Source organism: Phaethon aethereus, assembly GCF_964289735.1.
Source record: "Phaethon aethereus genome assembly, chromosome: 7".
Taxonomy (NCBI): Eukaryota; Metazoa; Chordata; class Aves; order Phaethontiformes; family Phaethontidae; genus Phaethon; species Phaethon aethereus.
In genome coordinates this window covers 22,150,620-22,285,995 of record NC_138583.1, presented here as the reverse complement: position 1 = coordinate 22,285,995, position 135,376 = coordinate 22,150,620, and the positions used below count along the sequence as shown (strand labels likewise).

General features: G+C 43.8%; 6 protein-coding genes across 6 annotated transcripts; 1 reads left to right on the top strand and 5 right to left on the bottom strand.

Annotated features, from left to right (window-relative positions):
- Nucleotides 1–1,804: 1,804 nt before the first annotated feature.
- On the bottom strand, nt 1,805–13,067 carry STAMBPL1 (STAM binding protein like 1; the record flags this gene model as incomplete). Its single annotated transcript, XM_082002023.1, has 10 exons — nt 13,023–13,067; nt 11,909–12,126; nt 10,437–10,512; nt 8,914–9,009; nt 7,247–7,601; nt 6,525–6,649; nt 5,494–5,631; nt 4,733–4,845; nt 3,074–3,173; nt 1,805–1,861 (listed from the first exon to the last, which is right to left on the bottom strand). The coding sequence occupies exons 1-10, from the start codon at nt 13,050–13,052 to the stop codon at nt 1,805–1,807; spliced, it is 1,308 nt and encodes a 435-aa protein (XP_081858149.1). The 5' UTR covers nt 13,053–13,067.
- Nucleotides 13,068–27,967: 14,900 nt separating this feature from the next.
- Nucleotides 27,968–38,854, bottom strand: LOC309406690 (lipase member M-like; the record flags this gene model as incomplete). The annotated part of the gene is made up of 9 exons (XM_082001969.1): nt 27,968–28,201; nt 29,737–29,805; nt 31,215–31,286; nt 33,030–33,170; nt 34,119–34,255; nt 35,727–35,836; nt 36,650–36,848; nt 37,096–37,210; nt 38,723–38,854. 9 exons carry the CDS (start codon nt 38,852–38,854, stop codon nt 27,968–27,970), a joined length of 1,209 nt encoding a protein of 402 aa, XP_081858095.1.
- A 14,264-nt stretch (nt 38,855–53,118) lies between these two features.
- Nucleotides 53,119–57,562, top strand: ANKRD22 (ankyrin repeat domain 22; the record flags this gene model as incomplete). Its single annotated transcript, XM_082002465.1, has 5 exons — nt 53,119–53,370; nt 55,152–55,259; nt 55,592–55,669; nt 56,548–56,646; nt 57,485–57,562. 5 exons carry the CDS (start codon nt 53,119–53,121, stop codon nt 57,560–57,562), a joined length of 615 nt encoding a protein of 204 aa, XP_081858591.1.
- A 2,391-nt stretch (nt 57,563–59,953) lies between these two features.
- On the bottom strand, nt 59,954–70,200 carry LOC309407091 (lysosomal acid lipase/cholesteryl ester hydrolase-like; the record flags this gene model as incomplete). Its single annotated transcript, XM_082002530.1, has 9 exons — nt 59,954–60,187; nt 61,183–61,251; nt 62,889–62,960; nt 64,413–64,553; nt 65,138–65,274; nt 66,617–66,726; nt 67,342–67,540; nt 68,617–68,731; nt 70,069–70,200. 9 exons carry the CDS (start codon nt 70,198–70,200, stop codon nt 59,954–59,956), a joined length of 1,209 nt encoding a protein of 402 aa, XP_081858656.1.
- A 6,935-nt stretch (nt 70,201–77,135) lies between these two features.
- Nucleotides 77,136–87,560, bottom strand: LOC309406689 (lipase member M-like; the record flags this gene model as incomplete). The annotated part of the gene is made up of 10 exons (XM_082001968.1): nt 77,136–77,369; nt 78,584–78,655; nt 80,207–80,278; nt 81,353–81,499; nt 82,063–82,199; nt 82,908–83,017; nt 83,748–83,946; nt 84,656–84,773; nt 85,906–86,017; nt 87,445–87,560. The coding sequence occupies 10 exons, from the start codon at nt 87,558–87,560 to the stop codon at nt 77,136–77,138; spliced, it is 1,317 nt and encodes a 438-aa protein (XP_081858094.1).
- Nucleotides 87,561–105,887: 18,327 nt separating this feature from the next.
- TMEM72 (transmembrane protein 72) lies at nt 105,888–111,974 on the bottom strand (the record flags this gene model as incomplete). Its single annotated transcript, XM_082002219.1, has 5 exons — nt 105,888–106,348; nt 106,545–106,684; nt 107,434–107,505; nt 107,933–107,999; nt 111,905–111,974. The coding sequence occupies 5 exons, from the start codon at nt 111,972–111,974 to the stop codon at nt 105,888–105,890; spliced, it is 810 nt and encodes a 269-aa protein (XP_081858345.1).
- Nucleotides 111,975–135,376: the final 23,402 nt, after the last annotated feature.

The following is a 135,376-nucleotide window of genomic DNA, read 5'->3' as shown; positions in this document are numbered from 1 at the left end:
TTGTGACATGAATTTGTTACTACACTATACTGGGCTTAATAGAAAAAGTGGTACCTTTTGCTCAATGATACCAATATGCTAGAAAATGCTCAGGTATCAGGCTGCACGTTGTCAAGGTTTAGCCCCAGTAAACCTTTTAGTCTGCAAACAGAACCAATCTTGCTTCTTCCAAAGTTCTGGACAGTACCAAAGGAGCATAGCATCTGTTCAATACCAGGATGAGCATGGGCACTCTGCTTTGCATCTGCTCTATCTAGAAATATTATCTGACCGCATCACTTACTGTAAAAAAAAATTAGCTTTTCCAGCATGACAGCTGTAAATTAAGTAGTGTGTGGCCCAGAAGCATATGATGTACTACAACAATTCTGTGTGTTTTCCTTAAAGAAACAAAACCTGTTCCTTTGGGAGCATATCTAAACACTAATATTAATTAGATTGAACACATGACTTGCTTTCCTATCATATGCCCTCAGGATGAAGTGCAGCCTATTATTTTTATGTTGTGATTTCTGGCAAGGTCTAAAGGGTAATTAAGCTGGCTTAATACACTTTCTCTTCAGAACAAAGGGTGTTGGTTTTTTTTGGGGGGGGGGCTTGGGTGTTAATGTAATCAAAGTAGACAAAATAATTTAGACAACTGATATGCAACTAGAATTATATGCACAGAAGCTGAAGCCAGTAATACTGCCTTAAAAGTGTGTGTGTATATATATATGAATAAAGAATTCATGGAGACAGACCTGGAAGAGGTCAGTTCTAAGGAGCTTGCTGCAATCTGTGTTCATTAGAGTTCAGGATAAAGGATGCTATTTATTTTTGTTACTTAGACAGGAAACTAAGCTCAACAGCTTACCCTGCGGGCCTGTTACTTGTTATCTTTCAAAGTGTAAGCTCTTTGCAACAGCAGCTGTTTTTTACCATGTCTGCATAACCCCTGGGTTCCAGATCTTGTCCAGCTTCTGACTGTTAGCACATGTTCCAAACATTGTTGTACTAACCTTATTATTTAAAGTATAGGTCATCTAGGTTCTTGGAATAGATACTAAATAAACTCTTGTTAGAGCAAATAACTTCGTATGGTTCTTCCTTCTAACTCTATCTAGATCTGTTTAATCTAACTCTAGATAGAACCAGGGAATCTCTTTCAGAATAAGAACTTGATTTCAAATACAAATTTCTACTAGAGGGGTGCTTGAGAAGACACATTTCTCCAAGGGACTCTAATGCATCTCTGCTATGCCAAGATGTGATGAGGGTCATCTCTCAGGTAAAGGACTTGTGTTTTCCACTTAATAACTTAGCCAAAGCTTGAGCTGTACAGGGATTGAATGGGGAAAAGGATGAAACAATAACAACAACAAAATCACCCAAACTGATCTATTTGACTCTACTACATATAATGTAAATTCATGGAAGAGATGCAGTGAAGACATACATAGCTGGAAGTCACAAAAAGTCAACTTACTTTCTGAGAATTAGATATTTTTAACAGTAAAGTAATTGATGCCAACAAGTGAAAAAACAAACATTACTTTTTTTCAACACAATTACTGTTGTTTGACGTTCATTTTATTGTTGTGTTTTATAGGTAAGATTTGTTTACAGATTCAGGGGCAATGCCATTGAACTCCATCTTGACAGAGCAACAAAATAATTCCAAAACAGCCTAGAGCAATAAATATCAAACCATTCAATCTAAAATGTATAAATATAAAAGTCATTTCTGAAAATATAGGAAAAACAGGAATCCACTTTTCTGTTTTGGCCATTTGCGTAGTAACATCACTATCTTCCATCTGTATCACCTCAGATCCAGCACAATTATCTTTATGTCTTTCCCAACCACATGGGTACATGGCTGCAGAAGAAGTCAATCCATTACTGACAGAAATCTGTTTCAGTAAAATAGCCCATAAGGGCTATTGCTTCCTTTTAATTTTCTGAGCCTGCTTAATGCTACGCCTATCTATCCAACTTTGGTTGTACCTGTCACTATGCCTGTTCACAGGCAAACTTGATTGATCATCACAGGTATAGACTGCTGAATAAAGCAAGGACTAAAACATGTGATCAGAAATAAATTTCTAAAGAGGATATTGTTTAGTGCTTAGCCTGTGAAACAGATTATAGTTCTGTGCTATCCTTCATGTTTATAAATGAGCTCAAGTGGCCAGTAACTTCATTGATGAACTAAGTCTGTAAAGGACACTGAAAAGCACCCACCTGGAGGAAAAATCTTAATTTTTCAGAGTTGGACTACCTTCTCGTTATCCCTACAGTCAACAGCAAAAGAACAGAACAAAGAAAGAACCCCAACCTTTCCTTTTGAGGAATCATTCTGACATTCTGGGAGTCCTATAATGTAATTTCCAATGTCTTTCAGCATTACTTCTCTGCATTCAATCATTTTATTTTGAGCTATATGAGATGCTCTGCATTTGAAGTGAACCCCATTTAAAAAAAAAAAATCTTAATTATTCAAAAGGTAAAGATTGTTGTCTTCCAGACAATAGTGACATTTCTGACAACTCTGACTATACTGTTCAGCCATACATATAACATACTATGCTATTAAAACATCAAAAGATAGGGTAGTTATTGAGAAACAATTATGAGAAGCTGGGGGAAAATTTTGGACAATGAAGGAAATAAGGCGTAATCTACTCATAGCTGCACTTTTTAGCAGCTGGTTTGTTCTGTTGACACACCACAGTTGGGGAAATGAACTTAATCTCCCTACGCTGAATCTGTTTAAAAACTTAAGAGGTAGGGAATAACACCCATTTAAAACTGTGGCTTTTCTTCTTCTGAAAGTAGGTAAAAAGCGATGACTGATGGTAACGGCCTCTGGTTACCCACTATTTGAATGGCTGTGTGTAACACACATCTCATGGCTGCTACTGACTGCTTAAGTAGATTCCTGATGTCTGCCTTGGTCAGTGAAGTAAGGGTAATGAATTATTAAAATGGGGGAAAAAGTATTAAGAAACTTAATCTGAAGTACATATAATTTCTGCTTGCAACAGAACCAAATTTGAATACTCAAAACCATGTTGGATTACGTACTTACATTAAATAACCTAGGGTCCTTTGTATGTGGATGGAATCCCTTCTTTTTACAAGCAGAAACTTCTACCATGCCAGCATTAGTAAGTCTGAAGATGCCAGTGCTGGAAAGCAAAAGATGAAACTACGGTTACATACTGCCCCCATAATACAACTCCAAGGTTTCACATACAAATTGCTTAGCTTAATAGAAGGACAACAGAATGGTACTTAGTGACTTTTGATACACAGGAGCTAAGGCTGGGTTGGAGTCTTAAAGATATTTAAAATCAAGGGGAGCTGTATTCCTGTAAAGAAAGAGATGATGGGGGAAGGGGAGAAAAAAAACCCCCATAGTACTGATGCTATTCCCATTAGGCAGGTTAGCCTACTAAGGGCCAAGGCTTGTTCATGCAGGAACAGATACAAACCAGAAACTTAGAGGAGTTCTGAATTGCATTTCACTAAAGTCTAGAGGGGCAACTTAAGAGAACAGCCTTTAAGCTAGCTGTGTAAATGACTAGTGAGAGTACACATCCTTCCCTCTCTTTTAGGTAATCAAGTAATACAAAGCACTAGAAAATGCACTGCTGCATATGTATGTCCTAATACTAGTATTGAATAAAAAGTTAGAAAACCCACCCTTCTGTAAAAAACAAATACCTAATAACTACAGGACAGCACCTGATTAATAAGTGTTACAGATATAAGTAACAGGTTAGAGAAATAGGAGTAACAGGTTAGAGCTGGTTATAGCACAAACTATGAAAGAAATTTGCAAGAGCAGAGATTTGAAAAAGTATGCAGACATTGTGCTCTGGCAAGAGTGCTTGTGCACTTGCCCCTCAATCTTCATTTACAGCTCTGCTACCCAAGTGGCCCACGTGGGAAGTTAGGCAACCAGAATGGGATTCACAGAAGTCATCTACAGGGACATAAGATCAGGAAGAAAGGCACAGTCTAAACAATGGAGTTAGCCCTGGGCCCTTGAAACTCCGAACACACCAAAGCAGAGGCAAAAGTTGAAGTTGGAAGGAACCTCTGAAGATTGTCGAGTCCAACCCCCCTACTACAGCAGAATCACCTTGAGCAGGTTGCCCAGTCCAGTCAGGTTTTGAATATCTCCAAGGTTGTAGACTTCACACCTCTCTGGGCAACCTGTTCCATTATAAACCTTCACATTAATTGTTATGCAGTTCCAGCTTTTTCTAGATACTTATTGTTTGTATTTTATGAAATACAAAACTAGGACCTTATTATAAAAAAAAAAAAAGGTGCTCTTTATCCCTCTGCTCCCCAAACTGCAATTTTCATATCACCCTAGGGATATTCGCTTAACCCCTCCACTTCCTTCATCAGACAGAATGACGAGAGGTCTCTGGTAGGGCACTGGCAATGAGGTCTCCAGAAGAACAACTCCTGTCATTACTACTTGGTTGAGCAGAGTATAAAAATAAATAACATTTAAAACCTGGGGCTGTGAGGGAGGAAGAAAGAGAAGCCAGAAACAGTACTATGCATATAGACTGACTGGAATGCAAGTCTAAACAACTTTGAGAAAACAAAGTCACAATACAATATTCCTGCCCTTCATTCCAGTTGACATGTTCTGTTTGCATTTATCAAACTAAGATAAGGAGCAGGGGAAAATATCTTAATATTACTTAGAAAAATCAGAACTCACTCATTATGCTTTGGTGAACAAACAATTGCAATGGCCTCTGGCAACATTAGCTGATAAGAACAATGAGTATGAAGATCAACACTGGATAAGAATGCAGTTTGTGTTGGATGTGTCTACAAAAAGAAAGGGAAAACTCAACATCATGAAATATTTCTTACAAATCAAGGTCGACATACATTCAAGAAGGAACAATAATTTATAACAAGTGAAAGAGTCAGTACTTCCTCAGTTAGGATTCTTAAGTTCCTATTAACCCAGATTCTATATTGTCAGGGTGGCTTTTCAGTATGAGGTTTATGGAGGCACATTCATAACCAGACGTACAAGCAATTTTCTGATCATGGGGGGAAAAGCATGGTATGAAGAAGCACAAGACAAAGGGAAATTACTTGATTGTTCAAAATGGGTAAGAGTGAAATTAATATAAAAAGCTTAAGAAACACAAAGCCCTCTCCCCCAATTTTTGAATACAGGAGAAAAATAAATGGCATTAGAAAGTAATAAAATACCCCTAATCCAACATAAACAGAAGTTGCACTGGCAAAAGCAGGCCCATTGTGTCAACAGGATCCCTCAACTTCATTAAGAAATATTAATCTGTGGAGAACATTAGAGCTTATTTACAGCACTACAGTTAGAATTAGGTGAGCAAAAGAATTTGGATTATTCCAGTTATTTCTTCAGTTTGTTTTTTCTAGGGTTTCTTTCACACTGTATGCAGAGCTGATATATATTCTGGCTTTTCTATGAGTCATACGCACATGGATCCAACCCAAAGTGAGGAGATCGTACTGATCCTGAATACCAAATAATTCTTCCACATTCTCCATGTCGCAATAGTCTGGTCCTGCAGATTGCTTTGGCACTATTACATGGGTAATAGTAAATTCATTATGTGTCTGTAAAACAAACATTGACTTAGACTGGACTAAATGAACTAATGAATAAATACTAAATCAGAGTCTGAAAGATGTTGGCCTATCAGCTAAACCAAAGCAGTATACCTCCACTGATTCCAGTGCAGCTATACTGGCTTACTGCACTTGAAAACACACCTTAGCTTTTTAATCATGAAAACATATAGGGAAGTATTAGTAACAACATGAGACTGTTGGATTTAAGTGCTTGCAGAGACCAGTGTGAAAAGGATGTCCTTTAAAAAAATTTAAATAATGAAAAAAGAGGTTTAAGACTACTATAATTATTTTCTGTGAAAATTGAAACATCACTACTCTTGCTATTCTTTCTCTTTATACAATTCAAATACAAAGAATTTTAAAGATGATGTCCAAGTGTATGCCAGCATCAGCCATGACATCTTTCCCTGCTGTGAAAGGACATTAAGTGTTATCTAGGTCAAAGGAAAAAACCAGCCTGAAAATCAGATGTTCTACAGCTTGGGGTGGGGGGATTTTCTTCTTCTTTTTTGTTGTGCCATTATGCATTTGATGACTCCACTAGATTCTAACAGTCTTTATGTTTCATTGTCCTGTAACTAAACCTCACTTACCTTAGATGAATGCCAGAGAAAGTGCTCGAAAAAGCCTGTATTGTATAGCATGCTGAAAAACTTGCTACGTTTTATCATGACAGCAGTGTAACTTTGATCAAACGTTTCCCCAATAAGGCAAGCCCACACAACTGAAATGACCGCTCAGATTATAGTATTAAGTTAATTACATTAAAGGCTAATGATTTAGATCTGCTTTTGCTCTGAAATTGATATATTATAGGAAAATACAGCTCTATCAAATATGTATTTCCCCATACAAATGCGAGGGTTAAACTGTACCAGTTTTCCACAGAGAATTCCGCATGTCTCTATTCCTCTTACTGTATTTGCCTCAGCTAGCAGCAGAAATTTGTGACAGAGATCCCTGGGCAAAATGACGCCTCTGAGTGCTTCAGCCAATTGAGCTAACAAAAAAACAAACAAACAAACAAAGGAGAGATAAAAAGGCATTTGCAGCTTATACAGTGAAGTTCCCTAAAATAAGGAAATACACATAGTTACAGGAAATTATTAAAAGTGAAAGAATTATACTTACCACATCACAGATTTCTAATGAGAATAAATATGCAGCACAAGCACTTCAACCCTAAATTGAGGTCACCAGCCCATAAGATACACTCCCTAGCTTGTGCCTGAGGTGACAGTGAGCTGATGCAATTTCCCAGGCCAGGTCTTTCCAGGGTGAACCACTGCAGGTTCTGCTTCTGTTCCCTTGAAGTCCACAGCAAGATTCAGACTGCATTCCACGTGAACACTAAGGCTCAATCTCTAGATCCATCTATTGGTACTCAACTGGAAAATGTGAGACTGTGCAACTAACCTCCTCTCTTAAAATGAGGAAGCTATATGGAACTGTTGTGTGTACATCAACCTGTTCATGCTTATTTCACTATGGACATCTTCATGGCAAATAAATAGATATGCATATGCAATATGTGGACTGGTATAAGAGCAAAGAGGCAGATAAAATAAAAAAGGAAAAAAAAAGTCTCTGCACTTACTCTGAACAGCACTTAAAGTAGCTGCTGGCTTTAAGATCCGGTTTACTGGAGGTGAATGTCCAGTGCAGCCAGATGTGCTGCTCCTCTCTTTTTTCTCAAGCAGTGCAGTAGATAAGGAACTGTTCTCTGGTACAGAAATACAAGATAGCATACTTCCATCTATCTGTTCAGACATAACCATGCTCTCTTTGATTTTCTGATCTCGAGCTAGTTCTTGCTTCTTAAGTTGATCCTCAAAGAATTGAAATTGTTCTGATTCAAGCTGCTGTTGCCGCATATGTGCGATTCGTTTCTTCTCTGCCTCTATTAGCTTTTGATGCTCTAGTTTCTTCAGAAATTCAGTTTTACATTTGTTCTGAAACATACGCAAAATAGTGACAGTCTCAGAACACTAAAAAACACTACAAAAAAATGAAGGGAAAGAAGCAATCTAGTTGTTTAACAAAACCATAAAATTCTGTTATTAAAAAGTAAGTATTTTGGAACCTGTTTGATGAACCAGCAAATACAGCTGTAACCCCAAAAGCAGTACAATATGGAAAGAAATACAGTAAGTATGGAACTCCTAACACAAAACTTCCAATCTGCATACCTCTGGTGCTCTGTTTTACTTCAGTAGTGATAGCACTTGCCTCATTTGCTCATTATAATAAAGTAATTTAAAAAAAAGTTTTCAGAATAGTGATGATAAAGAGATGAGACACAAGTCTAAGTCCTTACAACTTCCAATGCAACAAGAGATCCACGAGCGCATGGGTTTTCTGGACAGATTTCATAATTCATATTGTTATCTTGTTTTGTTGCTTGTTGCTGCTGTTTGGATAGATTGGTCAACTTTCTCCTGCTATTTTCTTTCCTCAACTTTCCCTGGATTGCTTAACCTGACTTTGGTGCATAGCCTCCCCAGCCTCAGACACATTAGGTGCCTTCTCTGCTCTGGTCTATGCCCTCTTGCCCCCAAGCCATGAACTGCAAGTGAATCTTCAGGTTTCAACAGCCTTTCCTATTCCATGGTAATGGAGAGCATCAAGCATCTCCAGAAGCAAATGAGAAAACCAGCACAAAGTCATTTCTTAAATGTCATGAACAAAACAGAGCAGGAAAGAAAGCCTCAAACCAATCAGTGACAGGAATATGGGGTGTAGGGTAGTTTGGGTTTTGGTGTTGAGTCAATTTTAAGGGAAGAAAGGAAAAAGATGTTTTTTCTCGGGTGCTCTTTCCAAGACAAGTTTTTAAAACTACAGATCCTGTTTTCAGTGACTTCAATACACAAGACACAAGTATTAACAGTTACTTGAAGACTCAAACAGGATCAATTCAAACTTGAGCACACTCAGAGCCAAGGGACCTTTTCCACATACTCATGTAATTGTGTCAACAGTATCCTCTTTATAAACAGAATGAGAGTCTACTAAAGACCTATTTGGATATTTGTAGACTGTTCCTAAGTAAATATCACAGGACATTTATTTCCAAGCGCACACTTGCATTACTTGTTTTCAAATGACCAACTGGTTAGATTCTGAGAAGTGAAGAGTCATCCTAAGCAGCCCGTGAAATGCCTAGGTTCTTGCACAACTGGTATTTAACTGCTTAACTTTTAAGACGTTTTATATGACAGGAAAATATTCATACCAACAGTGATTTAATACCTATATAATACTTACTTTGTTTTGCATGTATTCTTGATATTCTAAGTTATATTTTTTTAAAAGATCTCTCTTCAATTCATCTGTCCGTGGAAATGCAACCTCCTTCAATTTCTTTGGTGTGGGATGGGGGAGAAAGATAGATAAGTTTACTTTTCACTTTTTAAAAGAACCACCTGGAAAACAAAGTCAGCTGTAATATAGATTTAAAAAAAAAAACAAAACCATAAAAAAAATACTGTTCTTCTCCCAGGAAAGAAAGGAAGAAATACACACTAAATCATCTGCTTATGAAACTTCTATAATACAGTGAATTCAATATAGCGATATTAATTTATGTCGATAGGTGCAATATGACTACTTTGTATCTCAATGAAAGATTAGTTCTTTTTCTAGCAATCTCCTATCTCTGTTTTTTTTAATAGGTGTGTGATGACTAAGCTTTTTTAAAAATTACATCTACAACAAATGTGTAAGTCCAACTTTCAATGTTTCAGGTAGGATTATCACATTTTTCTCTGAGACTTCCTGGACAGAAATGTTACTGAATATACCCATTTCCAGGTGGGGAATAAAAAAAATGTTTATTTGTAGAGATAGCTACATATGTAGCTTAATATGACAGCCCCTGCAGACAAAATAATTTTGTTTCCTGAAACAAAACCAATGTCCACTGTTTTCTACCGATGCAGGGGCTACAACAAAATAATTTAGAGGCAAGGGAAGGAAAGAGACCGTGTGCTTAATCCTACTGTGTGTCACAGGATGGAACATGTTAGATGCCCTTTCTCAACAGGGATGTTTTCCTAGATTGTAGGACACAGTCAAAAATTTGACATTAAGCATTTTGACTTTGAATATAACGTTATTCAACTTTAACAGTAGAGAAAGCATGCGAATATGGCAGCATGAAGCAAGTGACATGCTTATTCTAATAATTCTCATTGGGCAATTCCAGATATTTTAAGCTCAGTATAAGGCTGTATTTGAAATTTCTCTTTTAGCAAAAAAGGTTTACTTTTTTTCTTCTTCTATCTTCTATACAAATGGAGGAAAAAAAATTTGGTGAAAACTAAGTAAATACATATTTGGTAATAAAGGAAGCAAAAATATACTTTGATTATTTAACAAGGTAAGCAAATACTGCACAGACACTAGTAATGCCATACGTCTCTCTCCCCCTCTGTTTGCAATAGTCAGTTTGGATCATTAGCCACTCACATAATTGGGACCACAATCAAACTACAAGTACTGTTAAATCGTTCCATTTTTAGTATGTAAACTTTCAGAAATAGATGTACCTAGGTTTCTAACAATCTACCAACTTATTCAGAGACTGTTCTCATTCACCTTGTAGAACAATAATTTAATTTCCAGTAATGATCAAATGGTTAAACCAAAATAAAACATGAATGACCAGTGGAAATTCAAGCTGTGGTGATTGCTGTGGGCTATGTGTGTACTGGGGGAAAAGTTGCTAGGAAAGAATGGAAAGATTCTGGGCGAAACATTTCTTAAGGGCCAGAAACCCATAACCCTACCTTAATGATAACTTGTTTTTCTGGTACTGCACATTGGTGATAGTCTCGGTGACTGGGCAGCTTTTCTACAAACAACCTAGAAAATTAAACATTCATGTGTTCACCTCAGCAGCCAGAGGAATATTTACAATAGCTTTTGTGTTGGCAGAAAAATCATATTCACATAACCCTTAAACACTGAATTCCAGATGACTTGGAGGAGGTTTCTACACGTTTGTTTAAAATAACATTTGAATTCTTGTATAGACTTGTATGGGACACTTAAGGTAATGACAGGAGGTTATTTTCTACATCTGAATGTATTTTGGCTTTCATTAGTAGTGGGTTGGGTTAAAAAAAAAGGACTAAATAGCAGCCAGCACCTAAAAATAGCCCTCAAAAGCACCCTCCACTGTAGCTAGTGTTAATAAATGTTATTTCTGCTGTCTTTATCTGTCCTCAGCTGAAATGCTGAAACTTAAATGGGAAGTTGAGAATACAGCACTGACTACCGTTAATGCAGTTATTTTTACCAGACCAAGCTGCACAGCTAACTGCAGTATTATTAACCTACCCAGACATCTAAATTATGGCAACACTCAGCTGCAAGGAGCTTGGAATACACAGCTGCTATCATTCTTTCAGCAATTTGTGCAATGTTCACCTGCAGACCCTCTTTTTACATACAATTTAAATTAAGTGAAATAAGAAAGTTTTGGTCTAGTTTTCAGAGTATGAGGAAAATAAAGAGGGAAGGATGTTTCCTATTATTAAAATTTTAAAATATGCATATATATAAAAAAAAAACCTTTCAGAAGTAGCAAAACAAACCAATGAACCCTACAGCAAAAGTAGTTAAAAACTTTAAATCTGCCACTAATATATATTTCAGCTAGCTATTTTGAGAGTTGTAATGAAAGCTGTCAGGTTAGTTTTTTTGGTGGGAAGAATAATCATGCAATGAACGTATATATTGTGGATTTTGCATTTACTCCTGTAAAAAGCTTAATCCTTTTGGGGAAGAAAAGTAAAGAGGCAAAAAGCCATTTGTTCATGTTTCTTAAGTGCTGTGCAGTACTACCATCTTTAAGATCTGCAGAAACTCATAGGGATTAACTATTAAAGGCTCAGAAATCTTGCCTAAATGTTTGTTTTTAAGACATGCACTCTGTTTAACCAACATGCTGATAGCTACAAAATAATCTGTGGGAAACAGTGCTCGTAGTATAGCTTGGTAGAGTAAACTTAAACCTCTGTACATTAAGTTAGTTCACACCTGGCAGTTAGCAGATAGATAGGACTACCATACTAACAGTTGAGGTGAAATTCTAACAAAGCCTGTGGTTAGAGTAAAGATCTCAAAATAACAAAGCTATTCTGCAAGAAAACACTAAAGATTTTTCTTCTAATCTAAAGTGCCCTGCTTTCACCGCAGTTCTTCATTTCAGTTTACTCAGAATTATAAGCTGTAATGACTACAAGTGGTTTCTTACGTTATAAACTTATTATAAAAAACAAAAGCATTCTCCAGGTTTCCCTCCTCCATATATACTGATGCCATCCGCTCCATCTCTACTCCAGATCTAAAGTAACGACGCGGAGTGATATCTTCATTGATTGTGATATTGCTGCCAAGTTTGCTCAAGGCACGTACTCTCTCTTCTGGGGTCACAGAGATGTCTGTATGGTCAGGAATAGCTACTAGCTTTTTCTGAAAAAGAACAGAAATTAGCAAGGAGAACTAGATATTATGTTTCACTTTCAGTGATCTCATTCAACAAACTCAAGGGAAATCAGCTTTTTTCTCAAAATAGGCATTGGTTTCTGCACTGCTAACCACAGTTGAAACATGCCAACATGTTTCTCAATTGCAAATAAATTGTGATTACAATTACAAGTAAAAAGTGATCTTACCCCTCTCTCCAAATCTTCACACCACAAAAAAATACCAGAAAAAATTAAAACCAAAAAAGTTAAGTAAACCCTGTAGCAATTATCAAAGGCAACACAAAGTGTGTCCTCTTTAGAATCCCCCCTACATGAAATTCTATAAGGTTCTGCCTTAAGTTATTTCAATAATTTGGTGGAGGGCCTGAATAATCAAACTCCTATTACATTGTTTGTGAGGTATGACTGCCAGGTATAGTTCAGCTAACAGAGAAGTACATTTCCCTGGCCCGTCAACAGTTCACTTCAAATGTTCATTTCCAGTTTCAAAAGAGGCAGTTAAAGTCTAAGAAGTTAGTTCTAACTCTACTGAAGAAGCATAGCTGCTTATTATAATCATTACCTTCCTGTTAAGTGGCTAAATAATTGGCTACTGGAAGTTTTTTCCTCTTACTTTAATGAAAATTTTTACTCTTTCTATTCAAAATGTTCACTTCTTAAAAAGCTGATCACTGAAACAAGCTAAAACCCCATAAACCATATATCTAGAAATAAAATAAATTCCAACAAAACAATCAGGCAGAATGTGGGAGGAATTGGCAGCATGCAGGAAAAGACCCTTGCAGCTGGCAGCCAACACTGCTGAGCAGCTCTCTTGAATTATTTCCTATTTGAAAGAGAGAGTGCTCAGCCATTAAAGTATTTCTTTGTAATACATACCAACGAGCTGACAGTGAATGGTTGTTCCATGTTGTTCTCTGTCTGCAAACCAAGGAGATCGCTCTCTTCCTCCAAAGTCTCCATCTGACTGCAAAGGGCAGTATCAATCCAGTGCTGAATATTTGCAGCCAGCTGTCTCAGGGTTTATCAGCCCAAGGGAAACTTGAACATAGACACGTTGATTGTGGTCGTGTGCTGGAAAAAATAAGACAAATCATTCAGATTAGAAATGCATTCACATATCATGTAAGTTTGCATGCCTGCACCCATTCATTACTTTGGTATCACAGTACTTGCATATTTAATAATAATAATCTAAAATTTACCAGGCATCTAGAATTTAAAATGGGAATGCATGGGGGCTTACAGGACAGTTGTGGACTAGTTGACCTGTTATAATGTTATTACAGTGGATTGGAATACAGTATAACACATTATTTTTACCATTTTTTTTTTCTTCAGAATCTGCAAAAAAACCCAACTTCCAAGCATTAAGTGAAAAACTCAAAAGTTCAAAAACTAATCACAGAATCTGTGCTTCCTTGAGCATATATTTTGACAAACATGTTTATAAGCAGTGTGAATCTGGCATCTTTTTTCCCTGCTATGTCTATAATTAAAACATAGCACACAAACTCATATCAATAATATAAAGCAGAGAAAATACTTCAAGCAGCATGTGTTTCACCTGCACAGATCACCGACTTCAACAACACTCAAAATACAATGAACTCTGATGAGTCAACTGGCAGTAATTGCTCCTTGCACGGCTCTGAACAAGTAAAGACAAATATTTATACATGTGGTCATCAGAAAAAAAATCAAACCAAAACACACACACAAAAAACTACCAAAAAATCCAACTCTGAAAGGGAAATAAATTATTTAAATTACACTGGAAGTATGAAAATTAAGCTCCTAATGTATTTTTTCACCTCTGTGCACTCAGTCTAAACAGATTTGATCCTGAATGTCGAAGGCACTTATGTGTTGCAATAAATATGCTTTATGCTTTTGTAAAAGCATGAAGAGTGGGTTCAGCAAAGATATTTTCTCAGCACACCTCTTTCTAGAGGCCAGAGGACTCTAACCCAGAGTAAAACAACCCTAATGTGTTTTTAGCTGTCTCTACTTCTCAAGTATTGATTTCTGTATTTGGGTCTTCCTCTTTTTTTTTTTTCCAAAAACTAAGAGTATCTATTAGATCAGTCTTTAATTTTAACTATGAGTTCAAGTACTACAGGAGACATTAAATTCATTTAAGTAATACACTTTCTTTAAAATAATCATAATCATCCTGTTTTACTTGTAAAAAATCCTTACTGGTATACTCATTCCACTTCATTAAATCAATCTTACTCCGCTTTTACGTACGACCATTCCAACTCAATGAACATACTCTTGCTTGACTTTATACCCATGTTTTCCATTTTCAAGATTTTTATTCTCATCATCAGGTATGTCACAGGTCTGTGAATTCAATTTCAAGACCTGTTTTTTTGAAATTAAGATATTCAAAATGCTTGCACAATTTGTGACAAAAAAAAAAGGAGCGTGGCTTATACACTCAAGACATCAACATTAGTTGTGGTTGCAGTGCTAATGGAAAGAGTTCTCTAAATAATTTAATGTTATATACATGGAGCTCTGGTATAAATGATCAGTTTGGCAGGAGAGCCTACTCACAGACTGTAGAAAGGCCCCATGGGATCACAATAATGAAATATTTTCGCTTTAGCCTACATACTGCCTTATGTCTAATTCCACCCAAAACCCTTTTTCCGCTGGACCACTGTAGCTGTTGGAGACTGTGAAAGGAGATGGCAAAAAGCTTGTCCAGTGCAGAGCTCAGGTTAATCTTCTGCGCCTGCAGCTCAGATTCTAAGCAGAAGTAAAATCTTCAATGACAGACTCTGCATTCATGTGCTCTGTGTGGCTCAGGAATAACAATTAAAAAAAGATATGAGAGCTAAAAAGCATATGTTTTAAAACCATCTATTCACTCACTTATCCATTACTTGTGGGTTTGGGTTTTTTTCTTTATTTCCCCTAGAAGCAACTGGGAGAACTACAATAGCTGAATGGAAGGCTGGTTTTGGTCTAAAGTATGCATCCAAGCATGACAAACTGCAAAATAGTCTAGTAATTCAATTTATATTAAAAAAAAAAGTTCAAAAGTAAAAGGTACAGAAACATATTTCTATTCAATTCCTGATTTGAATTAACAGCTTTTGAGCAAGAAAACTGCTTTTCAAGCACTTTCTCCCTTACAAACTTTCTCCAAAATGTAGTGAGGAAATAGATACTTTAGGGAATGCTCTTGAGATGCTTCCCTACAGAGGGCTTTCTCCATATATCCTCCATATAAGAAGGATATATGGAGCATATGCTTCTTTCAACTATTACTACACCTTGAAGACCTTTCAGCCTAGCTGGTAGGCAAGTTGAAAAATGTTAGTGCAGCAAGTGTGAAATTGGTGTTTTGTTTTGTTTGGTTTTGGGAGCCAGTATGCCCAAAAAGCTCTTTGTTAAAGAAGCCTATGGTATTCCCCAGGCAAAATCTCTTTGGAACTGGCACAGGGAAATATCATGAAATCCTTTACTTGCAAACATTTCTCATCTTAGTTGCCTCTAAGAATGTTAAAGTTGTAAGTTATTTCAGTAATTTTTGTTAACCTAAAGAAGCATTCAAAATTAAAAAACAAAAAAGTGTAGTACCAGGTATTTTAAAGAGGAGACATCTGGTAACAGCAGAAACTCACACTTCCTCAAAATTGTATCAGAGCTTTGAAAGGATGAAGAAGCTCTGCAGAGAGCACAAGTCAAGGCACAGTGCAAGAGCTTAGCAGAAGAATAGCTGCAAATAAAAGAGGAAACAGACTTTTAAAATTTGGCTTCAGGAGCACATTAAAAAACAGACACTGCAAATAGAGAAGAACTACTAGGACAAATTTGTATCACTTTTACAAAAATGTCAAATGAGGATCAAATATATTAGCTATTACAGGTGGCGGCATAATTAAAACAAAATCCTAAAAGAAACATGGGCTGTCTTATGACTACACTCCAATATATTATCCTTAATAGATGGACCCACTGGCCAGAATTATAAACGATTAAAATGCAGAAAGTTAAGTTTTACTAAAAACACCACAGGCATGTCTGCCAGTTCCCTGGAATGCCTCTGTGCATAATGTTCCTCATGGCGCAGCTTCACAATCCTCCTCAGCCAGTTGAAGGCCATGATACTGCCAAGGGGCTCCCCACAACCCCACGATACTTCTTTGTACTTCCACTTTGTTGACACCAGCCACTTCAAGGCAAGTTGTAGCTGATATAAATTAAAATCAAATGGAGTTTTAAAATTAATTACTTCCTTCTCAAACTCAGAAAGCAAGGGAGGTGGCAGAAACATGAAGCCAGCAGAACAGACAGACTTGCCCCTTTGTGAGGCAGTGCTGTCCTAGACTGATATGAGCTAGCTTTGAAAATGCACCCTAAGAGCTTGTACAGTGCCTACAAGAATTGCTCAGTCCTGATGCGTGACTCTGCCTTCTGGAAATACACTTATATTTCACTCTACATGAACAAAGAGAAATTCAAATATCAAACTTCTCTGTGTAACTGAAACTAATTATATTCAAATATATAGTACAGTTATGCTAATACAGTGAACTACACTCCAACCCCAACGACAGGGCATAAGTAGCAATGCTAGCTTGGAGCTGTCTTAGTCTATTAGAGTGTAAAGTGCTCTAAATCCTAAGAGTAAAGATGCATTTTTCTGCTTTACAGTTTCAGGCACTCCAACGAACTTAGATGGACTTAGGTAATGATTGATTAAGAAGAAAGGTCTAGTCAACTAGGAAGCAAATCAAACTTTTTCTAATGATGAATTTTCATAGAGTTATTATCAGAATATAAGATTGTAACATCCATTCAATGATTAAGAAACTTTTATTGATTTAATTGGTAATGGCACTCCTCACCAAATCCCATTTCCTCCTCAAAAAGCACTTGTTTTCCTATATGATCCAACTTAGTACACTATGCATTAATCTTTTGCAAAATCCAGGTTTATTAAATCAAAGGCCTTCAGCCATAGGAAATAGAGCAAAGTCAGAAAATCAGCAATTTAAATGGCACTGAAAGTCATTCTTTTTATTCAGGCTAACAAGCATGGTACTTAAAAGGGAAGTGAAAAGCAGAGCATGCAATTGTAGCTTAAAAGTATAAGGAAATAGGAGTACATGAAGATAGAATAAGTATATCAGGACATATCAAGTACCTCAAGATTGGGTTAAAAAGACAAAAGTGGTATGAAAATGCATACACACGGTCTCATGGTTTTCTGAGAGGTATAATATCATACTTCACCACAAATTCTCCAATGCCCTCACATTTTGTTGTACACTGGCATATTTCAAACAATTGTCAGGATGGATGGATGTGGACAAGAGAGGCATGACCCAGCTAAGCTCGCAAGCTGTGTAATTGTGCTCTGTGATAGTGAAAGGCGGTACACAGAGCTGCACAGCAAGGCTTATTAGCTCAAGTGCCATACGAACTATTTAAGTTACACAGTTTGTGTTTGCAATGTCTTGTGTGGAGCCAGCTCACAGTCTGGGCACAAAGAAAGAGCTTGTACCAGTCTTCATGCATTCCTATGACAGGCTCTGCAATGTCTATTCAGTATGTTACGTCCTTCAGTGATATAACCTGGCTATGTAAGACGACAGTATCAGCAAAGACAACAAAGCCAAACAGCACCATGCTCTGCCAAAGGATGCACACAGTGACTGGCAGTACCCCAGCAGGAGTTGCGCTGCTCAAACTTTCTGGAGAAGGCACAGCCACAAAGAGGAGCTCAGAGTACCAGTACCTCCCAGAAACTAGCTGACTGCAGAGCATGAGGACTGAATTTCAACTCCTTATCATCATCTTGAGGCTGCTTTTCCTTCTTCAGTTCTTCAGAAGAGGTTTTTAAGTGTCGAATGGGCCTTTTAAATATGTCAACAGCGGCCTAACATCAGTATTAGTTTAATCTTTAGTTTCTACTTTGTAACATTAGTTACTTTGAAACATTGTTTTTAGTTACTTTGAAACATTAGTTTCCCCTTTGTAACATATTTTTAAATTCCAACCAAATTAGTCATAACACACTTGACTTCACTGCTGTCAGCAACATTTGTCAATATTTTGACTACTGGACTTACTAAAAAGCTGCATTAGGGAGATCACTGGTAAAATTTTCCAAAGCACTTTTTCATTCAAAGCTTAGGTTCTGTTAAGAATAACAGGGACCTGAGGCATTAGCAATGTTTTATTCTTTACCTGTTTTTAATAGCAGATTATTTCAGAAATACCCATCCTTTTGTTTGATATTTTGGTGGAATGTAAAACCCAGATGTTGCTCTCATCATTCACTTCAGTTCATTGGGATTAGGATCCTTACAGTATATCTAGAAATATTTGCTAATACAGGAGCTAAAACTTGACATAGTTCTGCTTTTTACAAACTGCTCGAGACCACTGTTCTGCATTCATTCCATGGTAAGAAAAAAGCTTACCATATCATCATGAGAAGTTAAAACAGGAATACTCCGTTTTACTATAGTAGGAACTGTGATGATTATAGAATCCTAGAATAAAGATGCGTCTCAAACCATAAAAGGGTCAGTTCTCATTTAAATAGCCAAATTAGCAAGTGCAAAAGCCACCTTTATTATCATCCATAATGGAACTAAATTTTTTTGGCGAACTTGAAATAGGGCACATCCAGTGATTGCCAGATGAAGATAAAGGGCTCTTTCATGCCAATAAGTCACCCACAATTCAGAAAACTTGTACTTCTGTACTGTGAAGTGGATGTTCAAGTGAATGTGGTGAAAAATAGGTTAGAAATACAGGCGCCTAACTCATTCAGCTCTTTTTGAAATGCCAGGCCATGTATTGGTACAGCACATAATCATTTATACACACACTTGGGTTTGATATAAAATATGTTAAAAACCAGCCTAAATAGCAAGCTGCCTGCTGTTGGTTCTCTCCAAAAAGAAACATGTTCATCTGTCAACATGTTTTTTTGAAACCACCATTCACTGTTATGGCAAGTGATTCAGCTAGTATAGTAAGGAGTCTCTTCTGGAAAAAAACAACCAAACCAAAACAAAAACCAAACAACAAAGCACTGAATGTCATGGCAAGATCATTCTCTTGTGCAGAGGAAAAACAACAAAAAACAAACCAACCAACCAAAACCAACAGAATGGCTTTTCAATGAAAAGAAGCACCGCAAGGAGCAGCTTGCTGAGAACCCTGTGTCTTTCAATGGAGAAGTTGCTCTTCGTAGTAGGAGCTACTGAGCTTGGCTCTAGAGAAGCCTGTCTCAGTAATAGTTCATAATTTAACACTGCCCCTTAGCTCAATGGCTTCATTCAAACAGCATTGCCAAGACCTCCTCCCATGCTTCACTGGCTCCCAGAGGCAGCTGCTGAGCTATACAATCATCTCTCCTAGAAGTGGATCAAGGTTATATCCTCTTTTTCACCTACTGTGAAGGACCAGTCCCACCCACATCTCAGCACACTGCCTAGAGGTCTCTCTGCAAACTGTGTCAGCGTACAAACAGTAACATCTTTACCCACTTGGGTGCTGGGGTAGAGAAATCACATGCAGAGGAGATCCTCCATGCACAGATCTGCCAAACCCAAGTTTTGCTTCTGTGGTTACACCACTCAGTGCTGTCTTATATCATAAAAATGAGCTTTATTTTCATCTAAAGAAAACATGGGTGGCAAGGGTCTGTTTTCCCACAGTTAAAAAAGTCAGAACAATTATCTGAAGACTTTCAAAGTTGTTCTGCAAATATTTGCATGACTGCAGTTAGTTAATGTAGCTACTTGAATATCATTGACTGGCTGTTTTCTAGGGACAGTTTGCCTTTTGGAACAGACACAAACGTTACTGCATTAAAACGCTACATGAGTAAAATTAGATTACTACTGGGTCTGCTAAGACTCTGATAAACCACTACAATATGCAGATAATATCCAACATGACACATGCAAAAACCTGACTCTTAGTCCCTACAGAGAATACAAGTGTAGAACCTACAGGTTTTTCCGTTGCTTCAGAGCACAGAGAAGAACCCTGGCCATCATGTATTTTCTCATTCATTTTTATGCAGGCTATTTTGAAGTCAAGATCTAGTATGTCCATGCTACTGCAACATAACCTTATGCATTTGAGCTGTATACATAGGTGATGGCTCACTACCAGATTTATTAATGTGCTCTGTCTACAAAGATATTAGTCACTTTTAAGAGAATGTGCTGAAAAACAGACTGAAAATATGGCAAATTGAAACATGCATCTGAACTGCTGACAGTTTCTTGTGGTTTCTTGTGTCAAAAGAGAACAGAATACCTCCCTCTCTCTTTTTTGGTAATACTATTCAGTTTCAGCAGAAAATAATTTTTGACGTAATGGGTAAAGTATCACCAATGTTAGAATGTCTTGGATTACAAGCAATGCCTTCTTAGGCAGTCACTGAAATATACATATGCAACACAGAACAGCATCTTTCAAGTGACCCACTAAAAAGATGTTCTAGACATGGTGTAGAAAAATAGTGCCATTTCCTTCCTTTAGGAAATCCATAACAATCCCCCATCAAATTTAGCGTACCAGGGCACATTAAGCCAGAAGAGGGCAGAAATAAAAGAAATAGCTATTGTTATATAATTTGTTCTTTGATGATTCAGATGAAATACTGAAAGAGATATACCTGCAATATATAACATCACTGATAAAACTACTTTCCACCACGAAGACAAGAAGCTGTGTTGCTAAGGGAAACAAATGAGGGGCTAAAATCAGCACAGAGGTCTGCAACACTTCATAGACTTCCAAGAAACAAAGAAAGCATGATTCCTTGCAAATTCGCAGGTTTCACAGATTTTTCTGCCTGTAGCTCTATTTCCTTCAGAGGCAAAGTCCCACTAGGATAGAAGGGTTCAGAATCTTCCTGTTCTTCCTATAACAAGTAATGATTTTTTCTGGCAATATTTGCTACTTGGTTTTATATCAGTTTCAGACCCCATAACCTCTAATATGGACATTTATTAGTTAGGTAACTGGTTGCAACAATCAATTTCTGTTTCTATCAGATGACAAATTCCTATTCTTTCTTATTTCTTACGGTCCATGATGTAGGTGACCAAAGAAAGGAGAATTATATTTAATTGACATTTCTGAAATACAAATTCCCAGTTCATCTGAAGTCTATGAAATCACCTGTAAAGAATGAGCTTGTGTTGTAGCCTCAAATCTCAAAAAAATCATTTGGAGCATTAGTTCAATGGATTCTGATTATTTTGTACACTAATGGTTAAGTAAGCAAAGTGCAGGTAAAAACCTAATAGTTATATTACCTACAGGATGGCGTGTGGTCAACCAGTACAAATAAGTACCAGTTAATCTGGCATGTTTCTGCAGTATGATGCTTATATTAAGATAACACAGTTAGTTGGTTTCATAATGAAGTCTTTGACCTCCTGCCCTATCCTAGATGATTCAGGATGTCTCATGCTATGAGCAGATGGGAGAAAAAAAAACCCAGGAATGTCTGGCTCTATAAGAGTTCTGCATGATTTAGACCATGTTTTCTACTTAGTTACAGTATTTCATTTCTCTTTTGTAAATTTGCTAAGATTGACAATGGCAAGCACGTTTTATAGCAGCACTGATTATAACACAGTCAGCTCACAGCGCTGCTTGAAAGTCAGCTGAATTATCCAGCATATCAAAGCTGAGCACAATGATTTGTGGCTAACATTTTATACACTTGCAGTCCAACATGCTATTCATCCCAGTGCAGCTAGGCACAGACTACCTTTGAGCCTATTTCCAAATTATTTGTTTTTCCCTTCAGGATGAGTCCAATGATCTTTGCAGCATATCCAAGCTCTTTTCCATATTAATGGAGAGAGCTAGACATCTCTGAAGGCCTTTTGACAGTGGTTCAGAGATGCTAAAAAAGAAAGATACTTTCTATGTTGATTATGTAGTGAGCCCACAGTTTCCCTAATGCAATTCCATATGTTGAATGTTCCAGTGCTGAACTGTGAGTCATCTAGAGATGCCAGTAGGAAGTGGTAGGCAACGGGTTGTGTCTGAGCAGGTGCCTGACTCACAGCATTACCATGGGGTACATCATCCGTGTAGGATTGAAAATGCTGGGTTTTTATAAAAGGAATGCCTATGCAACAACAGGCCTAAGCCACTACGCACAGATCATTCAGGAAGTGTACAAACACGATCATTTATTTTCAAGGACTCATACTTCTGTTTATAATGGAAACTATGACCAGAAAATATGTTTCCTGGCATAGCAATCTAAGTGTTAAATATTTATTAAAATTATATAGACAAAGACTTTCATTACAGAGCAGCAAACTAAGTTTCAGAACACAAACTGAAAATGTAACCTTTGATACAGAAATAAAATTTCAGGAGTCAGATAAGAACAGGAAAAAAACCCACTATGCATACAAGTCCAGCAAACAGAGACCAAATATTTATTTTTATACAGAATTTGCTCAGTGTCTTCATGCATAAGTCACCTTGCCAATCCCTCAGCAATTGAAGATTTCTTGACATCCCTCACCTTGAGCTATACTCTTCCTCAGCTTGGTGATTAGCTTCCAGGAAATATCTTAAAGCCTGACCTTGAGCAGACTTCATGCACATAAAGAAAACCACATAAAAAATGCCTTCACAGTATCCCCATAGCAATATCAGAAATACACAGGATTGATCAAGACACTGAACCTTATTTTTCAACATAATACTACAAAATAACCTCCCTGCACTTACAGTCATTTAAAATACTATTAAAAAAACGTAACTATGAAATTTACACCTACAGAATTACACATGATTTGGAAAGAATGCTTCCTACACTCTCCCATGATCTGTGAAACTCTGGACTTGTCAACACTGGCCTTTGGTTTAATTATTCATACCTTTAGCACCCAGACATACAATAAACCAGGCAGAAATGCATTTAGCACTTCGGAAAACCCAGGTGTTACAGAGTAACACGATATATTGCCTCAGCACCAAACCTGAACCCCATTCTCCTAGGAATATTCCATGCAGTTCTGAATCTGTATCCTATTTTCTAGGACCTGATGGTGTAAGGCAATTTATCAAATATATGCTAACTACAGCTTCAGACAGTCAACCTCTTAGCCTGCAATGAGGAGAAAACCCACTTCTGTGAAGACAGAACTTCCTCAAAGCCAGTCTTTGCCCAAGGAATGAACTCCCTTGGAAACTACAGTCCATTCAAGACCTTATAATCTCACCACATTCCATTCTCAGTAAAAGGTGGGTTTTGTCCTGCCCATGACTTCTCAGAAAGGATTCAGAACCATGTGCACATTAAAGAAAAAGAATTCCAAACCAAGAGGAACTCCCCCAGAAGACTTTTTGCCACGCTTCTGAAATAGGATAGTGCACCCATGGGCAAGAGAAGTGAATTACCTCCTCGGTGCACTTCAGAGGGACACCTTAGACCCTACAGAGGTCAGCACGAGGTAGGTACAAAATGAGGTACATAAGCAGAAACTGCTTATGAGAGAGATACCAGTGAACAAAATTTCTTTTTTATACATTCTTTCGCTTTCTGTTCCGATGATAACCTTTCACAAGTATATGGAAATTATTTTAAAATAGAGTACTGTTCTAAGTTTGATTTCTCTCCGAAACGCAGTAACGTTCTGAACTCTGCTCCCCACCACCCTATTATCACCTATTTTTGTAGGCGCAGCGAGATCAGCAGCTTTTCCCAGCCCAGGCTCGCTGCTCCCCCCACCTCCTCGCGCGCCCAGAAGTTGCCAGTGACGCCACGATGCCCACGCTGCATCCACGCACCAAGAGCTGCTCACTCTCTCCTCCTTGCCCTAACGCGTACCCCGCCCGAGGCGCTTCAGACATGGAGTTCCTCCCTGCCTGGAGGAGGGCGATCCCCGACAGGCCTCCCAGGATCGCGGCACCTGACACCCGGGGCGGGGACGGGCCGAACCGATCGCGCACCGGGGACATGCGCCAGGGCAGCGGAGCTGATGGAGCTCGTACCGGCCACGGCTGCCACCGCTCCCCAGCCCCGGAAGGGGCAGCGCACGGCGCGGCGCCAACTCTTTCCCCCCCCGCCCGCAGAAACCGTTGGCGCAAAGCAGCGGGATGGAGGCGGGGAGGCAGCGCTCCCCAGACCGGGGAAGACGATGGCTTCTTACCGTGTCTCGCGCCCGTGCGAGCGGCCTCGGAGGCCCGTGCTGGGGACAAAGCGAGAGGAGCCCGCCCCGCCGCTGGGGGGGGGGGGGGGGGCAGGAGCGGCGGGGCGGCCTGGGCCTCCGCCGGCCGGCCTCGCCCCGCCGGGGACTCCGGTGTCCTGGGCGCCCTGCGCAGGAGCGGCGGGGAGGGGCGACAGGTGCCGACGGCGCCGCGGAGAGGAGACAGCCGACCCGAGCGCCTTGCGCCGCCGCAGCCGGCCCAGGTTGCGGTGCGGGGCGAAGGGAGGAGCCTGCGCGGCGCCGGGGCGAGCGGCGGCGGCCGCGGCCCTCTGCGCCGCAGGGTCCGCCGCTGCAGCCCAACGGCCGCGGGCGCCGCCGCGCGCACGGGGCCGCCGTTGCAGCCCAACGGCTGCCCGCGAGGGCGGGGGCGGTGCCTCGCCTGAGAGAAGGCAGGCGAGGGCAGCGGCGCCAAGGGGCATTTGCAGCGTGGCCCGAGCTCACCTGGCGTGTATCCCCTCCAGGTGTCCCTCGTTGCCGGTGTCAGTCCAGCTATCGCTTAAGCAAGTGCACACCTGCTCGGGTGCTGGCGAGCATGCATGCCTCACCGCGGCTGATCTACACCTGGGATGCGGCTAACTGAGGGGAAACATTGTTAGCACTGTTGCTGAGGAAGGAGCCTAGCGGCAAGGAGGGAGAGGAGGAAGGTTTAAATGAAGGTGCAGTGATCATCATGGGGCTGTGGTACCTGGGAAGAAGGATCGCTGGAGAGGAGGGGACCTTCTCCCCTAGGGCAGAGGAGGCAGGGGGCTGCAGTAGGCAGAGAAGCTGTCAGCCTGGGTTTCTGAGGGGGCTGTGCCGTGCAGTGGGCTGGCCCAGGCCTCTGCTAGGAATGTCTAGCCAATGCAGCAGTCACTCCGTGACAAATTTGGATGACCTTCTTGGTGGCCTGCTGAACTCACACAGCAGATATTGGTGTATATTGATGTCTTTCCTGGGGCCCAAATCTGGATACCAAAGCCTAGATATGGTCTAAGATACTTGTATTTAGCTCATACTGCCCTTCCCCAGGCATGGTATGTGCATTTCCTTTCCTTCCTTTCATTCTGCGCATGGCTGTTCTGCCTGCTTGGCATCCCAGCCTTGAAGTACCATTCTTGGTGCTGATGGCTGGGGTATGAGGCAACAGGTCTTGGTCCTGGCTTTAAGAACAAGAGGGGCTGATTTGGGCAAGGAATTAAAGTCCTGTTTGTACTAGCACTCCCCTTGTTTGCTTACATTCTTCATGCAACGCTGGTTGTTCACTGAGTTTGGGTGAAAGTATTATAAAATACAGGCTCTGATCCGTGCCATGGAGGGGTTTCTTTGTGCTCGGTGGGGCTGTTGAGTTGTTCCCAACCTCAAGCAGAGGTGCAAGGGGACCCTTACAGTGCTACAAGGATGTTGTCTGGGTAGCTAACAGTCTTCTGAGAGGAAGTGTAAGTGGTGGGCATTCCTCTTGTCCAGATGCTGGTCTGCGTTCCTGATGGTTGCCAATGAGAAGATAACCTTTCGTTGCAGGAATCTCCGGCAAGTGAAGAGCCTATCTGATGAGCATTTAGAAATTGTTGTCTTCCATTAGAAAATTTGGCAATCCTTTGTAAAACTCAGGTCAGAGTTGATGACATTAGGTTGATGACATGGTGTTGACATCAACATTAGGCTGATTTAGGTGTTCAGTATGAAAGACACTGCACATTGTGTTCTTTCCCCAAGTAGTGTTGGTCACTGACCTGAATGCTTCCCTGTAACCTCTTGCAGGGTGTGTCTGTAGCTGGTTCTTCTTGTACAACACAGGAAGGCCCTCAAGAGAAGTTTGACCTTGATGTCCTGGAGTTCCCCTTCATGGCTGCTTCCAAGCTGAGTGAGCTTAATCTCAGACCTGTGTCCACCCAACCAGGTTTTGAGGAACTGCTAGAGGAACTTCATTTATCTCCCAGAAAAGGCGTTCCCCTGCCATTTCCTTTCTTCAGTTGGGCAGAGCTTTGTGCTCTGGTTCGTGGAGAATCTGAGTTGGTTCATGGTTAGCCCTGATGCTGTGGCATGGAAAAGGCACCACTGATGGGCAGAAGGAGTTTGGTGTTGTGATTCTTTGTTTTCCTTCCCTTCCGTTGTGTGTTTTGTGCAGCATCATGCTGTCAGGATCATTGTGTGCATCTTGTCTGAATGTTAGGTGGTACTGCAGAAGTGTGAGTGGGAGCACAGGTGAAGGGCTTTGCTGCCAGACAGATCAAAGAAGTGCTTGCTTCCTCTTTACCTGAGCTGGAATTATTGGTCCTGCTCCCCCTTCCTTCAGTCCTAGAGGTTTTGTTTGTGTTGTGTGTAATGTCTGATATGCCTATGCAGCGTCTGTCCTGCTACTTTGAGAAAGTGGGCTAGGTCTGTTCTGTCTGGGTTGGTCAGGACAGTAGGGTTTATAAATAATGTGGTATGAGAGTAGCTACTTTGCAATCTCTGTGTCTTGGACTACAAACCTCTCCAGAAGTTGTAAGCTCAGTTCCCAGTGGTACCTGGGATGTGTCATCTCCTTAGCATATGTTTTCTATATTGCATGAGCCAAACATGTTGTGCTTGTAGATTGATGTCTATCTCTCAGATTATCAACAGATGGGTTTCAATTGACACAAGTCTTGACTGAGGAATCTGGGCTTAAGCCCCCACCCAGAAACACCCACAGTTCCTGAGCTACCCTGTCTTGGCCTCTAATGATGAACACTTTGATGTGATCTTTCAACTCCTGGATTAATCTTCTAGGTGAGCAAGCAGGATACACTAACACAGTGAACTGAGAAGCTAGAAGAACTTGAAACAACTTCTTTACTGACATTGCCAGGAATATTTCTTGACATGGATGCTGTAGTCTTTTGTCTGCATGCTGCTGCTGTGTCTGCTTCTCCTCAATCCTCAGTTGCCAGGTTATGAACACGAAGACATTTTGTGCTCTTTGTAGTCAGGGGGTGAACAGACCGTTAGTTAATGTGAGGGTAAGTGAGCATCTGTCTCTGTCCAACAAACAAGTGATGTCCCTCTGACATAGGTTTTCTGAGTTTGGATTCCTTAGCATTTGGGCCATTAAAAGCCAACTACTGTCTGCTTAAATGCCAGGATAGTCTTGCAGCTGAACATCTTTTGGATCTGACTTGCTGATGTTTATAATGTGAGGAGAGGAAAACTGGACAAGCACTCTATCAGAGGTATAGATGATTTAATTTAAACAAAGATCAGTAACACTTCAACAGAGAAAAGAGTAGATCCATTTTTGGGTTTTCATGGGATAACACCTCTGTCTCAGGTGGAATATGGGCTGTTCATCTACCAGGAAAGAGAATATCAGAATCAGTCCTATAAAAGGATCTTCCAAACTAAGTGATCCCTGGCATTTTCCTTCTAATATGTATGTATTTTCAGCCATCATCCCCATGTAGCTCAAACTTCTCAGTGATACTCCAGTCACCAAAATGATGTAACAGCATGCAAAACAATGTAAGAAAATTACAAAACAATCTACAGTGGTTTGTAAACTCCTATACCAATCCCTATACCCATATTCTACTGTTAATAGTAATCTTTGTGTTTTTTACTGTATGAGTGGGTTCCCTGTATGAAGCTTTAAGAGTGTTTTGTTATTATTTCAATGATTTTCTGATACATTTTCTCAGTTGCATCAAGGGCCCAGATGAAATCGAGATGTCCCCAAGCAGGAAAATGCTCATGGTAAATGAGATTGGTAATCCGAGGAAGTAGCTTTGCAATGTCTTTTGGATCTGCAAATTTGTCACGTCCACCAGTCCAAACAGCAATTGGTGTGCTTATCTCCTCTATCTTGTACGCAGGAGGAGTAGACTGTAAGAAAGGGAGGAGACCTGAGTCAATGCTGTTATATCAGAAGTTGTGTTTAGAAAAAGGATTCTGTGCAAGCACCTCTCCCTTCTGCACTCCCTACATCAAAACAGCAAGCATGAAGGCCACCCTCTTAGTGTCTCTTTCCCCAACCCATTCCCTGCCTACTGTGAAAGGGCACAATCCATCCTATTCCTGTGTCTTTCCTTAATGCACAGCTATGAGTTGTCCTGCAGTTTGACACCTGCTTGTGCCCTTCAGAGCTGGGGATATGAAAAGAACAGTGTCTGTGTATATCAGGCAAGGACTACAGAGCTGGTGTTCATGTGTTCCCTATTTCTGGCTTGTGCAGGGTCCTTTTCATACTTTTATGGGGCATGGTGTGAAAGACTTTTAGTTGCATTGTTCCAGACTTCACTTGACACATCTCTCTAGGTCACAGTGTTGCTACTGATGGGAGTACTAGCCAGTGAGGCTACTTGTCTTGCCCATCACCAGAGCGGAAATGAAAGAAATGTGGAAGAGGAGAATGGGGATCTTCTGAGCCCTGAGCCAAGTGAGTTAATGCAGGATGGTTATTTGTCTATAGTGTGATAAGGGTCCATGCAGAAGATGCTTTTAAATTGACCCCTGTTATCTAAGGGTGGTTCTATTATTTTTCTTGGTGACTGCTTTTTTGGTCAGTTTCCTAACCATTCAAAGTATTAGGAGTAAAATGTTACCCATTCCAAAATTCAAACTTAAGTATTTAAAGACTGCACGTGCAGATGGAAGGTGTCTGAGGAATGCCTCTCCACCTGTAAAATAACATGCCACCCATAAAATTACTTGCCCTGATGCAGAAAAGCTCACTACAAGTCAACTTGTAGTGAATTTGATTTGATCAGATTTGATCTGATCAGATTTGATCTGATCAAATTTCCAAAAATTGTCAGGCAAGTTATCCATGTTACAGGAAGACCACAACATGTCTGAGTGTTGACTAGGCAGTAACCAAAGCAGATAGTAACCAAACTTTGTTTGTTTCCTTTTTTCTGTACAGAATACATTAATTCACCGCAGCAGTAGTCTCCATTGTGCTGTATTGAAGCACCCCTTCTGTTTTATTTTCATGCTAGGTATCTTCCCACAATCAAGGTAAGAGATGCATTTCTACTTCTCCCCCCCTGCCCCCAATCTGGTGTTTAACTGAAAGGCAGGCTTTGACGATTTTTTGGGGAAGTGAAGAGCTCGATACTCATCCAGTCCTAGGGCCTGAGTGTAGCTCTTAGCCTTTTGGGAATGGCAGGTAAATTGACATGTCATTGGACTCATCCTTGCATCAGTAGGGGAGGCGAAACGAGCTTCTGTTAGCTGTCTGCAAAGAACTATCTCTGTCTTGTCTGTGAATAGGCTTTTACACTTACGAGTATTATGTTGAAGTGCAACATTTATTCAGACCATTCTCTTGCTCTTTGATAGTACTCAAGGTGCTACAATCTGTTCTTAGTTTTACCAGGACCCAAGGATGAGTTTTCAGGAAAACCATGTTGCCTTACCTGGTTGTATTTCTTCATGTTTTCCTTAGAGCCATAGTCGTAAGCTTGAAATTGGTCTGCACGTGTTAGCTATTAATATTGGAACAAGGACAGATAAAATGAAATTGTTAAGATACAGAGCAGGGTGTGGGAGGTGTTTTCCTGCCTGTGACTGAAGCCAAGGCTCGGGCAGTGGACTGTGAGTTACTGCTACCCCTTCCTCTGGTTGCAGGCTTCCGGGGGTTCTGAGGACGGATTGTAGGGAGAGTGGCTTCATCACCTTTCTCCTTGCTAACATTCTCTCCTGATCCTTAGCTGCCACACTTGGTGTGTTTTGTTGTTAAAATTTTGCTTGACTACCTTAGTTAACTAAAGTTGGGGTCCTTGTTCGTGGTGCAGAGCTGGGTTCAGTTGTCACATGGAAAGAGGACCTGAATGTCTAGAACGTGTCAGGTCTATTACTAGTTTAGTGTAGGATAAGATGTCTCCTCACATGTCTTTCCTGTATCAGTTTTGTCTGGTCTGCTCACAGTAGTGGCAACATTTCCAGAGGCTCTGTATTTCTTACAAGAGTCTGGCTGTTGGGAGCAGGATGTGGTTAGCACTACACTGTTAACACTACATTGTTTTCTTGAATGTATTTTGTCTAAAAGAAAAAAAAAATGCATCTGTCCTACTGAAAATATGTGCATTTGTTATTTTTTTTTTAATCAAAATCTTTAAGTAACTGAGGATATGCAAGAAATCTGCTAGCTTGCCTCTGATTTCTGGCTCTGTGTGCTGGTGATCTGGACCCGGGGAATCTTAGTCGGGGTGGGTGCAGGAGCATGTCTGTTGTTAAGACGGTATTAAATATTGGGAGAAGTGGCCACAATTCTGTGCTCATGCAGTGGTGTATTTCTGAGCTGACTTTCTCTTGCTGTGGTCCGATTTAGAGCATAGGCAGAACAACCTCAGGCCTGAGAGTGGCATAAGATGCCAGCAGAAGAGGCAGTTCCCCACTTTGCCATTGTTCCAGCAGAAGCATTTGTGTGTTTGACTGGCTTTGGGAGGTGATCCAGGCTGCAACTAACCCTCTGGGAGAAAAGCTTTAGCCTGGGTCACTTCTTTGTCTGGCTCATCCCCTGGCTGCTCAAGTTGCCACTATCCTCCTGCTGCCTGCCAAGTGCCGAGGCTGTGCTCCCGTTCCCTTCTGCAGCTTTCAAGGCAAATGTCTTCATACCTACAGATGCAGGCTGGAAGCCATTAGAGCCCAACATGCAGAGAGGCCTGATGTGCCCTGGGGAAACCTCAGTGCCTGATACCAAAGGGGAAATTCAGGGAATGGTCTGGTGAGCCATGGGAAACAGTCCTCCCTGTGTGGCAGGTGCTCATGGCAGCATGTGAGCAGATGTGACGGGCAGTTTCCCAGATCCACCGCCTCTGGACTTCCCTGTAGACTGTCAGTTGCATAAAAAGCTGTAGTAAGAGTTTATTTATACGTCAGTACGCAGTTGTACCTGATGCCAATGGATAACGTTCTGTACTGATGTCCCAGCAGGGGAATGTCCTACGTATACATCCATTCGACTCTGGAGAGAAAGCAGAGCGTTAAAGGCAAGGATCCAGTGCTGTGACAGAATAAAGCTGTGAAGGACCTGAGCAACATACTGCTGCTGTGTTAAAACCCCATTTTAATAGTATATTCTTCAAATATCAAACAGAAAAATGAGGAAAGACTCACAAACATGTGATTTTTCAGTAGGAATGAGTATGTAGAATTCTATCCCTTTGCAAGAGTCTGTCCTACTTTAGTGCTTAGTCATATGGAAAACATCATTTGGGGAGTGTGCATGGCCTTTGTTTTTCCCATTTTCTAGAGTTTGTATGCTGCTTTTAAGCAGTGCTGTGCTTAATCAGTGTAGGAGGATTGTTAATAGACTGTCTGCTTGAACATAGGGAGGCTACATGTGTGGGAGATTCTTATGGGAACACTTGTTAAATAGTCTGAGTATGAGGGTGAAACAAGAATCTAAAACAATTGTAAGGTTTTAGCATATGTAACTAATCAACTGTAAGTTTTGCAAATTTCTTAATATATGTACTTCCAGGAAGTTTATTGATTACATGATTAGTTTAACTTTAGTATAGAATTCTTTAGCCTAATAAGCGTGTGATTATGTGTAACAGTCTACTCTCATAGCCTTTAGGCTATATTGACCTCAATGTTAACATTGTAGCTATGTGTAAACAGTTAATCACAAGGAAAGCAGGCCTTGTGAAAATTAAAACAAAGAAGAGTTAAGAGCAAGGACTGAGAGATTAAAGAGAACAGAGAAGATATGTTAAGCTTGAGCATAGAGACAGACTGGCGGGAGTGTTCAAACAAGGACGGTAAGAAGGAACCACTTGGCTGGACAACAGAAGGGGCAAACATCCAAGGAGAAGAAATTATCCTCAAGAGACCCGTGACCATAAAAGGAAAAAGGAGTAGGGGGTGAACTCCCCAAATGACCACTGACGACCAGCCAAGACCCCCGCGCATGTGTAGTGTAGTTTTGCAACGCCAGCATTATGTAAATGTAGTAGATAAGCAAGGAGGCGGTGATTTCTTGAAAATGTATGAATATTCATGTCTTTATGGTATATAAAGGATGAACTTTTGTTTCAGCACACGCATGTTAGAAGGAGATATCCCCATGCGTCCAGCACTGCAATAAAGATGTCTGCTTAATAACACTTTGATGTTATTAAGTCTGAATTTCTTAAGTTTGAATTTCTTTGAATCAAGGCATCAAAGGTCACTGGAGAATAGACATGTGGAAGGTCTGCAAGAAAAAAAGAGAGCGGACAGAGTAAAGGAATGAGATCTTGCTGTTCAGAGAAATGTGAAGAAACAGCTTTGAGTTTTGTCCGGAAATGTTTTGATGTGTAGTGACCAAAAAGAAACAATCTCTTATGTTCAGATGACCTGGATATCTTCCTATTTAGGAAGAAAAATATGAATTGTGGAAAAGAAAAAAAGATCTTTCTCCGTCCATTTTAAAAAGCTTTGGTATCTGTCCAACTTTTCTTTAGCTTAGCCCCAGAAGAGGGGACACTGAAGGACATCATAGCAAGATGGCACCATTCTGATTCAGCCTTTCTTCCATGTGTGATTTGAATGTCAGGTGGCACATCTCATCATTAATTGCGGCCCTAGTTGGCATTACTTGAAAATCCCAACACATTTCTCTATGCTCCTGCAACTGTGTGTAGATATAAGGCAGAAAAATTGTTTTCCTTCGAAATTACTTTAGCTTTACTTGTATTAAGGTGTTCTTGGACATGCTTACCGTGTTCAGACTTTGTACTCTGTCCCCAGCTATGTAGCTGAAGATACTGCCACAAACTTTTCCTAGAGATCTGCAGATCCGTGTTAGAGGCCCTCTCAGCAGTTCATTCTGGTGAAGAATTCCTTTGCAGCCAAGTAATAACTGAGGGGAGGAAAAGTGCAAACATTTTTTTTCCTTGTTGCAGGAATACTTCACGCAGAAAATTGTCCCTCATTCTTCTCTGATAGTCTTGCCTCTTAACTAAGATTGCTGAAACTGCATGCCATCCCAGTATCCTTTAAAGCATGTTCTTCCCAAGAGCACACCACATGTTCTTCCTGCTGCTTATTATTAGGCATCAGTCCTGGAAGTCGCTATCCATCTGGTTTTAGTGCACTGACCTCAGTGAGAAAGGGCAGTTGGCTGCACTCATGACTGCAGAGTATAGGGAGTCCCTTTTTGCCCTAATATTTCTTCCAGGCAGGTGCACAAACTGTACTGTGAGTATTGCTACTGAGTAAAGAGGGAGCAGACAAATGAGCTCTACACGAGCTAGATGGTCTATAGTCACATAATGGGTACAGCTTGGACAGAAAGAGCACGTACTCCTGCAGTTTGACATCAAGTATAGCCTGCAGGACTTCCACCATTCACAGCAAATTCTATTAAATTGGCAAATTCTGCTGTGAAATAGTTATTTCCCTTTAAGTTTCCATTGTCATTTTACAAGTAAATATTTCACAAGCATAAATGAACTGCATGTCTAATAAATCAAAATGTGAAATATTTGTGGTTTTCTGCTAGTACTTAAGGCTAGATTTAGTAGACTATGTTAGACTCTTCTTGTTCTAGTATTTGTGAGCTTCCTTCAAAAATATTTGATTTAAACAAATAATGGTGAAAGTATACCTGTTATGTTAAAGAAGTTCCAAGAGAGATATCGTGTTGAGCCTTGCCTCTGTGGAAAGTCTGAAGTCTACCAGCACTGTCAGCAGCCTGATACACTGAATTTACTCTTAACTCATCACCTCCTTAAAATCAGTTCAGGTTGAGAGAATCCAGTAGAGACAAAACAGACTATTATGTCTTTTAGAAAGAGGAATGACTTACCCTGATCAACGGTTGGGGAAGACGTGTAAATGTTACCAGAGGACTGGTAGCATATGTAACTGTGACTACTGGTCCCAAAGCAAAGAACACTTTAACCCTTTGAGCCAAGTCAGGATAAGTAGAAAATGCTACGAAGCCTGCAAACACAGAAGATGCAAGTCTAGTTAGTGACTATATCTCTATAGACCAAATAAATACAAAAGCAGTAGGCAGCAAAGAAGTAGTGAGACTAGATCAGCAGCCCATTGTTTGTTGTCCATTTCTGTGCTGCAGACCTAAGGAAAGTGTTTTTTTTCTTGAAACTTTTATTTTGGAGACAGAGTTCATTCTAAAGACACAGGTTCATTAGAGCATGTCCAGATATTGATTTTCTAAGAACTGATAATTTTACATTAAGGCCATTTTTATGGGAGAAGATGCATTAAGCAAATTGTCTTAATATAGATTCCCTCTGAAGTTCCCCAAACTGTTATAGAAGAATGAGTTTTTCAGCGTGCAGTCTCTTGAAGACTGTATACATTTATGCTGGCATGCAGTGATTCTGTAATTATCTGAAGGTTGGTAGGTTAAGAGCAGGATTTTTTACCGGTAACTAAGCGCAAACTTGGGTGAGAGTGAGGAGGAAGGAAGGAAAACCAAAAAGGTTCTCTGAACATGTCCAAATTTCTCCAGTGACAGATTTGGTGACAACTTTAACTGGTTGCCTAAAGCATAGTTATATAAAGACAAGGTGATGTCTTGGCCTGGATGATTTGTTCTGCTAAAAGATGCTTAGAATGCACTTATGAGAAGAAGGGAAAATAATTGTCTAAGAATGTGGCCACATGCCACTTGCCCCCATTTTCTGCACTATTTCCAAGTTTATTTTTGTAGAAGGGCAATGGCACACCATGCCATAAAACCCTGTATCTACTGATGGATCATATATGTAAATCATAGAGACTCATAACATTCAAAGACCATAAGTGAGTTGATGTTGATATGCAGGTGCTAATAGCAAAGATGTTTTTAGCATTGATCTTTCTATTCTAATTTCCAGTGTCTGGTAATTTGTTTTTAAACAGTAATGTGGTGAGTTATAGTCAACGATGCTTTAAGTAGTAAGTCTGGCATTAAGTTATGAGACTTAGTAGCTTTATTTTTTTGTCTGTTGTTTGAACTGTCTTATGGACTGTTGTGTTAGTATTTACATCTAATCCATGAGGATTCAACACATCTATCTTAAAAACTGAGGTTAATAAAAGTTCATTGTTACTGAAGATTTAAGAAACACATCAAGTCACTGTGAGACTATGAAAAATCAGCAATAAATGCTTAGAGTGTAACAAGAAAGGATACTTAGCAAACAATAATACAGGGTACCTGGTAAATAACAGCTTTTATATATTGGCAATCCTTACTTACAGAAGTTAAAAGTGGTTCTGGATTGTCTATTATTTGCTTGTTTCAGATAGAACAGTTCTTAGAGAAGTTTCCTGCACTTTACAAGTGTCAGTTTAGACCGTACTTCTTCTTTAATAACTTTTTATGAGGAAGAGAGTTAAGAGAGACATATGCAAATCGGGTAGTGATGGTAACTGTTTTATACACAGGCAGTGTTAACGTTACCTGCAGTTGAAGCCTCTGAGTGCCCAACATAATATACATCCTTCTGTCCAGTTTTATTCATGATGAAGTACAGCTCTGCTGGAATATCGTATTTACCTATCTCATCGAAGCTAAAAGGGAGAAACACAAAAAGCTAGCAGGCAATTCGGCTGTCGCAGTGAGAGTTACTGGATGTCAGTTTTGTTCATTGCACCATGCAGAACCCTTGAATTGAAAGGTGAGGTTGAAAGATGTGGTTGAAAGATGAGGTTGCACACTTTGTCTGCATTCTTGCTTGAGTTGGGGAAGGGGGTAGAGGGAGACAGCTGTACTGCCAGGCTGCCTGATGCCTTGGGCTCTCTGCGGAGGAGGTGCCAGTTTCACCTGTCACCTGCAGCCCTTGGGGAACTGAACTTAATCAGTGCTCTCACCAGCATGGGTTACAAAAAATATTTCTCTCTTAGTTAACATCAGTTACGATAGCTCAGATTTGTAGACTGAGCTGAGCAGTTTCCTCTCCTGTCTGCACTTGGGATGTGGTATCTGGTGGGAGACTTCAAGGTTACAGATGCCTTCTAGTCTTGGACATCTTTTCCCCAAAGAAACCAGCACAGTGTATGGATAAAAGTGACCTGTGTATTTCCAGCTTCACTTCTGTATGTGCTGATTCCAGAAGGGTTTGTCCAGATCATGTAGACAAGCTCCCCCTGACATGCCCAGAAGTGGCTGCATCCGGGGAAAAGGGTTGGTCTGGTCTCCTTAGATGTTGCGTGCCCCAGCTGAAGTCAGATGATATGAAAACCAGTAGAGTTTTCATATAATCCAAAAGGGGATTATTCCATGTAACCAGAAGGAGAAAGGTTCTGCATCCCAATGTTAACTACCCAAGCTTTTCTCGTCCCCTGAAAGTTGCTTTCTTCAGCAATTATTTCTGCATGGAGTACCTGAAGTGCCAGAACTCTTTTTGGCAGGGCTTAAGGGTCTTGTGTTTTAACGACCAGGTATCTCCTCGGCTATTTCCCATCCAGACATCATAGCCAGCATCTGCGAGGAGGAAGCCTAGGCTGTTGTTGGGCAGGTTAGAAATCCAGTGAATAGAATCTCCTAAAGTACCATGGTGTAGCAAGACTGCAGGCTTTTTCTCTGTAAAAGAAGAGGGTTTTCTTATGCTGTGGTAGTAAGTAATGTTTAGTTAAATCTGGGGTGCAGAGTCTGGTTTTGCAGGAGTTTTAAAAGCTTTATACATAATTCAGGCCACATTCCTGACTAGGTGCTCTTGCTGAGATGGAAATGGGTGGAACATGCCACTTCATGTGCAAAGGGGAAAGATGGGAGACCCACGTAAGAGTTGGCACTCAGACCTTCCTTATGTCGTATAACTCTGTTGCACCTGTATTTTGGCTGTTCCTCCCAGCAGGAATTCTGAAAACACCAAGAATGTATCCATCCTCCGTGGTAACTTGGTATTCCTCACTGGGGTATCCATGATATCTGATAATTTCACTCTGTGGGAAGCCAAAGGAGAGCTTGTTAACATGCATTTGCGGTGAAGAGATGGGTGGAGAAGGTGTCTGGAGGCTACTTCTGTCCAGGAATGTGAAGCTAGGCAATAATGTGCCAGGAAGATTAATGTGATAACATATTGCTGACTTTTTCTCTACTGCTCTGTGTTGTACTTGTGGGAAGGGACGCAAAAGAGATTCCTGCAGGACAGCACAACCCATGCCTCTCTCCTTTGGGGATGATCAGATGTATGCTATAACATAGCCATGGAGGCTGGAGGATGCAAACGGCAGTGAGGGCAGTTGAGCTGAGTTTGTGTGGTGTGGTTTGTGGATGCTCTTTAATGCTGTATCTCTCAAATTGAAATACCAAGAGCTGCATTTGCTTAGGTAGAACCACCTAGTTATGCTTGGGAGCCTTCCTGGCATAGCCCATATTGCTTAGGTTTGGCTAAGTAGTAATTGCTGTAGCAGCAGTGCCCAAGCACTACACAGGTTTATATGAGTGGCAGGATGACAGAGCTCACCTATGCAGTAAATGAGACTGTTCCTGGGCCCTGCAGCTTGGTTGTGTGTGCTGTCGTGTGTTAGGACTGTCTTGGGGGTAGCATTTCCCTGAGCACTCCAGCGTTCTCCACCACTTTTCCTGGATGCATCTTTGTTCTTTTAGACTTCAGGGATGATGCTGTTAAACAGCTCAGACAAAGCTGTCCTGCTTTGGAAAGTAACCAAGCTGAGCACTGTGTCGGTGACGGTAGTGCAAGGCCCCTGGCTACAGGGACCATGGCTAAGAATAAATATTACAGGTCTTGCAGAAAGATGCATCAAAGTCTTCTTCAGACCTGCTCAGGTGGTAGTTGTCTGGTAGTTGACCCCATACCATGGGACAAAGCAGAATGACTAACCTTTTGGGAGATAGTTTGTCGTGCTGTACAAGGCTGGTGCAGATCATACCTTTCTAGAGAGTAAACATACAACAGTATCTGTATAAGACAATGCCAAAAGCTGTGGGGTTTGGTCCATAATGAATCTTGTCTTGCCAAAGTGTGATTAGGCAAGCAAGGCAGGGTGGATCTCTTATTACAGACTCACTCACAGCACCACCTATTACAGTCTTTCCACTATTGTGAGGAAATCTTTGGTGACTCAGAGCAAGTGGTCTTGAATTACCCTGTGTTGTGTGAATCTGCTGTTTGAAGAAGGGATTCAACCTCCCTTGCCACTGTACTGAGAAAACAGGTTGTTACAGAAGGGGAGGGCTTTGCTTCCCTTGAGACTAGAAACCAGCCTTTGCCTCCACTGCAAAGGAATTCTTCTGGCAGCTCAGTCTTTTTGGATAGGAGTATTAAGGTTTCCTCCAGGTGGGCGCTCCTTACCACAATGCTGGAAGGGCCCCCTTGAAGGGGGTCTGTCCTACTGTTAGCCTCCTGACAGGGACTGTTAGTGACGGGGCAGTGGCAGCGGTACTGGGGGAGACAATTTAGAAAGAAAGGGAGAGAAAGTGACCCAACTTACAACGTTCATAAAGCATTCAGGGTTGCGAGCCTTTGTGTACTGGCTTTTGTCTGAACTCAGGGTGGAGGGTACCGTGAATCCTGCTGAAAAGGCAATTCCTTGGGAGCAGAGCAGCACGAGGAGGCACCACATCTTGGGACTGTGTGAAAGAGCACATGCAGCGGTGTTTGCATTAGGAAGAGAGTGCTGTGGAATTCCACAGGAAGACCCAAGTGAGGAGTCTCCTGAAGGTTGCCCAAGGTCTGTTCCTCATGGGGCTGCCAGAATAAGCACCTGTGTGAGGAGGGACTGTCCGTAGCTTATGCCATGTAGCGGAGGCCAGGAGTGAGTCAAAGGCTCCGGGAAGATGTGGAACACACCTGGGGGAAAGTGCCTGTACGATATCAGTGCTAGTTTGTGCCATGAGTTTGTCCTTTCTCTCTCATGTATGGTTCTCCCTATTGTAAATATGTGTCTTGGTCACCTGGAGGAAAGATTGTGTTTTCACAGGGCTTGGGGGTTGACTGATGGTCCCAGGGAAGCTTTTCTGAACGAAAATTGTAGAGAGCATTCTATCTAGTAAGTGCCCTGCTTTTCGGATGTAGCCACCTTTGTAATCCACATAGAGGAAAGTCTCAGGTCATAAAAATAGAGTATGTTTTCTGACATAGCATGGGGAAGATTTTTATGATTTAGAGAGCCTGGAAAGGATAGCCAAGAGATTTGTTCTCTCTGAACTCCGTCAAGAGAAAGGGAGTTATCAATTCTTTTCATTTTTGATTAAATCTGTCATAGCCCTTGAGTCATTAGAATATTTGGATTGAACCAAAACTGGGCTATACCCTTGGTTTTAATATTGTCATCCAAACTCACTCTAGTCCATCCACCTTGTAGGAGAACACTTCCAATACTTCTGTCAAGAGAACAGAAATCCTCCCACCTGTGTGCTCTGGAAGCAGAGTTTTATAGTAGGTACTCCACTACTTTCTGCTCTTTTATTCCGTTCAGACAGAAGTCAAATATGTTCCTCTATTTCTGCATGTGGAACATTGTTTGGGAACAAAACTGAAAAGTTCAACTTAAGTCCAGTTTGTTTTTATATTAACAGGTGAGGCAGTTTCAGGGTATACTTTTTTGTAGATACTATATTGTCCCCTGGCTTAGCTGGCACGTTTTAAGGCACTTCCAAGTGAATGCTTTGCAAAGCAGAGAGAGTGTGCCAATTAACTCCAAGGCCTGGCACGCACTGTCCCATTAATTTCCATGGCAAAGTCTTGGCTGTAGGAGCCTTGAACAGCCATCTACTCATTTTATCTAATGAAACAACATCAAAGAGCAGCATTTACCATGGCAGGCTGGAATTAACAGAAATATTTAATTTAAAAAAAAGTAGAGGAAGAGACCACTTGAAAGATACATTCAAAAGGCCATTTCTGGAGACTTCTGATATTTAATGAAAAGAAGCTTTAAACCTTCTAGAAATTCATCAATGTACCCTTGAGAGAATCATCATCTTTTTTTCAGAAACACTGCAAATGGGACGGAAAGGCACCAGGGGCAGTTCATGTGGCTAGCAGGTACCAGATCTCCTGGTTAACTTACAAAGAAAGCTTAAATGCATTTGAAACTATGGAAGCAAAATGTACAATTTCTGCATGTGCTTTCATTACCAAGATTTTCATCCATCCACAGCGACATCCTTAGAAAAAAACCCAACATAAGTAGAACAAAATGAAACCATCAGTTACTTCTTTTTCCCATTTGCGCAGGTCAAAGACTTCTTCCTTTCCTCAACTTTAGCAAACATGCACTTTGAACCATAGCAACAGCCTTGCAGATGAGAAAGGATGCAGGCTGTCTAGCCTGACAAGCAACTGCACAAAAGCAAGACTGCACATCTTCATGGAGACAGGCAACAGAGAAAGAGACCATGAACACATACGTACAAGCAACTTACCTCTGCTTTGAGGTGCCTTCTGCCGCAGTTCCTGGTCTGTCTCCACTAGCAGACTGATTCACTTTGCAGAAACCTTTGTCAATAAAATGAAATAAAAATTCACTTATGGGCAGCAGTAGAGTGCTGTGTGATGTCTGCAGGTATAGGAGACCACGTTCAAGTGCTGATTTGGAAGTATTTAAGGTGTGGAGTTATTTTATGATAAACAGCACCATTACGTAACATTCTGAAAGACCAAATTGCACCATGGAGCCGGAAAGGTAAAGAGGTGTCTAACCTGTGGTTAGGATATTTATCAGAGACCTGGGGGATTCTTGTCCCCTGAGGCTGTGACAGTTCTTGCTCTGTACTGCTGCCTGTCTCTGGAAGTGCTGTGACCACATTATTTTGGGATGAAGAGGAGGAAAAGTCCATCTTTTCTCAACATGTTTTACCTACAAACGTGGTCTCTGCTGCTGTGGTTTGTACAGAAGCTGGGGTGGTGACTGGTTCCACACCAGTCACTTTTTTTTCTCAACTACTCCTTGCTCGGGGACAATTCTTCTTTGTTAGGTAGTCTTAGAATAAAAATACAAGTGGTTTGAAAGGTGTGTATATGGAATTACGAACACATTCCGAAATCTGTTGTTCAGTGAACACCACAACATGCAAAGACCAGTTTGCTCTGAATTAGCCTGCTCCTGTAGAGATTCTCAAGTACTGAATAAGTTTGAAAACATTTTTGTAAACTTTGTCTCAGAGAGGATGCTAACAAGGTTTTTTACTTCTTCCAAACATTTCTATGAACTCTGTAACAACACAGTATCCTTGGAGACCTCTACCTAACTGCTGAATTAGCTGTAGTCAGCACAGGGGCTCAGTCCTCACTGAAACTGGCCTGGTGCCCAGGTGCAGCAAATTCTCGGCAATGTGGGTGCTAATAATCTGCTGTCTTGTGTGGGCAAATGGAATGAAGTAAGTCTTTGTTAGTAAACAGAACCAGAGAGTAACCAGATGAACATTTCTGCTTTATAAAGTTTGTAGAAAGGCCAAAAAAGTGATTTCTCAATGAAAAACATTACAGCTTGGCAAGTCTGATATCCCTGCTCAGTGAGGGATACAGAAGGCCTTTCTCTGCTGTATTCCCAGCTAACACCATACTATATTTTTTTATTTTATAGGATCATCAGCCTTGAATAATCTGCAACTTTTACCTAGTTTCACCTCATGCCAGCATATGGAATGTATGATATTGTTTCTGATATTATTAGTTAGTAGGAATCAAGTAAAGAACGAAAGATAAACAAGTAAACCTGGTGAAGGTATGGGAGGAATGAAGCTGAGGGTATTGTTTAGTCTCTGTGAGTAGTTAACAAGGCACAACCTTGAGGGAAGGAACAAGATAACCACAAAGGGAACACAACTACTGAACTTTGAGTGAACTATCCTAATTAATGTTTAATTAACATATAATTGGCATAATAGAAAGTTTCCCTACCACCCTCAGGTAGGGAAAGCCCCCTACCCACAGAAGCCCCTTCCTCACTGAGCGTGCACAGTAAAATAGGATGATATGACTTTAAGTGTGGACAAGGTTTGCGAGAACCAAAAGGAACAAGGGTGACTGAGCCAACCTGCAAAAATACTGATAACAGTTGCTCAAAATGTATAAATATTTTCTGTATGTTAACCGAGGTGTGCTAGCTTTGTGGACCTATCACCTAGCACTCAAATCTGTGCAGATTTGGAATAAAAGCAAATACCTCAATGCTGCGTGTTTTTGGCGCTCCGCACACCGGCTGAAAGAACACGTATTTGGGACAACACACCCATGTATTGGCCCTTATCTTTGGAAGTTTGGAAAAGAGAGGACTGAACAGGGAAAAAGACTATGAAAGTAATGCATATAAACAGAGCATAGGAAAGACAAAACCTAAAAGGTGTAAAGAAACTCCCCAGGATGTTTTGCTATGCTGCCCTTACTTAGAAAACCATGTCAGCTGAAATAGTAAGTGTTCTGTTTTGAAAATACTGGAGCAAAAGTTTGATGTCTGGGCAGTCTGGCCTACAGCTGGGCATAGCATGAGGTGCCCAAGTATGTCTTAACCCCAACTGTCAGCCAATTCTCTCTTAGCTACCCCTGAGGTACCCCCTAAACGTATCCCTGATGATCTGCAGGCTTGGAGGGGGAGGACAAAGGAGTACTGGTGAGTTCCTTTCTCTTTTTAAACCCTGTAAAATACAAAAATAGTGTTCATTTAAGGTAGTGGTCTCTATATGCTCTTTCTTTTGTCTTTGAATCCTATTCCTCTTCCCAAGTACTTTTGAGGTTCTCAATTTTTTCCCCTGCTTTTGCCAGTTGATTACCTGTTGTTTGTGCAGGCATGTCCAGGAAAGGAGCCAGGTGTTTATCAAATGCTTCAGTCCACTGAAGCATCACACAATCACAATGCTACTTGACCGATTCTAAATTAAGAGTTACCATATGGGATAATACTGGTCGTGAAAATGCATAGACATATCAGCAGGTTTGTGCAGATGAACAGCCCCACTGGCTTTTACAGGACTGTTGTGTTCCACACTGTGCAGTACTGCCTGTGAACTGGTCATAGGGAACAGGATCTTGGGCAGGCCTGTATGAATGATGAGCTGCTGGAGCTCAGCCACGGGATGGGCTATAACAGAAGTATCCCAGTAGCGACCATATGAGCATCAGGAGGCAAGGGGAGGGCTGTGTGTTTTTTGTGTGACACCAGTGGTTCACTGAATTCAGGTTGAAGTGTTGTAAAACACAGGCTCCGCTCTGCACCCTGGAGGGACTTCTTTGTGCTTGGTGGGGCTGTGGAGTTAATCCTGTCCTGAAGCAGAGGTGTAAGGGGACCTTTGCGGTGCTACAAGGATATTGTCTGAGTAGCTAACAGTCTTGCGCAGGGAAGTGTAAGGGATGAGTGTTCCTCTTGTCCAGACACCAGCCATTCCAAGACTGCATTTCTTGGGAATACGTGTTTCTGAGGACTGTTCTGCATGCACAACTCCAGCAGGCCACAGATTTCTTTCCTGAGAGTAGTGTAACTCATGCCATTTGGAGGAATGTCATCTATAGTGTTTGGAAATTAGAGAGACAAATGGTCTTCCGTTTCTTTTATTGAATGTGCTGTTCTGAAGTTTAATTGATTTTTAGTCTAAAAAATGAGTTGCCCTTTTTCTTTCTCTGGTGAAGGTGCTTCTGACAAACTTTGTTCATTTCTGGCTTACATGAAACTTTTAAAGTATTGTTAGATTCTTTCAGGAAGTAAGAATCATTTTTCCTACACAGACTGAGTAGGTGACACTTTGCCCATACATTGAGTCTTGGCACTTTTGGGAGAAAAAAAGACTTATTCAACAAAAAAAGATTAAAATTTTCAGGATTCAAGTCCTCATGTATAAGCATGCTAAAGAACACTAAAGCAGTATGTGAAGCAGAAGTGAACCTGTGACTACATAAGTTTGCATGAGTCTCATACCTCACCATGGTTGGGCTGCTTATCTATTCTGCAGCTGAAACTCTGGCAAAAGTAGTCACTTAAGTGACAAGAGGGTGTGAGATGTGATACTGGATTAAATGGTAATTTATACTGTCTTGGGAAAGGTGTTGCCTGAAGCTATCGCTGTGCTTTGTGGAGGAAGGTGTGTTGGGTTTTTGTTTTTTTTTTTTGTTTGTTTGTTTGTTTTGGGGGGGGTTGTTGTTTTTTAAAATACTTTTCCATATTACCAGGCATTTATATACTGGTGTTAGGAGACAATTAAGCAAGCTACTAAGTTGTTATATATAACAGTTGAGCAATTTGAGGTTTCCTTCAACACAATGTAGTTTATAAATTCCAACAACCTGGCCAGTTGATGTAGGAGGGTGTCCATTCCTTTGGGTCTGGATATGAAGAAATACTGGCAAGGAATACCTTTTTGCCTTTGAGGTGTTATGCATTCTTCTGTGTCTTTAAGCAAACAGAATATTCACCCCATGCTGAAAGACCAATCTGTTAGGAGGATCCTAGTGAGGTTTGTCATGGGTAGGTAGCTGATCTAATTTTCTGGTAAACAGCCATTGAAAGTGTTAGAACTAACACTACAGTCAGTGGTGCTATACTACTTAACCCAGAGAAGAATAGAGACAGTATAAGTAATTTTATATGGTCCTCCACCTCACTGGAGAATAATATGAAAATTGTATGGCAAAAAATGTTCTAAAACATAAGGTAGAGGGCTTGGATTTAAGATGGACAGTTATATGCATCTATTGTAAAACTTGTTTAAAAACGTGGTTGGAAAACATGAAAGGTGAATTTAAACTAGAAAAGAAAAGATATTTTTGGGGTGCCTGCAGGTGCTTGAAATACACATGCCGTACTTGGAAAGGCTGTCTGAGTGTGATACAGAAATACTATCAGCATCTTAACCTCAGAGACATGAACAAGCAAAGGGGGTGGAGACATCAAGAATAATTCTCTTCCTAAGGAAGCTCTAATGCAATTAACATATGAAAGTAGCAGGTTAAACATGAATCATGTTCACTGTTTGAGCTGGGCTAGGAAGAGAAGACTGAGCAAAAGGTAATGGAAGGGGCTGGGCTATTTAATAAGAGAGTAAAGCTAATTATACTGGAACTCTCATTAAAGGTGTGAGATCTAGTTGCTTCCCTTTTCCTGGTAGGCGTCTTGGGGTGTTCTTGCAGAGGATTTGGAATATGTTTTAGTCAGAAGTAGTTTGGGTGGCAAACTAGCTACCATTCATGGTTGTTCTAAGTTTTAGGTTTCGTGCTTTTTTTTCTTTTTTCCCCTCCCTTTCTTCACTTGTGAAATTTTCTTCTTCTCTCCCTCCTTCCTCCCTTCCTCAGCCTGTTTTGCTACTTTCCTTTTTAGGCAACTGGAGGCTGTTATTGCAAAAATGACAAAGGAAAATGCTTCTCTGTTGTAACTTGTTCTGTCAGTCTCCCATACGCTGCTGTTCTCGTGTTTACCTCCCTGGGTTGGGTTTCTGCAGACAATTGTTTCCATGCTGCCCAGTAGCACTTAAAGGAAATGTAGCTTAAGAAAGAGCGATACTTTTAAGTTAAATAATAACCAGATTGAAACAAGCTCAAGAGCATTTCAGGTGAGGTTAACTTGTTGGGCTGGTGAACAAGAACGAACTCAAGCCGTGAAGAATAGACATGGGGATACTCTATTCAGAGGTACGTGATCTCTTTCTGCACAGTAAATGAAGCCATTGAAGATATGGATATTCACTGGGTTTGGTTTGTTCCCTTCACAGCCTCCCACACACAGGCTTATACAGATCTGGAAGTTCTTTTCCTTTAGAAATGCTGTGCTTTGGCTGTTACCAAGTGTCAGAAGTACTCTTTGTAGGAGCAAAGAAAATGCAATAACCAGTGTAATTACTGTGACTTCACAGAGACAGTACACGTTCAACATTCTTTGTTGCTCTGTGTTGAAAGCAGAATGATTCTGAACACGGTGCAAACAATAAGCAACTTTGCAAACTGCAAACAACTCCTTGGCTTATGTTGAGTATAGAGAGTAAAGCTAATTCCATACGGAGATATTCCTTTCCCCCCACCCCGCCCTCCTTGTTTTAGGAATGTGATTTTTTTTTTTTCTTTTCTTCTTCCCCCCCCCCCCCTTATCTTTATGGGTTTGTCCCCAGATCATGGTCCATTTAGCATACCCCTGGATTCTACCATAAATGCTACCTAAACATATTTGTTATTTTATAAGCTTTCCGTTTGTACACTTGGGAACTAATTAAGATTTTGGTCCTTTTTGACTGTGAATATGTTGGACTGCATTGCTGTTTCTTTTTCTGGAGGTAGCATTGCATAACTGTTCCTTTAAAAGATTATGTTTCTATGCTGAAAGCCCCCCTTTTATTTTTGAAAGGTTATTCAATGAAATCAAGTATCTCCTCCTTGAGTATTATAGGGACCTTGAATCTGCACATTCATAAGGCGATGGGCTGGGTAGACTGCACCTTATTGTGAAAGGGTTTGTTACCTCTCTCCAGATCTGCTACTCTGAGACAGTATTGTACAAGAAACCAGTGTCATCTAGCTTAATTAAAGCAGTGTTTAGAGAATGTTCAAATGCTGTCCCTATCTTCCATGCTTGTTATTTAATATTTTCATACACATTAGTTCTCTTCCTTTACAAATTTTGAGTGCGATACAGTTTTCTGGGTAAAGTGTGGTTCATTTATACAGGATAGAAATCTAGGGGAGGGCAAATAAGAACGTATAAGTTGCCTTTTGTGAGGAGTATGGATTGGATACTAGCATCCTCAGCATCACAATCATGATTTAGACTTTCCTGTTTAGTTCATAAGCATGCCTTTGGATGAATTTTAGTGCACAGGAAGAGACTATGGATTGGTTCAGAATATCTGAGTGTTATGAAGTGACTCCTTTTTGTCTGAACAACTGCAAAGCCTTGACGTAACTTGGGCAATCCCCTGCAGTTCTGAAAGGAGGAAGCAATTATAATCTGAAATTGCTCTCCCAGTTGCAAGACTGGCTCTACCTTAGCCTGCTCTCTCTTGACTGAATGCTTTGACCATAGTGCCATGCCTTTAGCCTTTATTTCATGTGTGGTAGAACTTGCTGAATAGCTCATGGCTTATCACTACCTCAGCAATGCTAAGCAGAGGGAGATGCAAGAAACTCTGAAAACAAGTAGAAAAAATTCAGATGTGGCAGTTCATCTGGATCTGAGTAAACTAGCAAGTCCTGGTTTCCACCATATGGCCCACAACTGATTAAAAAAAAGGAATATTAAAAAATCAGTTGTGTAGAGTTATTGTCCTTCTTCCTGACTGTGCAATTTTTTTTACTTTTCTTGCACCCTTTATCTGGTGATCTTGTACTGAATGGTCTGAGTCATGAAAACCCTTGCCTGTCCTACAACTACTTGTCACCTTTCCTGAAGCCTCAGATACTGAACAATGAAATCCTCTTCTGCTCTTCTGAAGGGCTTGTAGAAGAAGCAGTATTGCAGAAAGATACTCTAATCTAAGTACAGAGGTTTTGCTTTAAAACTGCATATTCAGTTTTCCTTTGAACACCTGACTTGAATAAGCATCACTCAGTCATTGGCCTATCTAATCTTCTGCTCTCATAGTCCTGCTCCTCTCCACAGCTGAGCCCGAGTCTTAAAGGCAAAAGCCCAGCTAGAGCTCAGTCTGGCCACAGTCGTAAAGGATAATAAAAAATGTTTTTACAAATATATTAACAACAAAAAGAGAGGCAAGGAGAATCTCCAACCCCTACTGGATATGGCGGGGAACATTGTCTCCAAGGACGAGGACAAGGCTGAGGTACTTAATGCCTTCTTCGCCTCAGTCTTTAATAGCCACTCCAGGTATCCACAGGATATTCAGCCCCCTGAGCTGGAAGACAGGGATGGAGAGCACAATGTACTCCTCATAATCCAGGAGGAAGCAGTCAAGGACATGCTAAGCCACCTGGACACCCACAAGTCTATGGGGCCTGATGGGATCCACCCAAGAGTACTGAGAGAGCTGGCGGAGGAGCTTGCCAAGCCACTCTCCATCGTTTATCAGCAGTCCTGGTTAACAGGGGAGGTCCCAGAAGACTGGAGGCTTGCCAATGTGACGCCCGTCTATAAGAAAGGCCGGAAGGAGGATCCTGGGAACTACAGGCCTGTCAGCCTGACCTCTGTTCCAGGGAAGATTATGGAGCGGTTGGTTTTGAGAGTGCTCACAGGGCATCTGCAGAACAGCCAAAGGATCAGGCCCAGCCAGCATGGGTTCATGAAAGGCAGGTCCTGCTTGACCAGCCTGATCTCCTTCTATGACCAGGTGACCCGCCTAGTGGATGAGGGAAAGGCAGTGGACGTTGTCTACCTGGACTTTAGTAAAGCCTTTGACAGCGTCTCCCACAGCATTCTCCTGGAGAAACTGGCGGCTCGTGGCTTAGACGGGTTTACTCTTCGCTGGGTGAGGAACTGGCTGGATGGCCGAGCCCAGAGAGTTGTGGTGAATGGCGTTAAATCCGGCTGGCAGCCGGTCACGAGTGGTGTTCCCCAGGGCTCGGTTCTGGGACCAGTCTTGTTCAATATCTTTATAGATGATCTGGATGAGGGAATTGAGTGCTCCCTCAGTAAGTTTGCAGATGACACCAAGCTGAGTGGGAGTGTTGATCTGCTGGAGGGTAGGAGGGCTCTGCAGAGGGATCTGGACAGGCTGGATCGATGGGCAGAGGCCAACTGTATGAGGTTTAATAAGGCCAAGTGCAGGGTCCTGCACTTTGGCCACAACAACCCCATGCAATGCTACAGGCTTGGGGAGGAGCGGCTGGAGAGCTGCCCGGCGGAAAGTGACCTGGGGGTGCTGGTTGACAGCCGGTTGAACATGAGCCGGCAGTGTGCCCAGGTGGCCAAGAAGGCCAACAGCGTCCTGGCCTGTATCAGGAATAGTGTGGCCAGCAGGAGTAGGGAAGTGATTGTGCCCCTGTACTCGGCACTGGTGAGGCCGCACCTTGAATACTGTGTTCAGTTTTGGGCCCCTCACTACAAGAAGGATGTTGAGGTGCTGGAGCGTGTCCAGAGAAGGGCAACGAAGCTGGTGAGGGGTCTGGAGCACAAGTCTTATGAGGAGCGGCTGAGGGAACTGCGGTTGTTTAGTCTGGAGAAGAGGAGGCTGAGGGGAGACCTTATCGCTCTCTACAACTACCTGAAAGGGGGTTGTGGCGATGAGGGTGTTGGTCTCTTCTCCCAAGTAACTAGTGATAGGACAAGAGGAAATGGCCTCAAGTTGCGCCAGGGGAGGTTTAGATTGGATATTAGGAAAAATTTCTTCACCAAAAGGGTGGTCAGGCATTGGAACAGGCTGCCCAGGGAGGTGGTGGAGTCGCCATCCCTGGAAGTGTTCAAAAAACGTGTGGATGTGGCGCTTCAGGACATGGTTTAGGGGACATGGTGGTTCTGGATTAATGGTTGGACTTGATGATCTTAAAGGTCCTTTCCAACCTAGTGATTCTGTGATTCTGTGATTCTGTGAAATGTGAACTTTGGATTCTCCCAATACTGCTTCCGTCTTGCATGGAAAGCCCAGTTATTCTGAGGACGTTTCTCATAAGTATATTTCCCTCTTGTGTATGATGGGTGGATAACAATAATGTAATAACCATAACATGAATCAGAAGCTGGTTGTTAAGCTACATCATTGCTGAGGTGGTCTTCTAACATTGTAGAAAACTGAGTGAGGGTTTCCAGACCTATAGCCTCAACGCTAACATAAACAAAATGTGTTTTTGTGGGTTTTGGGTGGAATCTACTGCTTGTACATAGCGTTGTCCTAACTCTATAGTTGGCCTCACTGCTGATATTCCAGACAGATGCTGTCTAACTGTGTGTATGTAAGAAATGTTATTAATTGTCTTAGGAGCAAAGTTTGGAGAATTCTTTAAATCCGTCTTAAGCACAGTTAGTCCTAAGTTAGACAGAGCTGCCACAGTGGCAACCCAAAAAAGTGGAAGGTGGAAGAGGCATTTGTGGCAGAGGTTTCACAACCACAGAAATCCTTGCACACTTCTCAAGCTCCAGCCTGGAGCCAGTCAGGTTTTGTGTCCATTCTGATGCTACTGGAAGCCTGTTTTGGAGCTTCACTCTGCACATGGCTAGAAATTTCTTTCTAGTTGTCATGCTGAACTTCTTGGCCGGATATACCACCTTTTTTACCTTGTTCCCTGAAATTAATTGGCTCTTCTTCTCTAATACTTACCCTTCAATTTATTTTGGAACACTGAGCGCCCTGTCTCCATTATTCCTAGACAAGCTAAGCAAATCAGTCTTTCTTCAGGCTCTTCATGTTCCCCAGATGTTTAGAGATTTTATGCTCCTGCCATAGTCTGATGTCATTTTTGGACCCCGATGACAAGAACTGTATCCACTATCCCAGTTAAGTGCCTTCTATCACAGCCGTCTTTGCTTTCTGTGAGAAAGACTGCCTACTCTAAAGTTTGCCACTGATTGCTCTTTCTGATGCCTTTCTTACACAGGGGACTGCCACCTATTTGTAATTTTTCCTATCTTTATTCCTTCCCAACACATTTTCTTCTGAAGTCCTATTGTTATTGATATCAAAATGATGAGCTTATAGTTACTTGGATTGCTTTGTTCCCTTACTTAAATATTCTGGTACTATGTTTGCTCCTCCCGTCACAGAGTCATGTTTGTCACTTTGGGAGGTATATTGGAAGTCTGATCTATGGGACTTTGCACCTTTCTTTGACTAAAATAGGCATTTTCTAGAATGCAAACAAATAGAGTGGGCCTGAAGAAAATCTCATAAAACCAGGGGAAAAGTTTGGGGGGGTGTTGTTGTTGTGTGTTTTTTCTGTTTGTTTTTTTTTTAAATATGAATGGAACATATTAATGTGTGAAAGAATTCGACAAAGAACCCCCACTGCAGTGGAATAACAATAATGATAATAATAACAATAATGACAATAATAACAATAATGACAACAACAACAATAACAATAGTAATACTTTAAGTATGTCAATTACCCATGCATTATCTGTTGGGATGGATAAGAATTGCTTCCTTACACTCTCTGTGCCCTGGATGTTTTCTGAGAACAGGCAATTTCAGAAGGTTTCAGAAATTTCAATTTCAGAAATTTCAGAGCAAGCATGAGTCTTGTGTGCTGGTCTCTGTGCATGACTTCAGTCCCAAATATTGTAGTCTCAGGGAGTGGTAAGTGCTCCATCATTATTCATGGCTTTAGAACTGTGTTCAACGGTAGTGTAAGGTTTAGGAAAAGATCCCACTGGTCAGTGAGAGTATCAGTCAGAAATGCCTTGGGCTTAATGGCCTAGCAAGTAAAACTCTTTGAGACGGTACAGAAAGAAAAGCACAAAAGCATATAATTTGGTGACAGAAGCTGCTGAACTAGCAAGAATCAGACTAGAAAGGAGTAAAACTGTATGGTAAATGGCTGGGATTTGAGTAGGTGTGTTCAACCAAACAGCATTTGTAAATAAGCAAAGCAATACTTAAAAGAAGAATAGTAGGGAAATCAGAGGTGCAGACAGAATCCACTTGATCTTCCCTTTCCTGGACATGCAGATACAGTACTAGACACCAACATGGTAGAGCGTGAGGTTCTAGAGCAAACTGATCATTTAGATGGCACCAGCGTGCAGGTCACTTACTCCAAGCAGGATTTAAAAGAGGGGTTTCTCTTCAAAATCATTAAAACGGTTCTGGTTCTGGAGGAGTGTATAATAGCAAATGGTATACGTAGGCTTTTGTAAGAATACAGACAGCTGTGCAGATTTACAGTATTGCATGTATTCTTTGTAGATTTTTGTCTGATATAATAGAAACAAAACAAGAAGTGGTGCAAGGTCTGGTAAGCATGTAAATACTTTCCTTAGAAAGGAAAATCACTTCTCTCATGCAGCTGTCCAGAAGACTAAGCAGCAATGATGGCGGAGGTAAACTTGTGTTGTAGATGAAAGTTTTTGTGAAGCAAAAGTGTGAATAAGAGGAATTCTTTTAATGTGGAGGGGAAAAAAAAACCTGCAGGGGGAGTGAGGAAAGGGCTCAGAGTTCAGGGCTAGATCTTGTTCATGTAGTCTAGGGTGTGATGAAAGGAGGACGGGAAGGAAAAACTGCAGATGATGTTTAAAGAAAATACCTATCTTGGGGAATGGTGAATAAAACCCCCAGTATCAAAGACAGAAGGAAAGAAAGAAACTTATTCTCTTTTTGACTGAAGAACTTCAAATGCTACCAGTCTACCACACTTCCCACTGTTATTTTCTGCCTGTAGTAGGCCATTAGAAACTGGTGGTACTCCTGTCATTCTCAGCCTCTCCTTAATTTGAGTTCTTGCTGCTGGAGAGGGAAGGAATTGCACGTTAGGTCAAGGGTGCGTAAAAATACCAAGACTCGAGCAGCAAGCAGTTCTCAAAAGCCAAGCTGGATCTGAGCTGTGGGCATACATGTATTATTTAGGCATGAAACTTCACTTCAAGCCCTGGAAAAGAAACATTGCGGGGAATTCTTTTTTCACCTTTCACGTGAAGTGTGGTTCTGTTCTGGGAACTGATGGGTCAGAAGTGGTACCTCTTGTTCCGCAGTGCTTACCCAAAGGGAAAGCCTGTTGTAAACTTAGGGTGGCGTGGGCTCGTCAGTGCTTGTTGCTTCATACAGTGACCAACTCCTACGAGATTGGAAACATTTTTTTCAACGGCTGCAAATGAACTGGATTTATTTCTTGGATTATTGACACATCGTCCAAAATGAACAGAAAGTTCATTCCATTGAGGCTGTGACCTCTCAGGCTGAGGGCTGAGAGCTTGCAGTGTGGCAGACGCAAGGAGTATCTCTTACCACCATCTTCTGGAAGTCACCTAGAACTACAACCTCTGCCAGAAGTGCTTGGCATTGTCTTAGGACGTGCAGGTAGTAAGTCATAATGGGAAGCGTGGATGTCTTAGTGAAACGCGTGCTGATGAGTGTTATCCTCTCTCTTCAGCCTATTTGTCAGGCAGCTTATAATAACGATTTCAATGAAGTTCAGCTCCTTTTGGAGAGCAACAGCAACTATCTGAACATCCAGGACAGCTTCGGTGGAGACACCCCCTTAATTTGTGCATGCAAACAGGGAAACAACAGGATAGCTAGCTATCTTCTGAAAAGAAATGCAGATGTCAACCTCAGAAACAAGGTAAGTGGACACCGACTCCTCCTTTGCAATGACTGTTCTTTCAGATACTTGGAGTGTGCGTGTGGGAACACTGGCAGTACTGACAAAGCCGAGGTTTGCTTCCAACTGAGGCATAAGTATAGCCCTCAAATTATAATTAAATACGCCTTTATGTTTCTATTGGTCCCCTCACTTAGTTATTTTCCTGACTTGCCATTGCACACGAGATAATAAACATTGCCAACCTGCATTTCCCTCTGTGTTCACGTTCCCAGTTAAGGTAACACTGCACATGTCATCCCCAGTCCCCAGTGAGTTCTGCCTGCTTACCCACGCAGCACTCTGTATTCATCTTGCCCTCTAGCTTGTGTCTGTCCCTTCTGCAGCTTTTCTTTTCCCTCTGTCTTTTTCTTCACCCGGGTTAAAAGGAAGGTCTGAAGGTGAGCCTGTGCATCTCTCTCAAACGTCTGCCTGCTCCACAAAAACCTTCTTTATTCCCTCTGCAGGCCTGCTTTTGTCACATTATTTGGCACCTCATAGCATGCTGGGGGGTGAGGAGGAGGGAAGCCTTCATTTGTTCTTCACCTGTCCCCTATTTTAAAAACCCCACCTGCCTTGTACAATAGCTGTGACTGGCTATTTTCCCTAAGGTGAGGAGGAAGCGTGTTTTTGTGGTAGATTTCCTTGTAGGTTAGGAATAAAAAGTAGCCAAAAGATGCGTGTTCTGGCTTCATGACTAATTTATTCTGATGATGTTAAGGGTGATAAATAGACAGGGAAAAAACCCACCAAAAAATCCATTGCCAATTTTATTGTATCATCTCATACTCCAAGGCAGTGCTTAGCAAGTTCCTGCATGTTTGTAGGCTATCTTGTATCTCTGGTTTCCAGTGCATTTGTCTCTTTCGTAGCTGGGCAGCAAACGTTTGTGAGGTCAGGGCATGTTCTATCCAATCTATTCTTGATGCAGAAGGCTCTCCATCTTACCTCAAAGTCCCTTTGAAAGGGTTTGCAGTAAGATCATTCCAATTACATGGTCAGCCATTTGCTAGCTGTGCCTGGCTTTCTTAAATGCTTCTCTGCTTCACCTTCCCAGATGGAATCAGGCCCTTGGGTGCAGAGCTTGACTGTGGTGCCCAGAACTGAGAATGGGGAGCAGAGGATGACGCAGAAGAGCTGCTCTGCTTATTTTGGGCCCCAGTGTAACACTGTAGCCCAGTCTGTCAAGCCCCATCAGTGGTTTTTAACATGCAAGTTAAAAGCTCTACCCTTTACTTGCTGTGGTACACTCATTATTCAAAGATTTTTTTAAGCTCTCTTTTCACTAGGGATCTGCTGGGGGTGTTGCTACTTGCCTGTGTTTCTCACATGTGCCAAAGTAGATGCCATGAACTCTTACGTGTTTGCTGTAGTAACCAGCACCTCTCTAAGAACAACTGTGGGGATTCTTCCTGCTGATTTAACTTGCTGGGCAGTGGTAGTAGCCACATAAGATGTCCACTCTGCCCTCTTCCCCTCTGCAGCCGTGTATAATTTTGCAGACGTACACATGGAATCCTCTGGAACCCACGTCCTTCTTGCACGTGTAGCCCAATTGTCATAAACCCAGATGTCTTAAATGTGCTTCTGCTGGAAGGAAGCAAAATGCATGTGTCTGTTCCTGCTTCAAAATCAGAGAAATATTTCTAGTAAAGAACCTAAAAGAAATCTTGTGAAATATAAAATGGTCTACTATTGTCAATATTAAATGCATATGATCAGATTGCTGATTCCGTTACTAATCACACTTATTTTGTGTTTAGAAAGACCGCACATGTCTGCACTATGCTGTGAGAAAACGGTTTACCTTCCTTGACTATGTGCTCATCGTAATCCTCATGCCAGTTATGCTTATTGGGTATCTTCTCATGGTGAGTCTGGGTGAAAGCAGGGAAGGCCCCATACCTTTCCCTTTCCCCTGTACTCACCTTTTCTCATGACAGTATTTCAGGCCAGAAACCTGTATAGGATAAAGACTGCTGTTTTTAAGGCAAGGACTGATGGAGAGCAACAGAAGAAGCGGGGATTTTGCTGTGAATATGGCTAGTGAAGGAACAGAATTGTATCACTGCATCAGTCTGGTATTTGCAGAAGCCAGGCATGCCTCTTTTTGGAAAAAACCACAGTATTTAGCCAAAATCGACTTAGTACTAAATGCAGATGAACTGTCTTACTGTGTTACTCCTCCTCTTGCATCAAACAGGTCTCAAAGACTAAACAGAATGAAAACCTGGTCAAGATGTTGCTTAGAGCTGGAGTGGATGTTAATGCTACAGACTTTGTAAGTGGGTTTCTACAAATGCAAATGTGGTTTGTATGCATGCAACGTGACTAAAAACAGACTTCAGAATCTTCTAGAAACATAGTCCTGCTTTGAGAGTAGGATCAGGGACTGAAGCGACTGTGATGTAGCAGAAGGATTCAGTGTTTCCCCTTGACACTTCGGCAATAGTTCTGTAATGTACCCAGAAATAATTCCCCACCAATCAACTAATTCTTCCTTTCTGAGCAATGCCCTCTTAAGAGAATCCAGGCAAGTTGGGTTGAGATACTCAGATATTTATGTATTAAATACCTGATCCTATAAAAATTCTAGTGATATGAGTGTCTGAGTTCATCACCACTTATGAGTTCTTGGCCTGGAGCAGATTTGTGAGCAAAAGTTGTACCACAGTGCTAGACCCTGTGTGTTCTCTGGATCTTCAGAGTGTGCTGATCTGCCATGTGTAGAGTTTTGTACCCACTAGCCTACCTGGGTGTGGTAAAGTGCTTCTCTCCTCTAAGGTAGGAAAGGAGAACCTCCAATTTTAGCAGCAACATATTCTAAAACACTGAAGTCTAAACAAACAGTAGTGCTTAAGACACAGTTGTTGAGATCAAGACCGTGGAATCCTCTGAAATCACTAAAGAGCTATTGGCTTCCTGCTGATGGTGCCAGACCTGTTTTAGCAGATGCATCCTGGGGGGAAGGAAGGATTTTTTGTTCCTGTTGCTCTTATGGGAATGTATTTGTTTTACTGTGTAGTGACAGGAAATGATATGTGTCTTTTGCATCCAGCTGTTATGGGGAAACTGATAAGTCTACAGGTAGTCGTACTTGCCTAAGGCCTACTAAAGAAGGAATCGAACTAAAATTAATCTGCTTCTGTTTCCCTCCAGTCTGGTAGCACAGCCCTTCACTATGCTTGTGAAATGAAAAACCAGGCAGTCATTCCTCTACTGCTTGAAGCTCACGCAGACATTTCTGTAAAGAATCAGGTAAGAAGGTGAAGTTGATAACTGTATTTCCTTATGACAGTGAACCAGTATGTTTTAAGCCTTAGCTGGTGTGCAGTGGTTTAAAGAAAGGGTGCACAGCTTCCTGGCAGCAGACTTCTTTGCTGTGTGATATAAAGCAACGTTTGCTCCATTGCCTTTGTTGGCGAGAGCAACTTTAAGGTCCAAATCCTTCACTGCTGGATTTCTACCAGTACTTCTACCAGTGTCTACCATGCAGTTTCTGGCTGCATGTGCACTGGATTGGCAGATCTCTTAGCTGTCTTTGCAGCACCTCTTCTTTACTCAGAGCTGCTCTACAGTTGTTGCTAAGATGCAGGTTGCAGGGGAGTGGCTTCCTAGGAGCTTTCCTAGTGGCTTCCAAGAGCTTTCCTAGGTGCTTTTTGTCCCACTGCTCACCATTCTTCCGAGAGGTGCTAAGTCAAGCTGCTTCTGTCATCACAAAAGCTCAAATGTTGTCCGAATAAATATTGACCTGGGGGTATCTGCATTGCTGAGTTGAGGTGAGCAATGTATTGCCCACGTTGCTCTTGAAATCAGCTCTTAGCTTAGCTCTGCACTGACTTTGGACATTAGCCCCAGGAAACAATGGGACATTCGGTTGACGCTACTGGAGGGAAGGACTCTGCCCCTGGCTTCAGTGAGAGCAGTACTAGACCCAGCATATTCTGAAACCTTTGTTTTGGAGCAAGGACGTGACAGTGAGACTTATGCAGGAGATCATGGTGGCAGGAGAGCATCCTGGTGGCAAGTGCGGGAAAGCTCTTTGTACTTGACCCATATCTATCATATTGCAATGTATTTCATCTGTTTCTTTCAGGATGGGGAGACTCCCTTAGATATAGCAAGAAGATTGCAGTTCCACAACATTGCAAACATGCTAAGGAAAACTTCCTAGTGATCAAAGACTCTTGAGCATGAAGAACATTACCTCATCTAGCAACCCATCTTGCACAACAGTAGGAGTCCTGCAGAGGGTTGAGGGCTGTTGCTTGATAAAGACTTGGTCCAAATTCACCCATTCCTTGCTGCAGACTTTTGACTCTTTTGTGTGCGACTTGTCAGTACCCCCAAGGCCACATAGGCTGAAAGGAGTTCATTTTATTTTACTAAGCTGTGAATGATTACAATAGCATTCAAAATATTGCCCCTCCCATCTGCTTCCCAGTTTTATTAGTTGGCTTTTGCAGGCTGTGGATTTTGAAAGCTAGCTATAGCATTTCTGGAAGTTTAAACATTGCACATGGTGGTTCGCAGCCAATGCAAAGATAAAATATCCTTTAGAGTGCGTGCTACTTATTCCATAGGGGATAAACTTGACAACTGAATAATATGCCGCAGCAGCCTATACAAAGTCTGGCACCCTTCCTCTTTGTATTTCTCTTCCTACAATGTGAGTGACTGGGAAAAGAGATCTCTCAGCTTAGCACTTCCTCCTTCCATCCCTGCTACAAGTTTCACACACCTTTATTCTCACTACGTTGCTACAAGGGAAGGATTATCCTCCCTCTTTTTTCATATAAGAAACAACAAAAAGAGATTCAATGAGTTGTTGGAGACCACAAAGACAGACAACTCCCAGGTCACCTTAATGCATTAAGAAATCATAATGAAAATGTTTGGCGCAGAAGAGAAATGAGTCTCTTGACTACTTTTCCAATATTAACAGTATGCTAAAGAAAAAAAAATCAATAAATGAAATGTCAATGCGAACCAGATGTATCATTCCCACAGGACTGGACAGGATAGCACACTTTTCAGAGTAGTGCATGCAGCAGGGGATGCGTATACCAAAAAAAAAAAAAATAAAAAAAAAAAAAATAGAACCTTCTCTTACATAGATAAAGGCGGAAGAAAACCTGCAGTGGTAAGCAATGTATTAATGTGTCCTGGCTCTTTGTGATTTAATACTGTAGCAATAAAGGGGAATCTCCTTTCAAATACTGCTGTATCTTGCTTTTTTGGTCTAATGGATCCTTACTTTTGTCTATAGTTTTGGCCGTTTCCTGTACGCTGTCATAAGTTCAGAAGATAGATGTGATGATTGGCACTGCTAATGGCTGCTAGACTGCGTCCATGGACCAGATAGTGTGCTTTTCCTATGTTGCAGAACAGAGATATATTTTTCAGTGTAACTATTCGATTGGATGCTGACTCTGACTGGAAAGGGCCTTGGCTGGGCAAAAAGAGCTTGAGGCCCTACCCAGACACACCATGGGAAACAGAGCAATCCTGTCTGAGCCTGTAACCATGAACACCTTGGGTGTAACCTGGGGACAGACACTCTTACCTACCAGATCAACTTGTAGGTGACTAGATGTGAGGCACTTGCATGGATAGTGAAGATGCTACCTCCTTGGGCTAATGGCTGGAAACGGAAAACAGCTGACTGCTTTCCTATGCTGCAGAAATTGCCTGAACAAAGAATGGTCAAGACACAGAGTTATGTAGAAGTCAAAACTGATAGCTCAGAGTGCTTGCAACAACTTCATTGTCAGTGTCAAGAATAATTCATGGGGTGGAAGCTGTATTGCTTGGAGTACAGCTTGCCTGACGGGTCCACCTGTCCTCATTCCTCAGCTGCCATCCGTGGTCTTTGAAGTTGGAGGGTTTAGAGTGCGTGAACAAACCTTTGGGTGATGTGTAGGCATGGAGGGCAGGAGAATACTTTTATGATTTTTTCTGAGGTGGGATTCCTTGATATTGGGAAGTCATCTATTGCCTGCCCAGTTTCTTATGTCTGAAGATCTCTTGGTTGTGTCGACACCGTAGGTGAATGTGAGGAGGGAAAAAGAAAAAAAAGCCAAGTTCTCTGCCAAGTATATGAATGATTTAATTCAAAATATCAGTTGGTTGTACTTCAACAAATGAACAAATGAACAAATACCACTTTTGGGTCTACATGGGAAGACCCAAATTGCGCACAGGAATGCCTCTGTGGGGTATGTAAGATATACAGGAGAACAAGAGTTTAGGCTTAGGAAAATCAGTCTTGTAGAGATAAAAGCTGTCCAAATTAAGTGATTCCTGCAGTGTGTGCTCAAATATATTAATGTTTTCAACTTTCATTCCTATATACCTCAGACTTCTCAGGAAGACAGCAGTCACAGTAACAGCATGGAAAACCTCAAACTATGAGGAAAGCAAGAAACAAACAAATGCAGATAAATACCTACACTGGTATCCATTGTGTGTGTCTGTGTGTTTACCTCTTCCCCAGGTATCAGCCTTATCACCAAATAGAAATTTTGGAGGTTTTTACTGAGTGAATCACACTCTACATATGGTTTCAAAGGTATTTTGTTATGAGTTCAATGATTTTCCAATAAATTTTCTCAGTTGCATCAAGGGCCCAGATGAAATCGAGATGTCCCCAAGCAGGAAAATGCTCATGGTAAATGAGATTGGTAATCCGAGGAAGTAGCTTTGCAATGTCTTTTGGATCTGCAAATTTGTCACGTCCACCAGTCCAAACAGCAATTGGTGTGCTTATCTCCTCTATCTTGTATGCAGGAGGAGTAGACTGTAAGAAAGGGAGGAGACCTGAGTCAATGCTGTTATATCAGAAGTTGTGTTTAGAAAAAGGATTCTGTGCAAGCACCTCTCCCTTCTGCACTCCCTACATCAAAACAGCAAGCATGAAGGCCACCCTCTTAGTGTCTCTTTCCCCAACCCATTCCCTGCCTACTGTGAAAGGGCACAATCCATCCTATTCCTGTGTCTTTCCTTAATGCACAGCTATGAGTTGTCCTGCAGTTTGACACCTGCTTGTGCCCTTCAGAGCTGGGGATACGAAAAGAACAGTGTCTGTGTATATCAGGCAAGGACTCTGGAGTTTATTCATGTGTATATTAGGGTGAGAAGGTCTTTACGTTTTCTTGGGGCATGGAGTGCATCTGTTGATCTTAGTTGTTATGCTTCAGTGTTAAATAGCAAAGCAATATTTTGGCCATTTACAATTTCACCCTAAAAAATTTCAGAGACAGTGTCTATGTGTAGAAGTGATTGATTATACCTCTGGAGCCTTTCTGTCTCTGAAAAGCAGCCTACCCTGGTACAGCACAGGACACTGCAAATCAAATGTGCTTGTTATAAGGGAAATGATTGTCAGCCAGTTGGAGAGCTCACTGTAGCTGTGAGATTCATTTCCTCCCTTAACTGAAAGGCAAACCTTGAGGAATTTTGGGGAAGTGAAGAGCTCGATACTCATCCAGTCCTAGGGCCTGAGTGTAGCTCTTAGCCTTTTGGGAATGGCAGGTAAATTGACATGTCATTGGACTCATCCCTGCATCAGTAGGGGAGGCAAAACGAGCTTCTGTTAGCTGTCTGCAAAGAACTATCTCTGCCTTGTCTGTGAATAGGCTTTTACACTTATGAGTATTATGTTGAGCTGAAACATACATTCTGACCATTCTCTTGCTCTTTTGGTAGCACTCGGGGTGCTACAATCTGAATTTTTCTGTTCTTGGTTTTACCAGGACCCAAGGATGAGTTTTCAGGAAAAGCATGTTGCCTTACCTGGTTGTATTTCTTCATGTTTTCCTTAGAGCCATAGTCATAAGCTTGAAATTCATCTGCATGTGTTAGCTGTCAAAAGAACAGATAAAATATAAGTGTTGAGAGACCAAGAAGCAGGGTGCAGGAGGTGTTTTCCTGCCTGTGATTGAAGCCAAGGCTCAGGCAGTGGACTGTGAGTTACTGCTACCCCTTCCTCTGATTGCAGGCTTCCAGGGGTATTAAGGATAGATCATAGGGAGAGTGGCTTCATTGCCTTTCCCCTAGTGTGTCAGTTTTGTTTGGTCTGCTCACAGTAGAATTGACATTTCCAGAGGCTCTGTATTTCTTACAACAGTTTGGCTACACCTGGGTTGTGCTTCAACAGCAGTTTTGAGGTGGGACATTAGACACAAGGCATTAGCCTTCTTGAGTCTGTGTTGTCTAGAAGACATGATATATGCCCTGCAGGACTGATGAGTGAAGAGTTAAGTACACAACTGTTTGAGGTTCTTTGTTTGTTTGTTTTTTTAAAAAATAATTTTATTTTTATTTTATTTTTTGCACAAACCTGACAAGTAATATCATTTGTGAGTGGTTGTATATAATACAGGGTGATTTAGAAAGTTTAGATTTAGATTGTCAGTTTAGAAAACCTTGACTTCAAGGCTTGAAGTAACTAGAGATGTGTTAGAAATCTGCTTGCTGTGTTGCTTTTGCTGTTTTCTTCTATTCCGCTGTATCTGTGTTTGCTTTGTAGCCAGTTGACTTTGCCAGAGGTTGGCAAAATTGGCTGTAGCTGTCTGTCAATGGTTTGTCCTCATTTCCTGGCTCTAGGTAGGTGTATCCTGCAGGACTGACTGCTGGGAATTTTTGTCAGGGGTGTCCTCAGGAGCACATTTACATTCTAGACAATATTAAGTGTTTGCAGAAATGGGGTATCTGCCTATAGGATGTGTGCAGATATATCCCAGCTCAGCAGGTGCACCTGGAAATATGCAGTGATATTTCTTGGCTGGAGCTGTCTTGGCCTAGTCTGATTCAGACCATGAGCAGAACAAGCTCAGAGCTGCCAGAGCATAAGTAGAAACCTACCTTTAGAGAACGGGAATCCAGGATCTGGACAGTGGCAAGAGTGACTAAAAGGATTTTGGAAAAACCTGGCTGTTGAGAACATTCCTGTAGAGCAACGTTGTTTGTCATGTACTGTAGTAGTATGAGGCAGTTCCCCACTTTGCCATTGTTCCAGCAGAAGCATTTGTGTGCTTGACTGGCTTTGGGAGGTGATCCAGGCTGCAACTAACCCTCTGGGAGAAAAGCTTTAGCCTGGGTCACTTCTTTGTCTGGCTCATCCCCTGGCTGCTCAAGTTGCCACTATCCTCCTGCTGCCTGCCAAGTGCCGAGGCTGTGCTCCCGTTCCCTTCTGCAGCTTTCAAGGCAAATGTCTTCATACCTACAGATGCAGGCTGGAAGCCATTAGAGCCCAACATGCAGAGAGGCCTGATGTGCCCTGGGGAAACCTCAGTGCCTGATACCAAAGGGGAAATTCAGGGAATGGTCTGGTGAGCCATGGGAAACAGTCCTCCCTGTGTGGCAGGTGCTCATGGCAGCATGTGAGCAGATGTGACGGGCAGTTTCCCAGATCCACCGCCTCTGGACTTCCCTGTAGACTGTCAGTTGCATAAAAAGCTGTAGTAAGAGTTTATTTATACGTCAGTACGCAGTTGTACCTGATGCCAATGGATAATGTTCTGTACTGATGTCCCAGCAGGGGAATGTCCTACGTATACATCTATTCGACTCTGGAGAGAAAGCAGAGCGTTAAAGGCAAGGATCCAGTGCTGTGACAGAATAAAGCTGTGAAGGACCTGAGCAACATACTGCTGCTGTGTTAAAACCCCATTTTAATAGTATATCCTTCAAATATCAGACAGAAAACTGAGAAGCAGACTTAGGCATAGCTGGTTAATAGTATGGGTCTGCATGTTTTCTCCATGAAAATAAATCTGTTCCATGAAGATAGTGCTACTGTGGGATCCTGTGGTTCAGCAACAGTAGGGAAAAACCTTCCAGTCTTTTCAAAGTAGATACCTCACCTCACACCAAGCCCCCATGCATGTATAAATCTTTTGAAGGTTTGTTTTTCTCTTAACTTTACTCCTAGTGCTAAAGAAACCAGCTTACAAAACAGATTGCTTTTTCTTCTGTTTGCATTTTTATAGTTCTGTTAAGGAGATGTTCCAATTCCATCTCCCCGGATTCCTCCTCAGACTTGTTATCTTGCCCTGAGAAACACATTAGTGACTTCACCCAAGTCAAGAAGGATCCTTAATGGTTTAGTTCTGCAATTCGAAAGGGCTGCAATGCCACTGATTGCTTTTGCATTGAACCTTTGATTTTCACTGCTTTCCCGTATGTGCTTTTACAAGTGGTTATAGATGGAGAAAAATGGGCCCCAGTCTTTACAGATATTGCAGTAATAAACATTACACAAGCCAACTTCCGCATAGTTTGGCCACTGTAAAGGGGTTTCAAGGCACACTACAGTGTCCATATGTTGGCAAGCTTAGGGACAAGTCTCCTCTCTCTCCTGTCCTCTCTGACTGATGCACTACTGACTAGGACTTTGATGCACTCAGGCACAGTGCAAGGAGTTTCTGTAGCTCTACATGTTGTGGATTGACCTGTTGGGCCCCATCCTAAGCATAAAAAAATGGCAAAATGCCCCTTACAGTAGTTCTTTGGGACCGAGTTTTGGTGCAACAGTTCTCTAGTTTGAAAAGTGGGTAGAGAAAAGGAGTTTTTTTCTTGTCTTTTAATTACTCTAATGTTCAGAGGACCCTGGTGTCCGCATGCTAAGGAAGGAAACTGGGAACTGTATTACCAATATGTCTGATTCCATTGTCCATTGGCTTTTTTAAAGAGCATCTGTGTGTGACCAAAATCTGGTTGGCTTAGCCGCAAAAGAGGGCACATCTATTGACATGTGCAATATAGCTTCAGACTGAATTCAGTCTTTCTTTCTGGGATTGGAATGCGTCTAGTTGTTGGTCCCATCCATCATTAGCTCTAGTCCTGTTTGGCAATATTTGCACCACAGAAGGTCCTGGCATTCCCTCAGTCTGCTGAGAACTACATTGTGGTTTATGTACGTTTACATATGTGACAGTTACTAGGTAAGCGTAGAGTGCACAAATGTAACTTCCAAAGTCACCTTAGTTTTATTTTGAGTAGGTCTTCTTGCATGTACTCACTGTGTTCAGATTTTTTATGTTGCCTCCAGCTATGTAACAGAGAATGTGGCCACAAAACTTATCCAGGCTTGTACACAACTGTGTCACAGGTCCTTTCAGAAATCCGATTTGGTGCCCGGCTCCTTTGCTGCCAAATACTAACTGAGGGAAGGGAAAAGCGTAACACTTTATTTTCTTGTTACAGGAGCATTCTATGCAGGAAACTGTTGCTGATAGCCTAGCCTCCTAACTCAGTATTCAGAGATTGCTGAAACAGCTTGCCCTCCCAGTACACCTTAAAACACCTTCTTCCCCATAGTGCATCACATGTCCTTCCTTCTTCATATTACTGGCATCAATCCTGGATGAAGCCATCCTTCCATTTCTAGTGTAGTGACCTCAATGCTCACTCATTTCTGAAGTCCCAGAGGTTGTCGTGGCTGTTCTTGCAGCTCTGGTTTAGTTCCTCCTGCATGAGGCCAGCAAAATATTAGTTAACAGCAAGAGTCCTATGATGAGACAGAGCTTCACAAGTCTCTGACTTCACTGGGACCTACTGCTACAAGCCCTGTACCTCCAGTATTTCCCCCACAGAGTTTGGAAACAGATATTTCAAGAACACTCGATTCATCCCAAGCTCAGTATCAGCATGTCACCTGTTTGGGAACACTTCGTCGCAGGTTGAGTGAACCCTGTGAAGGTAAGTCAGTCAGGCATTGTGCCTCTTAGAACGAAAAATTACATACCCTGAGCAGTGATTCTGGAACATTTGTCACCTTAATCAGAGGGCTTGTAGCCTGTGAGCATGTGGTTACTGGGCCCAGAGCACAGAACATTTTTACCCGTTTAGCCAGCTCAGGGTATGTAGAAAATGCTATGAAGCCTGCAAGCACAGAATAGACAGCCCGAGTTAGTGAAGACATCTTCCACAGCCAAAATAAATAAACAAACTGTAGGTAGCAAACAAGAAGTGAGACTAGAGTTGCAGCCCATTTCCTGCTGTCCATGTTTGCCTGTGCTGCATGTTTTACCTACGGCAAGTGTTGAAGCTAAGTCCTGAAATTAATTTTATATGGGAGGCAAAGTTCATTCTGAGGTTTAGAGCATGTCTGAACATTGCCTTTATCAGAACAGTTTTTGTAGGCAACAAGTCAATGAGGTTTTCATGATAAAATCAATTCCCTCTAAAGTTCAAAAAGCTCTCATAAAAAATGAGGTTTTCAGATTATAGTCTCTAAAGGTCTATGTATGTTTATGCTTCCATGAAACTGTAGAATAATTAGCTGAATACTGGGAGCTTTGAGTGTTTTCAACTGATTGCATCAAAGGCAGCTGAAGGAAGCCTAGATGATTAGTTTGTTTTGCCATGAGGGTCTTTAAAGACTCTTATGAGAGGAAAAGAAAGAAAACATTTGGAGTTGTGGCAATATATGATTTTCCCACACTTCCTTCTCTTTTTTCTGGGTCATTTACACTAATGAACTGGCAGTTGCTGATTTCTAATCAATGTCCATTCGGGGATCTTACACGTAAACCATAAATGTCAGGAAGTTTCAGCTGATACTAAAAGAAAGTTAGTTGCATTCAGAGGCCATGAACTGAGTTAATGTTAAAGGCTGGCTCTAAGAGAAAATAAGTTGTTAATGTTTTTTTTTTCCCTGATTTTCAGCCTCTGGCAATATGTTTTTAAACAGTAATGTGGCCAGTTATAGCCAGTCATGAACTGTGCTTTAAATTGTAAGATTGCCATTAAGTCACATGACTTAGTAATGCTGAGGTTCTTTTTCCTTGTCTTCTGTTATTTGAAATAATGCATTGTTTTTGGTTTTTTATCTTTTTAGTTTTTCCTTCCTGTTCACAAGGAAAATAATTGTATGTCTTAATACAAAAGATGAACTTAATGAAAATTCCAGTTGCTGAGAATTTAAGAAAAGTATCCAGTGCCAGTACCCAAAGTACCCAGTAAATAATGACTTTTATGTCTCTAATTATTTAAAAAGTTGAACTATATTTGGATCTGCTATTAGGTTTCTTTGCTTATTAAGGGTAACCAAAGCTTGTTTTAGAAAAGTTTTAAATATTTTCCAAGTCTCGACTCAGAAGGTGCTTCTACATTTGTTAGCTCTCCACAAACAAGAAAAACTACTGAATCAATGCGGAGACCCACTTGCTGATCAGAGAGGAACACGAATGGTTGTGAACCGTGAGTGTTGTCCTGACATTACCTGTTGTTGTGCCTTCAGAGTGACCGATATAATATACATCTTTCTGTCCAGTTTTATTCATGATGAAGTACAGCTCTGCTGGAATATCGTATTTACCCATTTCATCAAAGCTAAAGGGGAGAAACACAAAAAGCTAGCAGACAATTCAGCTGTCGCAGTGAGAGTTACTGGATGTCAGTTTTGTTCATTGCACCAGGCAGAACCCATGAGGTTGCATGCTTTGTCTGCCTTCTTGCTTGAGTTGGGGCAGGGGGTAGAGGGACACAGCTGTACTGCCAGGCTGCCGGATGCCTTGGGCTCTCTGCAGAGGAGGTGCCAGTTTCTCCTGTCACCTGCAGCCCTTGGGGAACTCAGTTATTTAATCAGTGCTTTCACTAGCATGGGTTACAAAAACATTTCTTCCTTGGTTAAATTCAGCTGTGAGAGATCAGAGATTTCTAGACAAGGCTGCTTAGCCTGTTCCAGCTGAGGCTCTTGCTCTCCCTCTCACAGGACTGTCTCCCTTTTCCTCAGCATCTCATTTAATTTCCCAGTGCCTGAAATCTCTTCCCCAGCCAATGCTCCTAACTCTGAGTAGTAGTGAGCATTGTTCTTCGTCTGGTTCTTTTCTCTCCTTGGTTGGTGTAGACCCTGCTCCAATGCTGGTTTAAGTAAAAACCATCAGGCTGAAGCTATCTAGTCCCCTTGGAGTTTCTGTCTTGAGTAATTCTCCCTCTACAGAGTACCTGAACTGCCAGAACTCTTTCTGGCTGGGATTAAGGGTCTTGTGTTTTAAAGACCAAGTGTTCCCTCGGCTGTTTCCCATCCAAACATCAAAGCCAGCGTCTGCGAGGAGGAAGCCCAGGCTGTTGTTGGGCAGGTTAGAAATCCAGTGGGTAGCATCTCCTAGAAAAGCATGCTGTAGGAAGACTACAGGCTTTTGCCCTGGAAAAGATGAAAGTATTCTTATATTGGAGCAGCAGTCAATGTGTATTTAAGGCTGGGGTGCAGAGTTTAGTTTGTGAGAGGTTTTAAATCTTTCCTTCTCCAAGAAGCTCCCAGAACTATGCATAAATATTGGTCTGAGAAACCTGAAGGATTTGTTCCATGCAAGCAGGAACCATTTCATTACATTTCACAACCATTTCATGACAGGACTGGCAAATAAAGAATTTAAAGAGGAGGCCTGTCCCCACCTCCTCTTGCACTGGAAAGCCAGCTTACAGGGCCCTATATTGAAACTATCTACCCACAGCTGAAAACTGCTGAAGGCACAACAGTGCATGGAAGACGGAGAATAATGTGCATGGAAGACAGGGAATAATTCATGCAATGAAGCATATTTACCCTTAGGCCCATTCAGTGACCACCTGAGAAGGACTAAGAGGCCCCTGATCTAACTTTGGTTAACCTTAGTTTGAGAGTGTCCAGATGATCTCCAACGGAGAAGATCCAAATAGGAGGAGGCATCCAAAATAAATTATTCTATAATTCTAACAAGGAGTAATAAACAAAGTAGCAGTTTCCAGGGTACCTCAAATTCCGGGTAGAATTTTTTTTTTTCCATTCAGTAAATGTGATGAAACAGATGAAATGCATTTCCTTTTCATTGATGACCTGATTTCTATCACCTTTTTTAAGAATATCTGTCCTTCAGAAGGCTGGGAATTAGTATTCATATGCCTAACCTGAATGGCTTTGCTTTCAGGCTTCTATTTTAAATGTATATTGCTTAGGGTGTTAATGTAAAACCTCCCCAAATCCAGTCTACCAAACCCTCCCACATGAGGAAAAAAAAACTGGGATATGACAAAATTATTAGAAAAGTCTGAAATAAGGACAGAGACACTGAATATGTGGACTTCAGATGGATTCAGAATTCAGGCCACATTCCTGACTAGGTGCTCTTGTTGAGATGGAAATGGATGGAACATGTCACTTCATGTGCAAAGGGGAAAGATGGGAGATCCACGTAAGGGTTGGCTCTCAGACCTTCCTTACGTCGTATAACTGTGTTGCACCTGTATTTTGGCTGTTCCTCCCAGCAGGAATTCTGAAAACACCAAGAATGTATCCATCCTCTGTGGTAACTTGGTATTCCTCACTGGGGTATCCATGATATCTGATAATTTCACTCTGTGGGAAGCCAAAGGAAATTTTGTTAACGTGAAAGTTGTCTTGTTTTGGAGGGTAATCAAGCTGAGAGTGTGGGTGTAGGCTGTTGTGCAAGACCCCTGGCCACAGGGACCATGGCTGAGAATAAATATTACAGGTCTTGTAAATGCATCAAAGTCTTCTTCAGACCTGCTTAAATGGTAGTTGTCTGGTATTTGACCCCATATTATGGAACAATGCAGAACTATACTGAGTGACTAACCTTTTGGGAGATGGTTTGTCATGTTTTGCAAAGCTTATATAGATCATACCTTTGTACAGATTAAATACGTAGCAGTGTCTGTGTAAGACAGTGCCAAAAGCTGTGGTATTTGGTCCAGAATGAATCCTTTCTTGCCAAACTGTGATTAGGCAAGCCATGCAGGCAAGGCAAACATGGGTGGAGCTCTTCTTAGTACGGAACTCACGAGACCTACACCTAATTTTGCATGTATTGTGAGGAAATCTTTGGTGATTCAGAGCAAGGGGTCTTGCATTACCTTGTGTTGTGAGAATCTGCTGTTTGAAGAAGGGATTCAACCTCCCTTGCCACTGTACTGAGCAAACAGGTTGTTACAGAAGGGGAGGGCTTTGCTTCCCTTGAGACTAGAAAATAGACTTTGCCTCCACTGCAAAGGAATGGCCAGTCTCTCTGGCAGCTCAGACTGTTTGGATAGGAGCATCAAGGTTTCTTCTAGGTCAGTGTTCCCTATCATAGTGCTGGGAGTACCTTTCTTCTCTTGCCAGGATCGCACTCTTCCCTTCGTGCAGTAGCCCGGAATACCAACATGACTTGAGAAAGATGACTGCAAACAACATTATGAGGCACGACCCAGCCTCATGTTCATCATATATCTGTTAGGGTTCACCCTAAATGCAGGCAGCGAAAGTCTGTTGTTCAGTTTGGTATGGGCTGGAGTGTGTAGTCTGTGCTCTGGCCACAGTCCAGGGCTGAGTGCTGTTGCTGGGGTCAAAATTCAACAGCCTGGACCTCCAGTGCTCCTCAGGAGGTTCTGGGGAAGGCCAGTTGCCTGGCCTTGGAGCCAAAAGTAGCAGCTCGCAGTCTCCATTGTACAGGTACATGTCTGTCCTAATGCAACATCCAAGAGTCACATCTGTCCCTGGCACATTCAGAGCTGGCCCTTGTTGCAGTGGTGACTCTAATGCGGTGGTTTTGGAAAAGGCGGGTTAGGAAAATGGGAAATGTGGAAGACGCCCTCTTAGCCTCCTAACAGGGACTGTTAGTGATGGGGCACTGCTAGTAGTGCTACTTGGAGAGACGCTTTAGAAAGAAAGGGGGAGAAAGTGACCCAACTTACAACGTTCATAAAGCATTCAGGGTTGCGAGTCTTCGTGTACTGGCTTTTGTCTGAATTCAGGGCGGAGGGTGCCGTGAATCCTGCTGAAAAGGCAATTCCTTGGGAGCAGAGCAGCACGAGGAGGCACCACATCTTTGGGACTGTGTGAAAGAGCACATGCAGCGGTGTTTGCATTAGGAAGAGAGTGCTGTGGAATTCCACAGGAAGACCCAAGGGGAGTCTCCTGAAGGTTGCCCAAGGTCTGTTACCCATGGAGCTGCCAGAAATAAGTACCTGTGTGAGGAGCGACTGTCCACAGCTCACAGTGTAACAGGGAGGGTTGCAGAGCAGGTGAGGAAAACACTTGGTGATACCATGCAAGAATATGCCTGAGCACTCTGCAGATGACAAGGGAGCTGTGGTTGGTAGACATGGACAGCTCCTAGCATGAATCTAGCAGAAGCTTGACAAAGAAGCATGAGTACCTGAGATGACAATCACCCAGACTGTCTGCCTTTATCTGCCTCCACTTGTCTTCTCTCAGGAGAGGTGAAAGGAGAAGAAAGCACTGTTTGCTTCCTGTCTCCTCAGGAACGGGATGGGAGAAGTTTGGGACGGGCTCTCTTTCCACCTGCCCTCTCCTCCTTTGGGATCAACTGACATTCTTGCTGCTGGTGAGTGGTATGCTGGGGTGAAGGATCAGTTGGTGAGGCTCGTGAAGGGGCCAGGAGTCATTCAGGCACTCTGGGAGGAGATGTAACACGCTTAGGGGAACATGCTTGCACTAGATCAGTGCCAGCTTGTGCTTTCACCATGGGGTGATGTGCCTCAGACCAGGTTCAAGTTCTGTTTGAAATTAGTTGCTCTGAGAATATGAAGCAAACAAGGTGACCATGTGTGGCTCCCCAGAAGCCCCATGAATTGGTTCCCAGTCAACCTTGCCTTTCACACTGAAACTGAGTCATTTGGGTCTCCATTTTCCATCCCCTCAGCCTTCTTCACCAGCTCCTTGCTGCCCACTTCTTCCAAGAACCTGCTCTGCTATCTCCAGATAATTGCATTTTTTTCCTACTACTACTTCTGAGCCTAAAGTTTCTGTCTCTCAAAATCTATAGCTACCACCAGCTGAGAAACCATGGAATTACTTGTTTTTAGAGCAGTGAACAATGGATCCTGAGACTACCTTCATGTTGCCAAAGGCCTGTCTCCTTTAACTCTTAGAAATAGCTGTCCATTTTACAAATCTTGTCTTGCTCATGGGGAGCTGAGATCTTGCCCTTTCCTGGGTTGCCTGATGGTACCTGATTAGCTTTTCTGAATGGAAATTGCAGAGTGCAGCCTATCCAGCACCAGTTTATGCTGACTCCACTTACAGTAGGTATGCTTCCAGGTTTTAGTCTTTATTTTCCAGAACTGAGTTAATGAGTGCAGGAACACCGCTCTCTGTGAGTTTCCCTGACCTTTTTTCAAGATCCAAATTTTGACTCAAAGGTTCCCTAGAAAAGGGAAGAGCAGGTTCTGTGTCCCAGAAAGTTACTGAGTGTGGGACTATGAGTTAAAACGGTTCGGAGAGCAAGAGCAGTGCTGATACATTTAGTGCTCCTTGCCTACAAGAGAGCTGCAAGTAGGTAGGATAGGATTTTCCTTTCCAGTGTGAAGCACTGTTCAAAAAGGATTCATCCATGAAGCTCAGGACTCTGCTTACACATTCTGGAAAAGCCCTTATACATCTAATTGTTTTATGCTGTGCCTGCATGTGTGATGAGAGAATGAGGTCTGTGAAGAGAAAAGTAGCAGCCATTCCCCATTTGGATAAAGACCTTAGAGATCAGATGGGCTACCTAAATGTTCAACAATAAGATCCATGGGACAAAAGGGACACATAAGGCAATGAAAGGCTTCAGCTCATCACAGTTTCTTGCAAGACTGCCTCACCAGTAATGACTGGGGACATTACTGCTCTTGTAGGCTTGGTTTCCTCAGAAGAAGAGGGCATGCTTCTATGACCGCAGTGTGTTTATGTTAGTTCACCTTTCTCTCCATCCTGTAATTAACTTGTGATGTCATTGGCAAGTATCTGCCAAGTTGAGCACTGAGATACTAGCCTCTAAGGTAATGGGGTTCACAGGAGCTCCTGAGGACTGTTTGCTGGGGGAGGACTATTCAGCAGGGTTAGTGCCTTGCTGGGGGGAAGGCAGGCCAACGGCAGCTGTCGTATGTTCTGCAACCAGCTAGATGGTCAGCAAGAGGCGACTAGACAACTAGTCAGTGTCCATGTAGCTTCAAAGTAGCCACAGCATGCATGTCTACGTGGTGAGAGAATTCTGTAGGAGACCTGCCTGTGTTATAGCTTGCATTAGGAAGTTAAGCAGTCTCAGGAAACAAGACTTTCTGAAACGAAGCATTGCTAGATCCACTACACATGGAGAATCCAATTTTTAATGAAGAATGGAGGTTCTCATGCAGCCGCTTGTTTCTGGAGTCTGCTTCTAGCATAAGACATCTGCTATGACAAGACATGCTGCTCTGTGAAGATTATTTGGACTTGGAGATGGAGCCACAGATCAAGAGAAAATAAGAAAGTATTCCCTGGCAAGTAGTGGGGAAGATGAGCAGGATTTGTGGGAGTTAGGGAGGGGTAACCAAGAGATTTTTGCACTCTCTAAATCTCCTTATAGGAGAAGGAGTTTTGGCTTTTTCTAATCTTCAATTTTACCTTTAAATTTGACTAAACAAATTCAAAGAAGTCAAACCTCCTGAGTCATCAGACAGTTGGAATGAAGCAGAGTTTGGAAACACCCAAAACTTTAAACTTAGCATCAAAACACACTCTGTTTGATTCCCTTTGTATATCAAATACGTCTTAATTTTTGTTGTCGAAACAGGAAGCCTCACAGCTACATACTCAGTCAGCACAAGACTCTTTTTTGCTTTCTGCTGTTTTACTCTGTTCTAATAGGAGTAAAATATGCCTCCTTCTCCCTGCATGGAGAATCTCATTTGTGAAGAAAAAGTTCTGCTGATGTCTCAGCTTGTTTTCAAATCACTACCAAGACTAGTTGAGGCAATGCAGAGGATAAATTATTTATCTTGTTAGGGCAAACTTTTCTCAATGCATTCTATGATCACCTGGCTTAGCTGGCATGGCTCACGGACTTCCAGGTATTTGCCTTTTAAATCAGATACAGCGGGCTAACTAATATCAATCTTGGCAGGCCACTGCTCCCTTAAGCTTCAGGAATAAACACTTGACAGTTAGGAGCCGTGAACAGCTGTTTTTATCTAGTGAGATAAATTCATAAGGAAATATTGGGCATGGTAAATTGTCATAAAATAACATACTAAGAAGGAAAAAAGGCCATAAAGAGAAATGCCCTTGAAAGTTTTTTAGGCACATTTAAGATTTAGTGAAGCTAAGATATAAGCTCTTCAGAAATTCATCCATTTATCCTTCTGCTTTAAGCAGTCTAAAATTTATTTCATATAAGCTGTAAGGCATACACACACCAACCAGAGAAGCAACTGTGACTCAATGCATGTGAGAATCTTCTGCCTTACTCACTAACAAAACATACGTGTGCATGAAACTGCAAGAGCAGGTGGTCCAGTTTACACACACTGTTGCAATACTGGGACTTTCATTCCCCTCTTCACAGATTAATAAAAACAAGTAGAGGAAAATGAAATAGTTGTTCTTTTTCTTCCTTTTGTGCAGGTCAAACTTCATCTTCTAACTTGAGCAAACGTGCACTTCTGTGCGTAGCAACAGGCTTACAGATCAGAGGCAAAAAGCTGTCTATTATTACAAGCGACTGCACAAAAGCAAGACTGCACATCTTCATGGAGATAGACAACAGAGAAAGAGACCATGAACACATACGTACAAGCAACTTACCTCTCCTTTGACTGCCTTGCTTGTGCCTTCTGCCGCAGTTCCTGGTCTGTCTCCACTAGCAGACTGATTCACTGGCAGAAATGTGTGCCGATAAAAGGAAGTCAAAACACAATGAGCACTTCAGGGTAGCAGCCGTGAGTGTCATGAGTTGGCAGCATGTATTGTAGAGCGTGTTTAAGTGTTGATTTGGCAGTGCTTCAGAAGTGGGGAAATCTTTGTGATGAAAAAGATCTTCTGGTTAAATTCAGAAACCCAAAATGCACCATGGAGCAGGAGAGTTTAAGGAGTACCTACAAATCAGTGGTTAAGATGTTTAGCTGGGACCTGGGTGTTCCAGTTCCCTGAGGCTGTGGCAGACCTTGACCTGTACTGTTGCCCAACTGAGGGACTGCTCCGAATGTAATCTTTTAGGATGAAGAGGAGGAAGTGTCCAGCTTCTCTCAGCATACTTTCTCAAGAACATTGTCTCTGCTATTGCTTTTCATTTGGTTCACGTTAAGTTTAACATTACACACAGACTCCTAAGTCTGTTTTTCAGTGAGCAGCACAACTCATGAAATCCATCTTATTCTACATTAGTCTCTCAGAGTTGACATGGCTCTTGTAGGGACATTCTGGTGCCAAAGAAGGCTTGAACACATCATATAACTTTTCTCCCAGTGAGAGAACAAACAAGGGTTCTTGTTTCTCCCAAGCCATTTTCATCAACTCTGAAAATGTAGTATCTTTGAAGATCTTTGCCTAACTCCTGAATGAGTTGTAGTCAGCCTAGGGGCTGACTACAATCCTCAATGAAATTGGCTCAATGACCACGGGCAGAAGGACACATTCTGCATCCTTAGGCAACTGGGATACAAACAGAGTAGAATCCTCCTACGTGAGGACCAGCCCTTTCAGCCAATTAACTAATAAGTGTCTTCAGAAGAACTTGTGTTTCATCATGGACTGATGAACATTTAGAACACCAGAAGAAAAGTATGTGTTCTTGGAAATACCATTGCAAATAATATGATGCCTTTGGGTGGTGGGGTAAGGAAAGGAATGAAATAAGAACAGGATGACAGTGAAGCCACAGTAACAGTTCTGCTTTACATACAATGTAGAGAACATTGTTTGGGATGGTGAAAAAGGTAATTTGGTAATTTCTCAGTGAAAAGCGTTATAACTTGGCTGTTCTGATGTCTCTAAATGACAATAACTTTCATCAAACCATAAATTAATCACTCAGGAGGCCTTCTGCAACATAATGCCTAGTCCCTCCTCATGTCCAAAGGTGGGATAAACAGTCCCCATGATATTTCCAATGCTGTTTGCCCAACCTGTTTTTACTGATTTTCCAGAAAATTCAACACCCTCCCCCCTCTGTGGTCTCCCAGGTTGCAAGATAGCTGCACAGCTGCAATCTCTTTCCTGAGTGAATATAGGGGATGCTCTGTTTTCTTTCAGGTGTATTGCTATTACATTTCCCATCGTAAGTATTGAAAACTCATAAAGTAGGTCTCAAGTCCTCATACATTTATCTTACAAGCAGTGAGCTAGTTGAAGGGTTGACTCTCTGGAGAGTATTTGTCCCCAGGAATTTCTATTTGGTGTAAGGAATGTCCTCGTCTGGAGGGGATCTGTTTTGTTTGGATCATTCATGGAGCACAAGGAAACAGGATAGTCTCAGCAGTGGGCTCAGGAGATGATACAGGCCTGTTGTCTTGGATGGCAAAGGGACAGAAGTGGCACCAGCCATGGTTAAATTTTTTTGGCTAATGAACTCTTTCGCAAAGTGAGGCGCTGACCCTTTGGTCATATAGTGTTACCAGTGAACTGTCTTAGTGTAACAGAAGTACCTGCCTTGATTAGCATCCCAGACTTGGCCCACGTTAACATTTGATTCAAATGGAGAATGAGGGTGTCACACTGAAAGGAAACCCCTAAAGGCACTGTGTTTCTTTCCACAGTGAAGCTAATGGCATATCATTGTGAAGGCACAGTGACCCATAATGCTCTAACCTAACAACATAACAACCATGGAGGCTACCCTTCAAGCGAGTGTCTTTGTGCAATAACTATCTATTTGAAACAAGATTGGTAGAGCCAGAGTTCCCCCAGGAAATTAAACAGGATGACAGTTTCTTCAGCACAGTTTTCAAAGCAATCCTTGTCATTAATGGGCAAAGTGCTCTAAATACCCATGGGATGGAGAGAATGGATTCTTTCTAGCAATGTTTGAGTACTTTTCATTTTAGTGTTTAAACCCAAAAGGAGCTTCTCAGAGCCATGATAAAGGTGAGAACAGCTCCGATCTGTGGTAGCCAGTAGCTTCTATGTGAAATAGCAGGAGATGTGAGGTTCCTGCTGGGTTCAGAGTGTAACTTTGAACCTAAGTGTTCCACTGAAGTGCTGTCATTGTCAAGATGAAATCAGGTCCTTTGTCCCACCCTGGAAAGTTCATGTACACAGACCCTGGAAGTGCTGTCAGCAGAGATTGAGTCTGACAAGATTTCACTATCTTCGGGGGGGCCCTTGAACATAAGTTTCCCATCTTCCAGGTGTGTGCTTGAACCATGAGACTGGCTAATGTTTTCTGCTGGGTTTATCCTCCCTGTACCCCTTGCTCTTCCTCATGAAAAAAGTGAGCAGCCTGGTTTTAAATGAAAATGAACCATCTTTTTTTCAGTAGTGAGTTCTTCGTGTGAACTCAGTTTTTACTTTCTGGTCATGGTCGCATCTAATAATAAAATTAATCAATATCATAACTGCTAGAATTAGTCTTGGCTTACATTACACCTTTAAAGAACTGCCAGCCCAATAAACTGAGAAAGAATGTGAAGAATGGAAAACTTCTTGAGATCACTGACCATATCCACAGAAGGTCAGTGCTTTCATTACTGTTAGGGTCTAAAACACAGAGAAGGCTGCAAGAAAATCCTGTCTTCTGTTAGCAAAGTACAGTTATTACATAATTTAGGCTGTATCAATTGAAAAGTTATTACTGACCCACAAACTTGCCAGAAAATATGAAGTGTACCATCAGTGCACTAGGATGCAAAAGGCACTGCAGTGACACATGGTGTGAAAATAGCATCAGGAGGAACCTTTTCTCTGATTCCAGCAGAAACCACCTGATGCAAAAGAAGGTTTTGTTCATACCCAGTGAAAGCAAGTGTCATTGAATAAGTCAGGTATGGCTATTAGTTGTGGGTTAGGGATACTTCTGCATCAGTTCAATAATTTCATTGTACATGTGCAAAGGTGCATCCAATCCCCAGATGAAATCCAGGTGTGCCCATTCAGGAATCCTCTTGTGATAGATAAGCCTCTTAATTTGAGAGAGTAAAATGGCTGCATCCTTGGGATCTGCAAGCAAGTCTTGTCCCCCAGTCCATACAGCAGTTGGTACAGTCATCTCTTCTACATTGTAGAGAGGAGGAGTAGACTGGAAAATATGAAGCAGTACAGGAATGAATGACCAGGAAAGCACAGCAAACTGTAAACATGCATTTGGGGCTTTCTTCTGTCACTGTTCAAAGTAGAGGTGCCTAAACCAAACAGGAAGGCAGTGCCCTTGCTTGCCTTTTCTGTCTGTGCTTGCAGGGATGATCCAACTGATAGATAGCACAGCCAAAGGAAAAATGCCTCCTGAGTTGACAAAGAGTTGCTGTTGGGTCTTTGCCCTCTCAGCTAGGAATTCATAGGACAGGAGCCAGGAACAAGACAGAATATGTCAGGATGCCTCTGGATGAACCCCCGTCTTGGTCCTTTTGGAGTACTAGTCAGCCCCAGAAGACATATGTGGTCTAGTTAGAAAACACAATGTGTGACAAGAGTGAAAAGGAGCATGAAGTGACTTCTGTAGGAGGAGAGAAGGAGAAGCTTAAGACTTCTGAGTTTGGAAAATGGGGGCCAGAGCAGGGACAGCAAACAGGCTTATACAGTCACAAATGGTATGAAGAAAGAGCACAGGAAGTAATTATCACATTACTGCTCATAACACAAAACCTAGAAGGCATCCAGTGACTTTCCAGGGGCAAGCAAATTCAAGACAAACTAAAGGAAGGAAGGAAGTTGTGTTCCATGCAAGCCATCATTAAAACATGTAACTCTTAATGATAGGCTGTTGAAGAGACCTAAAGGGTAGGAGGGTCAAGGATGGGATTAGAGTCTTGGATGGGGGAGAGGTTCCTCAGGGACTGCTTGAGGAGAAAGTCCTTTTGTCTCTCCCTCACAGAATCTATGGGTAGCTATTAGTGCTCTCCAGTTGCCCTCTTCCTAATATTATTTCCCTGATGTCTCATGCATTGGCAACTGTGTCAATCATGCTAGTAGACAAGACACCTCTTTGGTCTGATCCACTAGATGTACTCTTCTTTTTCAAGATTAATTTTCTATCTTTCCTGCCCTTAATTCCTCTTGTTAGTACTGGTCATTTAATTGACAAGGTTTGTGTGTTTTCTCTCTCTCTCTCTCTCATTGCCCTTAGTGCTTGCTTGTTTTCTCTGTTGACTTCCAAACCGGGAAGTAGTACTAGAGATGGTGGTGGCTAAATCCATCTACTTGTATTCTGAAAATGTGCCTCCTGCTACAGCCTTGCTCTCTTGCTCTGTGTTTCTGGTTGTCCAAGGGTGATAATATTGTTTCACCAAAATATACCTGCTGGTATTTTTCCATGTTCTTCTTTGAACTGCCCCAGTCATAAGCTTGGAACTTCCCTGAATGGGCCTCCTAAGAGGATGAACAAGAGAAGGGTAGTTATAAAGCCATCATTCAGGAAGTTTATGGGTTTTTTTCCCTGTTCAGCCTTTGACTCCAATCTAAAGCCTCAGCTGAAGTTCTTCTAAGAGCTATGAAAGAGCCAACAGTAAATTAGTTCAAAGTCTCAATCAGTGAAAAGCAGTCAAATGTTTTTGTCAGAACAAAAAAAAAAACCCTGCTCCCACAGAAAGACCCAGGGGTGCTTTTGCAAGCAATTTATTCTACTCTGTAAAATTACTAACAACTGTCTCTGGCAATTTCCCCTCACTGCTGCTGCCATGTCCTCTTCTGACAGTCATATTGCTATCACTGAGCTCTGTGAATGGCTCCTTCCTATGTTTTCTCTTCCCTCTCTGGTTTGAATACAGAATTCACTATTTCTAATTCTTCTCTTGGTTTTGCCTACAACGTGGGTTGTTACTACTGTGAGAGACACCATCAACGTGATCTTAATATTGAAGGTAAGGTGTCTGTTAACTCCTTTAATAGTAATAAAAGCAATGACAATGAAGGCTTAAGAGTATTACTCCTACATGATTGTACTTGCCAGTCTGTGGCTAGATGCTGAATCAAACCTGAGTCAATTTGCAGAGCTTCCCACACTGTACCTTTGTAACCCATTTTCTTTACAGGTCTAGGACATCATTACAAAACCAGCTTAATCAAATCTAATATTTTATGTAAGTTCACAGCCAAAATATTGTTTGATTTTGAGTAAATAGCTGTGCAGACGTCACTCAAACATATCCGTGTGTTTGCTGTGTTGAAAAGTACATTAATACACTTGCAAGCTCACTGTGCTCACAACTGCTTCCTGCTCTGCTCCAGAGCCCGCAGTGCTGCAAGGAAACCTGTCTTGTCTACAGCAGCCTCTGTGACTGAGCTCAGAATTTATGAATCCTGGAAGTGTGAGCGCAAATACAGAAAGGCAGCTTCTATCAGAACTACTGCTGAGGATGTACCGTGACAGAGCACAGTACATTGTAAGTAGTGAGTCTACTAAATAAATGGGGTTTTATTTATAGTTCTATTGCCGTCCAGACACTGAGAGCTTTGAAAGCAAGAGATGAAAATACAAGGGCTTTTACTACTAAAATTTGATATTTTACAGAGCAGCTTATGGCTTGCTCGTTTCTTGACTCTTCATTTGAAACAACTAATTTCTTAAGGTAAGCTCTGCACAGAATTGTAGACATCATTTATAAAAGGTACTGGATACACAATAAAAATAATGATATATACAGCTGCAGACACAGCTTCCAGCATACACGTTTTTACACGAATACAGTGTCTTATTGCTGTCTTCAGATGCATTTGTATCATATAGGTTATCTCTATCCTGCTGGCAAAAGAAATATAAATGAAAAATAGTGTTTTGAATTGAGATTTAAATTATAAACCACAGGTTGCATGTGTTTTCAAAAAGCTAGCAATGGCTTCACACCAGGATATCAGCTATACCCACTCTACACCATTCAGCCAGAGGTGAGTACCTCTTGTCTTCCAGGAGTTTGCTAGTACCTGACTCCAGTGGACTATGTTCTGCACAGAAGTTCCAGCGGGAGTTTGCGCGATATACACATCGATTCGGTTCTGAAAGACAATATTCAGTGAATATTCTCTTCCTCCCTTCTATTTAGATGTACATCAAAATATCTGCCACAGCAGCATCATGTATCAATAAACCCAACAGAAACTGGAGTGGCATGATTGGAGACTCCCTCAGAGTTACTCCAGGTGTGGTTACGTGTCAGGTTTGGAGTAGCACCGAAAGAACAACCCCTAACCAGAACCTCAACCAGGATGGTTGAGAATCTAAAAGAATCTAACAGATGGAAAGGATAGAAAAGAAAGTCAGCAATTTAGATCCCAAACTAGATGTTTTTTTCAGGAGTCTGTAACAGATCCTGTGTGAGAAAGGATTGCTGTCAGACAGAACAGCAAAAGGAACAGCAACTGCCTGAGGAATGCACAACTATTTGAAATAAAACACACCCTAGTCCTGCAAGGGTTTCTTAAGTTGCTGTGTGATCCTTCCTCAGAGAGCACGCTCTGAGGCCAGAAAGCTGGAGCAAAACTTTGATGCCCAAGTGGTCTGGCCTACAACTGGACATGGAATGAACTGTCCAAGTATGTCTTAACCCCCAGTGTCTGCCAACCCTCTCTCAAGCACTCTCTAGGTATCCTGTGCCTCTGAGCACATCCCTGATGGTCCAAGTCTTGGAGGAGGAGGACAAAGGGGAATATGTGTGTTTCTCTGTCACAAAGGGCTCCTGAAACGTGAAGCAGGCACGGGTGTTATTTCTTCTTCCCGGGTGCGCCAGCATACTGCAGATCTCCAATAAGACCAGCAGTGACAGTATGAACCAGGAGACTGTGCCCTAGGTGAGGGCTGGCAGAGGGAAGACTGCAGAGTTGTTTGGTTTTTTTGGGGGGGTGGGGGCTGCAGCTGGTGATTGTAGGGACGATGCCAAGTGCTCTTCTGAGGCGTGAGGCAGTGGTCCCCTACCAGTGATGGGGCAACCAGCAGATATTGCTGTCCGGTAGCGGGGAATGTTCCCTGCAATGTGACACTAACAGAAATTCAGGATTCCCACCATAGGATAAAGGTAAGTTTGGGAAGAATAATCTTAAACTCTTGGTAGAGTTGGTAAGAGTTATAAATACCATGTCAATGTTCTTCATGTTACAGCCACCCAGGCTGAAGAAGACATTTCTACAAAGCCTGGCAAAAACTCGGTTGCTGCAGACAGGGACTATTAGCCTTCTCAGACACTCAGTCTGGGGAAGGAATTCTCTTTTGCCAAGCAAACCCTGTGAAATACAAAGGCAACATTAATTTAAGAATGTACACTTCCACTTTGCGGTGGTGTTTTTAAAAGGTGTTTGTGTCCTGTTCCTCTTTTCCAGCACTTTCAGTGGTTCTCACTTGCTTTTTCTCCATTTGCCAGATGGTGTTCCCACCAGAAAGAATGAACTTAGGTGTTTTTCCATTGCATCAGCCTGCTAAGGCATTACTCAATTTGTGTTACTTCACTTCTCATGAAAAGATATGTTAAGTTTTAACTCCAATTCGTATTTTAGCTCTAAGCTTGCACATCAGTTGTGGCTTTGACTAGAGGAATTTTGGAAACCTTTGAGGATCTGCATCTCCGTACCTCTCTGCATAACCTATCCCAGCAGTGCACTATTTCCCTAGATAGATGAAGAGTTTTTCTTAATGTCCAGTCTGAACTTCCAAATGCTTCAGTCATACTGTAAACCTACCCAGATGCAACTGAGTAGATTTCATAAAGCCCTATACTTTTTGTATATCCATTTTCAGAGCTGAACAAACAAGTATATGGTTAAAAAGTTGAAACCAAGACATCACATACCCTGAGCAATTTTTCAGGAAGGTAGAGGAGTTTTGTTGCTGGGCTGCTGGCATACTTAATAGTCGCGACAGGTGCCAACGCAAAATAGAATTTGATTTTTTGAGCCAGGTCTGGCATTGTTGAAAATGCAATGAAAGCTGAGAAGACAAAAAAGAGGAGATAAGAAAATAATTATTTGTACATTAGACTGTTTTCTGTGTTTATAAATGCTATTCTGCAATTTCAAAACCTAAAAGTAAACTTGTTAGTTGTTCAGAGACTATGGTTTAACCTAGATTTGTGTGTTACCAGCTTGTAGTTTTAATTCCCTCTTCATAGAGAAATTTCTTTCTATATTTTGCCTTTGCAGCTTTCTTCCAGATGCATATAAACATAAATGCACAATTCTGATGTACATTCATGAATTTCATATACTATTGGGAGGAGCAGTTGTTTTTCTTCCGGTCAATCCAATTTTATATTTTCTTTTTTTGTGTGTGTGTCCTGTCCAAACTGGCCAACTTCTCCTTCTGTACTCTCATCTTCCTATTTTGTTTGTTTTGGTCAACTAACCAGCTGCTGTTGGGCACACCCTTGCATCTTGGAAAGAAACCATTTGCATGGCCCACAATAGTTTTCAGTATAATTCTAAGTCAGCAGACTTTCAGCAGGAGTGCATTTGGCCCGTTATGTTTTATTGTCTTCATAATGAATTAAAAATGCCTACAAGCTGAAAAGAGCTTATCCTGTGTTTTTTGTACCTGTGAAGAGTTAAAGAAAACCTCAGGTACCTTCAGTATCTCAATATTGCGAATCACATTTTACTCCTGTGTTCCTGAAACATCGATCTGTTGTGTATAACTTACCAATGGTAGTACCTTGTGAATAGCCAATATAGTACAATTTTTCCTGTCCTGTTTTCTCCACAATGAAATTTATTGCTGCTGGAAGATCAAACTTTGCCATCTCATCAAAACTGCAGGCAGGAGATTGAAAGAGAGGCATGCATAAATTAAAAGCCAGACTTTGAATTGAATTCACATTTTTATTACAGGCTTGTCAGCAAAGAAACAGCATGATCCATGTAGTGAATCATTCAGCTATTTTAGGTTCTGTGTTTTTCTGGAACTGAATATGGAAGATACTACTCAAGGTTTTCTGGGGTATTTTCTCCCTTGACATCAACAGAAAGACTATATCTTCAAGAAGTGTCAGGTTGAATTGTAATTGTCTACACAGAAGGAACAGGTGGTGACATAGTAACAGAGCTCCTTCCATGGAATCACATATTTTATACAATTTGGCATTAAAGAAAAGGTCTGGTTTTAAAAGTTCATTGAGATAAGTGCAAAAACTATTTACATTTTCTCCTTCTGTGGCTTTTGTGTTATTGTAATATACAAACTAGTGTTTCTAAACAGCCTCCAAAACTGCCTCCAGAACTGAAGAATGGCTTGGAAGATGACCTGTGCAAGTTCATCTGAGTTGCTCTGCTGTTATGCCTGTAGTTTGAAGAACCTTTGCTAGCAGTAATTAAAGTAGTCTCCATCACTATTCGTGCAAAGTTCACATGTGTAGGGGCACCTCAGCAAAAGTGAGTGGAGAGAAATATTTTTAAAAGATAGCATATGTAAATCCCTGTTTAGCCAGCTTAAGTAAATATGTAAGGATGGGCAATGGAGATACCCTTCAGTGGTTCTGTCTACCTGAAAGCCCAGAATTCATCTTGATCAATGGAATAATTTTGATGTTTTCTGGACCAGCGATTCCCTCTGCTATTTCCCATCCAAACGTCAAATCCAGCGTCAGCTAGTATGAAACCCAAGCTGTTGTTGGGCAGGTTTGTGACCCAGTTACTAGCGTCTCCCAGTAATCCATGTTGGAGAAACACAGCAGGTTTCAAAGCTGAAAAGCAAATCAGAAACAAAACAATAATTTATAAAATCTCTTCATTTTCTGGTAGTTCAGGGACGTTACTCTCCCATATTCAATATTGGGATTTGTTCCTGCATCAACTTACTTAAAGGGACACAACTAATCATAAGACTAAAACATTCTTTTCTGTAAAGGGAGAACTAAGTTCCTCTAAGAATTTATGGGAAGATCTGCCTGACACCAGCAAAAACTAGCTTGGCACCCTCCGGTCATTGTTTGTATAGTTCAACCACATTAGCGTGGGATTCTCATCACTGATACATAGAATGAAGGTGTGGGATTGTTTGCAGAGGTTTCCTTTACCCAAAATATGAATCAGTCACTGATATTAACCAGGTGTAAGCAAAAGCAAAGCAAAATTAGAAGCTGGAACAGCTTTCTCGAAACAGGCTGATTGGGTAGATTACAGCCTTTATCCTATTTTTATTTATTTTTTAACTTTTACTCATCAACTCTTATTATGAGGGTATATCCTTCATATTGTAGTGGATTTGTATTATAAATACGTGTGATTAACACAAATCCTGTTGATCTTACAGGCTGTTCAGGGCAGCCAGAATTCTCTGCTAAAATTCCATTCATGTATACAAGCTTTGGTGGATGTTTTACAAATATAAAGTATCTCTTTTCAGAGCGTGTCCGACCTGGGCCGGTTTTATCTCATCTTAAAGAATTGTACCTGGGTTTCCCTGGTTCTGTGTACCGTAAGGGATTCTGTTAATGGTAATGGTATAACCATCTTCTGTTGTCACTTCATACTCCTCGCTGGGGTACCCTTTGTAAGTAATAAGCTCATTCTAGAACAGAAGGTACAGATGCATTTGCTTGCAGAAGTCCATTTCACATATTTTATACATAAGATATTCACAATGAAGAAATGTTAGAGAGCAGATAGAGATAGATGGGGGTTTAGGATATTAAGCATCCGAACAAAGCAATATCAGATTAGATATTGTGACCCTAAAACTACAATCAATTTCCTTAATTCCTTATGTTATACCCAGGATTTGACTATTCAGTTAAAATCTGTTATAACAAGCCTGTATTATACTACTGCCATAGAATCACAGGCCCTTGCGTTCTGGTGATATGAGAATCACCATAATCTCATAGCAGGAGCTTGTGATTACCACAGCTGAGATGAGGAGCTGCTCCTGATCTGCTGCAATGCAAAGTTAAACTAGCTTGTTTAAACTACCTTCAGGGAAATTCAGAGCGCTTCACAAATTCCCTTTTGTGATGGCACATATGCAATGTCTACCACTGAAAAATTGATGACATTATGGAAAAATCAGGATCAGCCACTTGCATAGTCACAAGGGAAATCACTAGCACAGCCAGTCTTAAGCTCTGAAATAAATACTACTTTTGACCTGTAACATTCAACCTGTTTTGTTACAAAAGAGGATTGTTTTTTATAACTTGTACTCAGAGAATTACTCAATGCCATTTGTCACACAGGACAGAAAACCCAAGAGTTTAACAAGTGACTAAAGATCTAAACAAGCTTGCTTGGCAAGAGGTACTCTTCTGAAAAGCTGGTAATTTTCTGATCTATGCTTGTCATTCAAAAAAGCGGAAAACATAAGCCACTACTTATTTAGAGTCGTCTTTGATGATGAAATGTTGACATTCATGGTCAATTCTTTCAGATAGGGGAATAGTGCCAGCAATAGCGAACGGGTAACTGATATTTAAAAGGAAATTAACTCTGGAGATTTACTAAGGAATGGTAATTTCTATCAAACATAAGACGTGCCGTTACACATGCAGAAAAAATAGAAGTGAAAACAGTAGTATGTAGAGTGATTAGAGAGGATGGGTTAAATAACGGCAGCTTATCTACCGTGTTATTTCCAACACCTAGAATCCCCCCTGCTGAGAGACATGCATTCCTTCCATCCCGGGTCACTCTACCGAGCAACTTACAATTTTCATAAATGCTTCAGGATCCGCAGCTCTCTTCATTCTCCTGAGTTGTTCTGAATAAGTAATTCCTTGCAACGAATATGTCAGAGCAACAAACAGCCATATCTTCCCTCTGGATAGAATAGTATATTTATCTGTCGGTAGCCCTGCTCTGCACTCGCAAGCCAGACACGTTCCGTGCTTTTCTGATGAGGGAAGTGCTGCCTAATACTGACTAGAGCTAGTCTGGTACTCCCTACTTGTTAATGAAACGGAACAAAGCTGACCTTAAACACCTATCAGAGGGAGTTTGGCAGCGACCTGGATTCTCTGCTAAAGGTTTGGACTGGGACGTTGCTCTCAATCCAGGCAAAAGTATCAGTGAATCCAAGGAAAGGAGCAAAGCTTTCGGAGAACTGGATTTCACTCATTCTTCTGAGAAGCAGGTCACTTGCGCTACCATGCCCACGCATTTGTTCTGTAGATTAATTAGGAAACATCTCTGGCTAGAGTTAGCTAAGGAACACTGGAGTTATTGGGCAATTCGTAACTAAATCAATCATTGCCACAGTGAAGTTTTCAAAGTGGAGACAACCAAGTTGTCAGATAGTTAACTGAAAAAAACGGAGACAGTTGAAAATAAACAAATTAAAAAATTTTTCATTTAATTAAGAACTTAGGAACCTAAATAAAGCACTTATTTATACTGGCATAATTTATACAAAGCTGCTCAGTGGCACAATTTATCCACTCCATAGGATGAGGATGGAGAAATGAAAAGAAAGCTTTGCTAAATGTAATGAGTGCAGGGACATCCAGTTTTGTTCAGGAAATGAGGAACAAAGCACCTGAGAGGAAATTAGATTGCTCAGCTGCACACGTAGCAGCTCCACAATCTGTGAACAGCTACATACTCCTAGCTTGAAGAAAATGCAGAGCGCTTGAATTAGCATTCTCTCGATGCCATACAAACCCCTGGAGACCATGCCTAAACCTCTGTTGTCCCAGTGATAGAGCTCTAAGCTAGACTGAATTAGCCAACAAATCTGCTGCAATTATCGTTTTCCCAATCAACAAGACTTTGTAACTTTTTCCCAAAATAATATGAATAGCTTATTTTTCTTATCACAGAACAATTTATATTCTAACTTCCTAACGCTATTACTATAATCTGTATCTTGAAAATACTTGGCTCCTTCTGTAGTAAAAGGAACGACATGTTAAAAATGTCTTTTGACTTAGCTTCAGCCTCTTTTCTTTTGGTTGAAAGCAACTGCTATCTTATTCCCACACTTGGCATTTTCCCATGCCTCTCCAGTTATCCCAGAGTTACCTAAATTCAGGCTGGACAAGTCATGCTACTCCTCTTTAGCCAAGAGGAATCTTTCAAGAAACAGACAAACTTTCACCTATGTGACTTACAAACAAAACAATATAACAACATATATTTGTTCTAAAATGACAAAGCATCTCCTCAAGCCTAGGTTTGATACTGTCTCTTGTAGCTCCCACAAAGCCTTCACCAGTTTTGGCCAGGAGAGAAGGTAAAGCGTTACCAACCTTGTGCCCAGAATCATGCGTGCAGCTGCGCGACTGAGGTGACAGAAGAAGGGACGCTCAGTTCCCGGGTGTTTGGAAGCAGTGCCGGGTAAAGGAGGCACCGAAACAATGGTCATGCGCGCGTTCTTCCCCAGTCATGCCGCACCTCGACAACAAGCACCCATTTCTTTCCCACTCCTCATTCCTTCTGCTATCACTTCGTCTTTTCTCTAGGGTAGCACCAGAGAGAGGCAACGCCTTTTATTCTCAAACCTCATGTTTTTCATCTCCTTCACCACCACAGCTATAACAAGGCTCTTTTTACTATCACAGATTGGTGGATTCTTAAGGAGAATACCAGCCTCTGGAGAGTGGCAGAGCAGCATCAGGAATTTTGAAAACAAATATGTTCATAGATATACCTTATCATACCTAATGAAAATGTCAATAAAGCTGCAACAATTTTCTCTTTTACTAACAACTTGCCCGTTCCAGCGTCTCATGTTATGTGGAAAGGATGGAAGGAACTCTGACTCTTTGATACTTCTATATATGTTATTGCACCTATTTTGCTTTTATTCTTTTAATCCCGTGTTGCTGTTCCGTAATCCTACATTGCTGCAGGAGTGGTTTCACAAAATTTTACTTTTTTCATATTTCACCTCTAAACCAGACATAGAATAGAATGGATATTCCCTAAATGTACAGCTATGAAGCTAGAATGCTTTTGCATTATCTGTATGGATTTAGGAAACATTACCATAATGACCACTTGTCTCGGTGGTCTCAAGCTTGCTGGAAGTGGGCTAGTATTGCCCAGCAGTAGAAATTAGAGAGGTTTGAGTAGACTGTTAGGTCTTCAGGATAGGGACCTTTGTGAGGCCCTTCTTTTTATGGAATACAAGCATAATGCAGCCATGCTCCCTAACTGGTGTCCTAGCTATTAATACGATACAAGCTTTGCCTAAGTATGATTGAGGCTTGGGTTTTTTTCTTCACTTGCATGTTCTGGTATAAAGCTGGTAGAATTTGCCTTCTGCCTGCTCCAGTTTGGTATTTTTAAACCTTGAAACTAATTATTCTTTCTTGTACAGTTCCCCACACTTGTTCCTCCAAATATTCGTTCAATCTTACAGATACTGTTCGTCCACACAGAACAGATTAACTTATACACTGAGATGAACATCTACCAAGGTTTTGAACAGGCTTTGATACTTCTATTTATATTATAGCTTGTGTACTTTCTCCTTGCAGTACTGGCAAGGAGAGGACCAGATTTATTTAATATATCCTCAGAAGTTATTTGCTTTAATATTTACAGGCCAGAAAGAAATATGGAAGAAAGTCTCAGGAGAAAACCTGTTCCTACAAGATTTGCTAGCAGGCTTTCAAAGAGAAATATAAATGTCCAACTTCGGGTTCTGCCAGGGAAAGGGGAGAGGGAATGATTTTCAAAGGGCTGGTTTAGAAAGAGTTTCCAAACATGGAGTCTACACATGGATTTTTTTTTTTAATCTTACATTTATTTGCTTTAATATTTTTTAACATCTTGCATCTTCCCTCTAAGAAAACCAGATTTTCTCCCTTTTAAAGTTCATGTCTTTCAAAGCTCAACATGAATTCCACAAATACGTTTAAATATGCGCTTGCCTTTGAGTACCTCATCCTATTCTAAAGCATTAAGATATACTATTAACTTGCTCTGAACAAAGCCAGCTTCATTCTTTAGTGTAAAGCAATGCTTCATTGACAAAAATAACTCAATATCGAGTAAATGGAGAACACATGAATGGCATAATACCATAAGTAGCAAGCTAGTGGATAAAGTCATCGCTGCAAGTTACTGGTAGCATGCATTTGAAGTGAATGTTGGAGATGGGAAAGAACATGAACAAGGGTGAGTGTTAGGCTGATTTTTTTAAAATGCAGATATGCATACTCTGTTGTAAGTTGACAGGTTTCAGAGGAAGTTACTCACACTATAAAGAGTTGTAGAATTCAGTGGAAATGCTTATGAAATGTCACTGTCAGAGGTGTGGCTGCATCTTCAAAAATGTGGCAATACACAAATGAGCTTTAAACTGGTCAGTCTAGGTACTCTTATATAAATAAGTGCCTTTGTATAAATTGTTGACTACGTGCTTGGTTTATGAAACCTCAGCTCCTTCCAGTGCTCTTTCTGGATTAAAAACCCCAGCAACGCACAGTATATAATCCCTAGCATTTTGGTGTTTTCTGCAAACTCTTTGCTCTCCCCATTACCTTCTGCTCCAGGAATTAGACCTGGCTCTGGAAGTGACTTAAGAATGGAAGATATTTGCAAGCAGCTGAATATAGCAGTTCTTCATGGATCAAATATGTCCTTTGGCTTCTTCATCCAGCTAGTGTACGTAGTTATCAGAAATATTTGGCTATTTTGAGTATGTTAAGGAGGGCCTTTACAGGAAGGTATGCTTTATTGAGAAACAGGCTTGTTTTTGTGCAAGCTGCCAGCCAGGAGTCTCCAAGGGAACACACAGCAGCAAAAACAGAAGGAACCCCTCTGTGCACTCATACGGTTTTAAAAATATTTCATGCCATAACGGTACAAGCAGTTGTTCCTCGAGAGTGAACAGAACACTGAGAACTAAGAACAGAGTCTAACAGCGCATTCTCCACGGCATCCCTGCGACCATACCTGATTTCTGGCAGCGTGGGTGCGGTGCCTGCCCTCAGCCGCCCCACTCCATGCTATTGCCTTGGCTGGAGGACTGTTGGCCCCCAGCACAGGCATGTCTGGGGGGTGAAGGCAGAGCCCTCCTGACCAGCAATGGCCCCTACACCTCCAAACAGCAAAGGGACTCCTTCCCATGGAGTCCACACACAAAGAGACACAAGAACAGGAGCAGAGAGCACCAGTGTTGACGGGTGCTGCTTGGGCGAGAGATTCTCCTCAGCTCTGCCAGCCCTGCAAAAATACTCCTGGTGCTCATTGTCAAGGTAAATAGCATGGGCTTGCCTGGAGGATTTCCAGCACCTGGGCTGAGCGGCACAGTATTCTTAAGCGATGAGTGAGGTAGCTGTGAGTTGGCACTTACATAATTACGAATATTTCGTGTGAGAAAGGTAAAGCAAGAAGTGTCAAAAGGACGGACTCGGGAGGAGCAGAGAGGGCTGCATGCCTGTCTCTTCCGCTCACACTGCTGACACCTTGCCTGGGAATGTCCCAGGCAGCGCTGCCCTCCTGCCCAAGCCTCAGTCACCCATAGAAGGGGCAGCTTGCAAACATAAAGCTCAGCACCAGCCCCTCTGTTGACTTATCCAAAAGAAACACAACTTCTGAAAACAAAAATCATTTCCACAGTACTTCTTGGCTGGTGCTGAAGTTTGTGAAATGTATGCAAACCAGGATTTCTTCACCTCTGAGGGTGGATGAAGATGAAGTCTCTGTTGCAATTCATGAGCTTTACATAACTGTTCAAATTGTTTTGCCCCACAATCCACAAGTAATTAATTTTTTTTATCTTTCTGTTAATTTTGTAGTAACGTATACAGCAATATCTCCTCACCCCCATATGAATCAACTGTAATTAGAAAAAAAATTAATTCACAGATCTGCATATACATATGTGGAAAGCTGAACTAAGTACAGTTATTTATCTTGCACTTGTTGCTAAATGAAAGTCTTGGGAGTGTGAACTGAGCCCTTCTGGCAGAAGAACTGGAGCCAGGATGAGCACTAAGCAGGAGTTACAGTCAGTGTGCACCAGTCAGCACTAGTGAATGTGCACCAGTCAGTCCCGGTAAGCGTGTGCCACCAAGCACTGGTAAGCACGGACTAATGAATGAAGGCGGGGTTGGGTCAGGCAATTTGCTCGGGTCAGTTTTGTGTTGGCATCAGCAGGAGCTACCCAGCCATTTTGAAGGATGGGTCAGAGGGTCTGTGGGCAGAGCGGCTTGTGTTTTTCTTAGCACTAAGAATTAAAGTTTTGGGCTCGCTCTGAGACAGAAGGAGGCTGCTGGGTGGTTAGGGGTGGCATCGCAAAACCTCTGTCCTCTCTTCAGACTGGGATTTTTGTATACCCATAACTGGGTTGGGCTGGGACTGAGCTGCAGCCCAGAGTGGGCAGTGAGCTGAGGTCAGGGCTGGGCCCTGAGATGGCTGGCAGCTGGGACCACTGGCTCTCTCTTCCCATGAACACCTTTCTCCTTGCCTGCTTTCTACTGAAAAAATATCTTCAACCATGAATTCCATTGCCAATTATCTCAGTCTTGGCTTGTTGAATTTTTTCCATGCGTAAAAAACAACCTCCCACTAACTTTTGCTATGTCAACAGCTTGGATAATCATAGCTCTGTCTTTCCAATTTTAAAGCACTTGTTTTTTTCTTTTATCTTTATACGCAGTAGGAATTTCTTTTGAAACAGCAAAGGTATAGCTAACTCATAGATCTGGTCCTTCTTCTTTAAAAAACAAAGATAAAGTGACCAATACAAATTGCCGGTCTGCTCTGGGCATCAACATTAATTTTCCCACATTAAATATTCCACCATAAAATAATAAAAAAATAAAAAAAAAATCAAAATTAAGATTATTACTTTGCACTTAGGTCTTAGAATATTGTTTTGATCTTTTGTAAGGAAAATGGAACATGATAAAAGTGTCTTAACTTTAGCTATAGAAATGCAATTTAAATTGCAAAGCTGCATATCAAATATAGTTTGTGTTTTCAATAAAAGCTTTCCCTTATAAAGACAAAATTTGTCTGCTGACCCCAAAGCGATATTTTTCAAAACCAAATGAAGAGTCTACACATTCTATTTTACTTATGTCAACAATATTTCATTCTGATGCTATGTGAAGGAAGTTTACTTCTAAAATGTTAGTGCCAACACATAGTTTCACAACACTGCAGAGAAATAGGACGGATTAAACTTACAGACCAGTTTCAAGCTCTGCTCCATTTGGTGGTTGCACTGGACAGTTAAATTTTCTGCGAAACAAGGCAATATTCTTTCATTAAGCCAAGTAGTATCAGACACGGGCATAATTCTTACCATCGCAAAGGAAATCCATGTCTTTTTTTATGGTCAGGATGATCTCTTTGCCTTGGAAGTATTTTGTGAAGTGCCTTGGGGCAGGAAGATCCCTTTGCAGAGTGGTCTCCCGGCTGTTTCTCTGCCCTGGAGAAGGTAGCAGTGGCCATCTGAAAAGCAGTGAATTCCCAGGGTCTGTGTAGGAGCACAATGTGTCCCTCAGCAGGGATGCCTTGTGACTCCATGCTCTCTGCTAGTGGGACTGTCAACCCACAGCGGAGAAGCTCCAATATTAGAGGAGAAACAGGTCTGAAAAGTCGGTAATTTGTATTTTCCTTTTGAAAGCCAACAGGAAAACTGGTCACGTCTTCACTGCCCAACGAGCTGTGGTGCAGTGATCCTCAGACTGATTCTGAGCTGAGCTGGCGGCAGCCCTACAGAGCGGCGTATGGAGGTACCGGCTCAGCTCTGGCTCCGGGAGCACCACTTCCAGGGTCCATACCCCCTGCCCCTCCGCTGGCAAAGCTGGCCTGGCTTCTCCCTGCTGCATTCCCCGGCACCGCTGCGGCACCGCTCAGCCGAATCACTCCCTGCTGGTTGTATCCACAGTCTCGCTCAGGTCGCCCTGGCAGCTTGAAGTAACTGGTGTCCAGGTCTAACGAGTAGGACATTGAACCAGTTGTCACTGTTGTGCGATTCTGCTCAAGTAATTTTGACGGCCAGGGTTTTGGTTTCCTTCCCGTTGTCCAGCCGGCACCTCCAGCCATGAGGATTTCGTGCACGAACTGTCCGGAATACTTGTCTGAACTGTGTCTAAGGGGTATTTCAGTTCAAGCTGCATTCCTGTTAATCTGAATGAATATTCAGGTAAGTAAATGAAAATAATGGCTGAAATCCTTACTTTTATGCCCTAAGGGATGTCAGATTTTAGTCATATAAGCCATAAAGACAGGCATATCCTTGGTATTGACAGAGACTTAAAAGAATGGACTACTGGAGATAAAGAAATCACTGATGAGTTTTTGCTTTGAAAAGGAGAAAAAAATATCTGGGAAAAAAAAAATTTAAACAGATTTTTAATAGGCAGATAGATTCTCGAAGCTAGCAATGCTGTCAAAATTTTCGTTTGATCCTATCAGAATTCTTCTGTGTTTAAAAAATCATTCCCTGCACATTAGAAGTAGCAACACTGGTTTCCTGTCAGCTTGTACCTTACAGTTGATTGCAAGCTCAGTTAAAAGTTTCCAATGATTGCAATATCTCTCTTGCTCTTCTTCTTCCTCTTCTAATTCCTAATCATGCTGCAGTCTTTACTGGTCAGAACTTGCAGTCTTTCTCTTCTACTTGGTCATCTTTTCTTCATGACACACACGAAGCCTTAATTATTTTGCAGAGAATATGCTGGAATCAGTGAAAACTGGCCACAGGGCTCAAAATTTACCAGGGAACGTGCAGACAGACAAACAGACAGCATAATCTCCTGAGCATTGTTCCCTTAGGAAGGCAGCTAAACCATCCTCCCTTAAGCCTTTGAATAAAATCACTGTGTGGGTCTATACTGTTGCTGGATTGCTCTTGTGTTCATGTTTTGAAAAGGGATGGTGCCATTGCAAAACAAAATTTTTTTTTAGACTGGTATAATTTTCAAATTCTAAAGACAAGTACAAATGTTTTGCACAGATGAGTTATTCTGATATTATAGACCCTCTGATGTCACAGACTCACCCTTATGGGCAATTTGCAGCATAAAACATGTGTGTGGTGCATATACTAGATACCTGCCTTTTTAATTTCATAAGAAAGCATTTGTTTTCCACAGAAGGCACCAGCTTAGGAAGCACCCTGAAGTTAGTGCCATTGCTTTCTGCACAGCTGTGCATGGTTCACTTTCAACAAGGGAGGGACTGAAATTAGACCTGTTGAGAGAAAACCTCCTAAGACTCACCTAAAGATGGATGGGAGGTCCCGGTCTCCAAGGGTTTTGGTATGTACATGGAGAGATACATTACCATTTTGCACAGTGTGAGTCCTCACCTGGCATGTTCAACACCCTGGAGGTTGTTCCAGATTGTACAGAAGTGAACCATGTCACCACGTCAAGTCCTTCTCACACCTTATGTCCTAGCGAGGGACATTGAAGAGGGCCATTGGGATGATCTGTGGAAGAAGCCAGCTTCCCCTTCGCCACTGCAGGGTTGCCTCACTCAGCAGATCTCCCACATGATGCCTTTCCCACGCGCAATGCCTTTCCCACGTGTGGTGCCTTCCCCACGCTGTTTGCTGCCACTGGCGCCAGGGACAGAGAGCAGGACGGGGGCAGGTCAGCTCTGAGATGGCTTCTATGACCACGAGTCTGTAATTTTCATTTGGGACTGCAGAGAATTACAGCCTTGGAGTTTATTTATTAGAAATTAAAATCAAAGCCAGAAGTAGATAATTGCTTACGGCAAACTGCCTTCTCTCTGTGGTACACCAGCCATCAACTACCAGTGGGTGCAATCATAAATACAGGGTGTATGCACATACAGGGTGTGCACATGCAACCCTCTAGGCACAATGGCTATTTTTTCCCTTAGATGACAACTCACTTCAGAAGGAATTTTGGAGAAAATTTTTTTTGCAGAATCACAGAATTTCAACCACTAATCTGTCTGTCTTTTTTTTTTTTTTAATCTTTGGCCACTGCTACCTATGGGACATTGGACAAAGAAAAAGAGTGTAGCAAGATAAGGGGCTACTTGGGGTGCCAGTAGTCAATCCATGGATCCAACAGCAGAACGTAACCAAACATGGGGTTTGGTGCCATTTGAGACGTCCTTGGACATCCTGCCTGCCTCTGGGATTTTTCCTAGTTTTTGTGTGTATTCATTTTGGCTGAACCAGTTTCTTGCTGGATCATGTCTGGAGGGTGTGAAGTGTTTTATCCTTATCTGTTAAAGATCACTTTATTTACAAACATATTAGCAAATAATGAAGACTGGATTTGCAGGTATCCTTCACTTGTATTATGCAAACCAGCAGCCAGATTTTCAGATGTCGAAGAAGCTTTCCACCTCTGAGGACTGATGGGCACAAATTGATTAAACTCGTGAACATCTGTTGTCTGCAAAATGTTCATTATTAGCTGAATATTATAGGACAAAAAAAGGATGAATGAAAACTAGGAGGTCATGTAGAAGAGGAATTCTAAACATGAGTGATGCAGACTAGCCAGTTTTCTGCATTCAAAGCCATAAATGATCTCTCCAGGAGCACTAGGATCTCTCAGTTTTCAAGATTTTTTCCTATGACTGAGGCATCTGTTTGAACAGGAGCTGAGTGTCTGATATCCTCACGTGACTCCATGAGCAGGAATTTTAATGGAAATACCAACCAACCTTTCAGTAAAATCTTAGTAAATTTATTAATTTATAACACCATTATAATTACAATTATGGCTTTTCATAGCTACTGCAAGCATGGCAAGTATTAGTATGAGCATATAGGGTTTGGTATTATCCTTGGACTTCAGAATACTTGATAAGTAATTTAATAGTTTTTTATCCAGTTCTTTGATGTTGTGCAGGTTAGAGGGTGGGGTTTTTTTGTTTTTGTTTTTTTTTTCCCGTTACTGATATATTTGGTTTTGGTATTAACTCTGGCAGTGAGGTTACTTTATGCCCAGACTTTTCTAGTCTTGGTATGTTTCTTTACATGCAACAGGCCACTGTGCTTGCACAGATCTGTACAACCACGTACTGAGTGAGTGTGTGAACTGAAAAGCATGTGCCGCAAGAGGTTAGCTTTGCTAGCGTGCTAATCCCAGAGGGTTTGCTGCCTTTGAAAGGTCAAATGCACTATGCGTCAGCTACCCAGCATACACTCATGCATTTCTGTCTGGGAAATCACAGTCCGAAATAGTGTAACTGCACCTAATTGGAGGCAATCATCCTGACATTTACAGTCAAAGAAATGTGGATTTGCCAGAGTGACACAAAATGAAATAGCAGGCTTTTACTATGCAGCGCACATTTGTGTTGTTTATTAGTAACAGATAGGGGAGGTCATTTAGGACGAACCTGGTTTGCTAAATACAATCGTAGCATCAAGAGGTGTGAGCCGTGTGAGCTGAGGAGAAGCTGGCTGGCTGCTATAAGAATGTGCCATTCCCATACACACCCTGGTGCACCGTGTCTCTGAGTCCCATCCAGTCATCTCCATCTGCGCCGTGAGGTGGTGCGCATTGTCCTGTCGTTCCTCCCACGGAACCACAGGGCTATGCTGCAAGAAGCAACGTATTGCACAACCTGTTCAAACCATCTCAGAATTAAAAAGCTGATGGAAAAGTTACACAGGGTAATTAATTATCATGTATACACATGTTTGCTTACGTTTGCTATATGTTTGCTTTTTTCAGTCTGCCTCCTGGTCTTTGAAGAGGAAGGAACCACTCCTAATAGACATGACAATTTCAGTTCCAAATTCAACCATATGTTGCCATACTTCTGCTCAGGATGAATGAAACAAATCTTCATCTACCCTCTCCTTGTACATGAGGTGAGGCCAACTCCTAACCCAGCCAGTCTCCTGTCCCTTGTCTACTCCTCTGTACTTCAGCCTTCTTTGCTGTCCTGTCAGTTCCTTTACTGGCTTTATTTTCTTGCATGTTCCTCAGCACATCCTGTCCCTCATGTCTGCTTTTCATTTCAGTATCTTGTCATGTTTTCTTACCTACCTGTCCTTTTGCAGCTCTTCAGTCTTTTGTAAACTCCTCCTGCCTCTCAGTTTTTCTGCGCACCTTTTTCTATTCTGCCTTCATGATCCTCATATGTATTTTCTTGCCTCACCATCTTTTCTCTTCTGTCTACCATATGCCCTTACATCCCGTGAAGTGCTCAGGCATATCAAGATCCCAGGTGACATCCCAGAGCTTCTAGACATGGAATTTCTTCTACTAAATCAGATTACTGATCCGAAGTAACATTTCAATGTCATACAGCTGGTCTCTTTCTCCAGAATATACAGCAGTTGGCATGGTCTTCTTTAGTTTACAGAGGGGACAAGCAGATGTTGGAAAAATGTATATTGGAGAAATTATCATAATTTTAAACCAGAATCACTAACTTACCTTTGGACTTCAGCCCTAGTCCATCTATGAACAGCCCTCAGTAATTCCACGTTTCTAGCAACAGCAACGTGAAATTATACCTACATTGGAGTTACATTTACATTTTCTGAAGCTATTCCTTTCCTTTCCATGCCATTCCAGTCCAGTCTCATCTAATCTAGTCCATTCCACCTACTCTATTCCCTGACCCATGTATTCTTCTGAAACTCAATATATTCTTTCTTATAGGATACACTACAATGCAACCTGTTGTCTCAGGTCATCTTCTGAATATCAGGTAGATGTAATATCTGAGATGTTGGCCATAAAACAATTTGCTAACTGCTTTTCATACATGTCCGTTTGTGACTGATTCATCTGAGGCAGAGTAAATTTACAGATTTGTAAATTCAGAGGTCTGTTAAAGTTTCTCATGACTATTTTGAATAAATCAGATTTTAAACTTGATAGGTAGATCAAATGAAATACAAACCGCAGTATAGTAAAAGAGAAATTCTACTTGGCTTCAGTGCAACTTCTTAGCAGCTATCCTGTGCAGATATTGAACCATATACACACCTACTCAGCTTCATATGAAAACTTTTCAAAGATGTCAGACTTTTTCTTAAAAGGATAGAACAAAAGCAAAATGCTATTAATAAAAATATCTTTCATCTTAGTAACTAGAGTATTAAAAACATTGAGAATCTCAAAAGAAATAAGTGTTTTCAGAAATATTATTTGTCTTATAATTTCTAATTAGTTACATGAAAGCTTTGAAAAACTTGATAACAAATTATGGTTAATGATTTTATAGTTGAGACTAGCTTTGATTGCATCCCATTCAACTTGTAATTTTCACTGTGCTTGCCTGAGACACAATCTTTCTCAGCAAAAATACCCCCATCGAATGGCTCATCTGAATGCCAGTAAAATGAGAGTTACAGTCTTATAAAAAAGCTTTAAGACATTGCTTAAGCTGATTTTTCTTACACTTTCTGTACTGTTTTACTGCCTTAGCTGCTTGTGGGGCATTAACTCCAACAGTTACTTTTGTCAATAAGACTATTGAATAACAAAACTAAGCTTTGGCATGGCAGCTCCATGCAAAAGCCCCATGTGGCTGTGTGAGTGTTTCACAAGCGTCAGCCACACAAGAGTGGAAACCGCGGAAAACGCTGGAGTGAGCGGGCAACTGGAGCTGAGCTCTGGGTATCTCTCTACTGTCATTTACAGCTCTCAGCAAGTAACGAGAAAGGAGGGAGTCTTTCCAGAACGGCACGCAGGACGCTGTTTCAGGGCAGAACCAACACAGTGGTTGCAGTATGGAAATATAAATTCTGTATGGTACGTTTTCCTTTGCCTGGTATGGTAGTTTGTATCTATCATCTCTTTTGTTTGTGTTCACTATTAATGGAGTAACTCACAGATGTGTTGCTGTTTCAGGAAAAAGCAATGCTGTAATTAATGAGTTCGGGGCATTCTTAATCGTGGCTGCAGGACACAAAGCAAAAAATATTTTGTCATTTTGTGCCAGCTTTTCCATGGCTGGAAGTGTTATCTAAACGGAAAACAAAGGTATATAGTAAGAGTGGCCTTATGAATCATGTCAGGGTACGAAAACTTAAAGATAACTTGTATTTATAACTATCTGATAAATACATCGGCAGAGGGACTATGTTGTGCTTTCATTTGCAGTTTTGATTTAGAAGGAATCATATTAAATGAGGGAATGTTTTTGCCTGTGACTACTAGTTGGAAGTGAAGAAACCATAAAACAAGTTAGCATGGGGTTGATAAAATAATTATAGCATAAACGCAATAGTTTAGTACTGGATAAGAGCCAGAAGTAATGACAACAGCAGAGCCTTCTTCATTTCCTAACCAGTCAGCAGGAATTCGTTTGCAATTTCCTTCTCATGGCACTTCCACATGAGAGATGTTGACAGCAAGATTGTCATATTTTTACGCTGTGACCACATGCAGTCCCAATGTGAAACACATAACTTGTCTATTGCTGGGGAAGAGGCTCTGACTTCCATTTATGCAGCTGATGATTTCTTCTGAGCTTGCAGATGCTTGCATGAGAAACAGATGCTGAGAGGGAATAATAATTAATTTGAGAGGAGTAAGATGGAGTTCACTTTCATGCCTGGGCCTGGGAAAAGCCAAAAATGGGGGCAAGGTGCATCTAACCTCAAAAATGAGGGGAAGGTGCAGCTCAAAGGTGTAATTCCCTTCCCAAGCTCTTCCCCTTGAGAACCTCTCAGATCAAGCTTCCGTGCCGTGCTGCTACAAATGCCCAGGGAAGAGCTTCAGGTTGCCTGGCCCACCCGACTTCACCCACCAGACCTGGGAGCATAGAGAGGATCGGAGTGTTGTAATACACCTGCACCTTCATTGGCAGCCCCAGTCTACCTGAGCTACGTGGAACGGGGACATAGCTCTACAGCGTGACAGCAAATGGGATCTGGCCCCTTCAGCTGGTCAGGCTTGGAGGCAGTCTTGCTCCCACGCTGGGGACTGTCTCCTCAACAGGCGCAACAGTGAAAGAGGTAAGCAAGAACCTGGACAAAACTTTCCCACCTTGAAATGGGGAAACGTAGTGCTTCTATAGCAAATTCAGAAGTAATGTCACTATACTAAATTCCCCCCGAGAATTCTCCTTGAGTGTGGCTGAGAGACTAACCAATGCAGAAGAAGTTCTTCAGCTCAGTTTTGTGCACAGTAAAGCTCTTCTGTGTACTTCTATCTTCTTATGCTTATTGAAGGAAGTAATACAGTCTAGCACAAAGCGTTACTGAAAAAGCAAACTTGCTATTTTATGGTGCAAAATTAGTAGCTCGTCAGCAGCTACCAAGATTTAGGAGGTGAGGTTTGCCCAAAAACAACAGAAAAACTCAACAAGTTAGTTCAGGCTGCCATGTAGTCTCCTTTTGCCGGGCTTGCCTCCCGTGGCTGCCGCCTTCTTTCCTTCTAGGCACAATGCGGTAGGTCTTGCCTCCCTCTGCGGTGTTGAAAGCTTCACCCAAAACGGCAGCTGCGAGTGTGGCTCTCCAGGGAGAGCAAGCGCGGGCGCAGTGGGTGATGCACCAGCCAGGGAGCAGGGTGCCAAGGGAGCCAGGGGCTGATAAGCAAGATTGGGCACCTGGGTGAGTACCAAACCCAGCCCCTCTTACAGGGAGTTTTTGAGAGGGAGGCAGTGGAAGGAGACTTAGGGCAGGGAAGAACTGTGCAATCACGTCAGAGTATGTATAATTTTGTTTAGCAAAATTTAGCAAAATTCATTGGATTGATCAGGATGATATTTCTTTTTAAATAGTTCTTCTGAGTGAGGCAGCTCTAGGATGGAAAAGGTTGGGGTGAAGGGGAGGCTGGGCAGAAGGAAGAGATGACAGTGGGGTGGGGATTAGTGTTAAGATGCTGTTCACAACTTCTTCCTCTGCTATATGAAGTCCCCTTTAGGTATAGGCTGGGGTGAGGAAGAGCTGTCAGGAAACATAGCACTTCCTTTTTCTTTTTTCTTTTTTTTCCCTGAGATATGGATTCCCTATTTAATGTGCCATCCAAAGACCTGGGTTGGGAAATCAAGTTCCTGGTGTTTTGCGTAGAGCCTGAAAACGGGGTTCAATAAAGTCACATGCTGAGTGAATAGTTGTCTAGAATTAGTTTCCTAAAGGTACCTTAATCATTCCCTACGATATAACCTAAGTGCAGTCATTTCACCAGGGGTATGCAAGCTGCTATATGGTGGCTATAAAAGAGATTCCTGCTTTTGCCCCACACCATGCCAAGAAGATAAGGCAGCTGACAGCTCTGAGGAATCCCAGGCAGGTTTGGGACCCAATGTCTCGTTCCTGTAACTTCCTGCACAGCACAAAATGCACGAGTCCAACCAAAACAGAACCTGCATTTCTGGCCCAGCATGTGGGAGAATCTCCTGAATGGAATGGGAGAAGGCACGGGGCTGAGTCGTCACAGGGTTGCAGGTGTGTGAGCATGCAGCATTTGCAATCGAGTAAAGACAGGTCCACTCCTGCACGTGGTTATGGCTCAATATTGAATTAGGAACTGCCCATTCCACTGATGCCAACGCCAGTGTTTGCTGCTGTGAGTGCTGTACATGCAGGGATGAGCTGGGCATTTCTGATTTCGACTACTGACACTGCGGAAACGGAACACTTTCCTCTCCAAATATACCTTATTTTCCTAACAGGGCTTGTTGTATGGATAAACATTCATATCCACGTTTCGAATAGGGAGCAGCACTCGGAGAGACGGGGAGCCCAGAGTCCCCGGGGGGAGCGAGGCTGTTTGGAGGGCGCCCGGCGAAGCGCCCGGCGCGAGGTGGGAGCCGCGTGGTGGGGCAGGCAGCGCACCGGCCTTCCGGGCTGCGCAACAGCCGCTCGTGCTCGTGTGCGCTGGAGGCAGCGGGGGATTGTAACCGAAGCCTGCACTGAAATCTGTTTTTACCTCCCTATAAAAGTTAAAATGGAGTTATTGTTTGCAACACAGTGGTGCACCAAGTTCTGGTCACGGCTGTCAAGCAACGTTGTAGAGTGCTTCCAATGCAGATGTACATGCAAAGCAGGCAAATTTTTCCTCGTGCAGGGAAATCTTTGGAGCAAACTTTGAGGAAAACAGTTTCTGCCAGGATTACCTCACAGAGTTTCACATTACACATGTATTTCTTCTGGATGATTCATCTTGTTTCCTTTCAGTATGTGAATCCATAGGAGTTTATAGCTTTGTACATTCAGCTTTAGCTCAGTGGCTTAATCTCAATGGATTAGGTGTATCATGAATTGACTGTAATGCAGGCAAAAATTGCATTGCAGTGTTCATGTGGTGCTGTGTGGACTTACAGTTCAGGCATCTCAAACGCAGATATCACTGCATTACACAGCTAATGGTGTCAAGTTCTTCCTCTTTTTCTTTTCCTGCAATTACCCTGCATATATGAGAGTTTTTCATATACAGGCCCCTCAACAGCTCTCTGCAGCATCTCTGGTGCTTTCAGTAGCCCCTGGGATGCCTCTCACAGCTAGATGTAGGGAGAGGGGCCAACACAGAAGTACACACTTGAGCAAATAATCTCTGAGTCCTCTGCAAAGTCATCTGACACCCCCTGAGGCTGAACATTTCCTTTGCACTGGGACTTTAAAGAAAGCCCAAGGCTGCATTTCTTTAAGCAGTTGATCTGCTCTAACAGGCTACTGCCTCCGAAAGGGGTGTTTTTATCCCCCATTCCCTTCATTTTGTGGCTGGCCCTTCCTTCCATGAATTTTTTTGGCTCATTACCCCAGAAGATAGCCACCCGCTTTCTTTTTCCTAATTATTTTTCCTCTGAGCTAACGAGCTCTGTCAGCCAACGGAGGTGGCAGATAGCACCAGGGGTGGGATGAGCGGCGAGGAGCAGAGCAAGGGATGTACAAACAGATTCCTTGGCAGAGGTGACCCTGGGAGCACCAGTCTGCTGCTGTTTGGGGCACAGCTCAGCTGCCTCTGGGGTATCCTGCCCCCAGCTCTGCGGTCCCAGAACTTCCCCGGCACTGGTGCAGGCTCTTGGCAGACTGCAGGGTGAGCCAGCCATGGACCTTAACAGAACTAGCAATTTAATACCACAGAAAAGACGAGCAGCTTTTTACCAGCCTTCATCTCCTGAGCCAGCTAGCTGTGGGGTTGGAGAAGAGCCAGGCCAACACATGGGGGCTGGCGAGAAAAGCAGCCAGGTCCGGTGCTGTCTCCAGGAAGGCTGAACCACCACCTCACCTGTAGCTTCCCCTCAGTCTTGCTTCCTCAGGGAAACCTACAATAGACTTTCAAAAGATGAGGCTAAAAACCGAAGTACCTAATTCTGCAGACTCTAACAATTACAAACTCATTTTAGGCATGTCACAGAGCAACGAAACTTGCTCCCCACACTCTTCAAGGTGCTACAAGTGCTCTCACCACATTGCTTCTCCCCTTGCCAGCTGGCCCTGCTGCCCCACCAGTACAAAGCGTGGGGCTGATTTGAGTAAGGGCGATGAAATTTGTCGCAGAGCAGCTGTCCCCACGCAGGCTGCCCTGTGACTTTGCTCAGGGCTACAGAGGCAGCTGCAGTAAAGTGGTCTTTCTCTCATCAGCGGATCGCTTGGTCTATTGAGAGCAGTGCCTTAACAACAAATCTTATCTCTGTGTGGGTAATTAGTTAGGCAATGTTCAAAGAAGAGCCCTGGATGATGCAGAAAACTGAGCTTGCTAATGAGAGCAGGTCTAATTTCAGAGCAAACGTGTCATCAAGTCAGGGAGCCAGCTCCGAGCACAGCCTTTTGGGGCAGAGTTGGCAAGGGTGGGTACTCTGTTAGCAGGGCTGGGTCAGGACCTTTGCTGGTGCAGGTGTGCTGCTTGGTCACCAACTTTAGAGGAAAATACCTTTGTTTTTATTTCTTAACATGATGAATACATTAGCTTCATGTGGCTGTGGATCCTGGGCTTGCTGCTATCAGTTATGCAGCATTAGGTTGTAAATGGGCTCAAGTTTTTGAGGATATTTTTGCAGGTGCAAAATCTCCCTAAAGGCAGATGTGTATGTGACGCTTCCCCAGCTTGCAATTATGGGGTGGAGGGTTAATTTGTGCAGCCAGAAGGAGGAGGTCTCTAATCCATGTATCGTGTTTAGAACAGATGGATACCAGTTATCATTTTAAATGTTGATGATGCAACAAAAAAATTTTTGTTTGTGTCTGATTGTAGGAATGACAAGTGTGTGCAGCCATTCTCTCTTATCAGCTGCTCTTGTGGAGAGTTTCATTATCAAACACAGGCAGTTAAACATTGTGAGTCAATATTTTCCACCTTCTTCCTTATCCATCTCCCAAATTAGGAGTCACTTAAAAAGAGTTTATTAAAAAGTAGCACTGGGTTCTTATCTCAATTGCCTTCTGATTTTTGAATGCTTACGCTGTACATTTTCACACTTTACTTCAAACTACACTGCTTTCCTAAATGAACACGGTGATTGTAACTCAGAGCGCTGAGATTTTAAAAACAAGAAATAAAGAATTTCTAAGAAAAACAGCCAGCCCCACTGGCTTCTACCTTATAAATAGTCTAGCAGGTCTCAGGGATCTTCTCTCCTTACCACCACCTCACCTCAATGCTGCATGTGTGGGCTTAGAGCAGTTACAACCCTTTATTCCAGAAGCAGTGACAGTATGGCCTCACGTCCCATGTTCGAGAAAACCCAGCCTCCTGAGCTCTTTTCCATGTGCGGCCAGAAGAATCGCCTGACGCTGATGAGAGGGTCTTGGTGATGGTATCTGCATGTACAGATGTCATTTGCCATCTGGAAGCAGAAAGTCTTAGTCCTGGGGTGGGAGAGAGCCAAGGGGATGAGTCGAACAGGAGAGAAATGACTGATTATCGGTGATAAACGGGTTCTCAAAGGGCAGACAATATGGTAGGATTAAGCCAGAGGTGAAGGGTTCAGGGAAGACCTGGCATGGAGGGGACTATTGGGATGGTGTTGTAACTTTATTATTGACTTTGCCCTCTGGGACCTATAATTAACACACGCAGGGAGTTACACATGGCCTGCTGTGCTGACAAGGTGCTGAACCTCATGACCTGAGCTGCTGCATCATCCCAAAGCTCTGCTAACTCAAGAGGGCTGTCTGGGCAGGGGATACCAAGAAGCCCCAGGGTCCTCCCTGCTCCTGCACAGGTGTCCCCAAGGCCAGAGGTGATTTCCTTGCTGGGCTCAGAGCGTGTCTCAGGGGAGGGCACTTAGCAGGTGCTAGCCCCAGGGCTGTGGGTGCTTGGTCTCAGCCCACCTCTGAAATGACATTTTGGATGCCCTAGGCCTGCTGCAACCAGTGCAGGTGCTGTGAGGGAACCTGCAGGCTGTGGTGCCCTGTGCTGGACATGCCCCAGCCCTGAGTGCTTCCACACGGGGCGAGGGCAGGAGGGAGATAACTGTGCCCAGCAGAGGCTACTCTGGGGGGGTGGTGGTCTCCCCTCCTCCTGCCTGCTGCTGCCTCGTGGGAGGCACATGCTACGGCTGTGATGTTAGACAGGAGCAGCCGCTGTGAGGTGCAGTGCCATAACAGAGGGGTGACCCATGCATGAGGCCATGGGAGCAGAAACCTTACTGTCCTGGCACCACCCTGGCTGAACCACCGCCTGTCCCCTGGGCATGGTGCTGCAGGGGCTGGGGGCCAACACTGGCCCTGTCACAAGGTGTGGGGTGACGCTGTCACCTTGGAGGCAGGGAGGGCAAGGAGGGCCACCCCTTGGGGCTCCTTGTCTGCTGGAGCGACAGGGAGGGACGCCAGTGGCACGGGTAGCACATCTGCCCTGTCCTTGTTCCTGCTGAGAGCTCAAAAGAGGCCTGCGGAGCTGAGGGGAGCAAGGATGATGGGGGCATCGGGTGGGGTGAGGATGGGTGTTGTGTCCGACGTGGTCTCTTCAGCCTCGCTCTCCATGTCCTCCAAGCTCTCGCTGACAGAAGGAATGATCTGCACCACCTTCTCCTGGAAGTGTACTTGCTTGCGTGGGGCTGGTGGGGCCACTGGTTGGGCAGGAGCTGCTAGGGACGGGCTCCTGTCCTTGCTGCCCTTCAGGATGCTCTTCATGTGGCCCAGCAGCGAGCGGTGTTGCTCCCTCTGGGCCCCGTGGAAGGTGTAGGTCTGCTCAGTGTCACCAGCAGTGGTTGGGGCTGCCACGGCGGCTGAAGGGTCCACGTACTGTCCTGCCTGGAGATGTGACTCTTTGTGCCCTGGGCTCTTCTTCCTCTTGCTCAGCAGGAAGTATGCCAAGGCAGTGAGCACCAGCATGGACCCTGGGGAGAAGGTCATGTTGGCTGAGGGCTGGGACAAGGCAAAAAACTCACTAAGCAGTGCTTGGTCTAGCTAGCTCAGCACTGTCTGCACCCAGTCCAGCACCCTGCACATCCCCACCCGCTCTGGCCCTCAACAGACCATGCTCCTCTTTCATCTGCACTACTCCCCACCCTCACTACTCCTACTACTCCTCACCAGGGATGGTGACATGCCAGACGAGGACAGGATGCAGGAAGCAAGCCACTGAGAGCAGCATGTACCCCAGGAATTTCTGGAAGCTCCCCGGGCGTCTAGCTCGCTTCCAGCAAGCCTGTGCCAGGGAGTCAGGCTGATATCTGGGGAGAGAAACAGAAGTCCTTGGGGGATGGGGCACCAAGCACATGGAAAGAAGTTTTGGACCTAATCGTCACCTATCTAGATGTGATGTCGAAAACCAGATCCTCTGGATTTCCAGGAAACTGGTGTGTTGGTCAGGGAAGGTAATCAAAGCCTGAGCCTCTCTCATGGGGAGGAGAGGCCAGGGGCTACATCTGCCAGACGTCAGCATCTCAGGCCATCTTTCCTTGGTGTGTTTGCCCACTTGGCCACTAGCTGAGTGCCTATTAGCTGGAGTAAGGTGTTACCTCAAAGCTATCAGGGCTTCTGAGTTTATGCTAGAAGACTGCAGAAGTGCTCAGCCTCTGAGAAATACATAAGGCTTAGGTACATAAGTAAAAATCTACATTTTTAACTTAAACTTCCGAACCGTCTCTGGGAGGGAGCTGCAGCTCACCCTGTGGATCTGGCTCTTCCCTCAACCCCTGTCCCTTGTAGGACTGTGTGTTAAGCAGATGCTGCAGACAAGGTTTGTTGTGCTGATGCTCAGCAAATTATGCCACAAGCTTGGGTTAAAACACAAGTATAATTGGCTGTGGACATGGTCCCACTTACCTCCCACCTGCCTGAATGCACTTGCCATGGCATTAGGGGCAGGACCTTTGGTCTGGCACTTGCAGCTCAGCTAGGTCTGGTGTTGCCTGCAAGGGGCAAGTTGCCTTAGGGAGGTCCCACCAAGGCTGGAGAAGACTGGACAGAGTCTACTCACGTGAAGCACATCTCCAGGAACAAACTGATAAAGAAGAAGCCTTCACAGACAGTAACTGCAACCCCTGAAAAACTGAAAGGTGGAGCTGTCAGGGGGGCAGGGCTGGGCTTGAGTATGCTCTCCAGGTGGCAGAAGGGGCATAAAGGGCCAGGATTTACTATCCAGTTCACAACAGAGTCTGTGTGCTGGGGTCTGAACACCCTCTGCTCAGCTGGTTTGTGAAGGAGAGCTCAAAGCCCTTCTGTTCCCAGAGAGTCAACTTGCAGCCATTGTCACCTCTGGACTGCCTGAGTCTGCAGTAGCATGAGTGATGCAGTAGCATCACTTTCTCTAACAGAAATAACTTACTTATCCAAAACCTAGAGGTGGAGATCTGGATTCCCCAAAGCCTCGGGCACTGCTCCCTGCTGCTGTTGCAGTCTAGTCTGGTGCTACATATGATGGAGGGGTCAAACATGTCACCCCCGCCAGCTCTGACTTCAAGGGCAAAAATACTCACAGCAGATAGAAAGCCAGGCTTTTGAACTGTCCTCGCTGCAGAGTTTCTACGCCCACACCGATCAGCACTAGAAAGAGAAGGCAGGAAAGATGCTGACTGCAGGGCTGGTTCCCAAGTCTCCGGTGCCCCATCAGCTCCCGGGATGGATGCCCTGGTTCCCCCAGGGCCTGGCGAGGCTGCTCCTCCCATGCTGGGCAGCACGTTAGGACCGCCCGCACCAGTGATTCATGCTGACACACCAACCCAGGGGGATCAGAGCTGAATGCTGTCCTTGACACACAGCCCAGAAACCCATCCCAGCTGCATCCCTGTCATGGCAGTCTTGCCACTACATGCGCTGGGGAGAGGTGCTCGGGGAATACCGGCTGGCCGGGGGCAGGTGGAGGAGGTGAGCCGCGGTGTCCTGTGTCCATCCCATCTCCTGCCACACTGCTCCATCACAGCTGCCACAGAGACTTCCCTCCCACTGCTGCATCCACCTCTGTCCCCTCTTGGTCCGGGGACCTCTCTGCCCAGGTCCCCCCAGTGCCACCAGCCCCTCTGCCCTCCCCTCCCTGCTTGCCCAGGCCAGCTGCACCCAACATGCGGCTGCAGGGCAGCAGCAGGACTGGGGAACTGTGCCAGCTGCCTTCACAAAGGGCCGTAGCCATAGCGTCGAGATCCTTTGCTAGCCAAACAGAAAAACATGTAACGGGAGCAGGCAGATTAAAAACAGGGAGTGAACGTCCCCTCAGTGTCCCAGCCAGCACAGCACACTGGGGAGTCAGTTTAAGGGGGATTAAGAGCATTAGTGAGGCTAAAATCTTCTCTGGACTGGGCGTTGGGGCCAATAGCTTCAGGGGATGGAAAATTTCCTTCAACATCCTTCAATTCTTGTTTGGAAACAAGACTGTTTCCAAAATGGAGAAGAAACAAAGCATCTCACACCAGCTGCAACAAGTTTGTTGGTCCACAACAGGCCAGTCACAGTGCACGAGTGCCAGTGCGTGGGGCTGAGCAGAGCCCATGTCTCATGGCCAGGGAATTGGTCTAGGCAGTCACCACACTGTGACGACCTCAGTCTGTGCTTGAGGTCTCCACAGCTCACAGAGCGGTCCCTGCGCATCTCAGGAAGTTCACTGCTGGTCCTGCTTAATGCACGCCAAGGCTCGAGGTGCCACTTGGCTGCATGTATCTGAGCTGTGGTTTGCCCCAGCTGGAGAAAGGTACCAGGCTCCCACACCGGGATGCAGACCAGTGTCCATCAAGCCCACAAGGTGGGTCGATGCTGTGGGTCTGTGCCTGACCACACTCCAGTCCAGGCTGAACAAGTCCTCTCCGATGTCCCTGTGTCACCTGCAGCAGCTGGCCGCTGTCGGCTGGGAGAACACATGGGGCCCACGCACCACCCTGTTCCGTGGAGGCTGCCTCTCCAGCCCCAAGCAGAAGCGTGGGGAAATCAGTCTCACCAGAGGGCTGTGAAACTGTGTGAGCTGTGAAATCCTACATGCAGAGTATTGTTCTTTGCATCTCGTGATTGAGAAGGCTTCTTTATAATCTTCCCTGCAAATGCAGAATTCATTCATTCATCCATTCATTCCCCGTGGATGAATGTAGAATTCAACAGCGCAGCTGTTACGCTCGAGTCTCTGCTCTGGATGGGGAGATTTCCTGATTTTGCACAGCTTCTGCTTTATCCACAAAGCTGTTTGGATGAAGAATCTGCAAGGAGCAAAGAGCTGTTTCCGAGGTGTTTGTTTGGACTAGTTGCTGCATTAATTTGGATCTTATCCAAACCATGTGGCTAAAGGCACATGATTAGGAATTAAATGGTTGAAAGCATGAGAATTAAGAAATGAGTAAGGTCTCTCTCCCTACATGCAGAAATCACAAGGCCTCAAATCTCTGAACTACAGAGATTCCCCAAACACTGCAGCAAGTCGTGGGGCTGACTGATTTCTCACGCACAGAAACCCTGTACCCCACCGTTGCAGACAGCCATTGCACTCTGGGATCCTGGGGGAAGGGGGGGGTTATATTATGTGGGCAACCTTCTGTGTTTGCAGGCAGCTTATGGAGCTGGCTGGGCCTTCTCACAATCAATTAGTGAGGCTGATGCACTCTCCTCTCCCTTCCATATTTTTTTTTTTTCAAAAAAACCCCATGGGATTCTCTTCTGCATGGTTTCCATTTCATGCAAAAACCTCATACACCTCATCAGGCACTAAACACTGCATCAAGCTGTTGTTCCATTGAGACACATAGAGAATAAAACACAGGCACCTCCCGTTCTCCACCGGCCTTTTGGGAAAGTCAGGTGATGCTGGGAAGGCATCAGAGCTATAGAAAAGCACAGAGATTGGTACTGCAGCTGTCTACGCCCTGTGATGCTCAGCAGAGAGGTGACTGCACTGCTCGTTTCAAGAACTAAAATGATGAAAAGAGGGCAAGGAGGAGAGAGAGAGATTATATTGCACTTCCAAATTGTAAGCTACTTTCAATTTTGCTGTTATAGCTTTAGTTTTCCCATGGCAACAAGCTCATGTTTTCTCCCAGGAAGGTCTCTATGATTTCCCTGGAGCTTTAAGAGTGAATATGACCAGCATGGGTCTCGGTGGGCCCAAGAGGGCTAGGGGTGGAGAAAGGAAGAGATTTGCATTTGCTGGTTAAAGCTGTGTCCCAGCTCCTATCAGTTGCAGTCTCATCATGATGTGAACTTACCTACTGGGAGTTTGTATAAACTCAGAGACTCAAATCTCTGCCTGTTCTTTAAGGCACATTCCTCAGCACAGCCTCCAGCGTCCCAGCTGGGCTTTGGGTGTCCTTGTGGACCTATGCTCTCTTCAGCTGACCTGTGTGCTTTCTACTTTGCCCCTGACTTGAGCAAATTGTCTCTCCTGGGTGTCTGTAGTTGATAACGGAAATAGAAATGTAGGAGGGCCTGCTGTGACCTACTCGGTCATGTCCAAAATCTGAAATTCCCAGGGGAATTTCACACAGGAACCACAAGCACCACCTCAAGTCACGTCTCACCAGGAACCTCCGGTTCACACCTCCAGCCTTTAGACAAACCAGGCACTTTGATCTCTGCTTTACTGATGGGGAAACTGAGGCAGGGAGTGTTGCCTGTCCTGTCCCATAACAGTGAGTCAGCAGCAGTGCCACAGTGAACCCCCGAGCCCTATGCGTTAGCTGTTTCCCCATGTCCCATACAGATATGCCCCATGTGAGAGGGTTATTCACCACAGCTCAGTCCTTCTGGGTGAGGCACTGTGCCTGCGACAGCTGGCTCAACACACCTGCGTTTCATGAGAAACCAAGCTCTTGGATGTGTCACCAAAGCAGAGGACGCTGGTCCCAAGCAGCCCCTGGCAGCAGGTGGGAGGATGCAACTAGCCAGGTGGGTGAATTTATGATGTTTGTACTGCAGCTATAACCTGCACCGCTGCCCGAGCCTGCTCCCTGATGGGTTGCTAGAGAGGCAGAGCAGCACTTTGGCAGTAGCTGGGCCACCATGGCTGGGACCTCTCCACCCTGCCTGGCACAGGACACCTCCCTGTGCACAGCTCAAGGAGCTCCTCCTTCATTTTCACATCCCACAGAGCAGCCTGGCAGTTTTGCACAGACATAAGTATTTTGCTTTTCAGTCTCATTCACATCTTGCCTGTGTTTGAATGTAAAACATTCACTGTTTTACAAGAATATATTTTAGTTTTCTCTTCCTCTTGTGGTTTAGCTTGTCCTTTGCCGTACTGAGTGCTGGCTTTTCCTTTCTGATGTCTCACTATGCCTCCCACAGCATTTGGAAAGAGCCTGGCCAGGCACCCGGCACCCTCCCTCCCTGGGTCCCAAAGCAGAAGTGAGCAAGTTTCGTTCTCCCCCTCATAGAATGGGGCAGCAGCTGCAACTGGCCAGAGGCAGGGATACAGCTCAGGGGTCCCGAGACCCACTCAGTGCCTTTTAGCGCCAAAGAAAAAGAGAGCTCGCTCTTACCTGCTGCAGTGGAGATGCCCAGCAATCGGCAGGTGTACTCCAGGGCACTCCAAAACGCCTTGTGCCGCATGGCGAAGGGATGAAGACTACCGTGCTGGCCAGGCAGAAGCTCCTCTGCAGACCTCCCACCTCACACGTAGCCCAGCAGCTCCCAGCGGCAGGCAGAGCCTCTCGCGCCCAGGGCCAAGCGACCTTCCTTGAAGGAGAGGGCAGCGCGTGCAGGACTGGCCGCCTCCACCGGGAGGGTGGTCGGAGAGCCAGCGGCCACCACAGGGCAGCGGGCAGCACCACTTCCCGCTGCTCCCGCGGGGCTGCGGACACTTGGCCTTTCCCTGCTTGCTCGCCGCTTGCTTGTGTTGCTGGCCCGGGGGTGATTAATGATTGGTAAGGGGGGGTGCGGCTTTGGGAGCGTTTGCACCCGGGGTGCACGGCCTTTCCTGCTCCCGAGGAGGAGGCTCTGGAAGCCCAAGCTGATTAAATGCATGTGAAGTCATTAGTGCTGTGCAGCTCCCGGCAGGTTAACCGTTTGTGAGGATGGCGGTGTTTGCTCTTGGCGAGACAGCGGCATGTTTCTGGCAGGTCACGGGGCTCCCAGGGCACCCCAGCCCTGCTGCCTCCTGCAGCTGAGCCCCCCACCATGGCTGCTGCTCTCCGCCCAGCTTTTGCCAGGCTCTGACTAGTACGGCTTGGGCAGCATCCGGGCTGACGTGTAGCCGCAGGAACAAGGAGATCGGGTCTATTCCCAAGGGTCCTACAGACCCAGGCCGACTGCAGCAGGGCAGACGTGTACTTCTCGTCTTGGGAACCTCAGTGAGATGTATTTCTGTATGGCAGTCACCGAGACGTTCGATGGCCCCAGAGCCATTTGAATGGCACCACGGTTGCACAAGTTCCCTGACACAGGCAGTGGGGTGCATACGTACCCTTTGTACGGGTCAGTGAGCTCATCTCGCGCTGCGGCCCCTCGCGGCCCTTGCTGTGAAGCCGGCAGCGGCGCGGGCGAGGGGCTGGGTGCATCACGCTCAGCTCACGCACAGGCATCCCTGCGGCGGGGCGGCAGCCGGCCCAGCCTGTCTCCCGTGGTGCTTTCTCACCTGCCTGAGCCCACAAAGCCGAACCTGGCCAGTGTGTGTTGAACTGACGTGCCCCGGGGGTAGAGACGACTTGGTCCAAGGGCACAGCAACAGCTTTTCTTCCATGGTATCTTGGTCTGTATTTCAAGCTGGGATTTTCCCAGGACAGCCTAATGACTGGGCTCATGAAATGGGCCCCTAACTCCTGTAAATAACTTCAGTGTTTTTCTGAACACTTACAAGGCGGTGGGTGGCAGATATTTTGCAGCAGACAGTACTGACAAGGTGTGGGGGCAGAGCACGTTTTCCATGTGAGCACTTCCCACTGGAGAAGGGCTCCCAGAGCATCCCGAGGGGCAGCGCTGAATGGTGCAGACCCAAAACGTGTCTTTGCCTTTCAGCACTGGCACTGCGTTTGGGTGTTTCTGTTTTCTCTCGTCCTCCCGCAGCACCGTGGGTGTTTGAAGGAACTATGGGTTTTCCACAGCTGATGACTCAGCGGTGTGTCAAAACTTCCTTTTCAAGAGAGACACAAAGACGGAACCAGAGGCACGCCAGCAGGGGAGGTCACACGAAGGCTGGGGAAGGACCCAGCCGGGACACCCCACCGCCCTGCCCGCTGCGGCCGGGCACCACCTGGGTGACCCCTGTGCCCTCTCGTGGTGCATTGCTGCAGGCTCCAGGTGCACCCTCCGCTTCCAGAAATCACCAAAGCAGCTTAAGAGCCCTGAGGTCATGCAAACAGTCTGGGTGCCTTTTTATTTTACTGTCTTGGGGTTTTTTAATATTGATGTACTGAATTTCAGGTGTTTCTTTACAAACATGAAAGCTAGAAAACTACTTAAAAAGCAAATGGGTGAAAGGAAGACATAAGTCTCTTTCAGAACCATAGAGCCACGAGCTTAGGGTTGAGGAAAAGCATCAAGCACCACAGCACAATCCTGAGTGCCGTCAGCACCCACCCTTCAGCAGCACTCAGCACCTCCCAGCACAGTGAACTGCTGCCTCCTCCCAAGGTGGGGTCCCTGCTGCCCACGCGCGGTGCAGCGAGCTGGGCTGGTGCTCTGGAGCTCGTATTAAACTGCACTGAGCTCTCACCCAGTAACTGAATGACTTTGCCCTTGATAGCAATGTTTCCTTTCTGGAGAGCAACAAGCCCCAGGGCTTAAAATAAATGTAAATTTATGGGTGGTGGTGATGGAGGAACAGAATCCATTTGGGAAAGGCGGATTAATACGTTAACAATTTAAACCTCCTGTCTCACTCCCATGTTCCCTTAGCTATTGCCAAACCTCCATCCTCTGAGTGGGCCTACATCAGCCTTTCTGAGGGTCCTTGTCCCCCACCCTGGAGTGGCCCTTAGCCTGGGGTAACTTAAGGTCTTCTCCACTCACTATTCACTGTTGCACTAGTGCTTCTCTCACTCCAGTGCCCAGGAGGGGAGCATGGAGTGACTGGGACAGGTATCCTCAGATTTGCTTTGTACCAACACTCTTTTAGCAGTTCTTTCCTTCCATTTAGGAATTTTTTGGCTAGTGCTCCTACAAAGCAATCTCACATGAACCTCATTTTTCTTGGTTGAGGGGTCTCTTCTCATTCTGCCTCTGTTCAAGTGGGGAGATGACACTCTCAACGAAACTGTGAGCCATTTGAGTGTGTTTTGGTGGGGTTTTTAAGAGTGAGTTTATGCGGTCAGAAGAGGACTGAGAACTTATGACCTTAGAGAGGTTTAATAGCCTGTATCCAACCCTGCAAAACCTATGCACCAGCACAGCTTGTTCTGGGAGACGTAATAGCTGTGGGCTATTAAGCCTGCACATTAAGCCTTCTCCCTTGCACAGAAGCTTGCCATTTGCACTTTGGCTGCCAGCCAGGATTCACATTTACAGGCTGCTTCCCATGATATATGGTTTGATTCAACAGGATTTTATTTCAGTGTTAGTTTCATGGTGGTGTTAGTCCTCATCTTCATCTCTCCCTCCTCACGCTTTGCTCAAGTCATTTTGCTGCGGCACGGCCACTGGGGCCGTTCTTCTGTGACCAAGGCCACAGCGCAGCATCTGTGCCGAGCGGCCGCCCCTGGGAAGGCTGTGGGGGAGCCGCATGCACCTCGTGCCTTCCCTCTGCAAAATGGTGATGCTGCAAGAGCGCCGCAGTGAGCGGAGATTCCCATCACGGGGAGCGGGGCACCACAAGCCATGCTCTGGCAGAAACCTAGGGGAACATGCTTGACTTACTCAGCTATTCTCACTCCCTGCCCATCATGTAAAAACAGTTCCCAAACTGCCTTGCACAATGCTCTAGAAATTTGTTTCTGCTGTTTCCCTCCTTCTTTCTCTAAGCCCTCAGCTATAACCACCAGGTCAGGCAGCCTTGCTTGGCACACTTGGTCCCCTCTCTGAGTGGTAGCAGCAGAGGTGAGATCTCCGTCCACCAACGTGCCCACCTGAGACAGATTGACGCCAATGCTCTCCCTTGGCCGCCGAAGGGCAGGCAGCCAGCAGGCAGCTGCTCAGAGCCTTTGCAGTGGAGCCACGTGCTGCCTCCCTGTGCCCTCCTTCCACCAGGTCACCTGTCATGAGGGGAAACGGATTTTCACGACAGCCAGCTGATGATAGATGGATCCAGTTGATTGGAAGCACCAATGAATTGCAGCTATGGTTTCACTGGGTACAAACATCTCCTTGCAGTCAGTGGGAGTTTCACTCTGCCTTGTATCAGCAGTGGTCCACAGCTTTCCAAACCAGTCTGAATGGAGAGCATCCTGAGGTGAGCTTGGTAGACCTCTCTCCTCTCCTGGGGCAGGGAAAAAATATGGCACTAGGGTGTCTGCAGCCACATAAACAGCAGAGCTGGAGAGAAAATCTAAAGTGTGCCCCCTCTTCCTTTGCTGTGACCACTAAATCATGCCCTCCGGAGTCTTCAGCCCTGGGGCAGCGCTGCAAGCCGTGCTGGGGATGCCCGGCAGGGGACAGCAGGATCCCACCGCTGCACTGCCAGCCCGGCTGCTCCCTGCAAAAGGCAGGCTGTAGCCAGTCCTCTGCGAGGCGCGATGAAAGGGCACCATAAAGTTTTACTGTCTGAACAAGAAAAGCACGATAGAGACTACATGGATCTGAAGGGGGCTGGGGAGAGCTCAGAGCCGCGGCAAACACAGATCAGTAACTGGCCTGTTTTGCTTTATGTTCTGTGATCAAAGGGTGTCCAACATGCTGCTGAACACTCGCCCGCTCCTCTGGGAATTTCCCACCCCACCAGGGATGCGGTCAAGGCTCAGCAATATACTGCCCTGATTGTCCCCCATCAGGTCAACCAGCCCCAGAGACCTTTGGCGGCACAGCCACGGTGCCGCAGGCTGAGCCAGCAGAGGGGGTGAGCTGGAGGGGCTGGTGAAGAGCCTTTGTGCTCACAGCCCCTCCTGGGGTCCTTCTTACTGCTGGCACGGATGGAGAGGCACTGCGTTTCTCACGGGGCCGTTTGCACAGGCCGTGCCTTGTGCCTGGCAGTGGCCCAGGGGTGAGCTCTCATCCAGGTGTCCGGCGTCGATAAAGCTCGTCACACTGCGTGCGGGATGGCGTGGGGGTGCTGCCAGGGGACGGGGACAGAGGTTAGTGCCTCTGGGGCAAGGGCAATCATAGGTAGAAACTGGATGTGGGAACACATCTGAAGTGCTTGTAGGGATCTCTCAGATCCCTACAGCACCACTCTCTGGTGGACGAGGACCAAGGGTCCAAGCAGACTGTGCCTCTGAACTGCTGGTGATTCCTGCTTTCCCTGTGAAACCTGCAAGCCTCCTCCCCCTGACCCCAGGCTAACTCCCTTTGCTCAGAAGGGGACTCCCCAGCATGTCAGCATAAACGTCCCTTCTCCTATTTGGTCACCTGTTTGATGCTAACCTTAGAGGCTTTCCAAGAATTGGACTAACACTTGCCCCCTGAAGCAGCGTGTGCGAGGGTCTCCTGGCTGGCCATCCCCCAGGGCTCTGCTCTGTGTCAGGACAGCTTGGATCAATCCCCATCCCAGTGCCACCCTGCTCAAACTGGCTGGGCTGGGCACAGCTTGCGCTATTCTACACAGTGCTTGGCAGAGAGATGCGTGATCAGGATGTACGCGTACGTCTGCGTGTGTTATGTATGTATGCACTGGAAACCCATGTGTGTATCTTAAACCAAGCTGTAATAACAAGAACTATCAAAAGCAGATTTATTTACTATGCATCCGATTGCCAGTTCAATAGCAGGGCTCCCAGAGGTTGCTGCCCATGAAAAACTCTCCATGAAAACACATTTCTAGCTCACAAAATTGCAGAGAAAAGCTGCAAAAAGAGACTCAAAACCCAGACAAAAGAAAATCCTCAAGTGAAAAAAAATCTTCGTTTGCTATTATTAGTAGCATTACTTCTAATTGTGTGATTTAAACTCATGATCTCTGGGGGATGACGGTAAAGCTAACCCAGGAATGCCACAGAGGAACGAGGGAGAGGAGACATCAGGAGAGCTGAGACTAAGTTCAAGGCACTAAGCTCAAGGCTAAACCCCAAGGAAATGAATGCCTCCAATCTCGCCGCCCCTCAGCTGCCTGTGGTTTCTTTGCTGAGAGCAGTGTGAGTGGTTAGGAGGGCTGAGGCAGGAGTGGGGCTGGGAGCTGCAAAGCGCTGTGGAGGTGGTAAAGCCCTGACAGGGACTGGGGTGCTCCCCCAAATTAACGAGGGTGATGTCAGCCAGCAGGGTGCACAAGCTGCCTGTCCAGGGAGCTGCCAGGGATCTGGCTGTTCCCGGCCATCAGGGATGTGCCTGGTGCACCAAGTGGTGGGCACAAACCCTCTCCAGTGGGACTGCTCCTGCTGTGCTGAGGGGCAACACAATAAAGAAGCCGGTCTCCACCATCTTCTCGGTCCTTGTCTCCACTGCGAGTGAGTGGGGCGAAGGGGAGGCCTTGGCGTGATGGGGTTGCCGTGGCATGGCTGGGGCAGGGGGAGCAGAGCTCAGTGCTGGGCTTGGGGCAGGGGGCTGGGGGACCTCACCCCTCTTCTTTGGGTATCTCCGGTCTTTGGGAGCCTGATCTTGGCTCTCAGGTGGATGGCAAGAGATCTCAACTTGGCATGTAAAGAGGGAAAGGAAACATGAAGGAAGCTCAGTGTGTGACCTTGAGGCATGGCTACACCCTGCACAAGTCCCTATCTGCCCTCTATACATCTGCTGTCCCTCAGTTTCCATCCTTTCTTGCAGGAGTGTGGGCTTGGTCAGGCTCCCCTGCTGTGAGCTGCTCCCATACAATGGCTGCGGAGACTGCAGACATGTTCAAAGATAATCTGACATGTCACATACACCATGTTGCCCACACATGCAGGAACCCCCCATCACGGAGCAGTCACCCTGCCCCAGGACTTGGAGACACTGGTCATGCTGAAGCTGGCTCATCAGGGACTCTGGATGGACTGCCACAGTAAAAATAGATCCATCTCCTTTTTCCACAGAGTCTGCATGTCTGGGCTGTAGTCTAAAACATTCCCAGAATATATTGAGTTTAATGTGACAAAACCCTCCTAGCAGGTGGGTGCTGTTTAAGAGGCAGCTAGAAGGCAGACACAGGTAGGCAGAGCAGATGGAAAAGTCTATGCTTAGGATCACTTACTGCTATATAGACATAGCTTGTGATCTGGATGTGAAGACTGTGGATTTCAGGCCCATGGGAGGATGTGATTCTTGTGAGCACATACTCACTTTTCCCACTGGCACTGAGAAATTCCTCATCCCACAAGAAGTCCCATGGGACTGGAGTGATCAAACAGGGAGGTGAATAAGGGGTTTGAAAGACCCATCTCCACCTTTAATAATAGCATATTTTTTCCAAGAGTAGGCTGTAGTGAAAGAAGTCCTGCCCCACACCACAGGTCACAAGAAAACACAGAGCCCAGGGGGTACCAAAGACAGCTACGCAGGAGCAGTGCAGAGGCAGAATTACCCATGAGATACTCCAGAGCAGCCTCAGCCTATTTGTATGTAGCTGAAGAAGGGATGAAATCAATCACACATATTCTCTCTGAATCAGCAGTTCAGCTGCTGTTGAGACCCCTGAACAAAGATTGTAGCCCGATCCCAAGGCCAGCCAATTCCTTCCTCAGTAGCTGCCAGTGGATACAAGCCCTGGGCTGTCACGCCAGGAGGTGTTTGAACTGCTGGCCAAGCTGTTTAAGGCTCTTGTCTTCCCTCTTCCAACATCTCTATCCCTTCAGCCCCCCCCTACGAAAACACTGCTAATATGAGCTGTCACACTGGAAGACAGCAACTCGTAGCAGCAGTGCAGGAGCCACGTGCAGGGGTGAGAAACCCCAACAAGGGGTTGCTTTCTCTGGAGAAGCGTGACATGTTACAGTGCACTGTATATGCAGGCTGACTGTCATCACCGAGACTCGACAACATTGCAAACAGGAGTGCTATGTCAACGTAAAGTAAACACTCTTAGTTTTTCTATTGCACTGGCTCATTTTGAATGGGGAAACTGAGGCAGAGTGATGCCTTGACCCGGACAGTATCACACAGTATGTCAGCAGCACAGCTCGCTGGAGGATGACGAACCTTGCCTGCCAGTCAATCAGTCTGCACATCCCTTGTGAAATCTGATGATAGCTCTCAATCAAGAAGGTTACTCAGCTAAACTGTAACCCAGATGACTCATTCACAGGACTCAGAGTAAATGCTAAAAGTTGTGCTGTGATGTTGAAGAGTGAGATGCACTTATGTGCGGAATGGGTCTGTAACAAGACTGATATACCCCCCTAACCCCACAGAAAAAGGCTGATGTTTTACTTATTCCCGTACAGAGAGGAATTGCTACTACAGGAGGAAATGCAATAGTGTAAAAGGAGCTCACAAAGAGATCAAATATTCATGTGCAGGCTCTTGGTCTGGAGTGTATTTCATAAGGAGGGATGGAGGAGGAGTATTTTATCAGTTAGCAGGAGGAGAGAGTGCTAGTAACTCAGTATAAACAAGCTCTGTGCATGAGGCTCAGCCCACATCAAACCATCCATCCATCAAACCCTTTTGACTTTTTGCCCTCTTTTCTGGCAAAGGGGACTGGTAACCTCTCTGCGTGGGAGCAAACAAGGTGTGCACAGCAGTGATTGATTCACCTGGTGATTGAGACGTACATCAAAGAGGCTGCTTGCTGCATTTCGAGGCCCAATGGGCAATTTATAGAAGGGCTTATATAGATAAATAACCAGAGACATTTATATGAAACAACGCAAAACACATGTTTTTGGCTGCAGAGAAGTAGAAGTGCTCGACAACTTGCAAGCTGTGTAGCTGAGGTTATTTATGAAAATGTTCCTGTTTGGTAGGATTTATTCTGGGGCTTCGTTTTACTTGGCATTGCCTCCAAAAGGCTGCAAAGCAAACAAGCACAGCAGGATCCATCAACTCTTTTACTATGCTGTCTAAAAAGGTTTCAAGAGTATAGGTTTAAAACCAGGAGGTTTATCACGTCACCCCTAGATGGGACTGGGAATAGGAAGAGGCTGAGAGCAAGGAGAAGCAGCAGCAAAGGAGACAGACCTCATGGAGATTGGTGTTGGATGAGGTTAGATGAATCCCTGGAGGAACCCATATGCCAACTCTCTGTGCCCCAGCCTAGGCACCGGGCACTGGATCAGAAAAGAGGAGGCTTCCCCTGCAAATCCTGTGACACTGCCATGGCTAGTGTGATTTGGAGGTAGAGGAGCTTGTGCTGGCCCCAGCTGGAAAGCTGGGGTGAAACTTGAGTTTTTCTGCCACATCAGTTCTCCAGGTGTGAATCTGTGGTAATGGGCAGAAGTTTCTGGCCACGTATGATATTTTTCTGGCTTGGGCATCCCCTATGAATCTGGGCACTGCTGGCTGTGTTGTACGTCACTTTGCGCTGAGGTCCAGTCCCTGAATTTGGTGTGGGCTCTTCTGTGCCTGCAGAAAAGTAGGAGCAGGCTCAGTGCTGTGCTAGTGTGACAGCGAGACAGAGCTCAGGTCTGCTCTCACTGCTGTTCCACCCTGCGACCTCACCCTCTTAGGTGGCCACATGCCCTCGGCCACCTTTCTCCTGCCCCTTTGTGCCCGTGGGGAGGCAAAGAGGACTACATTAGAGCTGGGAGCTTGATGAAGACCTCTCCAGTTAGAAGAGGGTGGGTAGCAAAGTCACCCTCTAACCTAGCAGAGGATGTGCACCAGTGAGAGCTTGCAGTTCACACACCCAGTCCCACCACACTACACGCAGCTCCCAGCACACCCGCTTGCCTGACAGATGGGATGTTGCACAGGAGATGGAGAGGCAGCTGCCTGGCAGTCTTCTCCTGAACTGCCCCACTGACTTATTTTTCCAGTCTGAGCTTCTTCTCTTTCAGGAGGTAACAAGAAAAGAGTTGTTCAAACAAATTATTCCCAGCATGCCCAGAGCTGCCCTCTTTATGATGTGCATGCTGGTCAACACTGATGTACACGTATACCAGCAACAGTAAGACTGGAGAAATCCTTCCCCTTCTGGTTGTGCACCACTCATCGGTAAAAATCCCTCCCTACATATCCTCCCGACCTTCTTTCCTCCAGGTCTCCATCTCCTGGTGCTGGAGGCAGATCTTAGCACTGCCAGTAACTGGCATTTCCCATCCTAGGTTGAGAAGAAGATCAGCTGTTTTAAGACAAGTTGTGACTGCTCCTAAATCTTAGGCTCCCTTTCTCTGTGCAGGAGTGCAGGACTTGGGATTTGCTTGGCAATCAGCCTTCTCATCCATGGGAAAGACCCCCTGCCCTCATGTATGCTCACCACATGTGGGCTGTTTTATTTACATAGCTGGGTCCACTCATTTATATTTAGTACGTTTGAGAGGCCACCACAGGCTTCACAAGCTAAAAAGGATGCATGAAGGTTAGAGAGGGGGGATATGAGTGAAAACTGAGGAGGCTGGAGGTAACTCCAGGGCTTGCTTGGCTGTGTGTCCATGAACGCTGGTGTCTCCTGCTGTGGGAAAAAGGGCCAGAAGTTGAGGTCACCTTTGGATGTGAACTCAGGTCAGATTCAGGCCCTTCTTTAAACATTCTCTCGGAGGAAGCTGCACTTGAATACAGCTTGGCTTTGCCCTGCCCAGCAATTGCAAAACCAACTCAGTTTCATCCACCCAGTCTTATGACTATAAGATGTCTACATATGTATGTCTATATAAAGACAGTCTGATTTTATAATTTTTGGTTATCATGTAAGCCTGACCGCAGTCAGGCCTGAGGTTTCTAAATGCAATGCTTTAAGTCAGGTGTCTCCTCGTGTGAGCCCCCGGAAGAGTTGCTGCTGTTCCCGCAGTGCAGCCCCCCTAGAAGCAGCCATGCGATGACAGTTGGGAGCTGGTGATGCATTCCTCTTCTTCCCACACCCCTTGCGTCTGGTATACATTTGTCTTTCGTTTGCTAGAAACACGCTGTGGGGCAGCATTTGCTTTTCAGTTGGGAATACCTATTAAAAATGAAACATTAGAGAGGACCGTTGCTCAATTGTTGCAGGCATGGCGCAGCTGCTGGGTTGCCCTCTCCCCTTGCCACCACCGTGATGCCCACTGAGGGAGGCCCGGCAAAGATCTGGTCTGCTCCTGGGCAACAGGGTTGAGTTTGAGGAATGACTTCAAACTAGGTTTTGGTGTCAAATAGGAGGTAACTTGTCTCAGATTTGCCCTTGTCTTCATCACAGGAAACGGTTGTGTAAAGTTGGTCAAAACAAACATGGAAAATAGCATTTATTATTCAGACATTCTCAGTTAAGATCAGGTGGGAGGTGGGAAGACTTCAGCAGAGGATCCCTTGTGAATGTGGTCCTGCTGGGATTCTGCTACAGCTCATGGTATATTTTTGAGTCAAAACTGCAGCAAAAACCAGAATAAAATCTCCAAAGATGCATGAAATTTTCCTACTTCTTTCTCCAACTGTACCTCATGATTAGCTAATTATATACAGCTTTTTTCAAAAACAAAAGTCAGATGAATGACTTTCAGCCTGTGGATTGTTACCAAGTTCTTTGCTTGGAATGTCTCCTCTCTGCTGCTGACTATTTGGGGGATGTCATGAATCAGTTAGCATTGCCTTGTTTCTGCTAGAAGGGAAAGGAGAGGTATTCTTATTAATTTAAAGCACAAAGTTATAACTCACCTTGAGGTACAAACCCTTTGACAAATCGTTCCTGTTAACACAAAAGCAATGTTTCAGGCACATTGTTATGCAAACAGACCATGTGCCTGAGCACAACATACGTGTATCTGATCGTGAACTTCACTTTATACTCTGCACTGCCACAGCTTGCCCAAGCACAGCTTGCCATCGTGCCCTCCAGAAATGTTCTCAGCATGTTGTTACAGGATTACCCCAACGCTTAAAGCTGTGATCTTTGACTACAAATAGATATTGCCACTCATCTACTGGCTGGCATCCATGTGTTTTGTTTCTTCCCCAGCCTTTTTCCTGCTTCCCCAGCTGCAATAGGGGCAATTGTGGTTGAGGTTTTAGGAGCCAAGATTGGCTTCACCTGGGAGAGCCCTGGAGGAGGTCACCTCTCGGGTGAAGAGTGGGCTTAGCTGATTGTGGTGTCCTATGGGAGCACGGCAGAATACTTAAATATCAAAGGCAGCAGCTGAGTAGCTTTTGCTGGGAGATGTTTGCTCCTGGGGAGAAAGCTGCTCTAAGTTGGGCACAGCCACTGTGGTTTGGGAAGTGGGCTTTGAGGTATCGGGGGTGAGCCCTGCCCCTCTGTTGCTGGGCTTGGGTGTATGGGTGTGTGCCAGAGCTGTGCTGCCTCCTGGGTTGCTTCTTTTTTGGTCTTCGAGCTTCCAACCAAGCTGACCACCTCATGGGTCTCTTCCCACCACCCCCCTAAAATAACACCTTGCAAGTAGGACCTGCCTGGCAGCAGCAGCTGGCGACGCCTGGGTGAAAGGCTGGCTCTGAAGGTGAGTGTCTCGTCCACCACCCAGAGAAGGCCACTGCCCTGTGGGTCGGAGCCGTGCTGCAGAGGGCACGGCAGAGCAGGCGGGAGCATGCGCTGAGCCTGGCACCGCTGGAAACGGGGGGCTTGGTAGCTGGGCAGGCTGCGATGAGCAAGTGACCCTGGTGGGGTCCGAGGCCGGGTGGTACCCTCGTGTGGCACGCAGCCCTGCAGCGCTAGCGACGTTTCTCCTGAAAGGCCTGCGGGAGCCGGTCTGTGTCCACAAATAGCTTTGCTCCCAGATAAAAGGCTTTTTTCCTACCGTAAGCGTATTTGTTAGAAACGCTCCGTTCAGTGCAGCTCATTCCTCCCTTTAGCAATTACAGCAGAGTAAATGCAGCTTTCATGAGCCTGAAGTTCGAAACTCTCTTTCCAGCCCCAGGGTTGGTTTTCCTGGCCGTCCTGCAGCAATGAGGGCTCTGCTGGTGCCGTTGGGGTCCTTGGGGAAGACTGTGCTGCTCACCCGGGCTGGTGTGTGAACGGCGCTGAATTCCCGCTCAGCGGCCTTGTCCTCAGCAGACGTCGTGTGGCTGCTGGTGGGGGCAGCTGGCGAGCGTGGTCACCGGGAGCAGCGCGGGCGGCGGGCGGCTTACCTGCCGCGGCTGGGATCGCTCCCTACGCAAACAGACAGGGCTTGCGGACCACCCGCTTGCCAGCAGCCTGTTTCCGCTAGCTGAACGCCGGCAGCCCCCTCCCCTTGAGCAGGTAAATTGCCCTCATGCCCCCTGATGAGAACAGCTTTAATTACGAAGAGAATAAAAAAGTATTTTTTTCCACCCCCAAAAAAACCCCTTGCTGACAGTGCAAGGCTCCCTGGCGTGTTCTGTGCTTTGCTGGCAAAAAAGGCAGTGGAAAAGAGCAGGGTTTTGGGGTTCAAGCGGGCTCTGCGTCCGACTGCCAGCCTGCCGGGAGTCAGCGTGGGCAGTGGCGTTTCGGGGGAGCTAATGGCTGGTGTCCGGGCGCCCAATACCACAGTGCTCTGGTGAGAGAAGGCGCTGAACACCCCTCTCTCTGCGGGCGCGAGCACCCGGCACCCCGCGGTCGCTCTGCTCTCCAGGGAATGGGGTCTTCCCATCTACACTGGGGTCCCCTGAGCCCTGAAAGGAGCTGGGGTTTAGCGTGCCTTTTTGGTGCCCTGCTAAGGCTGCCTCTCAGGGCCGTCAGCAGATACAAATTTCACTTGCTGTTGCTGGTTCGGTGGCTTGACACTTTTAAGGGATAGCCACGGCAGCGTTTTCAGTGAATGGATATGAAAATTCCTATGATGCAGGACTATGAATCTCTTGTAGCCTATGGTAAAATTTGTTTCAACTCTGGCACAAAATTCAAAGGCAATTTTAACCCTTTTCAGAAAGGCAGAAAAGAAAGGTCTTAAGAGGAGGTGAAATTCTCTTTTAATGAATCCAATCTCTCTTGATCTGATATTTCCACCTTTAAGTGAAGTTATTCTTGCTTTAGATTCGTGTCTGCTTGCAAAACTCTCAGCTTTAACATGGCAACGTTTTCTTGAGAGAATTGCTTTATCCAGCTCTAGTCAGAAGCTACCCAATTTTACTCTCCAGACCCTGTAAAGTGAACTGAGGGGAGAGGATACCCTTTTTTAAGCAATGTAATCTGTGCTGGTGAGAGGGATTCTGGGGGATTAGCTTTCCCCTTGGCATGAGAAGAGACAGAAGTGGAGGCAAAAATTTGCTTTGGTGCTTTGTGACCTTGATAAATCAGGCACCACAAATCACTGCTGTTTCAGATCCAGGACTTAAAAATTTCATGTCCCTTAAAGGGCAGGAGGTGCAAATGCGCTATCTTTTGAGACAATCCTCCTGTTTCTTACTTGCCTGTTAATTTAGCAGCTCCCAAAATAGCAACCTATAGTAGCTAGATTCATAATTCATAATTAAAACTCCTACTAGTGTTCAGGCTCCACTGTTGGTTTGACCTTTATGCCTCCCCATGAACATCCGTTTCAAGGGATGCTTGCCCTCTTCTCAGGGAGGGCCCTGTGACTTATCCCATCAAGTTAACAGAAGGTCATATAATAGTCATAAAAATATTATGGAACCCTCCCACATTCCTCACCCATGGCAAAATACTGCAACAGGGAACAATCAGAGCTTTCTAGCTGGGCATCCAATAAATCTGGAGAGGTATTAGGCAGAACTGAAGCTCTACAGCTGTTGGGGTGGAGGGTGAGTGCGGATGGATAGTGCAGGAAAGGGGGTCCTTTTTTCCTCTGTTACTCTTTGAAAGCAAACCTGTACTTCATGAATGTCTTTAAGTGGTGTGTTTCATTTGCTGAAAGGTATTGTTTGCTGTTTATTTGTCAGCTGTATTATATAGTGATGTTAATCCAGCGAAGTTGAAGCAGGTTTGCTGAAACGCTGTTCTGCTCAGTTGCTTTCTCATTAGTGGCTGTACAAGCGAAGAGGTTCATTCTGTGTGTGACCTACCCAACAGCAATCTGTCTCCTAAAGCCACGTGCTGCTCCTTGCTGAAGTCTCACTGCTGCCAGATGAGCAGCTTTTAGCTTTGTCCCTTGGATTCCAGGACTGGTGCATAATTCAGCCTTTCTGTACAGAGGAACTGCAACGTCTCCTACAGGCTGTCCTTCTCCTGCACAGCTCCAGCCCACTGGGTCCTCTCCATATGGCTGCTCTGTCTTGGGCTCTGCTTGCAGCTGCTGATGGAGTCCTGCTGGCAGTGCCAGCCCAGCAAGTGGCCAGGGCACGTCTTCTCCCTGTGTTGCACGAGCTTGTCTCCTTGACTCATTCCTTTGCCTTTCCTAAGCCCCTGCGGAAGACTGGGGGGATGTGGCTCTTTCTATACATTTGCTGTCTGATCTGCCCCGGGCCTCAGCTGCTGCGTGCTCGTATCCTCAGGCTGGGGTACCTGGGGTGAGAGTTGTGCCATGTGCAGTGGGATGATACTGGTTGCTGCTGCTTAGGCCAACACAGGGTCACAAAGTTTTCATGCCATTTGGGGTTCCTGGGGAAAAGACCTGTCTGACTTGCATGTGCCATCTTTCTTCCTTCACACTCTGAAATTTTCTCCACCCTAACATTTTCTGGAACCCCTTGCTTCTCTTGTGCCTGCACAGAGACACCGTTTGTGCCTGCCTCGGAGGTCTCTGCCACCATCCCAGCTCTTCTGTGCAGTGAGTTGGGCTTCCACAGCCCTGCCAAGTCCTGCATGTCATACCTCAAACTTAATGTTAGCAGAGCATTTATCTATGAATTGCATAACATTTTGTTAAATTCATGCAAACCAGGAATAGAAGGACACTGCGGCCATGTGACTGAAGGTGTTTCCCACTCCCCCAGGCCTCTCAGTTTATCTCTGCTTTTGCTGTTGTCCGGTGTCATACTAGAATTGTGCTGACCTCCACAAAGCTTCAGTACCAATTAAATGAACCCGCTTCTGTCCAAATCAATGGCAAATGATTGCTACATTGGCATTGAAGAGTACATATAACCTGAAAGCATATTAGGCTTTACTGTATATGAGACCCCTCGAAGGCATTATCTACTGTTCTGCTTATCAGTTTTCTGTTATATATAAAGTTTATTTTTCTGTCACTCAAGTGAAAATATATGTAGAAGTGAAGTGAGTTGCCCCAGATCACACAGGGGTGAATAGTTGTGGCTCTTCTGCAGCCTGAACTTCATCTGTGTTCTGAACCCTTTGCACAACCACACTCCCATCATCTCCTTGCTGTTGAGCATGCTTACTGTCCTGTATGTGTAAGTGGGCAGCCACACAAACCTCGTCTAACCTCATTGGAGCCAGCTGTGTGGTAGTCAAGGAACTCAGCCAGTAGCCAATATAGCCTTGACTCTGACCCCTGCAATGATACTACCTTTCAGGCTGAATGTTGATATTTATAGGCTTGTTTTAAGCATGTTTCTCCCAATAAAGTGTGGTCATGACTGTATTCCTAAATGATTTCTCTATGGATGGCAAGTAGGTGGGAGGTTAAGGATATCAGAAGTGTCTACAGACAAAATTAACAGTTTTAAGAAACTGATGTATGTTCCTGTCATTGACTCTACTGCAAAGTTCATGCAAGTGTTGGAGGAGCAGGATGCCAGGCCATGTGGCTGTTGAGGAAGGTTTTCTGATGTTGGAGGTAAGAATCTATTAAAACTTTATCCTGAAATGAATTAATGTGTGGACAATGTACTGCAGGGGTAAGGTCACACACAGTCACTAGATTTTTCTCAGAGGCTTATTTTGCTGCTCTCACAGTTTTCATCCTGAAATGATGTATATGGAGGAGGGCAGGATGAGAGATGACTCCAGCTCCTCCTCCATGAGTCTTTTGGCTAAACTTCAGATTTTAGGATGGGGGTGTCAGCCACACTGTCTGGGAGGGAAGGAGTCTGATTTCCTACATCCGCAAGCTGGTGGGGCCCTATGCCCCAGCTCCAGGGTGCGGTGTGTGAATGAGGAGTCAGCCTCACAGGGACTCTGGGTTCAGTCTGGCACCTCTGGAGTGTACGTGCTCACTGCTTCACACGGATGCATTGGAGCCAGCTCCTGTCCCTGTGTCCCTCTTCAAAGGGACCAGAGTGGGCAACTGCAGATCAGCTGCTGTGCAATTGCCTTTTCTTTGAGGGTATCTGCCAGCAAGATGCTGCCTGATGCAGAGTGAGGTTGGTCTCTGTAGACATCCTGGCCAGCCTCAGCCTTGGAGACCTCCTGAAAGTGGGGCTGGGGCCCCCCTGTAACCCTTGCTCAGGCGAAGGCCAGGCACGAGGAGAAAGTAGACCTCAAGGAAATAGCTTCCCCAGGGAAGCTTTTGAAAGGACAAAAAGCCAAAGCCTCTGGCACAAAGCCAGACATTGATGAAGGAAAAAACTGATTTCCCCTTCTTGTGGGGCTTGTAGCACAGGAAATGTGGCACTCTTGGACAGATGTAAATTTAGGCATGTTAACTAACCTAATGCTGTCCTTGTCTGAGAACTTCCCAAATCCAGGGTCTCCCTGTTAAGCGGTCGGCTGGTTGTAATGGGAGCTGTTGTGCTGGAGATGGTGTCTGCTTCTTCCACACCTGCCCCACCCATTTGTCCACAGTGTGGTAGGTGAGGACCAGGGGCACTGTAAAATAACTGGCATGAATTATTTCTCTTGATTCCTTTAGCCTTCCACATAATGTGTTGATGTCTGTAACCTCCTGGCTGTTTCTTTTGCTGATGCTGGAAAGGGGTGTGAGATGGAGCTCTTCATGGCCTGTTTCAGGTGTGGGAAACTGCCTGGAGCAGCTGTCCCTGTGTGTGTGTTCCCTCCTGGCAGCACTGCACCTCATCTTCAGGCGAGACCTGCCTCAGTTTGAATGGACTTGAGAGCTACAAGACTTGGGTCAAGATAGCAAGAGTTACCTTGGTGACTTTGCTTGTGGTAGAGTGTTCTGATGCTGAAGCCAGAGTCTTAAGATTTGGCAGATCTGGGTTTGCTTTCCAGTCCTGCCTTTGTAAGCAGGTGGGGTGGCCCTGGGATGGTCAGTGCAGGTCTGTGCCTCAGTTTCCACAAAGGTGTAGAAGGACTGTTGCTTCAAACTGCTGTGAGGCAGTTCAGTGTAGCCATGTGAGAAAAGATTTTGGAGTGCATCAGACTAAGCGCCAAAAACTGTTGTGTCACTCGTCAACTGTGATCTCCACAACTGCTGTTACAGTACAATACACATGCACTCACTTGGCAAAGGCTTGCCAGTGACAGGAATCTGCTGGATGCACCACTGAGGAGAAACTGCTTGAAGAACCCATATTGCGAACTCAAGCTTTATTTGGCTGTCCCAGCAAGAGGTCTGTGTCTTTAGGAAGCAGTGTGTTGCCTGAGATGTGCCAAGAAGAGAATAAATAAGTTTTCCTTGCATGAAGAAAATGTGTTGGGTAGAAATGCAGAAGATGCTGGCTGCAGGGATAGTACTTAGCATGCATGCAAAGTATTGCAGTTCTACTTTCAAGTGTCTCTTGTTGTGTTAATCATCTGTTATACAAGTGTTTTTTCTCACCATGCTTTTGAGGAGTGGCCTAGCCAGATGCAAAACACTGTTCTTTCTAAATGAAGGAGCAGCTGTGTGTGCTAGCTGGATTTGCTTGGTTTTCAGTCCCAGGGAAAGGGGAATCTGAGTGCTCAGCTGTTCCTAAAACGTTGCTGGTGAAAAAAGCAAACTGACAGACACAGCAGGGATTTTGAAGCAGACAATTGTGGAGCTGGGATCTTTTCCCCCAGCAGAGCTCAGCACCTGTGTGCTCACAGTCTGCAGCCAACCGGCTCTGTGGCAGGGGCTGTGCTCAAAACCGGGGAGAGGGGCTGCCCGCCGGGGTCTGGGCAGGCAGCAGCCTGGGGCCAGAGGCTGGAGTGTGAGGGCAAAGAGCTGAGTCCAGCCAGGACTGGCAGGGAGCATGTGACTGCTGAGGATAGGCTTATAGTTCATAGAATTTGGGAACAGAAATCAAGACTTTTTTTTTCTCTAAGGTCTGTGCAGGTTAAACAAGAGCCCACCCCACCTTGGTCCCTGTTGCAGCACTGTGTCCTGTTCCTGCAACAAAGAGTGAAGCATCAGACTGCTGCTGCTGATGGCAGAAGATGGAGGGGGGAAAAAGTACATGATGCCCAGTTGGGAAGGCTCATTTCATTTACTGCCGAAAACTGCCAGTCTGCCTTCATAGCCTTGTATATGCCGGGGACCAGTAATGCCAGTTTATGCAGTTGCACGAGTCCCCACTAGTTTCTTCAGGCCGGAGCCCTCAGCACAATTGCTCTGTCACATTTAGCTGAGGGAAGGCAGAAGTGGGAGAGGTGATGTTACCCAGACCCCTGTTGTTTTGGGAATCACCCGGCAATGTAGGCAGCTCCCTGTGCGTCGATGGAGCTCTTGGTAGCAGATTGATTATATCAAACGCTCGGTGCCCCGGCAACACTTTGGAAAGCCAAACCCAAAGTGAATGACAAAGTGTTTTTCCTTTCCTTGGAAAGTGCATGCTCCCAAACTGCTTTCCTTTTCACTGCCCCACCATCCACTGCGCATGGAGGATTTGTTTATGTTATGTGTAAAAAAAATCTCCATGTTATCTCAGAGCTGGGCATATTAATCCAGAAGAAGATATACTTGAGTGTAAATCAAAGTCTTTGTTTTCTTGAATAGTTCTCAGTGTCTTGAGTCTAAATCCGACATGTTATCCCTGCAGCACTCCAATATTTCAAAAGAATTCGGAAACTTTGCTATCCACCACAGTTTGTAACCAGGCTAGAAGCACTGGGTGTATTGCTGTCTTTTTTGTTTCTGCTCCTAGGGCTTCTGCTCTGCTATTTTTTGTCTAATTTTTATGTTATGATTAATATTGAAGAGCCCTGAAGCCCAGATGAGGGCTGTACAAAAAAAAAAGCTACAACCCAACCAATAAAATCTACAATCCAATTCTATGACATGCATTCCTAGTTCTGTGTAAACAGATTCTGAGCTGAGCCTGTGTAACTGTGTGTAACTAATGTGTCCAGGGCTGTACTTAACTACCCTTTCTCTGCCCAGACGCAGGAAAATACTCCCATGGAGTAAGCTCCCATAAAAAGCTATGCTTTTCTAGTTTTCCTAAATGGTTCAGGCAGGAGTTATAAGGACCCTCCAATTTAAATTGCATAAAAAGTATTCAACCCCTTGTATTCTTTGCCGCAGGTGTTAGATTATTTCCTGCATCGTATTCTCAGGTTGCTGGTGTCCCACAGGTACCAGCCTCCCTGGTGTGCTATTGGGCGATGTCTGCACCAACTTGAAGCTGTTGGGAGCAACAAACTCTCCTCCTGCTCAACAGGTTTGTTATCCATGTGGTGGGAATGGTGGTGAGGCGCTGCTTGTTCTGACACCTTGTGGGAGCCTCTGTGCGGAGAAGGCTTTAGAAGAAGGTGTCACTTTCATTCCCTGCTTCTGCCTTTGAAATATGAATGTTTGGAGAATATGGGTCTCAATATACTGACAGCTAGAGATGGGCGGTCCAAGAAATGTTGGCAGAGCTCTGGAGATTCAACAGAACAACATTGTGGGTCTGGGTTATTTAGAAAGTTGGGCAGAATCAGTTCTGGGTGTTGACAGATAGTTTATGGTTTGTGTATAGCAGCTTGGCTTCCTGGACTGATTCTTGTGTCCAGCATGATCTGCAGGCAATCCTGTTGAGAAATTGAGTCCTGGCTCCTCTGTTGAATCCACAGGGCAAGCTGGAGACTTTGTTGTCTGCTTTTTCCAGCAGCTGTGAGCACTTTTCAGTTGATCACATGTATGCAAGTGGAATGATTAAAAAAGATATAACCAAATAGCTGTCAGTTGCTGATGCAGCTCTTCAGTCTGAGGGAAAAGTAAAGCGAAGTGGCCCCGAGGCTGAGCTCCACATCTGGCTGTCAGGCTGCAGGGAAGCCGAATGCAAGGGGCTGGCCTGAAGGAGATGGGAATTCATACTCTCAGCCAAAGGCACGGGGATCACAGGGAAGGATGGAGAACCAGGTGCAGGAGCAGGAGTGGCATTGTCATGGTACAATTCTGGAAAAAGGGCAGAAGGCTTAAAAGAGAAAAGGTTAATTAGCTAGAGCTCTGGGTGTTGTTTGGTATGTGTCTCATAGTGTTAGGAAACCAACATCTTTAACGAAGCCTCTTCCTTTGGGATATAAATGCTGGGTTCAAATAGCAGTCAGGACAAGGAGAAGTTTTGTTTCCCATGTCACATCAAACTGGAAATGGCAAGATATCCAAACCAATTGGCTTCTTGCACTGTCAGGTGCAGAAGGCTGAGAATTGCCAGCCAATACTTTCCTGGGCTTTTCCTTTAATTTCTTCAAGTTGCCGGTGTGTAAAGTTGCTGTCTCCATAATTTTTGCTCTGGGCCCCTAAGGATCAGCTTCTCTTCCTTTTGGCTTGGAGATCACCAAAGCAGAGCTCAAGTGATGAGCCTTTTTGTACAGCAACTTTGAAACAAGGCGGCTTTCTCCTCTGCATATTGTGCAGCTGCGGGCAGTCATGCACACTCTCAAATTTTTTTGTTCTTTGTTCCGTCCATATTTCTGGCGCAGGCACCGAAACTGAGAGCTGGATAGAATATTGTTCCTGCATTGCTGCTAGAGATTTCTGTCTCTGTGCTGACACTGTAATAAGGTTACAGTTCCATCTTGGCGTGAGACTCCAGAAATCAGCACTCGCCTTTGCCTCACAAAGCATAACGTTTGTGTATTTTCAATGCTAATAAAAGGTGTTTCCCACAAAAGTGAACTCATGAGCAGCTTGTAAGATGCCTTTCTCTGCTATGATGGAATTGCCCCTGGATTTAATGTCTTCTAAAACCTTTATCAACCCTGGATCTGCTGCTGCATTTGTCACATCAATTGCACATGAGTATATTTGGGAGACAGATTGTTAGAGTATTCAAAGCCATCAGGCAGTTCTCCCAGTGATTTTCTTTTTCCATGGTATAAGTCTGTCTCAGTGAAGTTGATGGCAATTCAGACAACTAGTGTGAGCAAGATCAAATCAGTTAATTTCGGCTCAGAGATTAAAACTTCTTTGGTGACTTTCTGGAAAGCCTGAATAAATAAGCAACCAAAAATCTGCCACGAAGGCACTGTCTACTTTGTCAAAGGTTTCTTGGAAACAAGTTAGCTCTGGACAAGAAGCAGTTCTGAGCTGTTTAATTTTTGATCAGCGTTGAACAGGGTGAAGATGTTGCCCGTGCCAGAGGGAGCAGATTAGTTTGATTCTACCTATAATTTGTTGTCAGGTCGACTGGGGACACAGACAGTGTGACCCTATGCCCATTGCAATTTCTCAGGTATTGTCACCTGGGTAATAACATACCAATTCTCTTGCTTCATTTTTCAGGGTTTGCTCCTTTTCCACAATATCTATGGGTGATAAGTTCAGAGCCTTGCATTCTGCTTTTCCTGTTACCTTCCAGATACAATTTATCTCTGCCCAGATCTCATGGGCATAGTTCTCGGCCCAAGTGATTCTTTTTTTAGTCTGCCTTATTTGGAAAACCCCTGCTATTCCAGTCCGATGTAGAATTCATTGCTCTCATGACTGACTCAGCCTTTCCTTCCACATCTGCATCCTCTATTTCTGGAGTAAGCTACACAGCGATGCTGCTCCCCTGGATGGCCTCTTATATGGCTATAAAGCAAAAAGGCTATTTGCACTTAAAATTGGATGACATGTCATGGTTGGCTGACATGAGCACATGTTTGACCTTGTAATTGGCTCAGTTTTAAAACCAGTTTCCCATTTGTAGCTGCAAAGAACTTAATAGGATAGACGGTATTCTGGCTTATGGCAGAGGCATTTTCAAAGGCGGCTGGGATGGAGAGCTTGTTGCTGTCTCCAGTCCTTGTGATGAGCAGCATTCATGGACATGTGCGGACACTTGCAGACCCCATGTGGGAAGCCAGACTGATGATTTCATTAAGTATGTAATCGGTTGTCATCTGCTTGCATATCTATGACTGGGCAAAAGTCAGGATACTGGGATTTGCAGGTATTCCAAATTCTTGGAAGAATTTACTTCCAAGGTAAGATCTATTTGAAGAAAAAGAGTTTTCCTGTTTTCTATTATTTCCCTGAGTTCTGGTAAAGATGGAGTGCTTTATAAATGGCCTAAGCCACTTGCATAGGTCCCCATAAACAATTGCAGTGCTGGGGCTGACAGTGCCAGTCCCAACCACCATCTGAATTTACTTGATCGCTGCTTTCCTTCTGGTTTTTCAGCTGGTCTCCTATTCAGCCTCTGGCTTTGCATACCCTTTCGTGTCACTTTGGCCCAGGTTTGGACTTTTGATGTTAAACATCTCTGAGCATATTGAATGTTCTAGGGAATTTTAGAGCTCAAACAAGTTATGCTGCCTTGACGTTCCCTTTTGAATGCTATGCTATTTGTTGACCTAGTTAGTGCTTCATCAAATTCCTTTCCAGATGTTTTCTCAGATTTCGTCCCCTAGGAGGTGCTCTGAGATAATTTCCCACTGTTGATAAACTGGCAAGTCTGTTTTCCGTGTTTGCTCTGTAAATCTTTGTTTAAACTACATCAGGATGGTGTGCTAGTTCTTTTTTGCTATAATCTAAAACTCAACAGCTGAGAAACTCTCACTATGAAGGAGAATCTGTTCAGCTAGTTATTTTGTAATCAAAGCTTGGGAAGGAGCAAAAAAGATAAAAACTGTCTGGAAAGAGTGGAAGTTGCAGCCTGAACCTGCTAAAATAAAGGAGAGTATAATGCATTGTTTAAACTGCAAATCCAGGCAAATATCCTTTCAGAATTTGCTCTGGGATTGATGCTTGGCAGCAAATCGTGGCTGAAGACAGGGATATTTTTGGCCCCAGTTACGATTTCCCTTCATTTTGTAGCCAAGTGCAAAACCACCATCCAGCTGCATTGCT